At 34.4% G+C, this 144,179-nt stretch overlaps 6 protein-coding genes and 2 long non-coding RNA genes across 10 annotated transcripts; 4 read left to right on the top strand and 4 right to left on the bottom strand.

The window, feature by feature from the left end:
* Positions 1–24,469: 24,469 nt before the first annotated feature.
* Positions 24,470–27,920, top strand: LOC100786914 (ubiquitin-like-conjugating enzyme ATG10). Of its 3 annotated transcripts, none has more exons than XM_006583425.4 (7): positions 24,470–24,622; positions 25,635–25,810; positions 25,891–25,941; positions 26,022–26,109; positions 26,248–26,340; positions 26,902–26,999; positions 27,508–27,920. In XM_006583425.4, the coding sequence occupies exons 2-7, from the start codon at positions 25,637–25,639 to the stop codon at positions 27,718–27,720; spliced, it is 717 nt and encodes a 238-aa protein (XP_006583488.1). In that variant the 5' UTR covers positions 24,470–24,622; positions 25,635–25,636; the 3' UTR covers positions 27,721–27,920. The 3 variants fall into 3 exon arrangements, with proteins under 3 accessions (XP_006583488.1, XP_006583487.1, XP_003529001.1); XM_006583424.4 differs by lacking the exon at positions 24,470–24,622 and adding an exon at positions 24,717–24,880; XM_003528953.4 differs by lacking the exon at positions 24,470–24,622 and adding an exon at positions 24,893–24,944.
* A 789-nt stretch (positions 27,921–28,709) lies between these two features.
* Positions 28,710–35,089, bottom strand: LOC100787456 (putative rRNA methyltransferase YqxC). Its single transcript, XM_003528954.5, has 9 exons — positions 34,865–35,089; positions 34,432–34,516; positions 33,788–33,867; positions 32,779–32,881; positions 32,529–32,685; positions 31,689–31,817; positions 31,351–31,437; positions 30,997–31,041; positions 28,710–29,086 (listed from the first exon to the last, which is right to left on the bottom strand). Exons 1-9 carry the CDS (start codon positions 34,971–34,973, stop codon positions 28,934–28,936), a joined length of 948 nt encoding a protein of 315 aa, XP_003529002.1. The 5' UTR covers positions 34,974–35,089; the 3' UTR covers positions 28,710–28,933.
* Positions 35,090–56,915: 21,826 nt separating this feature from the next.
* Positions 56,916–64,058, top strand: LOC100801217 (probable polygalacturonase At3g15720). Its single transcript, XM_006583426.4, has 8 exons — positions 56,916–57,305; positions 58,060–58,191; positions 61,277–61,444; positions 62,450–62,657; positions 62,755–62,836; positions 63,037–63,139; positions 63,505–63,612; positions 63,706–64,058. Exons 1-8 carry the CDS (start codon positions 57,168–57,170, stop codon positions 63,931–63,933), a joined length of 1,167 nt encoding a protein of 388 aa, XP_006583489.1. The 5' UTR covers positions 56,916–57,167; the 3' UTR covers positions 63,934–64,058.
* Positions 64,059–69,162: 5,104 nt separating this feature from the next.
* On the top strand, positions 69,163–87,109 carry LOC100787983 (glutamate--tRNA ligase, chloroplastic/mitochondrial). The gene is made up of 13 exons (XM_003528955.4): positions 69,163–69,437; positions 69,535–69,653; positions 81,366–81,487; positions 82,236–82,415; positions 83,569–83,687; positions 83,771–83,819; positions 84,679–84,780; positions 84,892–84,994; positions 85,116–85,179; positions 85,499–85,613; positions 85,732–85,832; positions 86,075–86,231; positions 86,651–87,109. Exons 1-13 carry the CDS (start codon positions 69,205–69,207, stop codon positions 86,873–86,875), a joined length of 1,689 nt encoding a protein of 562 aa, XP_003529003.1. The 5' UTR covers positions 69,163–69,204; the 3' UTR covers positions 86,876–87,109.
* A 3,559-nt stretch (positions 87,110–90,668) lies between these two features.
* On the top strand, positions 90,669–91,889 carry LOC121175113 (uncharacterized). The gene is made up of 2 exons (XR_005892198.1): positions 90,669–91,441; positions 91,665–91,889. It is a non-coding gene; the product is annotated as an uncharacterized lncRNA (long non-coding RNA).
* A 7,579-nt stretch (positions 91,890–99,468) lies between these two features.
* Positions 99,469–115,393, bottom strand: LOC100801761 (protein SCAI). Its single transcript, XM_006583428.4, has 10 exons — positions 115,005–115,393; positions 113,709–114,096; positions 112,272–112,478; positions 111,900–112,121; positions 110,370–110,436; positions 110,186–110,248; positions 103,350–103,441; positions 101,304–101,480; positions 101,040–101,176; positions 99,469–99,997 (listed from the first exon to the last, which is right to left on the bottom strand). The coding sequence occupies exons 1-10, from the start codon at positions 115,160–115,162 to the stop codon at positions 99,763–99,765; spliced, it is 1,746 nt and encodes a 581-aa protein (XP_006583491.1). The 5' UTR covers positions 115,163–115,393; the 3' UTR covers positions 99,469–99,762.
* On the bottom strand, positions 106,185–110,173 carry LOC121175112 (uncharacterized). Its single transcript, XR_005892197.1, has 2 exons — positions 107,772–110,173; positions 106,185–107,655 (listed from the first exon to the last, which is right to left on the bottom strand). It is a non-coding gene; the product is annotated as an uncharacterized lncRNA (long non-coding RNA).
* A 1,172-nt stretch (positions 115,394–116,565) lies between the features above and the next one.
* LOC100802297 (glycosyltransferase BC10) lies at positions 116,566–118,199 on the bottom strand. Its single transcript, XM_003530045.3, has 4 exons — positions 118,182–118,199; positions 117,945–118,110; positions 117,749–117,814; positions 116,566–117,286 (listed from the first exon to the last, which is right to left on the bottom strand). Exons 1-4 carry the CDS (start codon positions 118,197–118,199, stop codon positions 116,598–116,600), a joined length of 939 nt encoding a protein of 312 aa, XP_003530093.1. The 3' UTR covers positions 116,566–116,597.
* Positions 118,200–144,179: the final 25,980 nt, after the last annotated feature.

The following is a 144,179-nucleotide window of genomic DNA, read 5'->3' as shown; positions in this document are numbered from 1 at the left end:
ACCAATGACATCAGTCATCTCTCTATTTCCAATTACTACACTGGTCAGGATCAGCTTCACATTGCCAATGGTAATGGTCTTTCCATTCAACATCATGGCTCAATTGAATTCAACATCATCCCTCTTCGTCTTTCCAATATACTACATGTTCCATTTGTCACTCAAAATCTCATTTATGTTTCTCAATTATGTCAAACTAACTCTGAGTCTGTTGAATTTTCCCTTGGCATTTTGAGGTAAAGAGCCTGACAATGGGAGTGGTTCTTCTACAAGGAAAGACTGAAGATCAGGTGTACAAGTTGCAATCTTCTTTGTCTCCTCTAACAATTCACCATGTCCATAGTCGTCTCTCAATAAAATTGTGGCATCAGTGTCTTGGTCACCCTTACCTTCAAGCCCTAAAGCAAATCCTTCCTTCCAAATCTGTCCCAACATCTCTCACATGTTTAAATTGTCTATCCAATAAAAGTCACCAGCTTCCATTTTCAAGTCAACGTTATCTAGCAATAAACCGCTTGAAATGATCTTTTCTAATGTGTGGGGTCCTACCTCAATTGAATCAATAAATGGACATTTTTATTATGTTATTTTATCGATCATTTCTCAAAATATGTATGGCTATATTCAACTAAGTTAAAATTCCATGTTTCCATAATCTTGCCTACCTTAAAATCATTAGTCGAAAACCAATTTAAAAGCCAAATTAAGACTCTATATAGTGACAATGGAAGCAAGTTTATTAAACTTAGACCCTTCCTTCAAAAACATGGAACATCTCACTTAACCACTCCACCATACACCCCTCAACATAATGGCTCATCTGAATGCAAACACCGTCACCTAGTTGAAACTGCCAGTACCCTCCCACACCATGCTTCACTACCATTACCATTTTGGTCATATGCCTTACAAACTACTGCTTACCTTATAAATTATATGCCCACACTAGTACTTAAAATGAAATCCCCATTTGAAATTTTATTTTAAGAACCCACCAAAGTACTCCAAATTACGTGTCTTTGGTTGTCTTTGTTTCCCATGGCTAGCACCATAACCACCAACAAGCTTCAATCCAAATCCCAACCCTGTATCTTTATTGGATATAGCAAAGTGCTTACCTCTATTTTCATCCACTCTCACAAAAGACCTACACCTTACGTCATGTTTATTTCGTAGAAAACACATTTCCTTACTCCACAACAACAACCATGTCACTCTTCCCCCAATCTTAATTCCCATCCATCAATCTCCTCATCTAGTTTTCCTAATCTTCCGTAGCCAATAACCATCGTTCACACTATGCCAACCAATCCTCAATTTCCGCACATAATTGATACAGATAAATTTTCTCAAACAATTGATGCGAATCAAATCTCGCAACAATCCACCAATCCTATTCCTTTATTCCAATGTTCCATCGACCAACCTTCACCATCCAATGCAAATCAACATTTAAATCCCACAATTGAAGTTAATGTCCCAAATTCCCACGACAATCTCCAGCGTCATCATTACATGGCCATAACAATTCCATTAATTCCCATTCACACCCCCCACAACATATCTTCAACCCCAAAATACAACTTCAATTTTTGAAACTCAAATGCCCTTAAATCCTACTAATATTGAGTCACCAGATTGCAACTTGCACATCTCTTCCTCTAATAATTTTCTTGCTGAAGAATCACAACCACATCCCACCCATCCAATGGTAACCCGATCCTGAAATATAATTTTTAAACCGAAACAAATCCATGTAGCTTCAAAATTTCCAATACTAGAACCAGTTAAGCCCTCATGCCTCACTAAGGCTCTCAAAATTCCTGAATGGAAAGTTGTCATGTCAGACAAATTCACAACATTCTTGGCTAATGGAACATGGACTCTAGTTCCAAAACAAAATCACTTCAATATCATTGGTAGTAAATGGGTTTACCACATCAAACGCAACACAAATGGCTCCATTGCTCGTTACAAGGTACGCTTAGTGGCCAAATGGTTTCATCAACGTCCAGGGATTAACTATATTGATACATTCATTCAGTCATCAAGCCACATGTGATCAAGTTGGTTCTATGAGTGTCTCTCTCCAAATGTTGGCCTCTTATTCAAATGGATGTCAATAATGCCTTTCTTCATGGAAATATTGAGGAGGACATATACATGTCTCAACCACCAGGATTTATTCATCCTCAACTCCTTGATCATGTTTGCAAGTTTCAAAAAGCACTCTATGGCCTTAAACAGGCTCCTCGAGACAGGTTTCAAGCTTTGAAACAATGCATGATTAGCATTGGATTCACAAACTCCAAGTTTGATGCATCTCTATTTGTTTACAAGCATGACCTCGTGTTGGCCTACTTTCTTGTTTATGTTGATGATCTTCTGCTCACAGGTAATGATCCTAAATTCATTCAAGTCCTCTCTTGCAGCTAAGTTCTCTCTCATAGACCTTGGAGAACCTAGTCATTTTCTTGGGCTTGAGTTGGTCCCTACACAGAATGGTCTCTTCCTCACCCACTACTACAAAAATAGCTTTTTACAACATCCATTCTACAACGGTTGTATGAGAACCGCTTTAGAAAGTGGCACGGTGGCATTTTTGTAATTATTGTAAGGATTAGAGCATTTTACGACATACATTCTAAGACGGTTATTGAAAACCGCCTTAGAATGTTATATATAATTAAATTTACGGCGGGTTTTAGTAAAAACCTGTCGTAATTCGAAAAAAAAAAAGCAAACGCACAGCAGCGTCCTCCCACATTCTCCTTTCGCATTGAACCCTAACTAGTTCTTGAACCTTCCTCAGCTGACCCTCTCACTCTCACGCTCTCATACTGATTCGCTCACTCGCTCCAAGTCCTGCTCCCGCCCCGCCACCTCCGACCTTGCTCCCTCCCCCGCCGCCGCTCCTGCGTCGTCCGCCCCCGCAGCACCCTCTCCGATCTCTTCACCCGCGATGACACCAGGAAAACAAAACATTCTCACTCTACGTGTACAAAGCCTTCACAGCACGTGAGGAAGGAGGTCTTGGAAAGAAGGGAGGGAGTGGGAGAGGAGGGTGAGATCGTGGTCAGTGAGGGACATTCGTTTGAGGTGGAGTTTGTTGAGGGAGGAGTGGTAATATTGGGAGAGTGCGGTGACCCAGGGGGTGAAGTAGGCCCCCATTTCAGGGGCATGAGGTCGAAGTCAACGAAGCATGGCTCGCCCTTGATGGTCATGGACCGGACGCGGGGGAATCGGCTGGTGGTGCTACGGGGGGATACGGCGTAGCAGTTTCCGATGAAGAGCTTTGTGCGGGTGAGGGCCTCGGCGCGGTAGCAGGACATGCAGACCAGTGAGGCGGCATTGCAGTCATGCCGGGAGGTAAGGAAGTGGAGCACGCTTTCCAGGACGTTCTCCAGGACCTGGTCCGGCAGAGGGGAGAGGTAATAAGTAAGTTTTGCTATTTTCCCTCTTTGAATTTCAGATGCCTTTAAAGTAGCAACCTCTTTAGTCATTTTGTTTACCTTTATTCTGTTTTACAATTTTTTTGTTTACCTTTTCTTCTACGCAAATGTTTGCTTGATACATGTTTTTGCTTCCATTCAATCTATGACTTTCACAAGGTTTGAAGAGCTGACTGCAACCTATGAAAGTGGAGAGTTACATCCTGGTTACCTTAAACTAGCATTGGCAAAGTCGTTGAATAAAATTCTGGAGGTGATGATTTATGATTATGTTTGTGTTGTATTTTTGCTTCCAGGTTTTAAAAGCACAATTTCAATTATGTATACTAGGTTGTAGTGTTATTAGTTTTGCATTGAAACAGGGCATTAGAAGGCTAAAGAGATATTGAAAAGGGTCAAGATGAGCTTTGTTTCAAATTAGTAAAATACATATAACAATCACTTGGGTTGGGTTTTTTACACTCTAAATTTGTTTTTGTTTGCAAGCTTACAGAGTCACCAAGTAATATGTTGATTAAGGACTTCAAGCTAATTTCTTTCTTTGCCAATCAGCCGTAGAATTTTCACGTTGAGATTATGCACTTTTGGACTTATGAAATGTGAATTGACTTGATTTATGTTTGCTTACTTTTTATGTAGTTATGCTTTTTCTTTGCATATAGAATTTTTCCCAACTATGCAAATGAAGCCAAACCCTCAATGTTCAAATGTAGCTTGTTTGGAAAGACAAGTAAGTTGTTTATGTTTGAAAAATTTTAAAATAATGGCAGGAAAGTCGTTTACAAATTACAACCATGTCCTAATTACACAATTTTGATGTCATCAATTAATTCATTGTTCCTTCCAACTATGAAATTATACATGTTATGCAGGAAGAGTACATGCTTGCAAAACCAGCAAGAGATGCTGCAGCCAAAGCAAAAATGGAAGTTGAAGCACCATCAACTGAGGAAGTGCCACTTCATGAAGAAATTGAATGGAATATAAGGTGTTTAATGATCTTGTTCTTGTTCATTTGCATGTGTGTGAGAGAAGATTCAAAACACTTATCAGTTGAAATAGATTTAATCCCTGATTTACTTGGTTGCAATCATTTATGCAAAGGACCAAATAGCACGGTTATCAGCTTGGAGTATCCTTGTGCACTGTGACTCCTATCAGCTTGCTCTTGGGACTATATGCTCCGCTCTGCTCATAAGGTGTGTTGATGTAACCTTTTTCTTTTTTTAATAGCCGTGCTTATTTGTTTACTTATTTGGTCCCTCTTGATGAAAAAAAATATTTGCATTCCATGGGTCAAGTAGGTGGGTAGCAGGAGACTTTGCTAGGAATGGGCCATGAGATACATTCCCAATCCACTCACTTGAAGTTATCGATAGCTAACAAGTGAGATCTATTGTCTCTATAATAATTAATGAATTAATTAATATATTCAAGATTATAAAGTTAATTTCATTAATATTTTTTTATACTTTATTTATATTTTCAATTTTGAATTCTTAGGACTAACATAGTTAAGAATTTAAGATAATAATATGTTGTCTAAAATTATTAGAATACAATAGAGATATCTCATTTTGACACATTTTTATTGGACATTTTTACCTTTGATTTTTATTAAGTAATTGCTATATAATTAACTGCTCACTGTGGAAAAATAGAAATAATTATTTATTATTTTACTTTTATCATAAAAATTAATGATTATTTTTTCACTATAAAATTAATCCAAACAATACGGTTGATTTTTACTATCAAAATGAATTCCTATATTTGATTCATGCACATCATATTGATAGGCTTGTTTGCATAATATTTAATAATTAAAGTAGCAGGCTCAATTAACCCTGGAGAAGCTGCTTCTCCTGCCAGTCCTGGAGAAACTGTTGAAGTTTTGGGTAAATTTCCTATCTTTTGTCATCAATCTTGTTTGCCTCATCTGCACGTCTTTTTTTATCTTATTGCTCGTGTGATAAATTCAACAAAGCTTCTTTCTTTCTGCACTGAGTTTATTTCTTTAATTCTAATTTTGAGTTAATGGCAGTAATTAGTAAAGAAACATGTTTCTTTTTTAAATATTAATTACTATAACTATTTTAATGGAGTAATTTTCTTGTTTTACACAAAAGCATTTATCTTTATCAGCTCAATAAAATTAAATAACTTTAAATTTTATTTAGAACCACTGTATTTTTAGAACCGTAAAGTTAAACACATTTTAAAACTATTTTGTAATGTAAAGTTAAAGTTATAATTAGAATTGGGCCACGTATCCATGAATATAACAACCACTATTCACCCTGAACATTAAGTCCATGTTCCATATAGTTGCTCCAAAGTCCAATAGTTGATGGCACAAAATGTTTTTGTGGTGCATGTAAGTTATCGTTTTTAAATTTTTGGTTTCTCCAAATTTATTTTTCTAATCTTAATCTTTATATGTTGGCATTTTTCTAATTTAGTTGTTTTAAAATTTCGATTTTTTATTTACAGTTCCAAAAGTTTTTAAATTTTCAATGTAAGTTATCGTTTTTAAATTTCAATGTAAGTTTATTTTGATGGAAAATAGAGTTTTCTTAAAATTAACTCTTGTAAACGCACATGGGAAGATTTAAGTTGAGTTATCGACATATCGTAAAGTGTGCAGCGAAATTAATCAAATTAGGTGCTTGTCCTTTGTGATATCTGTCTATCCTTTGTGATACCTGCAGCGAAATTTTTCTTATTAATCAAAATTTTAAAATAGAAATATCATACGCTATACGCGGATTACTATCAAGTTTACTACCTAAGTTGAAATAATAGTGACTTGATACAAATTTCTTGGTTTAAAAATATATAACATAAAAACTTAAATCAAAAAACATTTTATTATATATAATATCATTTTAAATATAATATCATATGTCTGATAAAATATTATTTATCAAATTAAAATTCATCATTAATACATAATTATTTAAAACTCTCACTCTTATATATTTAAGAATATAAAACACTGACTGAAATTGTAATAGCCTAAAACATAACTTAAATTAGATTATAAAATATAACATATTTAATTTTTAAAACTCAAACCTATTATATTAAAATTAACGTATGTGTGTTAATTTACGTATAATTTATTTAACACAGACACAAATCCATATTTGTTCAAATTACGTATAATTTATTTAATTAAGTGATTATGTGTGTTAATTACGATAAACGGACAGAAAATATAGTAAGTAAAAATTAAAAACTAGTATCACTACATATAATATTTTCTAGTCTGTGATGATTTTCTAGTGTTAATTACCAACAAGCATATGTGTGTTAATTACGTATAATATTTTTTAGTCTGAGATGATTTTTCAATGTAAAAATTGGATAATCTAGTATCATTACGGTTAAAAATAATGCATTCTGCACCATCAGTTCAAGTTATTGAGAGGATAATTTTTTAACTTTCAAAACTATGGATCTTGAGAAGGTCTTTGCTGCTTATAATCCTGTAATGGGAACAAAAAGAAATTTATGACCCCAAGGAAGACAATGAATTCAAAACTCCTAAACAATTTCATGTTACTAGAAATTCAAAACTAGAACATGTGAGGTGTCACTCCAAACAAGGAAAACAGTCTTCAGTTTGAGCACACTCACAAGTAGCACCCAATACCGATCCAGACTTCTTAAAGGACATTAGTCAAGCAGTTGACAAGTTCAAAACCCCATTTCACTAATGCCACAATACCCATCCAAAAACAAAATATATGAACTCAATCCTACATTTTAACACAAAAAGTCTATATGATCAAGTATCAAAGGAAGGTCAGCCAAGGTGGCATCTGCTCACTACTGACTGGAGTATTTTTGTTAGCCAAAAGAATCTTGTTTCTGGAGATGCTGTTCTCTTTCTTAGGTGTGTATATGTGAGTGTGTTCAAGTAGGATTTTGTTTTAAGAATATAATAAACATTGATAGTGTAAGGAATTCTTATATCGTGTCATAGTGTCACTTAATTTCAAACCGCTAGCCATGTATAGTATAAGTTTGTTTGATTTTCAAAATAACTACCTTAAAAGTCATACAAAAGGATGATTTCTGATTAACAGTGTAAATATTTTTACACTAACTGTTCATATCTATTAAACTCTTGTTTTAATTGGTATTGATATGTATGTTCTTTCTATATTGTTTTAGGAATCAATGTTATGTTATCTATTAAACTCTTTATTGATTATTAATATTAAGTAAACTTCTTGTCATAGTAACTAAAATACCAATTAGCATGAGAAATTCGTAGGGGAAACAAAAAAACTTGTAGGTTGCTGGCATTTACGGAAGTAGCATCTTAAATATGTATGTTCTTTCTTGTATTGTTTCATGCATGGAGTTTTTAGATTATGATTTGTCATCAAACCCATAATTGTATTTTAATGTCTGATAATTTTAGTGCGTACTAAGTTGGATATTAATTTTAGTACCTCAATATCAATTTTAATGTTTTATAATTTGTCACTCTCGATGTCTTTTTTAAGACGGTTATTACGAAATAACCGTCTTTGAAAGGTTTTTGATTTTCAAATTCAAAGACGATTATTATGAAATAATCGTCTTTGAGTGTAAATGTTGACACAACATACAAAGACGGTTATTAGCTAATAACCGTCTTTGAAAGGTTCGTACATTTAAAGACGGTTATTATAATAACCATCATGAAAATCAATTTCGTTTTAACGACGTTTTAAACAACGACGGTTGATAACCGTTGTTAAATGCACTTATTAACCGTCGTAAAAAATCCTTTTTTTAATAGTGACCCAACATCATTATATTTGTGACATTCTCCATAAACACAACATGCATGATGCGAAACTTGTCTCCACACCAATGTCTACCTCGGTTAATCTTGCTGAATGTGGTGACATGCCTTCTTGTGATGCTCATGAATATTGTCAACTTGTTAGCTCACCACAATATCTTTCATTATATGCATGCTCCAAACACAGTTCAGATGCAGGTCACAAAACGTCTTCTTCACTACCTCAAGGGTACCTTGGATTATGGCCTCCATCTTTATCAATCATCAAATCTTCACCAACGAGCATTTTGTGATTCTGATTAAGGTGGTGATTCCATTGACATAAAATCGAATGCCATATGCATCATTTACCTGAGACCCAATGCTATATCTTGGTCCTGTAAGAAACAAAAAATAGTTGCCAAATCATCCATAGAGGCAGATTATCGCACCATTGGTTCTTTGGCTACGAAGTTAGTGATTACATGTTAGAAACATCTAATGAAGTTAAATCATGGTGATTTCTTCCATTGATTTAGACCAAGTTTACTGTGCATGCTACATGTTTGAAAAATATCCCAAAAAATCTAAATTCTTTACTTTTCTATTTTATTTTTATGCAATTGTATTTTAATTTGGTTACTTTCAATTTCTCAATATTTATAGTCTATAAATCTTACTTTTAACTATCCAATTATCAAACAAGTCCTTGTGACAATAACATTACTCACTACTTTGTTACTTAATCAATTTGATACTCTTGCCAAAATTCCAACAATATCCCTAGTCCTTCATATACTTCATCACTTGACACCATACTCCCAAGACTTCCATCATTAAGCCCTTGTCGCTCATTCCTTAGCTTGTCAAGCTATGTTTTCCACTATAGACAACGTATCACTGCATGTTCCTTTCTTAACATTACTTACAATTTACTTTACTTATAATCATTTGGCCTCACCACCAAGCACTAATACTAGGTAAAACATTCCAATCTCATAAATAATAATTTGGTCTCAAATTCGATGAGCACCAATACCTATCCAAGGTCTTCATCTTACACTACAGGAATATCTTTGGTCTCAACTTCTTTGAGCACCAATTCGAAGTAATAATCTTTGTCTCACATTACAAATATATCTCTGGTCTTAGTACCTCTAAGCGCTAGTACAAGGTATTTATCTCTGCCTCAATGAGCAAAGATTTATCATCTTAGTATTTAAAACATATAATTATAACAGCAATACAGTAAAATAATATAATACTCATTTATGAAGATACAACAGTTTATATATCAAATTAATAAAATAACTTCTTTTAAGTATACTTGAAAATGTTTTATAATTATTCTAATAAATTATTTTAAATACTTAATTTTAAATCATGTTATTCAATTATATTTTTCATTTTTATCATAATTCTTAATTTTTTTAATTCAAGAAACCTAGTCACTTTTGTCTAAACTTAATCAAATTATGGAAATTAAGATCTAATTCTTTTATCGTATTATGATAATCAAATTTTATTAATAGGAACATGATTATAATTTTTATCCTAAGTTTCAACTATTAAACTCCCCTTTTATCTTTTAGATTAAAAATTTGTGCGTGGGTCTACACATGAAACCAATAACCATTTACTAGTGTAGAAAATTATCTATTTAGAAGCAAACCTTTTTTTAGCCTACCAACATTATTTGGGTCTAAGTTTTAAGTTTTTAAAATCAAAACCAAAAACTTTCAAAAACATCTCAACAACACATGAAGATCATTCAAGTTGCACCAAAATTTTCCATTTTTGGTTCAAGATTTTTAATTTGATATGTACTTAGTGAAATTGGTTCTTTATTTTCCATTTGTACGACAATTATGTTCTAGCATACTACTTAATAACAATTTAGTCTATGAATTTTTCAACTTAATGTCAAATTGATCCTTAAACATTATTCTTTTTGGACTAAAATATAAGAAAAAAATATTCTTTGTGTGATGGACTAAAATATAAGCAAATTTTAACTAATTATCCCCTATTTAATGATATCATCTCCAAAATATCCTTCATTAATTAGAGTTTAATTTTCAACAACTTTCTCTTTTTTTGTCATATGCAATTAAATGTAAATGGTACTTTAGGAAATGAATTAAATTTCTTAATGGGTGTGAATCAATTTTCTCTCTCTTAAATTTTAGTATGAAGGGAATACAACTTAATGACAAAGTAATCTCATAAAAACTTCACTGTATAACATAATTGTCATATCTTTTATACCTTTAGGAACAAAATTAGAACTTTTATTCTTTTAGGGACTAAATTGTCATCGACTTACACATGCAATGACTAAAATGTTCATTTACCCAAAACAAGTATTATCTCTCTTCATATATATAAGAAAAAAATGAGAAAATTCTTGTATTCCTAAATATAAGAAACATATGACCACTATTAAATGCATTAATTGTTAATTTTATTCTATATCCTTTTTTATTATAAAAATTATTAATGAGATAAGTCATACTCATTAGTGAAAAAATTTATCCCTTAAAAATGAGTAGTGTCATTAAATATAACAATCACTTAAATCATTTAATTAAATGGGTATTTTAGAGAAAAAATTAAATCTATGATATTATTAATTAAATTTAACCAACTTAAATACTTTTATGAGTTTTGATGAATTATATATTTGTTATATTTACAATTTACAACAACTTTTTAAAACCTAAAAAAAATAATATGAAACTAAAAATTCAAAACATAAATTGCATTAAATTTTTAATAATTTTCAAACTTAGATAGAAAACTATTATAGTTCAGTTACCCTTGATCTCGATCTCGATCTTTCTCCAACCCCGTCTAACACCTAATCCTAAATTGGTAAACCCTAATCCCAAATTTCCTTATCCTTCATAGTTATTTCTGTTAATGATTCCAAGCATAGTTATTAAACTTGGTTCGGACCAGTTTGGTTAACCCATTGGCCATGAACTAGGCACCCAACTGGTTTGAGCCACTAATTGGATTGGAAATGCACATGACCTAGTCAACTCGATGGGTCATGCATTTTAGATTATTTTTTTTAATCATGGTGTAAAGGGTGTGACATATTTTTTAAAAGAAGACAAGGTTTTTATCTTTGTGAACACGAAGCCTCTTTTGTATGTACACTTGAACATACATTAGTCCAAATAGATTACTGAGGGAATGTAAGATGATGCTATTGTCTAAGAGAACAACACATATAACATTAATCTAACAATCCAACCATATTTTAATGTTTCCTAATATAGGCAAAACGGTCTTTAGATAAAGGCTTAGTAAAAATATCAGCCCATTGATTATTTGTGTTTACGAACTTCATATCAAAAACACCTTATAATCATGAATAAAATGACATCTTATTTCATTATGCTTATCCTTTGAATGTTGTATGGGATTTTTAAATAGATTGTTTGAACTAGTACTGTCGGAATATACAAGTATATTGTTCTCACAAAACTAGAGTAATCTTAGCTGATACTTTACCCATAATAGTTGTGAGTAACAACTTGCAGTGGACACATACTTAGCTTCTATTGTAGACAAAGCAATGGAGTTTTGCTTCTTGCATGCCCAAGATATCATACATGGTCCAATATAATGACATCCACCACTTGTGCATTTTCTTTCAATTTTATCCCCTGCATAGTCTGCATCACAATATCCTACTAACCCAAAATCTTCATCTTTCTTATAAAACAAACTTTGGTTAGTGGTACTTACTAGATAACCTAGGATCCTCCTAACAGCTTTAAGATGGGACTCTTGATTATCATACTGAAATCTACCACACAACATGCACTACATGTACATAATATAAGGTCTACCAGCAATCAGATACATAAGTGAGTCAATCATACCTTTGTAGATCTTATAATCTTCTAGTTTTCTTTATTCGTTTTTGCTTAAAGGATTGGAAGCATGCATAGAGGTTTTCATTGGCATAGCACCTTCAACCATAAACTTCTTCAGAAGTTCTTTAGTGTATTTCTGTTGATGAATATATATTCCTTTGTTGTCTTGCTTGATCTAAAGACTTAGAAAGAACTTAAGTTCTCCCATCATGCTTATTTCAGACTCACTCTTCATCAGATAAAAGAAACCCTTGCACAAAGACTTAGTAATAGCTTCAAAAATAATATATCTAGATACATTTGAACTATAATGAAATCCTTTCCAACTTCTCTTTTGAAAAGAGTTGTATCTACTTTGTCTCTCATAAAACCATTTTCTAGAAGAAAAGAACTCAATCGGTCATACCAAGTATGAGGTGTCTGCTTCAGACCATACAAAGCCTTTTTAAGTTTTAAAACATGATATGGAAAAGTATGATCTTCAAAACCAGGAGGTTGTTTGACATACACTTCCTCTTCAATAAAGCCATTTAAGAAAGTGCTTTTAACATCCATTTGAAATATCTTTATCTTTTTATGAGCAGCAAATGCAAGCATTATTCTTATAGCTTCAATTCTAGCAACAAAAGCAAAAGTTTTTATGAAATCTATACGTTCTTGTTGGTGATAACCTTGAGATACTTGCCTAGCTTTGTTTATTATCACTTTACCTTATTCATCCAATTTATTTATGAACACTCATTTTGTTCCAACGATTCTCTTGTTTTTGGGCTTGGGAACAAGTGTCCAAACATCATTTTTGGTGAACTGGTGAAGTTATTCTTCCATTTCAATGATCCAATCATCATTTGTCTATGCTTTATCTATCTTTTTGGTTCTATTTCTAACATGAAGACATAAGATGCAAGATCTTTGAATAATGATTAGGTTCTAACTCCTAGCTAAGGTTTCTGCTCACCCTCAGACCGGGCATCTCATAGAAAAATCTTGTCTAATAAATAGCAGAAATTGTATACTAAGGTTGCTTACTTCTTTTGGATTTACAACCTAGCTAGCCTCAAGGTTCTTAAAGAAGAGGAATATGGTCAATTGGTCATCATGTACTACAACAACATCTAGACAACACGTTATACTGTGTTTATGATTTTGTTATCAAATGGTGATCCACTTGCATTTTACTCTCTAAACTCTAAAGTGAACTCTGCACTCTAGAGGTTCTTTTTCTGACTAGAAGATATACTGATATATGAAGAGGGGAAAAGGACATTAGAGGGAAATGTAAGAATGAAACTATTGCCTGTTTGATACTATGCCATTCAAATCAAACTAAATCTAAATAGGCAGTTGAAAATGCCAGAACAAGGAAAAATGAGGGAGCATACCTTTATTAGATATGAGATCTCAAATTCAGTCACATCATCAAGGAAGAAGAACCTAACAGATTATAGGGGGGAAATGGAAAAGGCAAAATAAATCAAGATTTAATATATGTAAATAGTACCTTTCACATTACTTGAATTCATGCATGCATACACAGAAAATAAAGTTACTTACAATCATAGTGCAACCACAGTCGCTGGGACATTCAGCAAGAACATCTTTAAATAGTCAACAGACAGGGCACTGTAAACCTGTAAAAAGGTTGTCATTTAGAAAGCAATAATAAAGTACAGTACATAATCTCGGTGATTTACTATCAAAGTGAAGAGCAAACCTGTAAAACTTGATTTACTGGCAACTTGATAATAGCATAAGAATGAACATACTAACACATACCTTTCTACTATGAAGACTGCACCGTGGACCTTCAGCCACAATTTCATTCCCTTCCATCTAGAAAATACAGTACGTGTCATTAAACATTAAAAGGATTTAATAATGGCTCATACAGTACGTCCACTCTCATTGTATACTTCCTATGGCTCATACAATAGATCTTCATTGTAGCTTTAGACTGATATGCCTTGTTCCACTAGTTTTTCTTTCATGTTGTGATCGTGGACAACCGAAATCGGATCTGGTAGAATAATTAGGGAAAGAAATATGGATCAGCTAACTAGCATTGAACTGTGAAGAAATATATGTGGAAGTTATTTTGTTCATTATAAAGCAATCCTATTAGTGCCACTTAATTCTCATGTCTCAATTGGTTAAAGCGGCCATCTATAAACTAAATAATTGATTTGAGAAACAAAAGAAAAGTAGTAGTACTAGAATGCTCGAAACAAGTAAAGCATCATAGTGTACATGCATTTGTGTGTCAACAGTCAACAAGCAAACATACAGATTTAAATGCATACTTTGTGCCACCTGCTATATAATGATTTTTAATGTGTCATGGCATTTAAAGAATCAATGCATTATTTTTTAGAATTCTCTGACCATCATGCACTCTTCATTTTTTACATAACATAATATCAAACAGAAACACAGAACAAATTAACAAAAATAGTAAGGATGAGAAAACATCTCAAGAAATTGTCACTTAGTGAACATACCAATATGTTCAGTTTTGAGGATTGTCTTCAAGGAGTACCTTACCTTGAAGGTCAGCCCTAAACCTCTTCTATATTATCAATAGAAAAAGCCTACTTGCTTCTTCAACTTTTGGAGATCCAAAACATTAAATGACATCAAATATATGATAGGTTCAAAATTGGCTAAAACATTTAAAACATAAGGTTAAATCTACACCAGGTTGGACAACATAGTTTTTCATTAGAAGCTCAACAGATCTTTTTAGCAAAGGAGTTACAACATGAAGAACATGTACTATTATGATGTTGTTGTATCTGCAACCATTTAACCTTTTAGGCTTATAGTGAAATATAAAAAATAGAAAAAAGTGAAAACCTGTGGTTTGACACTAATGGAAGGGTAGCCCTCAAGATTCTGAGCTTAGTGACCCTTCACTACTTTGAGAATGCCCTCTCCATGCATGTTGTACTTGAGATGCAAACTGCAAGTTCCACAAAACATATTCTATAGATGGCCTATCTGCTAGCTCTTTAACCAAGCACCTCACATAAATCTCCATCATTGTCTTCAATGATTGATCCAACCATGCCTTGCGAAATGTTGGATCAACAACACTCCTCCTACCCTCTTCATCAGCTCCTAAGCTTGCTTGCAATTGCCTCATTATGCAATTAACAGAAGTAGGGTCATACAATTTTACATGGTTTATATTGAATATGGATAATGAAAACTAACATTATCTTGCAATACAAACATTAATTTATGATATTAGAGATCCTACATCGACTTATGATAATGTCAAATTAAAGTATGTAAGTTGAGGGCAACTTTTTTTTGTAGTGTTAAGTTAAGCCCAAATCAAAATTCTAAGATATGGTCTCAGACTATCAAATAATTTCTTGATCATTTAGGCATTTACTTCGATACCATGAGGATGCAAATATGGATATGAAGAGTGCTTAATCCAATATCCTTATCCATTCGTATTTCCTGTAATTCTATCTTATATATTCCTGCTTGGAGTGTGAGGAAAAGTTTTTTGACATTTAATTAGTTAATTAATCTCTTTGGTGATAATATGTCCATATATAATAAATTAGTTTTGTATTGTGACTGCATGATCAAATTAGTTTTGTGATGTAGTCTATTGTACCAGTCAATGAGAGGAAATAAAACCACTGATTTTGTATGAACTTAGTTATAAAGCAATATTCCTCTATATTCAAGATAATTTGAGACATTGTAGCATACCTTCCCATAAGAATCTTCACCCATTAAAGAAGCTGTGTCAAAATAGTTGTAGCTGATTCAATCTCTTCCAATGAGAAACTTGGATAAGTTGGCAGGCCAACTGCTCCCAAGTTCTTTGTTTGAGATATATACCTTTTTAAGTACAGGAAAAAGACATGTTTGTCAATCTATATTTAATATAGAATTATACAGAGAAATATATGAATGACTTATTATTCTTCCCATATGATCCTGTCTAGAAATATTTTCCAATCATTTTTGGACTTCATTAATAAAGAAAGATTCTAATAAATTGTTTAGTTGCAAATAAACTTATGTTTCTTTTATCAAATTTAAACAAATATGATGTCCTTGTATGTATAGTTTAGAAATGGGAAACTGTTTCCATTCAAGTATTAAATTTTAATATATTAAAACAACTTTTGTCGATCAATTAGGTACAGAACTGCTGTAGCAAGCTAGAGATAGAGTGCAAACTTATAATTCCAAGAAAGTAAGTTCCTACTGCTAACTCACATACTTTTCTTGTTTTAGTGAATGTTCTGCATGTTGTGGATGAAGAAATGTATAGAATTGGACAAGGTAGTTTGATCATGCACCGGCTAGATATTTTAATATTGACAACCCCATCAAAGTTTAGCTGAAGATAATTAGAGTTGTGTGTTGAAATGTGGTCCTTCCCCATTTTTGTTGACTATAAGAGGTCCAATCTCAACAACTGCACCATACCCAATAGAGGAGCATATATGTCCTTCCAAGCAAACAAATTAATCAAATGAAATGATATCGAGATAATAGGATCTCTAATCTAGCTATAATCTTACTTGTAAAGTGGAAAACTATGTAATAATATCAGAATGGTGGTTGACATGTGACAGGCTTGATAGCAAACAATCACACACCTCCATTGAGCCAGAGAAGGAGAGGCTTCTTTGATGGTTCAGATTCAGCTTCATATAAGTAGAGTTGTGGCAGAGTGAAGGACCAAGGTATGACAAGGTTGCAACGGAGTGAAGGACCCAAGCAGGAAGATGTTGGACGCTGACCTGCATATAATTAGAGTTGCACAACAAAAACACTGATCCTATATTGGGACCAATACAAAATGCAACCCAAAACCAGTGCACAGTAATAACGTAAACAAGTCACATAATCATGTAACGATATCGAATTAAAAGTCATGAGCAGACATAATGATGTGTCTTAATGAATGAAAATTTTACGTTACAAAGGTTCTTAATGTTCCTATGTCATCTAAATTTGTCTAATTTACATCCATTTTCCAACTTGTAGAAAATAGGCTACCCATTTCTTGCGTAGTGTCGTCATGGTGTCAGTGTCTATTGGTGTTCCATCAGAAAAAAAACTTCAAAGGGGAAGAAAATTAAATTTAGTTAGTACATCAACCATTTAGGTATGATTTCATACTACACAAATTCATTTGTTAGTCTAATAGAGGACATACATTGTGGAGTTCAATTTTCAAACCACCGCTGACGATGCACTATATCCAATGCATCACATAATATCCACACTCATACGCTTCAGGTTGTACATGGCTCTACATGCAATATAAACGCTCAATAAATGCTGGGTCATTCCAATTGAAACATAAGACTTTTTTCAAATTTTCAAAAATACAGGGATTACGACATACCTTAGCCTCAACCCGTTGAGGTGGAGGTGGAGGTGCATTATCCTTGCCTTGGAAATTACTACATATTTTATTCATTGCATTAAGTTTGACAATAACTAAAACGTAGTTAACATGTAATGTTTTGACTAGTAAACTACAACTAATGACCAATGTTAAATTGAATAAGGTTGCGAAGTACTTGTTCACTACAAACTTAATGTGAACATCAGGCTTTCTCCGTACAGAACAGAACCTTACTACAATGTTCTCTAGTGGACACAACACAAGAAGTTGCCAATGTGCCCTGAAGTCAACAACATGAAATTCACCATCAAACTAATGCAAACTCATTGAGAACAACCACATGAATAGACTTATTGATTAAAGTAAGGTCCTAAGTAGACTTACCTCAAAGTCGTCCTTGTAACCAACTTTTTTAAGGTCTACTAAAGTAAATCCCATTTTGTCTTTACGCACACCTGTGTTTCCATTCGCCCACTTACATTTGAAAAAAGTTACTCTAAATTCACCGTAATCAACCTCCCAAATCTCTTCAATGACTCCATAGTAAGGCATGCAAGCTTCAATGGGATTATTGTCAACAGCACCACAAAAGTGATCCGATTGACCATCAACACTGACCCCGCTGTTCTACACACTACTTTTATCATCCTGGGACTTTGTGTAGAAAGAATACTGATTGATAGCATATCGCTTCCAAGTTGGAACATTCATATTTGGACCCATAGCTAGCAATCTTAATGTGTATGAAGCACTGTCATCGGTGAAGAATGTTTGTCTAAACCTGGATATGAAAGTTCTATTGTTCTCTTGCAACAACCTCATCATGTTCATTTTTGAGTTAATACGACTAACATGTTGTTTGTGAGCATCTATGTAAGGGATTACCTCAGTTGTGTTGTGTAATACATATAGATGAGCTTGTGCCAACTGTTGGCGATCCATGGCTACAACATTGAACCCCCGTGTGCCCCTACCTTGAATGGTGCAGTCATGATGACTTTGAGGAAGTCCCACTGGTGTAGCCGTTTCTATATATTGTGAATAAAACTCAATAGCTTCCTCAGCAACGTATCTTTCAACAATGCTAGCCTCTGGTTGATATGGATTTTTTGTATATCCTTTCAACACCTTCATGTAACGTTCAATTGGATACATCCATCATAAAAACACGGGCCCACACAACCGAATCTCACATACAAGATGAATAATTAAGTGAACCATGATGTCAAAAAATGATGGAGGAAAATACATTTTTAATTCACATAGGATAATGGCTGCCTCATTCTCCAAATCATCCAATTGTCTTGGGTCAATGACCTTACGACAAATTGCATTAAAGAAAAAACACAAGCGGGTGATCGCAACCCTTACTTTTTCAGGCAATATACCACGAACAGCCATTGGCAACAATTGTTGCATTAACACATGACAATCATGAGATTTCAAGCCAACCAACTTCAAATCATTAACTGACACAAGGCTCTTAATATTGGAAGAGTATCCTTGTGGGACTTTTACATTTTTAAGACAATGACAAAAAAATAATGTTCTCCTTAATTGACATTGTATAACATACTGGGGGCAAATAAGTTCGCCGACCTTGTGATTGCGGATGCAACTGTTCTCATATACCCATATCGACCAAATCCTGTCGACATTTCAGACCATCCTTTGTCTTGCCTTTGATGTTAAGAAGGGTGCCAAGTAAACTATCACAAACATTCTTCTCCACATGCATAACGTCGAGACAATGTCGAACATGTAGATTGGTCCAATAAGGAAGATCAAAGAACACTGACCTTTTCTTCCAAATGTTCTTGTTAGCATGATCCTTCCTTTGTGTCTTACCAAAAACAGTTACGATGTCTTTCACCCGATCATGCACTTCATGGGGAGCTAATGGTTCTAGGGCTTCCTCAGTCTCTTGGCTACCATTAAATGCTTTCTTTAATCGTCGATAGGGGTGATAATGTTTTAAAAACCTATGGTGCCGTGTATAAACTATCTTCTTCCCATGTTTAAGTTGGATGAAACTTGTGTTTTGCTCACAAATTGGACAAGCCTGATGACCTTTCACACTATATTTACTCAAATTCCAATAAGCTGGAAAGTCATTAATGGTACAAAATATCATTGCATGCAACCTGAAAGTCTCACCCTGATTTGCATCATAGACATCACTACCCATAACTTGCGCATGTTTTCAATCAAAGGAGTAAGGTACACTTCAATATCATTTCCTGGCTGTCTTGGACCCAATATCATAGACAACATAATGTATTTGCGCTTCATGCATAACGAAGGAGGAAGGTTGTAAATCATTAGCAACACAGGCCATGAACTGTGATTAGTGGACAAGTCACCAAATGGATTCATGCCATCCGAAGCAAGACCAAGTTGAAGGTTTCTTGGTTCGGCTCCAAATTCAGGATACAAGTGATCAATTGTCTTCCACTGTGGAGAATCAGCCGGATGTTGGAGAAGCCCATAATTTATTCTGCCAATTGCATGCCATTTAAGGTTAGAAGCATCGTTTGCAGTAACAAACAATCGCTTAAACCTTGGTATAATTGGAAGTTACCAACAAACCTTTGTTGGACAAGGGTTGGTTATGGCTACATCATCAGTGTATTCCCCGTCGTTTTGTTTGTATCGTGATACCCCACATGTTGGGCAATTCCATAATTCGACAATCTCTTTTCTGTAAAACACACAATCATTACGACAAGCATGAATCTTCTTGTACTCTATACCCATAGGACATAATATCTTCTTAGCCTCATAGTGAGTATTTGGTAACTTGTTATCATTGGGAAGCATATTCTTCAATAAGACAAGCAACTCAGTCATACTTTTGTCACTCAACATTTACACATTTGATGGTCAATAAAAGTAATTTAGTAGAGGGACCATAGTCGTTTTTGAAATCCAGGGGCCCCAATTTTAGATTAAAGAGTAAGGCGATGAAAATTGTCGATTTTATAAATTTGAAGAACAAAATTGCAAATTAACCTAAAACCATTAGTCAAATCCCATTGCAAACATTCCCATCTTAAAGATTCTCGAGAAACTAAAAATGTCTCTTGTGCAAAATGCACCCTAATAAAAAAGTACACTCAAGATGGAAAATACTAAAAAAAAAATGGAAAAAGGAACTTCGAAAACCCTGTAAAAAAAAAGTGAAGAACAAAGATGGAAAACCTTCAAAATATCAAAATGAAATTTCAAAACCAAAATTTCCAAAAGAATACAAAAAGAGAATAACCAAGCGCCACACTACATTTTCAAAATGAAATTTCCAAAAGCCCTTTAAAACAAGTGAAGAACAAAGATGAAAAACCTTGAAAAAATCAAAATGAAATTTCAAAACTGAAATTTCGATAAACACAAAATGAGAATAAATATAAAAAATTGTCTTGATTGGTTGTGAGTTTTAAAGTGTAAATGTGAGTTTTTGGTTTTCAGTTTTAAAATACATCTTCAAAACAGAAACATGTCTGACAAAAAATGGGTTGAGTTGGTTTTTCAAGATCTTTTCAAAACAGTTTTCACTTTCTTTTGAGAAGCAATATGTTTCTGATTTTATCTTTTAACCTAACACTCACTTCCCCTTCCCTTTCCATTTCATGGCGCTCAGGTACGCATCTTTCTCCGTCCCTCTATCATTATACACCATCATCGTCACTCACTGACGGTTGTTGTTGCTGTTGGTTGTCACAATCTGCTTCTGCTCGTCACCTCCAGTCGTCGTGCGCCACTCCTTGTCATGATTTGGTCGCTGCCTGCTGCTTCGTGTTGACGTTCTCTAATTCGAGCTTTATTTGTGGTTAGGTAGTCAATGGAGGATTCATTACTTGTGGTTGCCATGAGCATTACAGCTTCAGAGTCTGATCCTTCATCCTGTGCCAGATTTGCCTGATTCTTTGGCTTATTTTTAGCACCTTCTCCTTGCCAACAGTCTCGTGCATAGTGACCAAGTTTTTGACAGTTGTGGCATTTCACTTTCCTCTTATCAAACTTCCATTCCTTGCTGCCATTGGAGCTATCATTTTTCTTCTGTGATTGATCACTTTCTTTCCTTTAAAGAATTCACTGCCTGCATTATATCCTTGATCTTGGTGTTTCTTATTACTGCATGGCTTATTTCCCTTCCATGGCCCTTTCCCTTTTCCATTGTAGTTGGATCTTGCTTGAAGTGCCTATTCTTGATTGGATCTTCTCTCATTGATCCTCATTTCATGTGCCTCTAGGGAGTGCTGCAATTCTTCAATCTCCATGTCATCTAAGTTCCTTGACTCTTCAATTGCAACAGCCACATGATCAAATCGTGGTGGCAATGTTCTCAAGATCTTGTCTACCACTAGTTCCTCAGGGATCTTGTCGTTACACGACCTCATGGCATTAACCAGTTCTTGAATCCTATTAAAGTAATCTGAAATTGATTCTTTCTCTTCCATGCATAGTAATTCATATTGCCTTCTCAAAGTCTGTAGCTTCACTTTCTTGTTCTTTTCTCCATCACCATATGTTTTCATCAGAATCTCCCATGCTTCCTTAGAGGTAGAGGCCTTCGAGATCTTGTTGAAAATCTTTGAGTTCACACATTGGTAGATGAGAAATCGAGCTTTGCAGTCAAGTTTTTGCTTCTGTTTGAAATCCAATTGTTGCTCTTCAGTGGCTTTCCTTCCAGGATCTTCAAACCCAAATGTCACCACTTCAAATACATCTTGGAAGCCAAAGATTGCCAGCATCTTGACCTTCCAATCATCAAACAGTTTTCCATCGAAAACCGGTAAAGATCCTTGAATGATACTGTTTGAGCCAGCCATGTTGCACCTTGATCCTCCTTCACTTTCCTATACACAACTGCTATCTCAGAGGTTCCTCTACACCCGTTCTTGACTACCAAGAACCCCACTCAGCCACCACAATCACAGATATGATGGTGAAAACAATGAAGAATCACTCACAAATCACAGTTCTCACAAAAAGAATCTCAAGAAGAAGGGTTTCCCTCAGTTTTTTTGGTGTCAACAGAAGCTTGCTCTCCCTCTTTCTAATCTTCACAAGTCAGGTTCGTATAAGCTCTAGATACCATGTTAACTATTACACTTTTACAGAAAAAATGAATTGAATTGCTTATTCACTTCTCAATTGATTACAATAGGAACCTTGCTTATATAGCAGGTTAATAGTAACTACTTGTTGGTTATAAGAAAACAAAGTTAACCAACCTTATAGCTACCAGTTTACAGCTTTTTAAAACTTTGAATTATTCCTAACACTGGAGGGTTGAGTGCGACACACTCCTCTCCAAAGTATATTTGCGGCCAAGCGCACTTGCCGGCTGCGATGGCAACTCTGCAATCAACGATCTCGTAGTCGCAACCTTCTGTTTCTCCACCGCACCTTCTGTTCGAGCGATCCCTTCTCAGTGTATCGTTGAAAAATATGTCATCATTCCATCTCCAGATCTGGTCGCAGATGCACTGTTTGTGTTCCTTTGTCACTCTTAGATTCAGAGGAGGCCTTGAGACGAGATGAAGGGGTGTGTGGCAGACGCGACTGAAATTTGACTAAACTTTGAAATTGACGATTATGAAGGGACATGAGATTCTTACGAAATTGGCTTGAGAAATTTTACATTCTCTGTGTGTTCATATGTATGGAAACTAGACTAATGATTAAGCAAAAGTTAATTTGTAATACTCGAACAATCTTGACCTTGGATATATTTTCTGTTTCTGACTCGCTCTTGAACGCAATCTTGGATTATATTTTTTGTTTTTTTGGCTCGTTCTTATTGTTTTCTGAGTTTAAATTGAAAATAATTTGCTTAAATGCAATTTTATTTTCTGTAAAGTGTTTCTTAATTTTCTTGTCGACCCCTATATCTCTGGATTTGGTGTGGTCAGAAAAGGTTTGCCAGAGAGACAGAGAGAAGAAAAAACTCTAGCACTGACCCATTGGTTGTCAAAAATGAATAAAGCATGCATGTGGCATTCTTTTTTGTAATTGCAAAAAAGAACAAATACAAAAGACAACAAAACCAAAACTAATCACATTTTGGAATATATAAACCTATGTGTAATCTTTTGCTTAACTAAGATAGAATACAAACTGTAGAAAGATGTTTGGTTAAATTATTTATTTGATCTCTATCATTTCATGATGTTTATTTTTTTAGTTTTTATAATTTAAAAGTGATTTTTTTAGTTCTATAATTTATATTAGTTCCTGTAAGTATTTTTTTTAGTTTTTATAGTTTGTATTTTAATTTTCTTTTAGTTCCTATAGTTTATATATATATATATATATATATATATATATATATATATATATATATATATATATATATATATATATTTCATATAATTTGAATTTTAATTACCTTTTAGTCTTTGTTATAAAAAATATATATAAAAATAATTAGTTACAAATTAATTATAAATTATAAATTATTTTTTATTACAAATTTTATTATGATAAATTAGTTGCGAATTACTTGCTCATATGAGACTAAAAAGATCATTTAGAGAATTAAAATACAAATGATAAGAACTAAACAACCACTTTCAAAACTATAAGAATTAAAAAAAAATTAAAATATAAATTATAAGAATTAAAAAAAAATCACTTTTAACTTTTAAAATATAAATTATATATTGTGGTATATTGTTAATAGGGTTATGTTTGTGGTATTCTTTTTTTATAATTTTAACTTTCTTTTTTTTGGTACAAAATTTTTTATTTTTAATATGTTTAATTACTTTTTATTTTTAGTTATTTTTTGTCAATATCTTTTTTATATTACATGATTTCATGATGAGGCGAGATCAGATAGAATATTTAGCTTATTTTATATTTACAATTTACAACAACTTCATAAAACCTAAAAACAAAAAATAATATGAAACTAAAAATTCAAAACATAAACTGCATTTAATTTTTAATAATTTTCAAACTGAGATAGAAAACCATTATAGTTCAGTTACCCTTCATTTCGATCTCGATCTTTCTCCAACCCCTAACATCCTAATCCTAAATTGGTAAACCCTAATCCCAAATTTCCTTGTCCTTCATCGTTAGTTCAGTTAATGATTCCAAGGTTTGATCTCTCTCTCTCTGCAGTTCTTTAAATTTTGAGAAAATAATCAACCTAATTTAATAAGCGTGTTTCATAATTTCATAATATAAAACGGAAATTCTTCCCAAAGTTGTCACAAAACGACTGTGTTTCACGCTGCCCATTTCTGAATAAACGAAAAAAACGTGTCCATCGTTGCCCAATAATACACGTTGTTATTGTTTGAACTCCACCCACTCACGCTCGTTCCTTTCAACCCTAGAAATTGCAATAGGAGAGGTATATGTTAGTAATTGCAATCATTTTGCTCTAGTCTGCTGCTACAATATCTGATTATTTGATGGTTCAATACTTAATTTTTATGTTTGATTTTTTTTTTTTTATTGCTGGACGATTACGATTAATTTGTTTTTTTTTCTCTGTTTTTCTATGTGTTCATTAGTGTTGTAATTTATCTGGATTGTTCAACTTGTTTGAGACATCAATGTTTATGTTACTATCTTGCTTGCCCATGTAAGATCCAAATTCTGAGGATTCTTGTTTCTTGAGATTGTGTTCATAATACAACATAGAATGAGGTATTTCATAGACAAAGCAAATATGATGTGTTTCCATGACATAAGAGTCCCCTAAATAGGAACAGATTCGGAGTTAGATAGACAGTTGGGACTGTTTAATCAGTTACAGTTAGAATATGTCAGGAGGGTAGGTCATAGGTAGTTAGGTGCTGGTTTCAGGCTTAATTTGCAGGAGCATGATAGTAGTTAGGTGTTTAGGAATTTAGATTTGAGAACTGAGCGAAGGCTCTATTGTAAAAGGGGCAACCTCTGTGGAGAGGAAGCCGGCAGAAGGAGAATCTTGAATTCCTCATTTCTTATAATGAATCTAAGCAATATCCTTATGAATGACATTCTACATATGTTTTAAAATTTCTTATAGATGAAACTTCTGACCTTGTGTGTAACAGCTCGGCTTAGATTAACATCTGAGTTAATCTCTACTAGATAATAAGAAATACATCTCCTTTTCGTAGGTATGGACTTACAAGGTGCTGTTAAGGACATAATTGCTTGGGATGGTACTCTCTCTTCAAGTGATTTTTCCCTTTCTGCTCATACATTTTCTGAGAAGTGGAAAAGGTTCAATCCTTCCTTTCCTCCATGGCAGTGGATCCCATGTTTAAAACATCATTTGGTTGCTTCTCATAAGGTGGGGTTCTGTCATTATATTTCTAATTCCACTGCATCATTGGTCTATGCTTAGGAGCTTTCTTGGTTTGTGTCTGTCAGGTGGAAGGATACTTATCCCTGGAGAACATGTGCCATATCAAATCAAGTGAGGTCTGCCAGCAATTTAGTTTACTACTGCATTCTTAATGGGGGAGTAGATGTAAATTACTGGATTGTAGTTTTCATTACAGGAAGAAGAGAGTGATAGAAGTCTGACATGGAAAGAAGAGAGCAACATCTCACAGAGAGAAGAGCCCTTTGATAATGCAGCTTTAGTATGTATGGCCTAATTGATAATCATAATCTAACTTGCGTTTATCTCAGACCACAAACTTGGTTAATAGTATTCGTGCCAGTTTCAGCACTCTTTCCCTATTTCCTAGTTCTTACAATAATGTAAATTTTCCTCTGTACTAGGTCCAGAGCATGAAGTAAACCAGTACGATTTTCATATCGTCTACAGTGCTACATATAGAGTTCCAGTCTTGTACTTCCGTTCATATCATGGTGGTATGTTTACTTTTCTATCTACAGAATTTATGTATGATAAAAATCTTGTTGGATGCACACAATTATTAATTATGTCTTAAAACAGTTTTTAAAACCAAGACCTCCTTATGGTTGATTTATTAGAAAACTGGTTGTTTGAAGTGATCCAGTGTCCCATTGAATGTTTATGTTGCTAGATGTGGATACTAGAAAGTTTATGTCTTTGTCAGGTTGGATGGCTTAGGGTTATACCATAATGCCTCCGTAATTGAAGCTGTGGTTGGATTTTGAACTTTTTTGTGGTTGTTAAAGATATTTAGAAAAACGGAGCGTAATAAACTTTGAGGAGGAAAGTACAGTTTTTGTATATTCTATCACCTAGGTTGATGGTTTTGACTTTTTTGAATATACAAGATTTTAAAAATAGGTCTCTTAAATTTTCTGTTCTTATCATCAATTAGCAATTAAAAAAACTTTTTCTTCCTGTATGCTGAATTGTACTATCACATATCTACTTCTGCGTTCTTATATTTTAGTGTATTCACTATATATTTGATATCATGATACTGTTTGATTATGTAGATGGGCAACTTTTGCCGTTTGATGAAATTGAAAAGGACCTTCCTGGTCACTCTGCGAAGTTACGATCAGAATCCAAATGGACATTTATATCTCATGAGGTAAATCATTTGTTGCCATGTTTGTCTTTCTTTTGTTTTTTTTCAACCATTTTTTCTTATAAATTTTAATGATTATGCTGTACTAAAATTTTGCTTCTGTTGAATATATACAAAAAAATATATTAATATATGGTCTACCTGGCCTTTGCTTGTGAGTTGTGATTATTTCTTTAATGAAATGAGTTCTATAAATAGACTTGAATGGAAAATGCAGAAACTAAAGATAAGACATGCCTATAAAATTTTCACTAGCACTATAAAATATGGTCTGCAAATGCAAATGGCATTAACTTCTGCTGCTTCTATAATCTGTGGATTGCTTTTAAAAACACAAGCGAATGAAGGATTACTTCCAGATGGGTTGATGTTAGCAAAAATGTTTTTACTTGGTTTTAACCACATTTTATGTTAAAAGTAACCTTAGTTTTAATTAATCTACATCTGCAAGACATTATCACTAGATTTGTTTATAACCCCTCTACGATTATTTTATTGTTATATCTTGTAGGAACATCCATATTTGAACAGGCCATGGTACAAATTACATCCATGTGGGACAAGTGACTGGATGAAGCTTCTCTTCAATGGTGATTCATCTTTGAATAAAAAGGATTTTGTTATTGAACAATATCTGGTTTCCTGGTTCTCGGCCATTGGGCTAGTCGTCGGTCTTAAAATGCCTTTGGAAATGCTGGATACTGTAGTTTCTAACAATTCTTAGACGCTTATTCATACTTACAGAAAAATAAAATAAAGGAAAAGAGGACAAAGAAAAAGTTTTTGCACGCCACTTACAATTAACTGTTGCAGTTGTCATTTGTGAATAGCAATTTTACATTTTTACTCAAACATTAAATGAATGGTTAAATATGTATTTTTACATGCTTCTGCTGGTAAATGGGGTATGCAATTGTAATTTGATATGCGATGATGAGTGCTTCTGACTGATGAAAAGGTTTTTCATTTCAGTTCGTCTTTAGTTAAGTATAAATTTAATTCACAAACAACCCACAACCCCAATCAACTAAGCATCTGCAGAAGGGACTGTGGCAAGAATGCACGGTGGATTAGTTGTTAATTGTTGATTATTGATTAAATTAAATTACTGTCTCTAATTAAATATTGGTTAACCACTAACTAAGGGTGGGGATAATTGGCTATTTCGTTTTACCGTAAATATCCTTAGTTAAGTAATTTAAACTTTTTTCTATTTACAGTGATATATGTACACTTTATAATTTTAATGTGTACATATAATTAGTTTGTTTCGTTGAAAGTAAAATTTATGCTTATATAAAATTCTAGAGATTTTTTTTTAATGTTCCATTGACTTATTATCAGTTAGAAAATAAAATAATAGTAAATGATAAGAATTCTTTGAACTTGAAACTTTATCACTTGTTAACATTCAACTTCATTTAGAAGAACTAAGATGACAAGGAAGCGGGTAAGCAGCTCCTAACAATGTTTTGATGTCACCATGTGTTCATGACGATAAGTAATAATAAAAAGAAAATACATGCCAAACAAACAAGCAAATAAGAAATATTCTATGTTTGATTCGTATCGCTTAGGACACGAGTACTTGACTCGCGTCAATTCTTGAAGCAACAGTTAGGTGCTTCCACGTAAACTAGTAAATTAGATGCAAATTTTGGAAAGACATTGCTTGAAAAACTACAGACCAAACACACTTTTAACATATGCAGATTTGGAAATTGCTTTTCTATGCTCAAAATACCATGTGTTTTGTTACAATCACATTCACTAATCATTGATCATTTCTTTCAATGGTTCATAAAAAATTTGACCACTATCATTCAATGGCACAACTACTCATCACTTTACACGAATACAGCTCACCCGCATATCTTCCAAACTGACAATCTTCTCCTAAGGTTGAAAAAATGCACATTAAGTATAAATTCTATAATTTACTCCAGATCTTCAGGAACCTCTATATTATGGGTTCTGTTGAAGTGAACAAGGAATTCTGTATTACCCTCAGCACCTTTCAGAGGAGACTCAATCCAACCTTTACAACAGAAACCAAAATTCTCTACTCCCTTTATAATCTTCTCAAGGACCTGAATTGCAGAAATCAATCACTTTCACATTTTCTTGTGTTAATTACAAATCAATATTGGTGTTAAAACAATTCAACAAAGCTACAAATATTAGAAATTTTCTAGTAGTTTTTATTCTACTATTTATTTAATATTATAGGCTTAAATATATTTTTTATATATGTAGTATATTACTTTTTCAGTTTACTACCTAAAAAGTATTTATTATTTATTTTAATACCTAACATTTCCAAAATCTTGCTTTTGGTATATGCTGTTAGTCTTGATCCATTAAGTAATGACATAATAAGTTAACATATTGCTACATCATCGTTTAAGTGATAATGTGACAAACTAACAAAGTGTCACCTCATTACTTAACGGATTTAGACTAACCGCAGACACCAAAAGTAAAAGTTTAAAAATGTTAGGCAGTAAAATAAAAATAAAAACATTTTTTAGGTAGTACACTGAAAATGAGTATATTACAAGTATAAAAAACATATTTAACTATAAATAAAATAAGTGCTTGAGCAAACACTAGTGAATAGTTAAATTGAGAAAGAAGCTACTCAGATGTTTGCTCTCTTACATTCTTATGTATTTCCCTTTGCTTAGAGTCAAGAATCATGAATACACGAATGAAGTTTCAACATTTTGCAAGGTGTGGTTACTAATGCTCACCAACTGCAGTTAATGCAGGGATCCTAACCCAAGATTGCGGGGGCATTGCAATCATCTAACAAATGTCAAAATAATTATATGTTCAATGCTTAATGGATTTGAGGCTTGAGTTTCATACTACACAAATCAAATGCATAACACAAACAGAGAGACCACAGATCTAAACTTCATTTTATTGCTAGAATTTTCTTAGTCAGCATCCTTCTTTCAGTTTATTATAAAATATATATTTTTTAAAAGAATAAATAAACAGAATCCCCCGCATATGAATCACAATACAAGTGTCATATGGTAAAAATTAGGCTAAATGAGTATTTTGGTCCTTTATCTTAATTTGTTTTGTTCAGTTTGGTCCTTCATCTTTTAAAAAGTTCATTTTGACCCTTTATCATATTTAGAAGGTTCAAATGATCCTTTATCTATAAAAAAATTCACTTTGGTACCGTATCTAAAAGGTTTAGAATGTTCCTTGAACTATTTAAATATATTCAAAATAGTCCTTGATTTGAGTGTTATTTGAAAGACAGTTGAATATATTTAAATAGTTAAAAGACCATTTTGAACTTTTAAGATAAGATAATGTATCAAAGTGAACTTTTCAAAAGATAAATGACCATTTCGGACATTTTAAATAAGATAAAGTTCAAAAATGAATTTTCTAGAAGATAAAAGACCATTTTGAACAAAATAAATAAGATAAAGGACCAAAATGGTCACCTGGCCTAAAAATTATAAGTTGATCTTGCCTAGAATTACAATCTTTCCAAAAGGTTTTTGTTGCTTGATTTTTTACTTAACAATGCTCGTGTATTTATTTTAATTTCTTTAACAAAAGAATTTATTAAGAGAACAAAAAATACAACAAAGGATATGGAGTTATCCTAGAAAAACCAAAGAGTATACGAAGCAAAACAACTGGAAGGAAATAGTACTATTAGCTCGAAGAGTTCTCCAATTTCTTTGTAGAAGTAGAACAATTTGAGAGTCTTACTTAAAGCAGCACAAGCAGAAACCCATAGAGAAGCCATATTGCTGTAAAGACTACTCTGTCCCATATAAGGATGTAGTCTTGTTTTAACTTGGCTATTTTTAATTAGATTTAGTTTAGAAGGGGACAAAATTCAATAGAGGGCAGAATATAAAGCATGTGGTTCCACACTTGTATTCAAATAGTTCTATTTCTACTAATTAGAGTTTGAGCAATGTTGAGAACAAACGATCTGATCAAATAGCCAAAAATCACGCACCTCTTGATGAACAGCAGGATCTTTCACTATTCCTCCTTTTCCTACCTGCACATAAAATGATATTCAAATTTTAGAAATATTTATTTACAGGAGACTGCAAAAACCATAATCCACTTACATACAATGATATGTTGGTAATATTATTTTATTGTCACGTGTATATTGGGGAAAAAAATTGTGCATGTGTGTTTTCATGGATTCTATATTGACAGACACAATCTATGCAGCAAAATGAACAACTCAACATCACATTGGCAATATTAGCCAAGTAGAGAATATTTAAATGTATATTATTATTGATGAGAATATCAAAACAAACAGCAAAATAATATAATAGGAGTTTGTATTCCTTACTTGAGATCTACGAGCTTCAAATTGTGGTTTAACCAAAGTCACTAATGCTGCATTTTCCTTCATGGCATTGACCACGGCAGGCATCACCTATTAAAAGAATAAAAGAGCATTTGGTGGATCAAGAAGGCTAACCATACTGCTAATTCTTAGATCAGCAAAAATCATCTCAAATGTCTCCTCTCCTTATCCTTCTCAGGTTGCTTACAAAGGATGGTCAACCACTTAACAATCAAGAGAATAAGGAAACAAGATCAAGATGGTACACTTTTCATTTAACCAGAAATATTTTCCTTGTAATAGGAGTATAAGACAATGCTTGACCTGATTTCAGAGCTTACCAAGAGAATAGAGATGAATGAGAGGTCTAAAGTCACCAAATCAACATTTTGTGGGAGTTCAGCAAGATATCTTAAATTTGTCCGTTCTATCACTGATACACGTTCATCTCTTCGAATTTTGTCAGCTACCTAAATAAGTTAATGATCATTACAACAGAGAATCATATGGATGACTGATATGCAATGAAAATGAAGTAATGTAGTTGGGGAAAATTCATAGGAATTAAGAAGGGTATATAAAATCTTCTAAAGGAAATATAAATCAGACAGACACCAAGACAAAATTTCCAGAATATTGGTTATCTTTAAAAATAAGATCAATTATTAAGATTTGTTTACTGGATTTGCACAAAGTTCTGTTAAGTTATTAAATTCAAAGATTTTACTTTAAATGTTCAAAGGGAAGTTCATCACAAATGAAATTCCAGAAGTACATGTTCAATGGTGCCCATATAGGAAGAATATATATGCATTATTTTATGCAAAAAGTAACTTCTAGCAAATTACACTTCAACAAAAAGTCCATTTTAAGTTTTACCCAAAAGACAATATAGGTTCAGCAGCAAACATATAACAAAAATTCTTCCCCTTACCCTTAAAATGAAGAAAAATGTTTTTTTGATAAAACAATTGATATATTTTTTTTTCTTTTAACCTTGGGACCTCCCTTTAAGGTTTTTTTGGCAATTCCAGGAAAGGAGGCTTTGGGTTGTCATAATCCCAAGTCCCCCCCCCCCCCCCCCCCAAACCCCCCCAAAAAAAAGTATACAAAAAACAACCTCTATCTTTATCACACCTCTAATGTAACCTAAAAAAACAATGAATCATTTAATAGGTTACCTGTCCATAACCAACATCAACTCCATAAACATGTGATGCACCATACTGAAGTAAGCAATCAGTAAATCCTCCAGTTGAAAGCCCAGAATCAAGAGCTACTTTACCAGCAACATCAACACCAAGCAGTTCAACGGCAGCTTCTAACTTATGTCCAGCTCTGTGTTGATGTAAAAAAGCCAAACAACAATACAGTTTCACCAAAGTTGCAGTTGAGAAATTATTTCATGTAAGTAGAGCTTGATGGCTTCACCTACATACATATTTGGGAACATCAGCTTTTATCTCCACAACAGCTTTGCCAGGCACAGGGGTACCAGCTTTATTTATCACCTTCCCATCCACATATACTTTGCCTGCATCCCATATGTTATCAGTATTTTTTAAAAAAATATAGTCTTTTCTTACAATGAACAAGCACAAAAAGAGTCTAGATGACAAATTACTATAGATCGCCAAAATAAACATTGACATACATTTGAGTGTATTGAGTAAATGATAGATAGCATGAAGAGAAAGAGAGATAAAAGGAATAAGGTTCTGAATTATATTAGTTGCAGTGTTTTTAAGTTGGATTATAGTTGACCTGAAGTTTTAAAGAGGTTCAAACTTGATTGATTCTACTCTAATTTAATAGATTTCATCAAGCAGAAGTTCAATTAAAATTATGCTTCTTGGCACAGCATGCCAACATACGAACCAACTTATGCAAGACCCTAGGATGTCATTCAGATAAAACTATGAAAGCATATTTCATATATCCAGAGGTTAAAATGCTAGATCATGATCTCTGAGTCTCTGACCTTCTCTAAGAGCTGAAGAAAAGGTTACAAATACCTCAGTGCAAACCTCACAACAGATGAGGCCATTCCTACCACATGCTAATACAAGCTAGCATTGCTAATTTAAAAACAAAAAAGAAGATACAAGACTGTGCAATTGTTTTTCATCAAATTTTTTTTTTTTTTTATGATAGAAGAAAATACTAAAAGGAGGGAAAGAAAGTAAAAGTAGGGAGGATAAAAAATCCTCATAAACAGACAGACATAAAGAAAACAGCAAAGAAATTGGTTCAATCTCTAATAAATTCTTTGAAATAAAAAAGGTTCTGGAAGAGAGAGAGAGAGGAGAAAGAGAAGAGATAGATAACAGTTATGTTAAGCTACCACTTGATTTAAACTCAAGTAATTAATATAACCCAGGTGAGCAGCTCGACAGAGCATCTACAAGCTACATTGGAAATAAAAACTGAAATTAGTTACCTTGCAAAATCCATGACTGGATGACGGATCTACTATATTGCTGATATTTTTCAACACATATTTCATCCAACCGCTTTTTCCTACAAGGTAAATCCACAAATAGATACAAATTATTTCAGTGTCATCAGTACAATATTAAAAATATATATAGAGACAATGGTCGAAAAGACTCTCCAAATGATACCAAAAGCATAACATTAGATAGAAGCACGAAAGGTAATGCCACCATAAATATTGTAAAATTACAATTTCCTAATGTTTTAGAGCATATCTACATTAAAATTGCTAATGTATCATGCTCTTAATGTGAGTGTTATCATCATCATCATCCTTACCCAAAGCACATGCATCATGACATTATATTACAATCACCAAGCTAATAAAAAGAATTGATAGCTTTACCACCAATCTCTACAACTTCAAATGTGAATCACAAAATAAGTCTTCACTTAGAAACCAATATATAACTCTGAAATAATTTACACTATTTGCTTTATCAAGTTGGTTAAATCAAAACAACATGACATGATGATGGAACCACCGGCATTTTTGGAGTCTGGCACCACTTTGTTCACAAGAATGGCTCAAAAACAGATAAACTGCGTAAGAATCAACGCATTGAACCACGAGATTCAAAAGCTTACTTCCTCACTTGCAAAACCTTTTCTGATTTTGCAGTAGCATAGCTCCTGAAAGAAGTTGCAATCTGAGCATTGTCTTCGCATCTCACTAGAGTTAATTTATGAAAAAACAACAGTAAAAATATCAGTGCACCACCACACATTTTTCACTATATACATTATCAGTATCATAGTGGTTATTATTAATATTATTATTAAGAGGAAGTCCCGTTCGAAGTTTATTTGTCCACAACTTGTATATAAAATTAGAATTTAATCAGAATACACAGACAGTAAAAATATATTTTACACTTATCCAATCATGAAATGCAATATATTGTAAGATAGTTGACTTTTGTAGCGATTACTTTAAAATTGATTGAGTGTGAAACAGTAATAGGGTATCAAAATTAAACTCAAAGAAATAGTAACAATAACAGTAATTTTGAGAGGTTACCTGAGAATAGGAGCTTTGGATTTCGTAGCCGAGAAATAAAAGTTAAGGTTGTCTCGTTGTGCAAGCCTCGTGAGATGGTTACGGGGTGTTTCAGAAATTGTAGAGCCATTTCTGATGAATGAAGCTTTTTCAATTTTCACAACACAACAATGAATCAGTGGTTACTAGTGTTACTGCGCTTCGAGGTTACGTTTCTAAAACAGAAACAATCGAATGAAGGAACACACGCTGTTCTCAGATGATAAAACATGACATGGACAAGGTTGATTTGGACTCATCAAGAATATTGGGCCTGTATTCCGCTAAATACTTCTTGCATTCCACTAAATACTTCTTGCACCTCTTTTAACTATTTTTTTTTTTTCTTTTCAAAATTCTGAAACTACCATGCGTATAATTATTATTTGGTTATTTTCCGGATTGAACAACCTGGAAAATAAATATTTTTTTATGGATTTCTTAATCTGGAATTATAAAAAATGAAGGGAAATGCTAGGTGCACCCAACAATATTGCTGGGTGCACCCTACAATTTTAGTGAATGGGCCATTTTGCCCTTTAAGTTAAAAATTTAAAAACGCGCTCCTCTTCCCGGAAGACCACTTGCTGCTTCTTTTCTTCTTCCATTCCTGCTACTCCTCCGTGACACCGCGAGCCAAGCTTCTTCGTCTTCTCCGCGACACCACGAGCCAAGCTTCTTCTTCTTCTCCGCGAAGAGCCTTCGAGGTTAGTCTCCCTAACTCTCCATTGCTTTTAATATCCAGTATTGATTCAGCAGTGGAACCTTAGGATAGTAACCTTAGGGTAGAAGACGAGAGTAGGAGACGTCGAAAAAAATGGGGAAAGGGGGCTCACGGCGGAGGCTTCCGGAAGACCCATTATGGGTTCTTCCGAAACTTCCGGAAGAAGCTTTTCCGGAAACTTTCTGGAAGAAGTGTTCTTTCGAAAGTTACCAAACGTCTTCCGAAGTCTTTCGCAAAACCTCTTCCGGATACTTTCCGGAAGAAGTAGTTCTTCCGGAAGGATTCCGGAAGAAGGGTTCTTCCGGATGAACTTTGAAATTTCCGGAAGAGCTTTCCGGAAGAAGTTGTTCTTCCGGAATTGTTCCGGAAGAACCACTTCTTCTAGAAGTGTGTTTTTTTTTAAACAAAAATTGTTTTGTTTTTTTTTTAACAAAAATGAATTATTATATTTTTTTATTATTTTGTTTTTTAGATTTTATGAAAAATGAGGTTTGGGTTTTTGATGTGATGTTTTTTTTATAATTTAAATTGTGTATTTTTACTAAATATTAATTTGTAAATTATTTATTTTTTTGTTTATAAAAGAAGTTGTGTTTGTTTTTGTTTATTGTTTATTTTTTTTAAATTAGTGTTTTTTGTTTATAAATGAAGTTGTTTATTTTTATAAATAAAGTTGTGTGTGTTTTGAAAATTTTTAAAAAATACTATTTTTTTTATAAATGATATAAATAAAGTTTTTTATTTTATTATAAATGAAGTAATTTTTTTTAAATAAAGTTGTGGATGTTTACTAATTAATTAATTTTACATCAATTGTGTTTTTTTATAAATGAAGTTGTTTTTTTTTAAATTAAGTTGTGGATATTTTTTAATTAATTAATTAATTTTACATCAGTTGTGTTTTTTTTATAAATGAAGTTGTTTATTTTTTTTAAAATTAAGTTGTGGATATTTTTTAATTAATTAATTAATTTTACATTAGTTGTGTTTTTTTATAAATGAAATTGTTTATTTTTTTTTAAATTAAGTTGCGGATATTTTTTAATTAATTAATTTTACATTAGTTGTGTTTTTTTTAAATGAAGTTGTTTATTTTTTTTAAAATTAAGTTGTGGATATTTACTAATTAATTATTTTTACATTAGTTCTGTTTTTTTTATAAATGAAGTTGTTGATATTTTTTGATTAATTAATTTTACATTAGTTGTGCTTTTTTTTTAAATGAAGTTGTGTTTTTTTTTAAATGAAGTTGTTTATTTTTTTTTTAAATTAAGTTGTGCATGTTTAGTAATAAATTTTTTTTACATTAGTTGTGTTTTTTTTTATAAATGAAGTTGTTTAATTTTTTTTTAAAATTATGTTGTGTATGTTTTAAAATAATTTGATTTAAGTTAGTCTTATTTGTTTATAAATAAAGTTGTTTTTTTATAAAGAAAATTGCGTATATTTTGACCGAAAAAAAATACGTATTCGACATGATTTGCAGATCATGGCTAGAACACGAGATTTAGGTCGTGCCATAGGTAGACTTGTAGGCAGAGATAGACCTGATGACCAGGATGCTGCTGATGTTCCCGAGAGGCGTAGGCTTACTGCCTCAGCCCGTAGGCTACAGGTACATCAGATGACTGCGGAGGGACGTGATATGGCTGAGGACGTTGCTGACATGACTAACCATGTCCCTGAGCTGGCTGCGGAGGCACCTGAGATGCGTGCGGACGTACAGGGTGCTGATGGTGGTGAGGGGTCAGATGGTGATGATGCTGCTGAGGGATTCCCTGGTGGTCCAGGTGACCCGTCAATGCTCACATCATTTGCCGAGCATGTTGCACATGCTGTTTGGAGTGGACAGATATTTTAATTTGTTAATTATTTATCACTGTTGATTTATTTGTTTGTGATTAATTTTTTTTAATAATTGTATAATTTGTACTTCAAATCAAGAACGTCCTGATTTGAAGTTAGTGTCACATGGGAGGAAGGTGACACTGATTGGGAGACCAGTGCCTGAGATTGAAGGCCTGGTGGCTGCCACAGGATTAAGTCCACTGATCGATTGTTCAGTTATTACTGGCGATCCTGAACTGATATCCGCATTTGTGGAGAGGTGGCACGGTGAGACTAGCACCTTCCACCTTCTTGTAGGAGAGCTGACGATCACATTGGATGATGTGTCGTCACTCCTTCATTTGCCCATCACTGGCGCCTTGCACAGTTTCCATGCTCTTTTTACGGAGGAGGCCAAATTTTTGCTGACGGAGTTGCTCGAGGTGTCTGCCAAGGAGGCCAGAGTCGAGACAGCACTCACACGTGGGGCATATGTACGATTAGGATGGGTTCGAGACATTTATGAGACAAGATGTCAGGCCCGGCGGTGGATTGTCGCAGCTCGCGCTTATCTGCTGCACCTTGTCGGTTGCACTCTTTTTGCTAATAAGAGTGCAACATACGTGCATGTGGTTCATCTTGACGCTTTCCAGGACCTCGCTCAAAGTGGTGGTTACGCTTAGGGAGTTGCCGCGCTGGTTCATGTATATGACCAGTTAGATGAGGCTTGTAGGACCACCACCCAACAACTTACGGGGTACTTAACGCTACTTCAGGTAAATTTTGTGTTTATTAATATGTTACGTTCGATTATGATTTAAACATGTTTTTATGTTATGTTAATCTCAATTATTGTGTAGTGCTGGATCTATGAGCACTTCCCTAGTGTGCACCAATGCGTGACAGACGATACATATCAGGAGACGTCCCCACGTGCTTCTCGGTGGTTGGCGTCGAAGGCGCACATGAAGGGAATCACAGGAGCACCTTACAGGGCACGTTGTGATGGTTTGACCGTCACAGATGTGTCCTGGTTGTCGTACACGGAGCATTGGGGGGTTAGGGCATTTCAGGAGATTTCATCTTTCCAGGGTCAGCTGAGATGGGGTCCTATGGTCGTCACAGCTCAACCGGAGAGGGTGGTACGCCAGTTTGGTTACATCCAGAGCATCCCTCCATCGCCTGTTAGTGCACGATTGTCACACGATCAGATAGATGACAGATGGATGTAATTTGCGGATCACTTACTACCTACGGGTCAGCTTTGTCTAGTGCCTGGGCAGGTATCTGCGGATTACATGGAGTGATTTTTCCGCATATCTCACCCATTCATGATACCAACCCAGGCAGGTGACCAGCCGAGAGATGCACCAGCTGCAGACCCTGAGGACTACATACAGCCGCCCAGCCCCCAGGTACCAGTAGCATTTGACCCCCCTCCACATGTGGTAAGATTATTTGCGCGTTTAATGTTTTATGAGTTGTTATTTATTTTAAATTTCATAATAAATGTTTTTAATGACTTTGACAGGATGATTACGACAGATATGAGACGATTGCACAGAGGTTGGAGCGTGTGCTCAACCTTAGGATGTCACTGCAGGCATAGAGTTATATGACATTATGCAGGACTGCCTGACGATCGCGAGAGGGGGACCCAGTGCTGATGGGACTGTCAGGGCTCGTCAGAGACGCCGCACGGACCATTGATCTTTGTATTTATTTTTTGTGTTGTAGTTGACATGAATATTTGTAATTATTACAGTTTTTTGTTTAATATAGTTGACGTGTTTTGCACAATTTATTATTTTATAATATAGTTTATTATTCTGATTGTTTGTGATCCTTAAGCGAAGTTTACGAGTGTTTTAAATTTATTTTTAAAAAAAGTGAACCTAAAATCATGAGTTTTGTTTATAAGAATTACATAAAAAATAAATGTTTTTAAAATCATTCATAATTCATAATTCATAATTATGTGTTAGTAAAATTTTTAAAGTAATTATGATATATAATAAATTATGATTCGATCATAATTTACACCATTAATATATAAGATCGTACCAAAAACAAAATATTAAAAAAAAATTACATGACAATGAAATCGCCATATAAGATACTACAAGGATGACTTTAAAAAAAATTCATGTTCAAGTACCCATGTTTGGGATTTTTTTGCGTGGGTGTGCCAGTGCCGTGAGACAATGGAGGGCGACCATTTCTCATGTTTGGACGTCAAAGTACCCAAAAAAAAATAGTCTCGTTCCCCGGTTCCGTCAAATAACACCTAAAAACAAAGCCTGAAAATCCAAAAAAATAGGAAATCGACCCTTTTTTCATGTTCAAGTACCCATGTTTGGGATTTTTTTGCGTGGGTGTGTCAGTGCCGTGAGACAATGGAAGGCAGGCTTTTTTCATGTTTGGACATCAAAGAACCAAAAAAAAATAGTCCCGTTCCCCGGTTCCATCAAATAACACCTAAAAACAATGCCTGAAAATCCAAAAAAATAGGAAATCGACCCTTTTTTCATGTTCAAGTACCCATGTTTGGGATTTTTTTGCGTGGGTGTGCCAGTGCCGTGAGATAATGGAGGGCGGCCATTTTTCATGTTTGGACGTCAAAGAACCCAAAAAAAAATAGTCTCGTTCCCCGGTTCCGTCAAATAACACCTAAAAACAAAGCCTGAAAATCCAATAAAAATAGGAAATCGACCGTTTTTCATGTTCAAGTACCCATGTTTGGGATTTTTTGTGTGGGTGTGTCAGTGCCGTGAGACAATGGAGGGCGGCCATTTCTCATGTTTGGACGTCAAAGAATCCAAAAAAATAGTCCCGTTCCCCGGTTCGGTCAAATAACACCTAAAAACAAAGCCTGAAAATCCAAAAAAATAGTAATTCGACCCTTCTAACAATTAATTTTTTGGACCACTGAAACAACACATTCAACTTTATTATGAGAATTAAACACGCCGTAAACAGATAAAGGTTACATCAACGAAAAAACAAAAAAATAAACATCACATTCAGTTTTTTAGCGACGTCTCAGTGACCTCGTCTTCGATTTTCACAACATATTTAGTAAAGACAACTAAAATTTCTATTGGTCCATATTTTTTTCCAGTAGTTAGATTGTACTAACACCTTCAACAGTTCTTCGTTGGTCATCAGCTCATTTATTTCATATTTTATAACCGTATATGAATACTCAAAGCGAGCTGGTTGGCGGAAAAACAATCGTCTTACCGTTTGTGATTCGTGAATTCCAAGAGGGGGAATCCCTATAGGTGCAACTTGCTTGATTAAATTCTTCAGTTCATCGATGGTACATGTTGAAGGAATTTGAAATTTCTTAGTATTTTTTCCTGTGAACGCGCATCCAACAAATTTGTTCTGCGGTGGCATGTTCCATTTCCCGTTGTAATACAGGATCGCGTCATGAGTACGGGGCATAGTGCGTTCAAGTAAGTTTATTATTCCATCTGGTGTTCTTCCAACGGTGCATAATAAATCAATCGGACCAACACAAGAAAATTGATCATTACACATTAACATTGTGTTGACATCATCATCATTTATCAATTTCATACACTCAAAGCGAATTTGGTTACCTGTATCGGTGAATGGCTTCCGGTAGTGAATTTCATCCAAAAATTGTTTGTCAGATAGCTGAAGGGTATTGTGTATTCTGGTTTTTAAGCTTGCAAAATCACAGCTATTTGGTACTCGAATGGGCATCGGAGTTGAAGTTTGGAAGTAAACGCCAGTATCATTGTGAATAATTGATCCATTTGGAAAAATGAAAGCCAACCTTGAGTTGACAATCGTCTGACTGCTAGTTTCTCCTAAAAATCTCATACTTTGTGTATCAATTGGGAGACTATTTTAAAGGAAGATATGTGTGATTTATTAGCCGTGTCGGCCATATATATAGATGGTTGTGACCGAGCAATTGCTTAACTTTGTTTACAAAAAAATAGACACGTGTGAACATGTTTCGTGATTATGTTTCCTTCAGAATGTGTAGTCAAGTCAGCCAATGTGTTGTCGCGCTCAAACTGTAATACACATGCATGTCATTATGTGTTGTCAATTATGACAATGATGTATCCTGCACGCGTAAATGATTTTTGTTGGACCAACAATATTCTTGCTTAACCAAGCACGTACTTAATAATATTAATTGGTTAGTAACGAGTTACAACAAATTATATCGCATAATGAATACAATTACATAAACAATGCATGTTCAGTCTTCATTTAGGTCGACATAGTGTGTTTTGAATGACATCAAGCTTGTGTATTGCTGCATTCTACTAATATATGGAATTGTCCACTGCTTTGCCTGAGAATAACAATTGCTTGACCACAACAACGCTGGAGGCGGTAAGGGAAAATGGTCTTTCAAATAAACCTGTTGTACATGAACAAACATTATATCATGCGGTGACCGTGTCAAACGAACCAGCGAAGTCATTGTATAATTGTTATACTAACTATATTCAATGTACTTGAACAAAATGATTTCCAAACACGTGACCGACACATATCATGCAGTGGCCAGAAGAATCAGGTGGTGGTTGACTTCTAAGAGGAAAAAATGTCATGCTTTGTTGTCGGGACAACGATACAAGGATTACATTATACCGTGAAGCAATCACATATCCCATGTCCGTTATATCCATCCACTTGTCCACACTAACCTGAATGAACCAAACATACACATGTAAGTAATTTAAAGATTGTTATTAAAAAATTAACCTAAAAACATACCTTTGAAAACCCATCAACAAGTAGGGACAACTTTAATTGTTCAAATCTCTCTGTGCCACCGAAGAGGTTCATGTACTCATGCGACCACCTGCCAAGTTCTTTAATCAATTCATTACGCACTAACGGCCACGAATCCTTCCCCCATACCTAATAAAGCGCAATGGACCGATATCCACAGTTACCGTCCGCTTTCACATCCACAACGTCACGAATGAAACCTTGAAAGAATGACGCAAATTGATCCAACATCGGGATGATCCTTGTTGGCTGACGCGGTTGAGAACATGATGCACTTCGTTTCACTGGAGAGTTGCTGCTTTGAACAGAATGAAAAGCATCAACATACTCCCAGTAAGACGGATCACGCTTTGTGGATTTTGACTTCTTTTCATCGGTTTCTTCGGTGCACCTTTAGTGTTCACCTTTGACGGAGGAGGGCACATAGAGTTATGATCAGGGTAAGCAATTTCTCAAAGTTTACTCTTCAGAGTTACTTTGCCAGCCACATCAAGTTCATCAAACCTTTTAGATATGATCTCTATCTCTTCCTTGATGGTGACTTCCGTCTCACATAACCCTTGGTTGAAAAGCAAAGTCTCCTCCAGAAAAGATGGACTGACTCCAATGGGATGCTGCCAGCAGTATACCTAGAAAGCTCACATGCACAAGGAAGACCGTGCGTGCTTCTCATCACACAACCACAAGAAGAAGATTGTTGTCGAGATAACGTAGATGGTCAACCTCAGAAGCAATCTGATTTAAAGCATCCCTTGAAACTATCCCAAGAAGCCTCTTGTATAAGGTTTTTTTATATACATGCCAACCACATGCGTACTGGTTTCAAAGGATGCTTTAATTTCGACGTGTTGCAGCGTGATCATGTTGTTCATGGCATCCCAAACACTACATAGGTCTCCAACGCTATTTTGTAGTACTCTTTTGAGAGCCAATGAGCTGATTCAACCCTACATTTAAAATACACAACAAACATGAAAATATACAACAATTAAATACCATTTATACTAATCCTTACTAACAAATAAAATCAGTTCTTAATACCTGTTTGTTGTTGTGTTGCCTAGGTGCATGACCTTATTCGTCCATGCTGTAATAAATTTTTCCTTGTGGGGGATAATCCATGTGTCGTTAACATAGTCAATGAACATCGGCCAAGGCGAACAAGCAACTTGAAACTTCTGATGTGACTCATGGAACTCGTGTTCGGACGGACAATCAACCAAAGTACCCAGTTATCCATTACATAGTCCCACGCATTTTTTTCCCCGATTAAAGATTTGCACTTGCCTTCACATTCTTATCGATATGAAACATGCACAACAAATTAGTAGACGCGGGAAACACAGTTTTCACTACATTCATCAGTGCTAGGTCTCTGTCAGTGACAATAACAAGAGGGAGGTGATCGTTTCTTAAAAATAGGCCTCGAAATCGTCCAAAGCCCATACAATATTATTAACACGCTCAGCCTCCAGATATGCAAACCCAGCAGAGAATGTCATCGCCGTTGGTGTCACTCCAACAAAGTCAAGTAGTGGGAGTCTGTACCTGTTTGTTTTGTAGTACTGTCTATAAAAAACACCAGATGACATGCATTGCATAACTTTACTGCATCTGGGTGACACCAAAACAGATCACGCACCACAACTTCATCCTTCAATCTATGCCAATGAATGTATTGATCACGTTCGAGAAGCTTCATCAGATGCTGCATTTGGTATCAGCTCCTCTTATTGAAGAACGATATGCACTTCTTGTATTGTAAATTTGCTTTATCGTGGTGCAACTGTCGGCATTGTGTTCCTTCAACGTTAGCAAGATGTTTTTCGGTTTCACCATCGACTTTGTCATATCAGCAATAATTTTCTTTTCTTCCTTAGTCAATCGCCCGCGTATGGATGTCCAACTAAGGACTTCGCCAATTCATGATTGTGAATCCCACAGATCAACTTCACCATCCAACCTTCCCCTCCATGCACTGGTTTCCCACGAAGCCTGAAGGGACAACCACATTTCCTACTCCCAGTGTCTTTTCTAACGAATTCTTTATTTCTACACTTGTACGTACCACTCCTTTCACACCCAATTAAGACAAATGAACTTCTTCCTCTGCTACCGGTCTCTGTGTCAGACCTCATAATCACTGCAACAAACCATTTTCATGGGCAACTGTTCGAATTGCAACATCATCCGTACGAATACCTAACCCCTAACATATTAATTTTCATACAAAACATCAATTCAACCAAATGACTCAAATTATCTATGATTACCTGAGACGTATTAAAAGCATTTGAACAATCCACATGTGGTTCATTCACCCCACATTCTTCTTGATTATCATAATCATAATCCATATGAACTTCTTGTGACATCGCATAGTCATACCTCCATTGATCTTCGTCCATCTTAAGGACATATGCATCATACACAAGTACATTCAAATTATCATATAACCACATCCAAAAATTTACTACACCTTAAATAACAAACATATTAACAGCACATATGCATCATACACAAGTATATTCAAATTATCATATAACCACATCCATAAATTGACTACTTATTAACTAAAAACATACTAACAACTAATACAAATATATTCTAAATTTATAACTACATTATTTACTTAAACTAAACTTATCACTATAATAAACAACTAATAAAACATTTTTCTACCATTATACAATTAAGTTACCTAAATCATTTAATATTATACCATTATACCTAATTAAACCAATAATCCACAACATATATATATATAAAATTTTAAAACAAAATAAAAAAATTTGTAATAATGTAACATTCCAGAAGATGCTTCCGGAAGTTACTAAGGCCATTCCGGAAGAAGTCTTCGGAATGTTTCCGAACACTTCTCCGGAATGGCCTAGTACTTCCGAATTTTCGGAAGTTACTAACATTCTCATTCCGGAACTTCCTCCTGCTATGCCTAAAATTTCTTCCGGATACAGTTTTTTACTGTTTTTCTTCTCTAAAAACTAGCCGAAAACGAAAAAAATACTCATAAATGCGTACCTCCGACGAAATAGGAAGAACAACGACTAACAAAACTTCAAATACGGAACACGCGGGACCACCAAATCTTCAAATACTTCACGGGACCACCAATGGAAAGCAAAAGGACCACCACCGAAAGCAACAACAACCAAAACGAAAGAAAGAAAGCAGAAAGAAGAAGGCGCAGTAAAAAACGAGTAAGAAATGGAAGCGTGAACGCAGTTAATTTAAAGAAAATTACATAGGGACAAAATCGTCATTACATATGCATTAAATATTATTTTATTTTTACTTATTATTATAAAATGAAAATTATTTTTTCTTGACTTTGTTTAAAATAATAATCATTTTTTTATTATACATTAACTTTTGTAATAGAAATTAAATGTTATCATAATAAAAATTTTATATTTTTAATAAAATATATGAATTATTAATTTTTATGGTTTAAATTATACTAATTGTCACACAAATTAATATTACAATTACATGCGCGTAAAAAACAAATTATAAATATTAGTCATAATTACGTTTACTAATTATTTAATTATTTACGTATAATAATATTAATTATTTTATAATTTAGTTTATTCATTAAAATAAATTATTACAAAATCATTTTTTTAAAAAAAATAATTCCGGAAGACCCTTCTTCCGGAAGTAAAAGGATATCTTCCGGAAGAAGCTTCTTCCGGAAACATTCCGGATGACGTTCTTTTGGAAAGAGTTGCTGAGTACTTCCGGAAACACTAATTCTTCTTCCGAAAGAAGGTTCTTCTGGAAAGTTTTCGGAAAAAACGTCTTCCGGAATGATTCCGGAAAAAGATTCTTCCGGACATGGATATGCTTTTTCAGGAAGGGCATTTTCGTCACTTCATTGTTTGCTGGGTGCACATAACAACTCCCAAAAATGAATGCAAATTTTCTTTTCCAGAACGCTCCACCAGTTTTTATGTGTTTCGGATTCATCGTTCCACAAAATAACTAAATAATAATTATGCATCACAGAATAGTTTCAGAATTTTGTAAATTTTATAGTTTCGGGAAATATTTAAATATTTAATGGAGCCGGAAGAAATTGCTCCCGTCTTGTCTTTCATAGGGGCATTTCTTCCTCCCCTGTAAAAATCAACTTTCATCTCCTTCTCACTTAAAATTTACTTCTCTCTCTCAAAATATCCCTCATTGTTTATTTATGATAACCTGTTCCGTAATTATTTTTTTATGTAAGAATATGCATTCCAAAAAGTATGATATTTTATCTATAGCATAACTATTCCAAAAGCACAACATCCATCAGTTGTTACATAATACCATTTTGTTAACACATTTAAAAGACCATTACTGATTTGGTAAGAGATAAAAAAAACTAGAATTTAAACATATTTTAATTGCACGATTTGATTAAATTATAATTTTTTATATTGGTAAATAAATTGAATTATGATTTCTTAAAATATTGAAATATTTATTAACATATTAAAAAATATTTCTTCTAAATTGAGAAAAAAAATATTTATATTTTTAACTCAAAAATATCATCTTAAAAAATATTAAGTCTGTTTAAATTTATCATAATTTATTTTTCTCTAAATAATAATAATGTAATATCTAAATGAGTGTATAAATTCAAAAAAAACATATAGTAAAAATAAAATTATAATTATTTAAATTTTAGTATTCATTTTTTGTTATTGTGAAAATAATGTCTTCATGAAATTTTTGTGTTTTTAAATTAATAATTTTGAATGTATTTATTATAAAAATTATAATTTATTTTAAAATGATTTTTTAATAATTTTGAAGATATTAGTTTTAATTATGCAATATATTTTAAGTTTATATATATATATATATATATATATATATATATATATATATAATTTATCTATTAATTTTATTTTTAATTATTACTTCAATATTAAATAATTATTTATAAAAAATTATTTTAATTACTATTGTTCATAACATGTATTTTAATAACTAAGTGAGTGAGTGCAAAAAAAGACAATGGATATTAGTATGACAAACAATTGGATCTTTAATGTTTCCGTATATTAGGATTACATGATTTTTCTGTCAATTGTATTTTTTTTATTTTTTTTAGTCTTTTAGTTAATAATTATTTTTGTTAATTAGTTATTGACTTATCTTCTTAATTATAACTTTGCTTGTATATATAGTAATTCTTGTAATCTTTTTTTGATTGATTGATGAATGCATAAGGAGAATTTTTCGGAAACTTTTTTTTTCTCCAAATTCAATTCATATTCTTTCATGGTATCATCCTTACACACGAAACCTTCTTTGTTCATCATCCTTCCGTGTATGTTCATATGAAATTTAGTTTCATTTTTTATTCTTATTGCTTTTCTTGATCGGTCATGGTGGTTAACGATCAACATTCAACTTCTGATCATCTTGTCAATCTTGCCAATCCATATTTTCTTCATCCTGGAAAACATTTTGTCGTTGTTTTGTTTCGCCACCACTGACAGAAAGCAATTTTCATCAATGGGAACGTGATATGGTTGTGGCGCTTGAATCCAAGAACAAAGACCATTTTCTTTTTGGCACACTTCCTTGTCCTCCACCAACAGATCCAATGCATGAAGCTTGGCAGCGTTGCAATCACATGGTGATGTCATGCCTCACTCGTTCCATGAGTCCTACTATCAAACAATCTGATGTGGATGGATTCAGCTTTTGAAATCTGGAAAGATCTCAAAGATCAATTTTCACATTCTAATAAGTTTCGCATTGTTGATCTTCAAGATCAAATCTAGAATTGTAAGCAAGGTAACTCAAGCATTTATGAGTACTATATTCGTCTAAAGATTCTATGAAAAGAACTAGAATTGTATAAATGTTTCTTGTTGTGTACATGTTCTAGTCCTTGTTCTTGTGGGCTCATTTCAAAACTTAAGAAAGAATGTGAAGATGACTATGTGATCCATTTTTTTGCGTGGCCTCAATGATGTGTATGCACCTGTCAGATCTCAAGTCATGCTTATGGAACCTATGTCTTCCTTGGTTAAAACTTTTTCTCTTGTGCTTCACCATGAAAGAGAGTTTGTCGGTGATCTTACTTCACAATCACCTACGAATACTATTGTTTTTTCCTCAGTCAATGACAATAACAATGTCACCTCCTCTAATAAAAGTTTTTCCAATAATCACAAGGTTCCTAGTAATTATGGTAAAGGGCCTAAAGGCAATAAGTTTTGTACTCATTGTGGAAAAACAAACCATACTATTGCTTTTTCAAGCATGGATTTCCTGCTGGTTATAGGAATCGTGGTAAAGAAGGCTCTTTAAATTTCAAGTCTTCTACTAGCTTGGTTGAAGTAGATTTTGATATAACTTCACAAACTGCTGCTTTGGAGGATAGTTCAACCTGAGATCAGATTCGTTTATCCAAAGACTAGTACAATGCCATCATAGCTCTTTTTCAACAAACAAGGATTCTTCTACTTCTGTTAATCACATTTAGCATTTTGTGGTTAATTAGTCAGGTATTGACCTTTCTCTCTGGATTTTTTATAGTGGTGCCACAGATCACATATGTCCTAATAAATCTTCCTTTTCCTTTCTTAAGAAAATCAAACCTATTCATCTTAGACTTCCTAACAATAGTTCTATTACTGCTTTCTTTGCCGGTGATATTCACTTAGGTGATTTGCTTTTGAAGAATGTTTTGTATATTTCTAATTTTTCTGTTCACTTAGGTTCCATTTCTAAATTGATTCATACCATTGATTGCTTAGTTCTTTTTTGTAAATCCTTTTGTCTCATTGTGCAAACCTCCAACTTCAAGGTGATTGGAGTAGCTAAGCAACACCATGGTCTTTTTCATCTACAGGATTCCAGTGATTTGAAGTCTTTTTCTTTTTTTTTAGAGATTCTTGTATTATTTTGGACAAAAATTCTACTACAGATTCTATTGTAAATGCTATTGATAGTTCTATGTTATGACATTCTAGGCTAGGCCATACCTCAAATAAAGTTTTGCAATAGCTATGTTCTTAATACAATGAAATTTCATTTGATTCTATTAAGCCTTGTGATACTTGCCATTATGCTAAACAAAAGAAGTTGCCCTTTTCACTTAGTACTATTGTTAGTTCAAAGTTTTTTTTACTTAATTCATGTTGATATTTGGAGTCCCTATCGTGTTCCTTCTTTTGAAGGTCATAAATATTTTTTAATTGTTGTTGATGACTTCAATATATTCACTTGGATCTATTTATTAAAGACTAAAGCTGAGGTTAAAACTGTTCTTCTAAATTTTATACTTTTCATTCCAAATCAGTTTGTAGTTAAATTGAAGAAATTAAGAACAGATAATGGTAGGGAATTTTTTCCAAAAGATTTTCTCAACTCCTATGGCATCTTTCATGAGACCTTTTGCCTTGAGACTCCTCGACAGAATGGTATTGTTGAGAGAAAATACCAACATCTTTTAAATGTTGGTCGTGCTTTGTTATTTCAATCTAACTCCCTATTCATTTTTGGTCTTATGCTATTAGACATGTTGTCTATATTATCAACCAGTTACCATCCTCTTTTTTACTTCATAATAAAACTCCATAATAAAACTCCATTTGAACTTATTTTTGGTTTTAAACCTGATTTCTCAAACCTCCGAACTTTTGGTTGCTTGTCTTTTGCTCACACTTTGGATTCAGGCAGAACTAAGTTTGATAAAAGGGCTTCCAAGTGCATTTTCATTGGTTACAAGGCTGGTACAAAAGGTTATCTTCTGTTTAATCCTCATTCTCATTCCTTTCTTGTTTCAAGAAATGTGATTTTCTATGAGAAAGTTTTTCCTTTTGCTGTTGGCAACACTAATCATGGAACTTTCAATGGTGTTTCTATTGATTTGTCTAATTTTGATTTCTTTGCTGATGTTGATATTTCTACTCAAACTCAAGATTTTTGTCAACATTTATCTGATTAGAATCATGTAATAGACCATTTGTCCATTTCTTCTACTGAATCTGTTTCTCACAATGATACACTTTCAATCAATGTTGGTCTTGTAAGATTTTCTACTAGACTCAAGAAACCTCCTAGTTATTTGTCTGATTACCACTGTGACAATATTTCTTCTCATTCTACTTCTACTCATTCTACATCTCCTTATCCTTTGCAATCTATTCTTTCTTATTCTAAATGTTCTGCTCATTATACTTCTTTTTGCATGACTATATCTGCTCATCCTGAGTCTCATTCTTTCAAAGAGGCCAACAAACTTAATTGTTGAAAAGAAGCTATGATGGTAGAATTGTAGGCTCTTCGGGCTAACAACACTTGATCTTTGGTACAATTTCCTTCAACTTGTCAAGGTCTTGGTATTGAGGTCAACCATTCTTATGTAACTAATATTTAATTTTAATTTTAATTTTTATAATTTTAAATTACATTAAAAGCAAAACTTGAGTTACACTTGCTCTGCAAAATTGATATAGCTTGATAGATTCTCCAATGAATAATACATAAAAGATTGTCCAAGACTTTTTGTTTTTATAAAAGTGAGGGTCCACAAAAAAATAGAAATTAGAAAGATGGATCAAGTAAGTTGAAGCTTGCAAGTTGCAGTGCAATATTAGTATTGTAATGGACTCACCCTGCTGTAACGTGTTACATTTGAAAAAAAAAAAAAAAAAAAACCAACGTGAAGTAATCAGAAGCAAGTATTAAATAATTTTATGAGAAATTAAACCAACATCAAAGCCAAGCTCCTCTATCTTTATAATCATATAACCAAATACATAATGCTTCTTGAAATAATGCTAAGTTAGTTACGATTATATTTCTCATTCCTTAGCAGGTAGAGTAACAACTTACAATGTATGCAGTGGAAGAATAGGCTATAGCATGAACATAGCATATATTCAGTATTCAGCTTTTGTATATAATATACCATTGGTGGCATGTTAAGAACTTTAAACTGCTGCAAAACCACCTGATCACCACCCACTTTATAGACCAAGTCCTCCTTTATATCCTTTATAAACTTGTAAATGAGAGTTTTTCTCAACGAGACATGGATCTTATCACCTTGCAAGCATAAATTTTAAATAAGAAATAAGGAAAAATTGGAAAAAAAAAGTGTTGAGGAAGTGATCAGCTAACCTTTCATCCTGAGAAGAACCATCTCCATTGAAAGTCGAAGACCTTTCCCATTCAAACTAGGAACAAACCATAGGCGGAGGACCCTAACGATAATATTCCATGACTCCTTAGTCATCAGAGTAATGTTCGTAATATATGAGAATTCAACGATAAGAAAGAAACTAAAGTGAGGAGAACATTGATTTATAATGCTCCGAACCCTTGAATCATTTGGCATAAACAATTAAAGATGTGAACAGAAAAAGGACTACAAAACCAATATTGTCGCTGCATTTGAAACGATCAAATTGAGCATGCCTAATAAAGAGCATCCATAATTGATGAGAGGACAAGTGATGCCAGTTGGAAATGAAATGCACTGCAAAAGGTTGCGACTGACACCTTTATTATATGAATGTAAATAATTTAGACTCATGTATAATATATAATCAAAAAAGTGATTTTATATGTTATAAGTAAATCTAATTAATTTTATCTCATTTAATGTTATTATTTTTAAAACATTTAGTTCTAGTTCTATTTTTAATAATTCTTTTTTATTTATGATATCAAGTTCTAATAAAGAATATTTTAGAAATAATTTTATTTTTTATAAATTAAATAATGTCTCAATTAACTTTCTCAATCAAGAATACATGTTAAAAAGACAAAAAAAAAAAAACCTTACAAATCAGAACCCAACTGAATATAAAAGAAGAAATTAATAAGAATAAAAGAAAAACACAAACTGCTCAATTGGCCATTTGTAATAACCCTTGCAGTATTAATTAATCATGCATGTTAGTAGATGGAACAGGCCGTATTTGTGAGACTTCATAGATGCTTGTTCCAATCAAACTGAAGCTCAACTATAAGACAACAAAGAAATATCTCATGCACCTGCCCATCCACACATTTATTATTATAACTCCTCAATTTCTAGTAAATAGTCGATTATCATGATTTTTTAAGGCTTTAGTGCTTCGACCAGTTGAATAATAGTATAGAAAAATAACTCAAAATCAAGAAGAAAAATGTAATAAAAAGGCCCCTCGCTGTTTGTTATTTGGTATATTATTCCTATTAGCAAAATTCAACCTATTGCAATTGAGTTCATCATGCATGGTATACTATTAATCCATTCACAAATTTGCTGCACAAATTTAAATTTAAATTATAAATAGTGACAAGTTAAAAATCTAGCAGTAAGCAATCACAAAATGATTGCTTTTACGAAGGAATATTATCAGACTAAAGCTATACTTAGAAGCTTCACCAAATTGTTTCTCTTGTACTGATTTCAGTATTTACACTCTGCGTGTAGAAATCAATATTAACACTAAATGCGTTCAACATAAGCATGAAAACATCATATATACAACAGAAGGACGAAATCATGCAGCTTAAAAGAACAACAGTTTATTTTTAAGAGAAACAATAAAAATAAAAAGGAATATGAAGGAAACCACTAACCCGATGGCAATATATAGTTTTTTCTGCGAATCTCGACCCTGAAAAAATATCCAATTTTAAAAACAGAATCTTGATAATGAGTTCAAACTCTAACATTTATAAGTTCAATAGTTTACAAATTTTCCTTCAAAAACAAAAAAAAAAAACAAAAAAATAGCTTACAAATTTTTAATTTAAGAGCTTACCGCAATGTTGCGACACTTTCATTACTCGTACCTTCGCTCGGTACCTATGATATAACAAACATAAAAAATGTGGTTGGAATTAAAAAAGTCAATAATCACCTATATAAAAGCATCTTTAACAATAATTGAAGAAAATATAACAATAAAATTCAGATACATAATCACATTTAAAACCCATGATCAAAATCAATGCGGAAGAGTGAACGCATATATAATAGGTAAGAGAAGAAAAAGTAGAACAAAGAAATAAGAGATAATGAAAGGTCAGACACAATTACCTGGTAAATGAGATACAAAGAGTTTCTGTTTTGGATTCATTACTGGTAATCATGACCACCTCTGGTGATTGGACTTCACGCGTTCGCGTGGAAGAATTCTTCTGATCGGAGCAAGGAGCAGAAGTCGCTTTGCTGACGAATCTGTCAGTAAAGGAAGAAGATGAAGTTGATGAGGGAAATTAATTCTTATTCTTATAACGAAAAAATTGATATGGGTATCTGAAGACTTTGCCAAAAAAGCCTTTGATTTCAAATCTGTGAGATAATTGAAGAGTTTCAGCATGAGCATTAATTGTTGCTGGGGTAGTTCTAGAAACTATTCTTCCAGATGGGATTGTTTTCAAATTATTTCTGGCAAGAAATGCATGGGGCATGCAGCCAAACCGCTAGAACCACTGGCGAGTTTGGTCTCCGTGAAAGACTCGCCACTGCCAGTGACGATATGTCCATGCAAGGAAGAAATCGCCATTCGAACTGGCAATATGCACAACTCATAGGGAACCGCCAGTCAAACTGGCAAATTCTAATAGCTGAGGGTGCAGGTCTAGCCTTGCTTCTCGCAGGCCATGGCAGTGCAGCAGTGCAGACGCGTCAGGGGGTGCAGGCAAAATCGCCACTACCATTGGCGGTTTGCCTTGCACTGGGATCGCCAGCATGGCTGACGGGTTGCTTCAGTTTGAAAATTTTGGCCCTCTTCCATTATAAAAGCAGAAGCTCCGAGAGTGCACAGTTGCGCTTCCTTCCTTTGCTTCCATTGCTTTGTTTCTTCTTCATAAGTTCCTCCATTAGACTGACTGTGTTCTTCTTATTTTGTTGCTGTCTTTTGTTTTTGGTAAGTATTTTTGAATGGTAAATATTTATTGTGTTATATATATATATATATATATATATATATATATATATATATATATATATATTTTGTTAATGTTTGTAGGGCTGTGCTTTGTTCTTTAAGTGGTTTCACTTCTTGTACATGGTTTCTCTCCTCTTCATATTACGTGACTTCTGTGCTTGGTAAGTGGTTCTTAACTTGGTAACTTTAGTTGATAGGTTAATAGTATTTAAGTTAGGTTTTAAAAATTATATGTTATTAGTTGTGTTATATATACAGATATATGTTAGGTTAGTTATAGTTAAATTGATATATATTATTTTCTTTAAATTTTGTAAATTACCATGGTATTAATTGTTTTATATATACATATGTTACGTTTGTTGATGTTAGATGGAATTTTTAAATTTTAAGTAGTATATTGAAATATTGATATTATTTGTGTTAGATGTATATGTTACAAATTTGAGTTGATATATTGTGATTTGTACGTTAGTTGTAGTGGATTTATTAATATGATTTTGTTAAGATTTTTTAAATTTGTATGTTATTATTTGTGATAAAATTATTTATACGTTAATTTTAGTTGTTATATTATTATTATTTAGTTTAGATTTATTAGGTTTGTATGATATTATTTGTATTTTATATATGGTATTTTAGGTTTAGTTAGAATGTGAATATTATTTAATTGACTTATTTATAGTTTTTATTGAAATATATGATATTTTATTAATTATATATATATATATATATATATATATATATATATATATATATATACATTCTTTAAATTTTTTATTCCATGAAATTTTTTTTATTTAATACCATTTTTTGTGTATAATATTTGCTATTTAATTTAAATTTTAATAATTGGAAAAAAATATGGTCATTTAATTAAATTTATGTACGTATTTTAATATTTAATTTTGTTATGTATTGAGTATTTTAGTAAGTAAATTAAGTTTTGTTGTGTTAAATTTATGTACGTGTTTTATTTTATAATTTTATTATATACGTATTTTAATTTGGTCATTTATTTCAATTTATGTTGCTATGTTAATTTTTAATTTTTTTATTTGTAGAGTATTTTAGGTAGTATTTTAAGTTTTTTTGTGTAAAATTTATGTACGTGTAAAATTTTTTAATTTTATTATGTATTTTAATTTGGTCATTTATTTAAATTTTTGTAGCTATTTAATTTTTAATTTTGTTATTTGTAGACTATTTTAGGTAGTATTTTAAGTTTATTTGTGTAAAATTTATGTACGTGTTTAAATTTTTAATTTTGTTATGTATTTTAATTTGGTCATTTATTTAAATTTTTGTAGTTATTTAATTTTTAATTTTGTTATTTGTAGACTATTGCAGGTAGTATTTTAAGTTTATTTGTGTAAAATTTATGTACGTGTTTAAATTTTTAATTTTGTTATGTATTTTAATTTGGTAATTTATTTAAATTTGTGTAGGTATGTAATTTTTAATTTTGTTATTTGTAAAGTATTTTAGGTAGTATTTTAAGTTTTTTTGTGTTAAATTTTTGTACGTGTAACAAATTTATGTATTTTAATTTGGTCATTTATTTAAATTTTTGTAGCTATTAAATTTGTAATTTTGCTATTTGTAGAGTATTTTAGAACATTTATTTAAATTTGTGTACGTATTGTTATTTTTAATTTTTTTATTTGTTCAAATTGATGTATTTTGTTATTTATTCATATTTTAATTATGTGGTATGTATATTTAATTAATCTTTTGTAAATGTAGTTAATTTTTTTAATGTAAAATTTTTGTTGTCAATTTTTTGTATTATATTTGATTTTACGGTATCAATGGCATCTTCATCGTCATCTTCATCTAGTATACACATTAAGTCTGGTCCAATAGATGGAGACGTATATGGCGACCTAACACGATGTGTGGAGGCGCTATAGGACATAGTTTCAATGGTGGCTGCTTAGTTAGCAAAGGGAGTGAGATGACAAGAGTCACAAAGGCCGAAAGGGCACGATGGAGAGTGGAGAGTGTTTGAGGGAGGCCGTTCGAGAGAAAATAGGTAGTTCATAGGGGGAATGACCGAGTTTAGCACAATTATTTACAAAAAGAATGAAGACAATCTTACACGAAAACCGTTGTTGTCTTTAATCGTCGTTATTATAAGATTGCCACCAAGTGGCATTCTAAGACAGTTTAAGGAACCCTCTTAGAATGTGTGACGTAAAAAACAATTTTAATTTCCCTAATTATAAAATTTTTGCCGCGTCATATTCTAAGAAGGTTCTACATAATCGTCTAAAAATGTTCGTCGTAGATAAACGTTTTTCTAGTAGTGTATTTCCACATCAATCCACCATAAAATTTATGAGGAATGAATATGACTACTCTTTTTGTTTTTGATGAGTCAGCCATTTGAGTTAGCTATCTATTTCAGATTTGATCAACAATGGTGGCCACCACTTTCAGAACCTCGTTCTCTTCCTCGTACTCTAATGTTTCAAAATACATTGTGATATCCCACCGACCCACACTCTCTCGTTATCCATGACCTCATTGATGACCTCGTGCCAAGCTTCGTCTCCCCACAAAACGGAAAAGTGTTAAGTAATTCAAGGGCAATATGACAAACTTAAAGATAATACACGTAGGCACATTTAAATGATATGCCCGTATTTAAATTAATAACACATTAACTCAAGGGAGAAACCGTATTTAAATTAATAACACATTAACTCAAGGGAGAAACCGTATTTAATTAAATTAATAACACATTAACTCAAGGGAGAAAAGACAAGAGTGTATTATATCACTCATTTATGATATTGACTTCCAAAAATAAAAAGGCATTGCTTTATTAATTATGCTAGGTACCAGTTATAATATGTACGCATACTTGCGTAGATGGAAATTGCTTTCTATATATATTGAACCCAGCACCCGTGCTTCTTTCGCAAAACATAAATCACTTTAGTCAATCCTCAAGTCTTGATCTTCCAAAGAGAATTCAACAAAGAAAAGAAGAAAAATTTCCCTTGCTTGAAACATGCAAAGCCTAGACACTTGTGTTTTCATTCTTGCCTTTATTATTTCACCATATTTATGTCATAGTGTTGGTACCAACACAATTTATAATGTGATAAACTATGGTGCTAAGGGAGATGGCAGATCAGATGATTCACAAGTATGTGTGCTTCTCTTGTGTTATTTATAATTTTAAGGCTTTGTAGTTTTGGATTTTCTATTATTGTTATTTTTTGGATTTATTCTCCTTTTTTTGCAATTTTTTTTTTGAATTTTAACTGTACAATTTTGATCTATTTGTCAACTTGACATTCAACATTTAACTTAATGAAAATGCTAATTTGACATTTTATTACACATCCAAGTTAGCACTCTATTACTATATGGTAGTATTTTGGTTAAGTGTTGTAAGTCACGTTAACATATTGATCAAAATATTACATAAGTAAAATAGCAGAGGACTAAATTTATAAAAAAAATTAACACTTAAATGTATTTTTAGTTCCTATATAAGAGTAGAATTTGATTTTGGTTTTTATAAAAAAAATTATTTTCATCTCTCAAAAATATAAAAAGCATTGTTTTTGGTCCCGAATCCCTACTGGAATGTGTTTAATGAAGGGTTAAGAGATCATCCCAAGTGACACTTACTAGTATTAATTAGTAGTATCATGCCAGCATGTGATACATGTGTAAACTCTTTTTTCTATAAATACCCAAAATAAGTATAATTTATTTACCTCAAAATGAACAATAGTTACCAAAAGTAGTAATTTCAGATATAATTTGCAGGATAAATCTCAAATAACAGTAGTTAATTTGTAGTTGCTAATTTGCTATCTCCATGCGCATTTGAAAGCAAGTTTTAACCAAGTTGACATTTAAAAAATATTTATATTTTGAGTTGATGGTAGGCCTTTTTAAGAGCATGGCAAAGCACGTGTGGAGCACAAGGAGCAGCAACTCTACTTATACCACCAAACAGAGTATTCTTGGTGTCAAGCTTAATACTAAAGGGTCCTTGCTCCGCCGCAATTCAAATTCAGGTATTTCTAATGTCACATCCAACCACTTACCACCAATCTGTTATTTCTTTTTGTTTGATTAAGCTTTTGGTACTTTAAAGTTTTATGATTTTTTAGTGTAATTTTTATATTAATATTTTAAATAAGTCACTCATAAAAAAAATTCTTTATTATTTTTCAAGTTTTTATTAAATGCCATTTATTCACTTTTTAATACCATTTTTTTAAAATTTAATCTGTATAAATATAATAAGTTTTTCACTTGATCTCTAGACTGGGATGCCGATCGAATAAAAAAATAAAAAGTTATAATTTAGAAAAAAGTAAGTAAAACATTACATAACAAGGAGAAAAAAGAGTAGCCCAACGAATATTGGAGATTCTATGAAAAAATATTTTATTAAAAAACTCATTCAAAATAAAATAAGGGATAAATTGAAAATAATAAAGTTTTAAAGAATAAAAACTTAATTAAGTAATTTTCAAATATTTTTTTCATGTTTAAAATAAATATCCAGTACTCAATCATTATTATATGGAAAAAAATAATTTTTCCCTGGTTGTTTTCAACTAAAAAACTAAAAATATTTCAATGGTATTTAAATGATGGCTAAATGTTTTTAGAGACTGGAAAATTTTCAAAATTTTCATTTGGTCCTAATAAATTTTTAGATTTTGTTAGACTTTTTCTTTGAATTCTTTTAATTTGTATTTTTCTCTGTGACTACATTGACTCATTTAAGTTGATACATCATGGTCTCAATATTAAGGATGGAAGATAGTATTAATTAGTGAGACATTTAATAAAAAAATAAGATTTAGGGATGTATTTAATTAAAATTTTAAAATATTTTTTTTATAAAAAAGTCATGTGGTATTCATTGAAGACTTTTAAACAATAAAAATAAGTTTTGTAGTATTCAATCAACACTATTATCATTTTAAAGAGTACAATAATATTTGGTATTTATTTAAGACTTTTTATAATGAAAAAAGTCTTTTAGTATTCAAAAGTATACCGATTTTAATGGATTATTTTTATAATAGATTTTGATGGATTTTAAATGACATTTTAATACAAAATACTCATCAAACATTTCACATAAACTCTTCAGATTTTGTTAGATTTTTTCTTTCTTTTGCTATCAGACTTTGCGATTTTGTATCAATATAAAATTATTTGAGAACATATCCAAAATATACAAGCCAAAATTCTCACAATTAAAGTCTGTAGATTTATATTCTCATGATTTGGAAATTCAAGTCTTCCCATGTAAAACATTGATTATGGGATATAATGTCTTCTTTCTTCGTTGAAGACGATATAAACATTACAAAAAAATTCATAATTTTCTTTACTAAACTTCCAATTGAACCCAATAGACGAATAATCATTTTCATTATTACTAATACTATAACTTTGAACTTGTTATTCAAAATCAAGAGGAATGAAAAATTGTTAATGCATGAAGGGTTATTATAATATTTTATATGTCGAGAAGTATTGTATAGGAGAACACAAAGTTAGAATCAATTAGCTATTAAAAGATTAAAAAATACATTGGTTTTACTTTTATTTATCCAAAATTTATCATTTAATTTGTTATCCTTTTAATCAACTCTTGTAATTTTGAATATTTTCTAAAAATCAATAGAATCCTTTAAAATATTAAAAATCCATAAAGTCTTTTATCAAATATTATGAATTCATGTTATAAATTCATTAAAATCAAAACTATAAAGTCTCAATCAAAAAGTCTTTTAGAAAAAATGTTAAAAATCATTATATTTTTACAAAATCTTTAAAATCCACAAGATGTTTTTATTTTAAAAATGTCTTTTAAAATCCTCCACCCCTTAAATACACTTATGAGGTATTAGAAAAATGATAATAGATTTTAATAGTGTTATTAATGAGTATTTGAATTCATTCTTTCATTAATGAATTATTAAGCAATTATTTATTATATTTATAAATTTTAATTTTAAAATTAAAATATCATATTAAAAAACGAACTAAAGATAGGATGATATGAAATAATTCTAACAAAAAAAAATCTGAAATAGTTGTTTAATTTACCATTTGTAATATTATAAGTATACAAGTTTGATCGTGTTTTAAAAATTATTAATATGTAATTATCATTATGATTTATTCAAATTATGTGTCTTGCATATATAATAATAAAAAATTTATATTTATAATGTCAAAAAATCAATAGCCTGTAAAATAAATAATCATAATAGATAAAAAAATTTCAACAATTAATTAGGACATGATTAAGAGTGCCTATAGCTAGCTAGTATGAGATGTAATTTAATAAATGTATTATTGTTATAACATGAGATATACAAGTTTGATATTATTATTATCTCTCCAACTTTAATGTAATATAAATGAGCAAAAATAAATGTTTTGGTATATAAAAATATTTTATTGTAAATTTAACAAAAGAATAGTATAATACCTTTTTGGATACATTATTGTTTTAAAAATAATCAATTATTCATTTATTAATTTTTATATATCTTTTAAGTATATATTACAGATCAACCTTTTTATGAAGTTAGATCAATACAATTTATATTATTGTCATATATTCCATTAATTGTTGTGTCTTGCATAATAAAAAAAAAATCCACCACGTAAAATTTTCTTTGTAATTAATGATTGTTTTGATATTAATTAAGTTGGCCATTTGTATAATTATCTTATGATAACTGTGTATGAATTAACTTTATTCGTTAGTTAAAAATTTTTATTTAATGTTTTCCTTTAAGAACATTAATTATTTAAAATTTTCGTAAACATTGCAATGAAGTGTAATTAATGATAGCTCAAATGTTTTGTTCTGTCCTATTTGAATGCAAAAAATCTAAATTGCAGCACGTCAGTGTCATAAAACTAAAATGAATGATATTTAATTAATTACAAAAGTGATTTTAAAAATATCTGCAGAAGATATAAATTATAGTACGTCATTTAAATAATTATTATAATATAAGTTTAATATAAAAAAATTGTGTATCGCTTGGGTACAAAGATTAATAACTTGTATTTTTCTCATTTTATTTATTTACTTAATTTCCCCTATTCTTGATGCAGCTTCGAGGGAAAATAGTTGCACCTGCGAAAGATGCTTGGGTAGGAGGATATAAGTATACTTGGATTTTGATCTCAAACATAAACGGTCTTACAATTGAAGGAAATGGAGGATTACTTGATGGCGATGGTTCCACATGGTGGGCATGCAAAAATTGTCCACGACCAGCGGTTAGACGATTTCATAAACTTTGTTTTCCCATAATTGACTTGTTTTATATATTGATATTGATATTAAAAAAAAATCAAATCATTACTCTATTAAAATATTTATTAATTTAATAATTTTAAATTTCTACTACCTCAAGCTACGTCAATGCACTTAGGTATACTTGAAGTAAAGGTCGACTGATAACTTGAAGCTGGAAAAGAATGAGATTATAGTTTCAGGAAAGGAAAAGAAAAAGCTATACATACATTTTAAATTTGGGAAGTATGGATGGAAGAAAGAAATAAACAGGGAGAAAATAAATAAATAAAATAAAATAAGGATGAGAAATTAATAAATATGATCAATGATGTGGTGAAAATCAAGAAGAAAAAAAGATGAAAGTGAGATAGAAAGAGGTTGTGTATGAATATAATATTCTTACAGTTTCTAAGTTATTCTCAATGTATATCTTGTTCCTGAATTTTATAATTGGGTTCTTAGAGTGAGTAAGATCAGCACAAATTGTTATTTTTTTTCAACTGTTTCAAGCTGAAATAAACTAACTTTAGTTTAGAAATTCAATAACAAAAATGAAAAAAAAAGAACTTAATTATATTTTTTTAATTTAGGATCTAATTAAAATTTCAAAAAATTTAATAAGCTACTAATGTACTTTCTTTGTTTTTCTTAAGTGTCAGATTTTGAAAATTTTATTTTTATTTATTTTTCATTTCCAAAGTTCAAGATCACATTAATTATCCATTTATCAATTATATTCTTATTTATTTTATAATATTTAATTATTTTACACACATATTTATTGTGGAGTAAGAAAAAAAGATTAAAAAAAAGAAATTTCATGACTATTTTATTAGAATAAAAAATATTATCTTTCTTAAGTTTTACGTAACAACCTTAAACGACGCATAATAAGTAACGAAGTACTAAACCAATATAATAGTGTACTATAGTTTCTAAGTAATTCTCAATATCTTGTGACTGAATTTTTCACGTGGATGATGCAGGTCCTTTCTTTCCAATCATGCAATCGTCTTAGTGTTAGTTACTTGAACATCATTAATAGTCCAAGAGCTCACATAGGCATAAATCAATGTCAGGGAGCCATATTCTCTAATATTAATATTCATGCTCCTGGTAATAGTCCCAACACTGATGGAATTGATATTAATTCTTCCCAAAATATCATGATAAGAGATTCCTTTATAGCATCTGGTAAACCAAGTTTTCATCTATCTTATACATGTACATATCATATTTCAATGCAATGTTTTAAAATAACTATTTTAACTTAGATTGTCTTTCTAAATAGGTGATGATTGTATTGCCATCACTGGTAGCTCCTCTTACATCAATGTTACTGGGATTGATTGTGGACCAGGCCATGGAATAAGGTTCATATAAATAGTGTACTAGTTTATTTAATGTATGAGTCTTTTTAATATGAAAATAACTGTTAAATGTTAGACGGAATTATTACACACTTGCACATGACATCAAACTATATGATGTTTCCTTGATTAAATTACTATCTTATGTTAATTATTCCTAACTTTGGCGCAAATTCATCAATTAACATGAATGAATTAATCAGCATTGGCAGCCTGGGTAGAAATTATGATACAATCCAAGAAGTTCATGTACAAAACTGCAAGTTCACGAGCACTACAAATGGAGCAAGAATCAAGACATTTGCAGTAAGTAATATATATATACACACACTAAGGATTTTATTTTGTTGATAAAAAATAATAGGAAGTTAGGATGACAACATACTTGCTTCCTAGAGCTATTCTGCTATAATTGTATATTTTGTACCCTTTTCTTCAACTCAAACTATGTAATTATATAAACAACGTGAGTAGTAATATATTACAAAGTATTATTATTTTAAGTCCTGCAACATTGATTTAGAGGTGTCCTTAGTAAAATTGAGAATCAAATGCTTAAAAATATTCAGATGTATGGAACAAACAAAAAAGGAAAAATAAGGAAAAAATATATTTCCATTATCTCTTCCCACTTGAAAGTAATATTTTATATATTGTCCATTTCTTTATAGGGTGGATCAGGTTATGCAAAAAGAATAACTTTTGAGGAAATCACATTAATACAGGCTCGCAACCCAATAATTATAGACCAATTCTATGTTGGTGAGGATGATTTAACGGTATTCACTTAACTTTACATTCATATTATATTGTGATTTCAACTTGCTTCTTGTGTTTATTGATTAGTAAAGTTGCATTTTTGGCATAAATAGAATGGAGAAGTCCAAGTGAGTGACGTAACATTCCGTGGATTTCGAGGAACATGTACATATGACCAAGCTATTGACTTAAGTTGCGGCCCATTAGGTTGTTTCAACATTATATTGGATCAAAATAACATTGTCTCTTCTCAACCAGGAAAGCAGGCTTATTGTTCTTGTAAGAATGCCCATGGAAGTGTTAGATCCAGTGTTCCAAATTGTCCTTGCTTAGTACCATGAACTCTTTCTTACCCTGATACATATAAGCGAAATAATGATCAGTACCATTGCTTTAATAAATATTTTCTATTAACACCCAATTATGGGCTTTTATTTTATTTTATCTATTTTTTAATTTAATTTATTTTATATCCTTTCTTTTTCTATATACAAAATCATCCGAAACTTTAAAAAAATGAAAAAAAAATCCTATAATTGGGCAAAGTTCCCTTTTGGTTCCTCAAAGTTAACGTTATTAAGAAAAAATTGCGACCGTTGCTAACTGTGTTTTGTAGCAGTTTTAAAAATACTATTTTACGGCAGGAGTTTACCATCCCAAATTATGTACATTAGAAGTAGGGTCATGGTAAATGGTTATAGTCCATTTAGGGTGAGTGTCCCAATGCTCAACTTCATCGCATTCCTAAGGTAATTAGTGCTTCCCTTTAATCTATCCAACCCCTTTGATTATCGTTTTCCTTGGTTTCCCTTTTTTTTTCCTTTTGAAAACTAGCTAAAATTGTTTTTTTTTTATCGGTTTTGATGATTATGCATGATTGAGAGATTTATTGGGTAGGTTGATCAATTAGAAATGAAATAAAAGTGATTAGGAACTGTTTAGTATGCATTGGACTAGTTGGTTTGGTGATCATTGGGAGCATGGATCCTAGACCCTTTGAGATTGCATGTACGCACTAAGCGCCCTATGCACATTGAGAGCACATGGGTCTTGGGATTTGGAGTGATGATCTGCGTTAAGCTCATTGAAGGAAAATTGAGTGTGAGGCTTCCAAAGCTGGAAGTGTTATAAAATTTGAGGTGCTAAGCGTGCCAGGATGAATGCTAAATGCTATATCTTTTTGGACTTAAGCTTGATGCTCGAGACTCGACTACGCTAAGTGTTAAAGTCTCACGCTCAGAATGAGACCCTCAAGAGAGACGATGGATTTAGTCTGGAGACTGTGCTAAAAATGACATGGTCATGCTAAATGGAAAGCCTTCTAGAGAGCAGTGTTTTGGACCTTGTAAATGGCATTAAGCATAACTTAGTTGTAAGCAGAGACCCTTCTAGAGAAAGGGTACCTAGACTAAGCACGAGACCTTTGGGATAATAATCGTTATTCAAACTCTAACTATAATCTACTCTTTGTTCTTTGATATGGAACCTAGAACTTGGAGTTGCCTGCAAAGGAGATGTTTGAGTTTGTTACCTCTCGATGTGTTGGGACTTTGTGTTTAGTTTTATGTATTTTTTTTTTCTTTTTATGATGTTCAACCACCTTGTGGCAAGAGTTGGTATTAAGTTTTGCTGTATATATAATAGATTTATTTAGTTTTTCACTTTATCTATGATGTTTTTGTATTCAAAGTTTCCATGCCCATGAACTCTAGGTACTAGTTAAGGTGGCAATCCCTGGGGTGCTGTCAAAGGAAAATGTCTTAGCCGATGAATGCGAAAGTGTTTGCGTTTTTGTGAGTTATCAAATTAAGGAGCTATGTATTTTCCTAAATCTTTAATAAAATTTCTTGCATAATTAAGTAGACCTAGAAAAGCTCTTAGGGTTTTTATATCTTTCATTTTATCTGGGAAACTAAGAATTTTCTGGGAGATATGAGACTAGAGCCTTATTTTTCCGTTTCCTATTTCTATTTCTAGGAAAGATATATGAGTCTTACAAATCTCCATTTTTGACTTTGAGATAATTAAGCCAAATTTTTCAAATAAATGAAGAACTTGTTTGAGATGTAAATAATATTCTTCTTTAGTTCTTGAAAAGACTAGTACATTATCTATATATGTACAAGTAAATTCTTTGTAATTTCCAAAAATATTATCCATTTTTCTTTGGAAAATTTGTGGTGCATTTTTCAATCCGAAAGACATTACTTTCCATTCGAATAATCCTTCTGAAGAAGAAAAGGCAGTCCATTTTATAGAATCAGGATGCATCTTAACTTGGTGAAATCCAGATTTTAGATCAAATTTAGAAAACCATTTGGCTTTCTGTATCCTATTTATCAACACATCCTTAGAAGGAATAGTGTATCCATCTATGTGAATGTTGTCATTAAGCCTTTTATAGTTATAAACCATTCTAGTTTTTCCTCTTTTTTGTTCTTAATGTTTATTAACAATAAAAGCAGGGCTTCTATGGGGACTAGTGCTAGGTACTATAACTTTTAGATCCAAGAGGATTTTTATGTGGTTTTTACATTCTTCTTGTTCGAAGTTCCCATACTGAATATCTTTACTTTTAATTATCAAATTTGAGTTTATAATTTCTAATTTGCATATAACAGGATCTTTTTCCCAATATTTTGTAGGGTCCTCTCCTATTATATTTATTTTGTTTAATCCATCTATAATCTGTTGTATATTATCGAAAGTTATGATTTTGTTGATCTTGACGGGATTATAATCCGATTCTGCCATGGATAACTCATATTGTAACTCGATTTCTATTTTTATACTTTCTAAAATATTTTCATGGTAAGGATCAAGGGATGTTTCTAAAGTTCCTATCCTACCATAATTTTTTTATTCTTTTATTTTACAGCTACCAGGTGTGTCACAAGGACATTGATTACTAACATTAGTAGCGGGGGCATCACCATGCTTTGTTCGTAACTTTGATGTGAGTTTGTCTATTATGGGTGATATTTGTGAATTTGTAGAAATTAATAAGTAGTCTTTTGTAATAGTGACTGATCTGTTATCGTGTACGATAAAATCAAGTCCTAAATTCATTTTTTCTTTGGCCGATTGCAAATCTACAACATCTGCTTTGTTTATAAAGATTTTGTTGCAAAAAATATCGCAATTTGTAGATAATTGAATAGTAAAATTTCTAGTTTCTGTATCATTTGTTATTATATTTCTAGACATTGTTCTGGTTTTGGTTACAAATTTTAAGATTAAAAATCACCAAAAAAAGTAATAAAATCATATAATAATAAAATAATATCACATCGTGATGATTAAAATGAACCAAAATGATGGAAAGACCGAAAAAAAGTTCAAAAACAAAGACTAATAGGTAAAAGTTTAAGGATCAAAATTATAAATGTTAAACAATTCAGGATAAAAACATGGTTTATTTCATTTTTTTTAATAAAAATAGTAATTATAAGAGTATCTATAAAAATGAAATCCAAAATTTCACGTGTTCATAAAAAATGTGGCAACTTTATAACATATATGAGATTTATTTCAAGAGATTTTGCTTTTAGGAATATAAATTTGGACATTTAATTATGTTTAAAAAAATTTAAGAAAAAGTTGTCATATTCTTTAACAAACATATGTGCTTATTTTTATAATTAAATAAAAAATTAAAATCTAATGAAAACACTCAAATTCTCTTTTTATCCGTGCGATGCACGGATTAAAAATCCAGTATATGTAATATCATTTGTTTATTTTTTTCATCAACAACTAATGTGAGTTGTTCACTTTAGAGGTTTGAATAAGTCAAGATTCTACAAAATGAATAATACCAACATTATGTTACTATGAATTGAATTGAATTTAGATCTTTTAAGTAATGTATTATGTTCAAATCTCATTAAAAGCAATCAATCATGTTTCTAGGTGGAGATTAACCACTGACATAACTAATAAATACTTCACACCTATAAAATTAACAAAAAAAAATATAAAATAGTATATATATATGGTATTTTGTGAGAATTATTGATTATTTCAAAGAAATGATAACACTTAACTATAATCATTAGACGAAAATTAATAGTTTAAATTATGTATTTAATTCTAAATCTTCTTTTATTTCCTTTATCTTTGACTAAGGATCACATGTAATTTTTAAATTAAATACATGATTATCATTAATTTTATTCTAATAATTATAATTAAATATTCTAATTTTCATGATAACTAAGTTATGCTAACAAATATTTTATATAAGTAGAATTGAGATTGAATCCTTTTAAGTAAGGTTTGAGTTTGAGTCTCGTGGATGAAAAGAAAAGAATGCAATCTAGAGAATATTCAACCAAGTCTTGTGGACAATTTGCACTTATAAGATAAAAATCCAAAAATATGAGAATGTATTTAGCATAAAAGAAATAAAAAGGTAAAAATAAAATAAACAAAATTGGATCTAGATCCTCTCTAGCCAATATTCCTTTCTAGTTCTCTCTAACTCATCTCTCTCTTTCTTTTTATTTTTATTTCAACTTTTAACTCTTCCTCCCCTCCTCCCCTCCTCCCTTGTTTTTCCTATTAAAAAGGTCCCTTGTTTTTCCTATTAAATAGGAAGTAGGGTAAGAGACAATCAACACAATAATGAAATTAGAGTGAATGAAAAAATAAAAATAAAAATAAAATAGGAACATTTGATTTAAGAGACATAAGAATAAAATAAGAAAAGAAATAAAAAAATGACAATCAATTATTTTCCTAATCAATCAATTATGTCTATAACATGTTTATTGAAATATAACATGACTTAAAACAAAACAAAAAAAACAATGGGTTATGACAATGAGAAAACAACTTCTACATCATTTCTCGTCAATTATCACACTTATATAATATAATATAATATAATATAATATAATATAATCCACCATTTTTTTTTCTTTTTTCTCTTCTCACCATTTCATTTCAATCAAACGAATTCCAATTTTTAGTATGCTCTTTATTTTCATCCTCTTATATCAATTTCTTACCTAATTCATTTCTATTAAAATAAAGAGTAAGACTCTTACCTTAAATATCACCTATTGATACATAAAATTCATCAAAATTGTTTCCCTCGAAAAAGTAAAGGAAAAAGATACACGGTTACAACAGAACATCTAATTATGTATTCTTAATAATAATTATATTAAATCAGTGAGAACTATTTTTTTTAATTATTACATATTTAATTGTTATATTATATAATAATCATATTTTTTTAACTCGTTAAAATATCAAACAGTTATTAATGGTGACACACCCGACAAGATGCTCCTTTAATAATATTTTTTTATTTTTATTTTCATAACCACTCTTATTTTAACTTATAAGAAAAGTTATTATTTTTAGATTTAATTACTCATTTAAATCTTATAATTTTTAAATTTATATAATTAATGACTTGAAAATTAAAATATAAATTTTATAAATTAAAAAATTAACATATTAATTATAAGAATTAAAAAATAATAATTTAAAAATTTTAGGAACTAAATACTAATTAAACCTTATTTTTATTTCCCGTCAAGACAACAAAATAAAACAAAAGTTTTGAAACCCATAATCCTGTGTGAAGCAAAACAGAGAAAATGGCATTGTTGTGTGGCGGCACGCCATGGTCGAAGGTTACTATTTCACCCATTTTCCACCACTCCCACACCCCTCGCACCTTCTTCTTCCAACGACGCCGTTTCTCAGTCTCTGCTGCTTTCTCCGAACAACAACCACCGCCACCCGTTCGCGTTCGTTTCGCTCCTTCTCCCACCGGAAACCTCCACGTCGGCGGTGCCCGAACGGCCCTCTTCAACTACTTGTTCGCAAGGTCCCTTTTTTTCCCCTAAAAATTCGATTTTTAATTTTTGGTATTCGTTGGTTTTGAGTTTTATGCTCTGTGGTGTATTGGCGGGGTACGGTTTCAGGTCCAAAGGTGGGAAATTTGTGCTGAGAATTGAGGACACTGACTTGGAGAGGTCCACAAGGGAGTCTGAGGAGGCCATGCTCAAAGATCTTTCTTGGCTTGGACTTGATTGGGATGAAGGTGAGTGTGTGAGTGATTGTGCTTTGAACAATGATATATGGATACGTCTATGCTATAGACACTTTTTAAGTAAACTAAAACCTACACATGAGAATGAACATTTAGAAGAGATGAGATAATTGAATTACTGAATGGCATCATAGATATATAGTTGAAATATAAAAAGTCTTATCTTGCAGCCAAATGTGCAACAACCTGTCTGCTTAATTAACAAGTACATTACTAAATAAACATGATGTCTATTGAAATGATAAACAGGATGGCTTGGATTTGATTGGGATGATGGTGAGTTAGTGATTGTGCATTGAAGAGTGATATATGGACCCGTTTGACACTCCCTTATTTCTCTATCTCTTTATCGTATCACCAATTATATCTGGAAAATTATCAATGGACACCAAAACTCTATTTAACACCTCGAATGATAAAGGGAACGAAGAGTAGGTATGATAGGGATATGATATCATAGGAAGAAAGAGAGAGAGAAAAACAATAGGTATTGTTGGAGTGTATGATTTGAGAAACCCATTATATCTTTATTTCTCTCTTTTCTATCCCTTTTTTTCTCTCTAGGTGTCTTAGAACATAGCATTGGATGTCCACTAATCTTTTTCCTTGTGGAACAATGATATATGGATATGTAATAGTGTTTTACTGTAATGTTGTGTGTAAACCATGTGTTGAAGAGACCTTCCAGAGCTAGTTTATATAGACAGGTAGTATTGATTACACATAATTAGAGGATATTTAGTTTCCTAGAAATCAAATATCATATCCTATCACATTATTATACATTAAATTCCTGATTCTCAACACTCCCCCTCAAGTTGAAGCTTACTAAGGTTTAGCTTGTTACCAGAGAATTTATTTCCAACAAAAACATAAAACTTGAGCTCCACTAAAAAAGACAATAGTTTGAATGACAACTCAGGGATGTTGGTGAAGTCGGGGAATAATGCTAGAAAGAGAGAGCTGGAATATCCACTAGCCTAAGAAAAGAAATTTCCAACCAGTGTTGTCAAATAGAAGCTATTGAGGCGCTATTGTGCTATAGCGTAGCGGGTTTCAGTGAAAATGCAATTGTGACGATGTCGCGTTGTGGAAGCCGCAAAAAACGCCATTGTAGCCGCTTTGCTCCTCACGGCCGTCACGTGCGTTGTGGATCTTGTGGAGGGGCAAAGTTTCTCAGTCTGCAGTCTTGGAGGCAGTTTCAGATTTAAGGTTGGGAAGGAGATGACTGATTTGGGCTTACGGGTCAAAGGCAAATTGGGCTCACATGCTTTGTTAAACTGAGTAGATTGGACTCCTGTGCCTTTATAAAACATAAAATAAGGGTTAAGATTTGCTTTTGTTTTCTTCAGTACTACTACTAAAACTCATGTGCCTTTTAAAATTGGACTCACGTGCATTGTGAGTTTTTATTTCTATTGTATTCAGCCCTTTCTCCCAAAACTTCTCTATGTAAACCCTTCCTCCCAAAACTAAGAACTGTCAAGCCTTCTTCTCCACTCCAGTCTCCAGCGCCTGTATTTTTTTACAGGTAACATAACTTTTTCTTTCTTTCATTTCTTTAATCCTTCCTCCCAAAACTAAGAACCATCAAGCCTTTATATTTTTTTTCTCCCTTCTCTTTCTCTCTTATTCTATAAAAATTTGTTCTTTCTTTAAGTTTTCTGTTCTTTTTAGGTAATATTATGCAATGTTTATCCTGCTTATTTTTATTTGCATATAGCTTAATTTTTTATACATATTTAATTGTTATATATATTATATTTCAACTGCTATGCAGCTTCCACTATATGTCCGCAACACTATCTGCTATACACTATAGCGGATTTTCAGCTCATCGTGATTTTCCTCAATCCACTATTTACGACACTAGTTCTGACTTTCTTGAAACCATCATTTGGAAGCTTCAAACCAATATTTTGAAGATAACTAAGGAATCTTGGGGAAATCGGGGAATAATGTGAGGAAGAGAGCTAGAATACCCATTAGCTTAAGTAAATCCAAAGCAAGTTCCGATCTTGAAACCAAGATTTGGAAACTTCAATCAAATATTAGTGAATACCCAAAATTATTTAAAACTTGAGAAAGAAAAATCTTCATCAATAGCAAGATTTGCCTGAGTGTCATAATGGGCTTAAACAAGACAAGCAAAACATGTGCTGCAACAAAGGTTCCAGGGTTTTGAAGCCATCAAGGGAAAGAAACTGTACACAAGCAAACAGCAGTTGCAAGAGAAACATGTATGCAAAACCTAGGCTAAAGAGCTGGGCACGTAAAACAACTCCGATGGATGCTATGTGGAGCTGTGGTGGAGACAAATGCCCCGGGCCTGATGGTTTTAACTTCAATTTTATTAAGGAATTTTGGGGAGTGTTGAAACCTGAGTTTAGAAGATTTGTGGATGAGTTTCATATCAATGGCAGCTTCCCTAGAGGCAGCAATGCTTCTTTCCTGGCTTTAATCCCTAAAGTAAACCACCCTCAGTCCCTCAATGAATATAGACCAATCTCTTTGATAGGCTGCATGTACAAGGTGATAGCTAAGCTACTAGCAAACAGATTGAGGCATGTTATACCTGTCTTAATTGATGAAAGACAAACAACTTTCATTAAAGACAGACATATACTTCATGGTATTTTGATACTTAATGAGGTGGTTGAGGAAGCTTGTAGGAGTAAGAAACCAGTGATGATCTTCAAGGTGGATTTTGAAAAGGCTTATGACACAGTTTCATGGTCTTTCTTGGATTATATGCTGCATAGATTGGGCTTTTGTCTCAAATGGAGAAAATGGATCTCAGCTTGTCTCCATTTAGCAACCATATCTATTCTTGTTAATGGCAGCCCTACAAAGGAGTTTACTCCAACTAGAGGTTTGAGACAAGGGGACCCTCTAGCCCCTTTGCTTTTTAACATAGTTGGAGAAGGCATCATAGGCTTAATGAGGGAAGCAGTTCGGAAAAATTTATACAGCAGTTACATGGTTGGAAAGAAAAAAGAACCCACTAATATCCTGCAGTATGCAGATGATACTGTTTTTGTGGGTGAGGATACTTGGGACAATGTTTTGGTACTGAAGGCCTTGCTTAGAGGCTATGAAATGGTCTCAGGCTTGAAGATTAACTATGCCAAGAGTCAATTTGGGGTTATAGGGGGTGTTGTTAACTGGTTCAATGAAGCAGCCCAAACCCTGAATTGTAGGCAATTGGAAACTCCTTTCTGTTACTTGGGTATTCCTATTGGGGCTAAGCCTTCAAGAAGTCTGGTGTGGAAGCCTTTAATCAAAAAATGTGAATCTAAACTATCTAAGTGGGCTCAGAAAAACATATCAATGGGAGGGAAGATCACTCTAATCAACTCTGTTCTCAATGCTGTACCAATATATCTGTTATCCTTCTTCAAGATTCCTCAAAGGGTAGTCCATAGACTGGTAGCCTTGCAAAGGAATTTTCTGTGTGGGGGAGACCATGACCATAAGAAAATCCCTTGGGTAAAATGGGAGATTGTCTGCCTGCCCAAGACTGAGGGGGGGTCAAGGGATCAAAGATATCTCTAAATTCAATACAGCTTTGTTGGACAAATGGATATGGGGAGGTTGGGTGTGGGGATAAAGTCAACTTCTGGAAAGATAAGTGGTTAGGAGAAAATTCTAATCTTCAACAGAAATACAATCAGCTGTTTCTCATTAATAGACAACAATCTGACCTCATTTCAATGATGGGAAATTTCTCTCAGGATAACTGGAGGTGGGACTTGAAATGGCGGAGGAATTTGTTTGATTATGAAAGTGATCTAGCTGTGAATTTTATGGAAGAAATCACTTCTATACCTATTCAGAGGCATGTTAAGGACATCATGATCTGGAAAGCTGATCCTAGTGGTGCATATTCCACTAAGTCAGCTTACAGACTATTGATGAACCCCTCTACTCCAGCCTCTGATGTGAGAACCTCAACATTAATTTGGAAGATGAAAATTCCCCCAAGATCTGCAGTCTTCACTTGAAGGCTTCTTAAAGATAGGCTCTCCACTAGGGCTAATCTCATAAGAAGAAGTGTGATCATCCAGGACACTGCTTGTCTTCTCTGTGGCCAAGAGCAGGAGGAGGTGGGGCATCTCTTTTTCAATTGTAAGAGGATAGTAGGTCTATGGTGGGAGTCCATGAGATGGATCCAGGCTGTGGGACCTCTCCCAGCTTCTCCAGTAAATCATTTTCTTCAATTCTGTGATGGGTTTGGAGCAGAGATAAACCATAGTTCATGGTGTGGATGGTGGGTTGCTCTAACTAGTACCATATGGCAGCATAGGAACCTCCTGATTTTCCAGGACAAACCTTTTGATTCCTCTTAAGTCATGGAAGATGCTTTGTTCTTAGCCTGGTCTTGGCTAAAAGCTAGAGAAAAAGGCTTTAACACTAGTTTTAACCACTGGTCTTCCAATATCTCGGAATCCTTTGGTTAATCTGTGTGGGGTAGCCTTTCTAGTTGGGTTTTTTTTTTTTTTTTTGATCGGAAAAGGTAATCTATATATTAATTGGAGTACCAGAGGTACTTAATAGTACATAAAGGACCATACAAATGGTTCCACAATCAGACATTGATATTCTGAAAGGGAACCAGAGTATGGATATATATATGCTATGAGATTTACATGAAATAGGCTCGTAACAATGTAGGCTACTACTGATACAAAAAGCTTTGCGTAAAGCTGCTTGCCCATTAATTGAAATGGACTGTGAAACCTTTCTCAAAACCCCTTAGCCAAGACCACAGTAGAAAAGTCGCATCTTCAAACAGTGCATTAGCATTGAAAGTGGCATTAGAGAACACTATGTTGTTTCTAAGCTTCCAAATAGACCACGTTAAGGCTAACCACCAGTATTGCCATCTGTTCATCCTTACTCCAGCAAGTTGTACACCCAAATGTTGTAGGAAATGCTGCTTTAGGCTTAATGGGAAAGCACCTTTAATGTGCAGCCATGTCATAGTGTCCCACCAAATGGGCTGTATCTTGCTGCAATGTAGGAATAAGTGGGATGCATCTTCCTCTTGAGAACTGCAGAACGGACACAGGATATCTGTGATCTGTACTTGACGCCTCCTCAAATTTTGTTTTGTCGGCAATCTGTCTCTCAACTATCTCCACGCAAATACCGCGAACCTAGCTGGAATCCTTATTCTCCACAGTTTCACAAAACAGTCTTCGTGTATACCAGCTGCTGCCTCTTCCCTTAGCATATTGTATGCGCTTTGTGTTGAATATTGGCCCTCTGGATCACCCATCCATACCCAATCATCTGTGCCTTGTTGCTGAATTGACTTAGCTGCAATATCTGTTAGAAAATTAACCGCTGAATCGATTTCATTTTCAAACAATGGCCTTCTCCACGTAAGAATCCACTCCCACCCTATGTCTTTATGCATTCCCATCGATCTTATGGTTTGATTCTGCTGTGATGATATTAAGTATAGTCTAGGATACTTCTCAGCCAATGCTTCCTCCTCCCCGGTCCACTTGTCCTCCCAAAATTTGATTTGATCTCCACTACCCACCTTCCACTTCATTCCCCTTTGAATAAGCTGTCCTTGATGTGAGCTGCTGAAAGCCTTTTGTAAATCTCTCCACCACAAAGATTTGTGACCTGCCCTACCCGCTTCAGCCAAGCCTCTCCATCCTCCATATTTTGATTCTAGCACCTTAGCCCATAACTCCCCTCTTTGTTGCCTAAGATTCCATTCCCATTTGCCAAGCAAAGTCATGTTGAAGTCATTAATGTCCTTTATGCCCAATCCTCCCTTCTCTTTTGGCAAGCACACTGTCTCCCAACTTATCCATGCAATTTTGGTTTGGTCAGGCCCTCCTCCCCATAGGAATCTACGTTGTATTCTCACCAGCTTGTCCACCACTGATTTAGGCACCCTGAAAAAAGACAAAAAGTAGATAGGAATTGATGTTAGCACTGATTGTATGAGTGTCACTCTCCTCCCAAAGGATATGTGTCTCTGTTTCCACCTCGCTAACTTTCTCTCACATTTGTGGATTATAGGATCCCACAGATGACATCTCCTCGGGTTTGCTCCTATGGGTATTCCCAGGTAAGTAAAAGGGAGAGTCAGCAAACGGCAATTCAGATAATTAGCTGCCTGTTGCTTCCATAAATCAGATTGGCCAAAAGCTCCAAAACAACTCTTTGCAAAATTTATTTTAAGGCCTGAAACAAGTTCAAATGATCTTAAAATGGCTTTGATTGTTTTAACATTCTCCATATTCGCCTCCCCAAAAAAGATTGTGTCATCCGCGAACTGTAAAATGCTGATCTGCACCTTTTTTGTGCCTACTTGAAAGGCCTTATACATATTTTTCTCCATGGCTTTTCTCATCAGCCCATTCATCCCTTCAGCTACCACATTAAACAAAAAAGGAGCAAGCGGATCTCCTTGCCTTAGCCCTCTTTTAGGGAAGAACTCTGCCGTGGGCTACCATTGACTAGAACCGAGATGGACGCCGATTTCAAGCATCCCTCAATCCATTTAATCCAAATGGGGCTGAATCCTGTTCTGTCCAACATGTACAGCAAGAAATCCCAAGATACCGAGTCATATGCCTTCTCAAAATCAACTTTGAATATGAGGCATGATTTGCTGGTCCTTTTAGCCTCCTCAATCACCTCGTTTGCGATGAGGACACTATGTAATAAGTGTCTCCCCTCAATAAAAGCAGATTGGGTTTCGTCAACAATAGCAGCCATCACCTTTTTCATTCTGTTGGCTAGCAACTTAGCTACGATTTTATACATGCATCCGATTAAGGAAATAGGTCTATAATCATTCAAGAATTGAGGATCAGCCACCTTAGGTATCAGAGCTATGAAGGAAGCGTTGCAACCCCTCGGAAAAACACCATGAACATAAAATTCATCTAGGAAGCGCAAGATATCAGGTTTGAGAAGCTGCCAAAACTGTTTGATGAAATTGAAATTCAAACCATCGGGCCCCGGACTTTTGTCACTCCCACAATCCCATACGGCCTGTTTAATTTCCCCCTCTTGGAAGCGACTATTCAGCCTATTATTGTGGTGCTGACCTATTTTCTGAAAACAGATCCCATCCAATCTAGGCCTGTGATAATCTGATTCCTGGAACCTTTGTGAGAAAAATTCCCTGACTTCCTCCTTCACCTTAGGTGGGTCGTGACACCAAGTTCCACCAACCATGACACCCTTTAAATAATTATTTCGGCGATTAGCATTCAGCATTAGGTGGAAGTATCGAGAGTTGCAGTCCCCTTGCTTGATCCACTTGATTCTGGCCTTTTGCCGTAGTAATGATTCATGAGCTTGGGCTGCTGTCCACAAAGCTTCTTGCAATTGTTTCAGTTTCTGCTTTTCCTGAATAGATGGCTGTCTTTGGCTTGTATCCTCCTCTAATTTGTTTAGTTGTTCTTCAATTGTCTTGACCTTCCTTAGGGTGTCTCCGAACTGCTCCATATTCCACGTTTTCAGCTTTTGCTTCAGCCTCTTTATCTTTTCTTTGAGGACATAGCTTCCCCATCCTGGTTGCTGATTAGAAGTCCAGCAGCTGATGACTGTTTCTTTAAAAGACTTTTCTGACAGCCAGCAATCTAAGATCCTAAAAGGTTTAGGACCCCAATCGATTGATGAAGACCTAAGCATAACGGGGCAATGGTCTGAGAAATTTCGGGGTAAAGTAAATCGAATGCTTGCAGGCCATCTATGGAGCCACTCAGGAGAGAGCAAGAATCTATCAAGCTTACTCCTGGCTGTTCCGTTTGGTCTGAACCAAGTAAAATTTCTCCCCAGCCATGACGCCTCTACCAGCTCCAAATCGTCAATCCAATCATTAAACTCCTTGATGTCATTTAATCCTACACCCCTTTGGCATATTCCGAATCTCTCAGCAGGTTCCCTGATGCTATTAAAATCACCCAAGATGCACCACAGATCCCCTGAGAGAGACTGCTTCAGCTGCCTAACTTGTTCCCACAGTATCCTCTTATGTTGTATTTCGCAGGGGGAGTATATTGTAAGTATGCTGACCTGTTGTGCCTCCCTTAGCCATTCTCCTCTCAGGAAAATAAATCCACTACCAACAATCCTCATTTGTAGTCTGAAATTTTGTTCACTCCATAAGCATAAAATACCGCCTGCCGTGTTGACAGCAGGTTGAGCCTCCCAGCCAACATCCGTATCCCCCCACAGTGACTGACACATTGTTTTATCAATTAACTCCCGCTTTGTCTCTTGTATACAAATCATATCCACGTTCTCCTTCTTGATCAGTCTGCGAATAGATGCCCATTTGACGCCCCTCCCTAAACCCCTGACATTGTAGGATATAATATTCATGGATACCCTCTACTGTCTCCCAACCTCTCTGCTTCCTTCTTGTCCCTAACCTCCATTTCCTTTAGTTTTGCTATAACTGGATACGATACATCTCCTCCTGTAGTCCCTAATTTTGTTGCCCGATTCCAGATGTCAACTGCCTCTTGGGCATTGAGGAGTTCCAGAATTTTGTCTGTGCCTTCATTGAGTAATGCTTTCTCTGCTGTGGATTCCTTTTGGTTACTAGTAGCATGCTCCTCTTGTAACGTTCCTTGTGAGTGCTGGGTTTGAGAGGTATCCAGCCTTATGGGTGATGCCGTGATAGGTACGGGCTGGCCCACTACGCCTTTCTTTTGGTGCCACTTTTTTCTTGAATATACCTTGCAGCTAGTATCATATTCACCCTTGTTATTGTGCAGCAAAGGGCCCGTAATTTGGTTCTGCTTTAGGGGGGTGCAGTTAGTAAATCTCTCTTTATTATTGGGCCCTCCTTCCTTTATATTATACATGTCCATCTCCTGATGACCCTCTATTTCAGTCACTGCCATATGGGCCTCTTTAATATTTGTTATGTCAAGCTGTTGAGCTGATGCCACGTTGCTTATTACTGCCACCTCAGCAAAAACTTTTGCTTTCTCCTTCATTACGTTTGCTGTCCCTATGTTTTCTCCCTCCCCACACTTTCCTTTGCTAGGATAATCCTTGCCTTCTCCTGCAGCAGTACCGTCCCCGAGACACTGCACCACTCCATTTCTAGTTTGCGTGTCGTGGTCGTCAATAGCCGTTGGGTATGGCTCTGCACTCGCTGCTGTGTCCAGACCTGTCACACGCAGGATAGCGGCTTTATCCAGTGGGTAACTGCATTCTCGATGCCCACTGGGTAAAAGGAGTGTCTGACGGTCATCAGCGCATGTACCCCTCGTTTCCGGCTCCGTTGTGCCGGCCCTGTCATGGCCATCGGTGCCGCATGCCTGCGCCGGTAATAGCCACGCATTGTCTTCGTGGTCGCCGGAGACGGTGGTTCTCGGCGTGACATTTCCAAGAGAGCTAGCATCGGACGCGACCTCGTCCGACGACCCATTAAAGCTACAGCATCGACGTCGGCAGTCGTGGCTACCTCCACCAGTTTCCTCGACAACAACCACCTTGAAACACTCGCCGCTTATATAGACATCAACTGTGCAGTTGATTGTCGGTCTCGATGGTGTCTTTAGGAGCACCCTAGCCCTATCTAGCCTCCTCTTCTCCTCTGTATCATCATCCACATCCACCATATCCCCCAATGCTGCCAATATTTGCCTAAGATGCTTCGTGTGCCAAGCCTGAAGCGGAATGCCCCAAACTTGGACCCATGTCAGCCTGAATCCGGTACGTATGCTTGGGTTCCATTTCTCCATGGAGTAAAACATTGATTCCCCTCCGTGTTGTCCGCTGTTCATGAGTTGCTCAGCTCCACTGTCCGTGAGTCCAAGCAATAGAATTAGATCATCACCAATGTACTTGGGTGAGACATCCAATCCCGTTTCCCATAGCAGCTCTTCCTCCACTCTATTGAACATTGCGGGGTTTGTTAGGCGCCCTACCCACGCGTCCTTCAACCAGTTGGTGTCATCAGGTTCTATGCTAAGGTAAATCGAAGATATGGGAGTTGGGTGCGCTTGGGATTGACTGTTGTAAGGCAATCGTGGCCCCTTAGGACCAATATTCCTTCTCAATACCTCAGCATATGATCCCTGATTTGTGTGTTGCGGTTTCTCGAGTCGAACAGCTGCAGCTTGGATGTTTTCGTCTTGATCCTGTAACTTGTTTCCTGAAGCCCTCTGTCCTGGCCTTTCCCTGTTATATCTAGGGATGTTGACATATAGCTTCAACCCCCCAATGATGAGGCTGTCAAGTTGTTTGGCCAAGTGATAAGCATCTTTGACCCCTTTGAATCTAACGAAGCCATACCTCCTTCCATTATTATTCCTTCTATTAGGTATGAAAACTTCCCGCACATCCCCCCACTTTCTAAAGTGATGCCATAGTTCCTTCTTCGTGATATCGTCGGAAAATCGAGTGAAGTAAAAGGATGTTATGTCCTTTTTATCCCTCCAATTTGAAATGCTGTTTTGCTGGTTTCTCCCTGAGTTGCCTGGGTCTACCCGTCGGAAATTCCCCTTAGATCTCTCTCTGTTGTTCTCTGCTGGTTGGTGTCTGTACCTCACTCTCTCCCACCCAATGTTTCGTTCTCTCTCTCTCTCACTCCCTCTCCCTCTCCCTCTCGCTCTGTCTCTCATGTTTTATACCCCAACATCTTATATGTCTACACTCGATGTTCCACCTCAGAACTCTGCATTCATCGTATCCTTTCTAGTTGGGTTAGCTTGGGTTTTTTGGAGGGCAGCACCAGAGGTGCTTTGTATTTTCTTTTATCCAGTACCCCTTGTACTGTTTTGATTATACTAATAATATATATACTCTTTGCCTTCCAAAAAAAAAAAAAATCTGGTCGTGGCTAAGAAACTTGGAGAAAGATTTTAATATTCATTTTTATCAATAGTTGAGTCAAATCCGGCAAGGTTTTTTGTATCAGTAGTGGGTAGTTTCGCTTGCATTTCTAGCAGCTGTATTACTTATGTAGCCATAATATGGTTCCTAAACAAACTATATTAGTTTCTCTATGGAACCATGTGTATGGTAACCTACCTATGTACATAGTACCTCTGGTACTTCTTTCTCATTAGTATATATATTATTATCTTTGCTGATAAAAAAAAAAAAACAACTCCAATGGAGGCGAAACTACAGGGTTAGGGTCATCCTAGGTAGGCAACCTCATAGCCAGAAGCACGGTCGGAAAGAACACCTCGTGCCAGTGATGGGTGCTGTTTGGTTTGTCAAGGAAAGAGCGCATGAAACTCCTGATGGGGAAGCGGTTGCCAGAAACATGCAGATTGGCAACCGGCCGGACGAGGGTGGTGGCCGAAAAAGAAGAAAAAAGCGTTGGATAAGATACAACGAGAATAAATGTCCACCTGAAGAAGGGTGGCGAGCAAAAGGGCTCACCAGGGACAGTGGATCACTAGAAAAGTGACGGCGGCCAATGGTGGCTGGAAATGTTGCCGGAAAAGGAGAAAGGATCATCAAAAAGCAGAAGGGGGACGGTTTTCGTTATTCCCTCAACTTGGCTCTAGATACCATGTGTTCATGTATCATTACTCTATCTACATTTCTCTCCTCTCTTTCCCTTTCTAAGTGGCAAATTACATTGGGGTGTTCACTAATGTTTTTCCATGCGCATTTTTCATGGTTTTGCTTTGCTGCAATTTTTGTTCATGGTTAAGTGTGTGTTTTTGTGGGTTGTGGTGAATTTGTTAGGGCCTGGTGTTGGAGGGGATTATGGTCCTTATAGGCAGTCTGATAGGAATTCTTTATACAAGCAATTTGCGGATAACCTACACCAATCCGGTCATGTTTATCGCTGCTTCTGTTCTAATGAGGTACTTTTGGAACTTGCTTCAAGTGAATGTGTTGCTCTGGACTGGACCTTGTCTACATGTGTTTGGGAAGGTTTTAGTGCCTTTTGTTTGTGTCTTTATGAAAGAGGTTTTTTTTTCATTAAAAACTGTTTCAAAATATTTATGCTAATCATGTAAGTTTTTCCAAAAAAAAAAAAGAAGTATAACAACTCTCTAAAATGCTTTGTTAGTACCTTTTGTCATACAATTGCATTTTTTTAAGCTTGAAGAAATGATCCCAAATTATGAGAAATAATTCTCTAAAAAAGGAAACTTAGTCGAGAAGCTGTAGGAAACAAAACATATTTTACTGAAATAAGTTAATACAAAGCACACACTTAATTTAGATATGAAGTGGGAATTTTTCCGTTGTGTTTCAAAATGTCTGTCATGTAATAATTTTCCCTTCATTGCACATCATCAATAACTTTGAAATTTGAAACAGGAAACCACTTTGGCTGTATTGTGTTACTCAGTCCATTTTTGAAAGATTTAATCTTTTTTCAAAGCTTCCTTAGCTTCAATTTTTGGTTCAGTTTCTTGAAAATTGCTCTTCTCTAAGGTTTCTTATTTTTGGAATGTGTACCACTTAAAAAGATGTATGCGATTATGTGGCTGGGCCATTGGAAATTGGTCATTTTTTTACTGAACTTGTTTTGGAGCTTTTATATCTTTGATCATAATTGTTTCAAGGTTACCTGTTAATCTTCATTTTTATTCATCTTAACAGGAACTAGAGAAAATGAAGGAGGATGCTAAACTAAAGCAACTGCCTCCAGTGTACACAGGTAAATGGGCCAGTGCAACAAATGAGGAAGTAGAAGAAGAGCTAGCAAAAGGAACTCCTTACACTTACCGGTTCCGAGTCCCTAAAGGAAGTTTAAAAATTAATGATCAAATACGAGGCGAAGTGAGTTCTTTCCATCCTTTTCCAGTTTTTCCATTCTTTTTTCATTAATGGTACAAATAAATTACTTCAATTCTTTAAATATATGCCACCTTCACTTCATATCCAGAAATCAACTGATATCATGGAAGTATTTTATTTCATCATATAATTTTCTATCCATGAACGAAGCTATTAGAGAGAGGGTTGGAGTAGCGCCTATTGTAGAGAAAAAAAAAAAAAAAACTTCGTACCCCATTGCCCAGAGGCTCTTCGCTATGCGAAGGTATGAGGGAGGGATGTTGTACGCAGCCTTACCCTTGCATATGCAAAGAGGCTGTTTCCGGATTCGAACCCATGACCAATAAGTCACCAAGGCACAACTTTACCGCTGCACCAGGGCTTAGGTGGAAAATAGACTTAGGTGGTTTGGGCATGTAGAGAGAAGACCGGTAGACTCTGTAGTGAGGAGAGTAGACCAGATGGAGAGAAGGCAAACAATTCGAGGCAGAGGAAGACCCAAAAAGACTATAAGAGAGGTTATCAAAAAAGATCTCGAACTTAATGATTTGGATAGAAGTATGGTACTTGACAGAACATTATGGCGGAAGTTGATCCATGTAGCTGACCCCACCTAGTGGGATAAGGCGTTGTTGTTGTTGTTGTTGTTGATCCCTTTAGAAACAGAAGGTCAATATAATGCTATGAATTTAGCCTCTTTTTTTTTTTTTTCCTGGTTTGAATGTTTTTTGTTCCTGAAAAATTGACCAATTTTGATCTTTGTTCCTATAAAAATTTTCCATTTGATTCTCAATTTTATTGACATACTTTTAGTCTGTTTCATTATATTTTCTTAGTTAAGTGATGACATGATAAATAGATCACTTACATGTGCATAACCTGATAATGTCGTGTCATCACTTTATGGGGAAAATCTAATGGCAAAGACTAAAAACATGTATTTCAATAAAATTAGGGATCAAATGGAAAAAATATTTTATATTGGGGATAAATCAAAATTGGCTAATTTTCAGACAGGACATATTTAAGCATTTGTTTTTGTTAATTCCCTCATTTGAGATGTGTCAGTCATTAACAAAATATGGCAAATGATGCATAACATTTCTTTCAAAATAATATTGACTGGCTATTGACTTACCTTGGTAGTGTCTTGAAGGTTAGTTGGAACTTGGATACGCTTGGAGATTTTGTGATAATGAGGAGTAATGGTCAGCCTGTTTATAACTTCTGTGTAACGGTGGATGATGCTACCATGGCAATTTCCCATGTTATCAGGTAGTAATTATAGTTTCTTAGTTAATCAAAATTTTCAGTAAATATTTTTCACTAATGTATTCTGTAAAATATTTTTAATTCAGGGCAGAAGAGCATTTACCAAACACTCTAAGGCAGGCATTGATATATAAGGTAAAGTACAAACCATATAGATGTAGCATATCGTATCTCCTTGTACAGCATCAGTTTTTCCTTAAAATTCAAAGTGAGTATAGCGTAGTTTGTTTCTCAATTCAAGCCAATACCAAAATTAAGTATGAACTCAATTAAAATATTGATTGAACTTGGTATTCATTCTGGCCTATTGCCAGAACATGTCTAGATCAGCATGTATGGTATCATTGGTAAAATTTCACTTGTATTTTTTAAAAGTGATTCCTTTGATTTTTGTTCTTTTGGGAACAGGGAGTTGAATAAAGGCAATGAAGAAAATTAAATGTTCTATTGGAAGAGTGAAATCTGATGTTCTGAAAGAATGGGAGTGACAAAGATAGAGATGATAAATTATACGTCAGAATTCAGAAAACTGGAATGTTTGGAAAACAAACAGTGGTTTAGGTTATGATATACAAGAGAGGTTTTATATGGAAGGCATCTATCATTTAATGATGCCAAAGAGGGTGAAACATGATATTGTGTGTAGAAGAAGCAAATAAATTTATAACCCCAAAATGATGGACAACATGATAAGCAAATTTCAAATCAGAAAATATAGTAGCAAAAGAAGATTGGAAAAAGTTGTACTATGTTGATTTATGAGATTGAGTGGGACAAGTGGTGACCAAGTTGTATTGATTTTCAACAATAAATAGCTTCCCAAAACCAAAGGATTGGGATGTCATTGTAGGCTTAAACCATTGATCAAATTTTTATTTTTTAAATTTTCCTCATTCATTTGTAATTCTTGTCTTTAATTTCTTTCGTAAGTTATGCAGTAATCTACGTTACTAATTATGCTTTGTTCTGCATCTGCACATGAATGTGTTTACAGGCACTAGGATTTCCCATGCCTTATTTTGCACATGTTTCTTTGATTTTAGCTCCTGATAGGAGTAAATTATCAAAACGACATGGGGCAACATCAGTTGGTCAGGTGAGGCTTCACTTGACTCTTTGCTTTATAATTTTACCATATAAGTTCTCAATAAACTTATTCTCTTGTAATGATAATTAGTTTCAAACTCTAATAACTGCTCACTCACAGTTCCGGGAGATGGGATACCTACCGGAAGCAATGGTGAATTACCTAGCATTATTAGGTTGGGGCGATGGGACTGAAAATGAGTTTTTTACACTTGATCAACTTGGTTAGTGATTTTTGTTTCAACTCTACTTTTCTGGCATGCTATTCTTATAGTATGTATTTGTTTTCTAAACAGGAAATTTGCTTGGCAATTGTCTTACTTTAGAATGCTTTTCTTGTGTCAGTTGAAAAATTCACTATCGAACGTGTTAACAAAAGTGGTGCTATTTTTGACTCAACGAAATTAAGGTAATTTTGTTGCTTTTTGCTTACCTTGTATGAATCATCACAATGTGTTATTTCCCATAGTAATCCTATATCCTGAATTTTGAGGTGAAATGGGTGAAATTTCAGATGGCTTTTTATTCCGAATGTGAAATTCTTGTTCTTTTTTGTCACTAATAGAATACATGTTGCATTTTATATGCATATGATGGTTGTATGTATAGTCAGTTTATTTAGTCATATTGTAAAATTGAAGTTCTATGATTGGCTGTTCTCAAGCATTGTTGCTAAAAAGTAAACAATAATTAATGGCCTTGTAATTTCCTTTGTGTCTTCAATTTAGGTGGATGAATGGTCAGCATTTAAGAGCACGTCCGTCAGAGGAGTTGACCAAACTTATTGGAGAGTACTGGAAGACATCTGGCTTACTCACAGTATCAGATGGGTCCTTTATTGATGTGAGATCTAATTTCATGCTTTCTTGATTCTGTCTCTTTACAAATAAAATTCGCTTAGTTTCATTTTCTGAAGCATAATGATGTCAAAAGCAAGTGATGATACATGGTTGACTAACAGGAAGCAGTTCAACTACTTAAGGATGGGATTGACTTGATAAATGATGCAGACAAGGCCCTAGCTAACTTACTTTCTTATCCTGTGTATTCTACTTTACAGAGGTGATGCTCATATTCCTGTTCTTCTAATAGGATATTCTTCATTGTGTCATTGGCCTTATAAAATGAACAGGATTGATATATACAAGGTTTTGTGAATTTACGTTTGCCACTCTTTAAGGGTCACAACCCACAACTTCTTGTTAGCTATATAATTGTATATTATATTTGTGGAACATGATGTGTTGATTCGTATGGTGGTTTATGCATTATAATAATTACAACTTTCTGCATGTTGATGGCAGTGATGAAGCAGAATCTGTCTTGCAAGATAATCTTTCTGAATTTGCTGCTAGCCTCTTGGCTGCCTATGATAGTGGTGATCTGGTAGCAGCACTTGAAGAAGGCCATGCCGGCTGGCAAAAGTGGGTGAAAGGCTTTGGAAAATTGCTAAAGCGCAAGGTGAGCTGAATTGGATAGCCTTAAACACCACTTGCATTCTATTGATATAATAATATATTTGAGTTAAATATAGTCCCTGTAAATAGGGCAGTGCTTGTTTTTAGTCCCCATAAATAGTGCAATGTTCTTTTAGTCCCTAAAAATAAATCTTTTTTTCTTTTTGATCCATCGTTTATGGAAATTTGTTGGCTGTCGGGTGAGGTTCTTGTTGTCCACCCAAAATTGTCTATTTTTGGTCTTTGGTTTATGTTAATGGAAATAAGGAGCATATATGACACATTTCCATAAATCAAAAGATGTTTTAATTTTTAGCGACTAAAAACAAATACGCATTTGCAGGGACTAAACACATTTAATCCAATATATTTTCACTTGTCACATATGTCAGTAACTTTAATATGTCCATCTTCATATTCCAGGGAAAATCGCTTTTCATGCCCCTCCGACTTCTGTTGACCGGAAAAATCCATGGACCTGACATGGGGGCAAGTGTTGTATTGCTCTATAAAGCTGGGACTAGCAATGCAGTAGCTCCTGATGCTGGTTTTGTGACACTGGATGAAAGGTTTAAAATACTCGGGCAAATTAACTGGGAAACATTGTCCAAGGACCAAACTGTCAAAGAGACTGCTGATCCTGTCTAACTAAGAAATGATTCACTGTCAAGGTCTATCAAACAATACCATGGTTTTACATATCTGCTTGGTGCCTTCTTTTTCTTTTTTTGCAGATTTGACTAGAGAAGTCTGATTTGTAATATTTACCGGGGGATCTTGTTAGTCGTAATAATGAGTTCCATTTTGTTTAGGCAAGTTTTTGTTTCATTGTGACTAGATATATTTTCTATTTTTCTGATTTGGAAACATGGATATTTTGGAGAGGTATTTTTTTATTATTTAAATAAAATATGGACTAGATAAACTGTATTTGTTTTAATATATATGAACTTAAGATCAAAAAGACCATACGAGCATAGTTGTTTAAATATTAATTGTTAATTTTTAATTAATGGTTATTACTTTATTATTGAGGAGCTCAATGCTCAGAGTCTCACAGCTTCTTTGTATTTAAGCCTGACAATATGCCGACAAATAATTTTGTAAATAAATTACATGGCATTTATGTACTACAGAGACTTAAAATAGAAATTAAACTTATATGGATAATTCATGTTACACGAGAAAAATCTATAATCATAAGACATTATAATTTGTGTAAAGTTTTAGTCTTTTTGTATTTTTTTATAACACGAGACATATGTGAAATGAGAAAATTCAAATCCAAATATAAGGGTGTTGCTAGGTACACCCAACACTAATGCTGATGCATCCAACATATTTAAAAAATGGCAAAAATATCCCTCGTTGTTTTTCTTTAAAATGACATCAATATTGTTGTGGTTTTTTGTGTTTAACGCTTGACTTTTTTATTGTGGTGCGGTTTCTTTCGTTGGTGGTCGTTTTACATTGTTGAGAGAGGTAGCGATTCGGTGGAGGTGAAAGTGTTACCAGTGTTGGTTTTATTTCGGCGGAGGTACACATTTTTTGGCTTTTCTGGGTAATTGGTGTTCTAGTAGATCTGACATCTTTTACATATGGATGAAGTAAATCCGTAAGTTGTATACGGATGAAGTACATCCGTAAGTACGAAGTACAACATATGGATGTAGTTCATCCGTATGATCCATACGGTTGTAGTTCATTCGTATGATTTATATGGATGAACTACATCCGTAAGCTTCAATTTGTACTTACGAATGTAGTTCATCCGTATGTTTTATACGGATGAACTACATCTGTAAGATTCAATTTGTACTTATGAATGTAGTTCATCTGTATGATTTATATGGATGTACTTCATCCGTAAGAGTTTTTTTTTTTATAAATTAGAAAATTTTATATTTATTTTAATTATTAATATGTTAAATTAGTTGTTCCTTATAGTTTTTTATATTTTTTATGTAGTCCCTATAGTGTATTTTTTTTTGGAAATTATGTATTATTTAGTTATTACAGATTATATATAGTATAAGTAATTAATTTAATTATTTAGGTGCAAAATTTGTATTTATTTTAATTATTAATATGTTAAATTAGTTGTTCCCTATAGTTTTTGATATTTTTTTTTGCAGTCCCTATAGTGTAATTTTTTTTGGAAATTATGTATTATTTAGTTATTACAAATTATATATAGCATAAGTAATTAATTTAATTATTTAGGTGCAAAATTTGTATTTATTTTAATTATTAATATGTTAAATTAGATGTTCCCTATAGTTTTTGATAGTTTTTTTTGTAGTCCCTATAGTGTATTTTTTTTGGGAAATTATGAATTATTTAGTTATTACAAATTATATATAGTATAAGTAATTAATTTAATTATTTAGGTTCAAATTTGTTATAAATTTTGAATTTATTTGTATTACTTGGTAATATGTATGTAGTTAATTTATTTTGATGATATTTATCAAATTTTGATGGTAAGGACTAAATATAAAGTATATGGAGGGACTAATATAGGGTTTTTGTTTATTGATATATATGACTATGAATTTTAGTTTTGATAATATGGTGTGCACTATAAGATTATGTAGACTTGTATATGATGTATAATTTTTTTATTTGTTGTTAAGATGAACGAAAATTAATGAACGTATAACAATATAATGTATGAAGAAGTTGATATAGATTATGAAAATGAACAAGAATGTGGTGTGAATGAATCACATGTTGATTGTTCGGAGACTTTTAATACTTCTCAAGTAATAGTGTTCATTATTTTGAGTGATTTGATGAAATGTATGTGTTGTAGAAAACATAAATTGTTTGGGTTGTGTTGTAGGTCTTTGGTACCCGAGATGATGTTTTGCAGTGGGCTCGATCGGTTACTCATGAAAACGGATTTATTGCAGTCATTATGAGGTCTAACACACAAACTGGTAGTAGAGGAAGAAGTTCATTTGTGTTAATTGGTTGTGAAAGGAGTGGTCAGTATAAGTGTAGGAAGAAAGAATTTGTTAGAAGAGCTAGTGGGAGTAGGAAATGTGGGTGTCCCTTCAAGCTTCGTGACCAGTGATTGGAGGGCAAGGTTGGATGGTGAAGTTGATTTGTGCGATTCATAATCATGAATTAGTCAAGTTATTAGTTGGACATCCATACGTTGGGCGATTGATTAAGGATGAGAAGACAATTATTGTTGATATGACAAAGTCAATGGTGAAATCAAGAAACATCCTGCTAATGTTGAAAGAGCACAATGCTAATAGTTGTACAACAATCAAATAAATATACAATGCAAGAAGTGCATACCGTTCTTCCATTAGAGGAAGTGATACTGAAATGCAACATCTAATGAAGCTTCTTGAACGGGATCAATATATTCATTGGCATAGATTAAAGGATGAAGAGGTGGTACGTGATCTATTTTGGTGTCACCCTGATGCAATGAAGTTATGCAATGCATGTCATTTGGTGTTTTTGATAGACAATACCTACAAAACAAACAGGTATAGCTCCCACTACTTGACTTTGTTGGGGTGACACCAACGGGGATGATATTCTCTGCTGGGTTTGCATATCTGGAGGGTGAATGTGTTAATAATGTTGTATGGGCTTTAGAACGATTTCAAGGTCTATTTTTAAGACGTGATAGCCTCCCTGTAGTTATTGTGAATGACAGAGACCTAACATTGATGAATATAGTGAAAACTGTGTTCCCCGAGTGTACAAACTTGTTGTGTAGGTTTCACATCGACAAGAATGTCAAGGCCAAATGCAAAACCCTAATTGGTCAAAAAAATGCTTGGGAATATGTCATGGATGCCTGGGGCAGTTTGGTTGATTGTCCTTCCGAATAGCAGTTCCATGAATGCCTTCAGAAGTTTGAAATGGCTTGTTCACCTTGGCCAATGTTCATTGACTATGTTAACGAAACATGGATAATCCCATACAAGGAAAAAGTTGTTACAACCTGGACGAATAAGGTGATGCACTTAGGCAACACAACAACAAACAGGTATTAAAATGTTTAACTTTTTCTAGTAAGTTTTATGAATTCATGGAATTTAATTATTGTATATGTTTATTGTTTTTTATTTTGTATTTGAAATGTAGGATTGAATCTGCTCATTAGGCTTTAAAAATAGTATTACATAATAGCCTTGGAGACCTTTGTAGTGTTTGGGATGCCATGAACAACATGATCATATTGCAGCACACTGAAATTAAAGCATCCTTTGAAACAAGTACACATGTGGTTGAACATGTTTTTAAAAAATCCTTATACAAGAGGCTTCTTGGAATGGTTTCAAGGTATGCTTTAAATCAGATTGCTGCTGAGTTTGAGCGTGTACATTATGCTGACAAGAATCCTTCTTCTTGTGGTTGTGTCATGAGAACCACGCACGGTCTTCCTTGTGCATGTGAGCTATCTAAGTATGTTCTTGGTAGCATCCCACTAGATTCAATCCATATGTTTTGGAGGAAACTTATTTTTTCAGACCAAGGGTTATGTGAGGCCCAAGTGACCATAAAGGAAGAGATCGAAACCATATCTAAAAGATTTGAGGAACTTGATGTTTGTGGCAAAGTTACTCTCAAGAGTAAACTTCGAGAAATTGCATACCCTGATCAAAACTCTATGTGTCCTTCTCCGTCAAAGGTCAACACTAAAGGTGCACCAAAGAAATCGATGAACAGAAACCAAAGATCAACAAAGCGTGGTCCGTCTTACTAGGAGTATGTTGATGCTCTTCATTTTGTTCAAAATAGCAACTCTTCTATGAAGCGTGCTGCATCATCTTCTAACCCACCAAATCCAACAAGGATCATCCTGATGTTGGATCAATTTGAGCCATTTATATAGGGTTTCATTGACAACATTGTGGATGTGAAAGCGGATGATAACTGTGGATATCAATCGATTTCCGCTTTATTAGGTATGGGCGAAGATTCTTGGTCGTTGGTGCGCAACCAATTGATTAAAGAACTTGACAAATGGTCCGATGACTATATCAACCTCTTCGGTGGCACAAAAAGATTTGAGGAATTAAGGTGGTCCCTACTTGTTGATGGGTTATCCAAGGTATGTTATTTAGGTTTTGGTTTTTAAGAAGTAACTTTAAATAACTTTGATGTGTATATTTGTTTGATTCAGGTTACTATGGATAAGTGGATGGATATAACGAAAATGGGATATGTCATTGCATCAAGGTATAATATAATCCTTGTATCGTTGTCCTGACAACAAAACATGACATTTTTTCCTCTTAGAAGTCAACCACCAATAGATTCTTCTGTGCATCACATTATATGTATCGGTCACATCTTTGGAAATCATTTTGTTTAGGTACATTGAAGATAGGTAGTCTTATTTTTAAATTTATACAATCATTTGTGTTCATTTGACTTAATATTGTTTGTGCATGTACAACAGGTTTATTTAAAAGACTGTTGTCCTTTACTGCCTCTAGCATTGTTATGGTCTAGGGATTCTCATCCTTAGGCAAAGCAAGGGCCAACTCCATATATTAGTAGAATGCAGCAGTACAAAAGCTTTATGATGTTGAAAAGAGACTATGTCGGCCTAAATGAAGACTGAACATGCATCGTTGTTATGGACTGTGACACTTGTTTATCTAATTTTATTCATTATGTGATATAATTTTTTGTGAGACGTTTATCCTTAATTATTAATTAATTGTTGCGTTAAGAAATAAATTAGTTGGTGCAACTAAAATCAATTACGCATGTATGATACATCATTGTCAGAATTGATAACACATTGTCAAATGCATGCGTATTAAGATAAAGCGTGACACAACATTGTTAGACTTGACAACACATTCTGATGCAAGATAAAGCTTGACACCACATTGGTGTAGTTGAAAACACAAACACAAAGCATCTGCACGTGTCTCTATTTTTTTAAAAAAATTGAAGCAATGTTAGTGAAAACCATCTATATATATGAGACACGCTAACACTCTAAAAAATCACACACTCTCTCCCAACCCAATTTTTAGAACAAAGTATGGAATTTTTGGGAGAAACTAACAGTCATACGATTGTAAACTCCACGTTGGGTTTTATTTTTCCAAATGGATCGATTATTCATAATGATAGTGGTGTTTACTTTCAATAACCTTGTAAAATCCTTTACAAGCAAAGATCCACAAGAGATGTACCCTCCCTTGTTCTCTTTGAACAACCAAATGGATGTACCCTCCACTTGAACTGATCCACAATAGATGTACCCTCTCTTGTTCTCAGTATTACAACACAAGTAGATGTACCCTCTACTTGTACCACAAAGGATGTACCCTCCAATGTGTTAAGACAAAGAATTCTTAGGCGGTTAGTCCCTTGAATCTTTGTAAGGGGAAACAAAAGATATCTCATGCGGTTAGTCCTTTGAAATCTTTTGTTTAAAGGGAAGAGGAAGAATCAAAAGAATTCTCAGGCGGTTAGTCCTTTGAATCTTTTGGCAAGAGGGAAAAGGAAGAAAAAGATAGCACACTTTTGCTTTCTGCAGAATTTCCACTTGCATAAAAAGTTTTGAAACAAAGTTTAGAAAGCTTTTTGGCAAAGAAAAAGCAATGGGCAATGGCTAAAGAAAGATTGTGAAAAAGATTGTTTTGGAAGAATATCACACACGTCTTGAATGTGTGTCAAAGTCATGCTTTTATAGACTCTTCATGTTTGGTCAAAGAAACCATTGGAAGAGTTATGACTTTTTGAGAAAACCATGTTAAGAGTTATAACTCTTAACTTTTTATTCAAAACTATTCACTGGTAATCGATTACCACAAAGGTGTAATCGATTACACAATGCATATTATGAAAAGTTGTGACTCTTCACAATTGGATTTGAATTCCAACGTTCAGATTCACTTGTAATCGATTACTAATATAGTGTAATCGATTACACTATTTGAAAAACATTTTGGAACATTACAAATTATTTGAAAACATTTTGAAATCCAAACGGGTCACTGACAATCGATTACTGATAACTGGTAATCAATTACCAGAGAGTAATCACTCTGGTAACTTAGAAAATTTGAGAAAATTCTTTTGTAAAACAAAATTGTGCTATTTGGTTTTTGAAAAATTCTTTTAATACTTATCCTATATGAAGTCTTGACTTGTTGCTTCTTGATTTCTACTCTTGAATCTTGGATTGGATTCTTGATGCTTGATCTTGAAGTCTTGAATCAATCACTTGGGCTTTTGGCATCATCAAAATTGCTTGGTTCATCATCATGAAGCTTGCTTCTACATCGAGTACCTAACGCTTGTGATTTTGCAACGCTAAAAACCAGAATACACAATACCCTTTAGCTAACCGACAAACAATTTTTGGATGAAATTTACGACCGGCAGCCATTCACAGATATAGGTAACCAATTTTTCTTTCAATGTATGCAATTGAAAAATGATGATGATGTTAACACAATGTTAATGTGTAATCATGAATTTTCATGTGTTGGTCCGATTGAGTTATTATGCACCATTGATGGAATACCAAATGGAATATTAAACTTACTTGAAACCACTATGACCCCTACTCATGATGCCCTTCTATATTACAACGGGAGGTGGAACATGCCACGCCAACACAACTTTGTAGGTTACTCGTTCACAGGAAAAAATCCAAAAAAATTTGACATTCCTTCATGATGTACCATCGATGAACTGAAGGATTTGATCAAGCAAGTTTCACCTCAAGGGATTCCCCCTCATGGTATTCATGAATCACAAACGGTAAGGCGATTGTTTTTTCGACAACCAGGTCATTATGAGTATTCATACAAAGTTATCAAATTTGAAATTATTGAGCTGAAAAATGCTAAAGGTTTTAGTACAGTCTAACTATTGGAAACAATTTGGGCCAATAAAAATTTTAGCTATTTTTAGTAAACAGGTAATGAAAATGGAAGATGACGTGTCTCGATCGCGACATGATTGAATGCAAAATTAGTATTACTTAATTGTAGTTTTTCATGCAAATTTTATTTCTTTCCACTATGTTGAAGTTAATGTAATGTTTGAATTCGAGAAGTTGTTCACTAGTTTTTCAACTAAGTTGTTTATTATTTGTTCACTAGTAGTTCACTATTTCTTTCCAATATTTGCTTTACCCATGATTCAATGCGGATTAGTATGTCTCTTTCCGAATGATATCGAACCTCGTCACGATTTTTAATATTTGATCTCAAGGATAGGTTGAAAAACAATGTCTTTGGTTCCTAATTTAAACAAATGCTACATAGTGTGTCCTTAGAGAGGTGTTTATATAGTAACTTTTTTACGTGAAAACTTAACGCAACCTTACCTTGTATTATTTAAAGGGTAATGACTAGTTTAAGTTAAGAAATCAACGCGTTCGTGAATTAAAGAAAGGTTACGTAAAGAATGTACTTGTAAATAAAATAAAATAACTTAAATTTAGAATGTACTTGTGCATCAGTAATTTTTAAATAAAATAAATTTCCTTAAATTGAAATTCTTAATAAAAATTATTTAATTTAATTTAAATAAATGAGTCAAAAATATAAGGGGTAAAATTTTGTAGCCATTCAATTATGAAGGGATAAAGAAGTTAAAATTGGCTTAACTAGAAAAATTTAGGTTAACTAATCAAGTTAAGTTGAACTAACAAATCCGTAGCTTGTATAAAAAGTAGATCAACTTGATCCAATCAGGTTAGATTGGCTGAACGAAGTGATCCATTTCACAATTTTAATTTTTTTTTGTCATAAGTCACAGACTAATTTTGTTCGCGATGCACAATGAGAATCAACATAAACATGTGAACGCAAAAATTTAGGCTAATAGAAGACACACACAACTAGAATAAACATACAATAAAAGTTATAACCAAAATAATGTAACAAATACAAAATGTTAGGAAAAACAAAAATGTTGTCAAATACAACATATAGACATCATCTATGACTGATCCATGCGTCGTGCCCTAACATAAACATTTCCATCTATGACCATCCTTAGGTTGAGCACACGCTCCAACCTTTCTGCGATCGCTTGGCACGCATCCTATGACATTCAAAAAAACACATATGCAATTACAATATTAGAAATAAATAACATTTAATAAAACATTAAAGCAAGTCATCTTACCATTGCATGTCTAGGCTGCTCCACATCAAAGGTGCATGTGTAGGTCCAGCTTCTGGTTTCACTGGGACCTTAGGGATATCTGGCTCCACGTGTGATTCATGTTGTGGGACAGGTGGATGTCTGGGTGGATCAGTTGCCTGCGTGGGTGTGATGAACGGATGAGAGTTCCCGAAGAACCAGTCCATGTAATTTGGTGCACACTGGCCAGGCACAAGAAAAATCTGTCCCCCTGCTGCTAGATGGTCCAAGTAATGCATTCACCTGTCGTCGATATCCTCAAATGACAAGGTGGCACCCATAGGCAGTGGAGGAATGGTCTGAACGTAGCCAAATTGTCGCACCACCCTCTTTCGTCAATGTGTGACCACAACAGGACCCTATCTAAGCTCACCTTGAAAGCATGAAATGAGGTCAAACGCCCTAACTCCTCGGTGCTCACCATAAGGCATCCAGCATACGTCAGGGATTGTCAGTGCATCTATACGTGTCTGGTACGTTGATGCAGGGAATCCCTTCGAATATGCTTTCATAGTAAGCCACTGGCAGGCACGTGGTGACGTCTCATCATACTTTTCATCAGTCACGCTCTCATGAACACTGGGAAAGTGCTCATATATCCAACACTACACACATGACATCAACATAAAAGAAATGTAAAATAAACATATTAAATACATATTTAAATCATAATCCAATTTAACATATTAAAAACATAAAATTTACCTGTAATAAAGTAATGTAACCAGCAAGCTGTCGGTCCCTGCTTTGAGAAGCATCATTTAACTAATCATACATATGCACTAGGGTGGCAGCTCCCCATGCATAGCTTCCACTCTGAGCCAAGTCTCGAAAAGTGTCTAAATATACTACATGAACATGTGTTGCACTCTTGTTAGCGAAAAGAGTGCAACCAAGCAAGTGTAGGAGATACGCACGAGCTACAATAGTCCAATGTCAGGCCTCACATCTCCTCTGATAAATATCCCGTGGCCACGATAGGCGTACGTATGCCCCATGACATTGTGCAGTCTTAGCTTCTAGCAACTCCACCAACATAATCATCGCTTCGTCCACATGCAGAAGCTCGAAGCTATGGAAGGCGCCTATGATCGGAAGATGAAGTAGTGACGCCACATCATCCAACGTGATGGTCAGCTCTCCTACTGGAAGATGGAAACTGCTAGTCTTCTTGTGCCACCTCTCGACAAAAGTGGATATAACTCCCCGATCGCCAGTGTCTATTGAACACACTATCAAAGGAGTTAATCTAGTGGCAGCGACTAGCCCTTCAATTTTTGGAGTTGACCTCTCAAATTTCTCAACTTTCCTTCTGTGGGAGGCTAACTTCAATTTAGGGCATTCCTGAATTGAAGTATAAATGATTCCAAATAACATAAAATAAAATATTAAATTATCACAAAAAATTCTATAATAACAAATAATTAACAAAAAAATTACTTAAAAATTTAAAATACCTCTCCATTCCATATGCTAACTGCAACATGGTCAGCAAACTCAGTCAGCACTGATGGGTCACGTGGTCCACCTGGGAATCCCTCAGCATCATCAATAGGAGATCCTTCACCATCATCAGGAGCTTCTGCACTAGGTGCAGCTACGTCCTTAGTCATCTCAGGAGCATCCTTAGCAACATGGGCAGCTTCTCGTTGCCTACATGCAGATGCGATAGGCCTTCGTCGCTGGGGAACATCATCTGAATCATGATCATCCTGTCTCCCCACGGCTCTGCCTATAACCCAACCTAGGGCACGACCTAAACCTCTGGTTCTGACCATGATCTGTAAATCATGATGCACATGTATTTTTTTTGTCAAACTCACTATTGACTATTCATATAACAATAAACCTACATAACCCTCAATCCTCACCCCTAGCTGATAAACCCTAATCCAACCAACCTAAACACTAATGCCTACGCCCTAAGCCCTGCACTAAACCCTATGCTAAACCCTAAACACTAAACTAAACCCTACACACTAAATATCTACAATTTCTAAAACTACCAATAACATACCACCATCTATATTAAACCCTAAGCCCTAAAGTAAACCCTAAGCTGAACCCTAAGCCACTACACACTAACCTATACATATCTACATTTTGTAATAAACTAAACCCTAGCCACTAACCCTAATCAATATTTTCATTCAAATATATTAAACATCAAAAACAAAAAACATACCTATTATTTACTATTAAAGTTTATAATTTATTTCATACCACCATGCAATCATTGATATGTTTTTAATAAACACAAAACATACCTATTTTTAATACAAAACAAACAAATACATAAATTTTTCAAAAAAAAAATAATACAAAATTTGCCAAAAAATAAAATAAAATTCTTCATATGGATGAAGTACATTCGTAGTTCATCCGTATGGCTCATACGAATGTAGTTCATCTGTATGATTCATACAAATGTACTTCATCCGTATGAGTCATTCGGATGAAGTTCATTCGTATCAATCATACGGATGAACTTTATCCGTATGAACGCTACAAAATCAATCCTAAATACAGATGAACTACATCCGTATGAACTAATACCTAAGTCCTCTACCCTTCATCCGTAAATCAACAAAACTATCAAAGGAAATGCATGGAGAAAGAAAAAACTTACCTCGACGGCAGAGCAACATGAAAATGCACCAATGCAGGTCGTCAATGGCACCGAAAGCAGGAGAAGAAGAAGAGTGGAGGAGAGCACCAGCGCGGAAGAAGAAAAAGTGTTCGCAACAGCGCAAAAGAAGAAGAAGCGTATGGGTGCACTTTTTCTTTTTAAATTTAACCTAGGGACATTTTTGCCCATTCAAATAAAATGTTGGGTGCACCTAGCAACACCCCAAATATAATATTGAAATTAAAGGATGGATAGAAAGCAATTTAGATGGAAAGGCTTGGATTCTGGATTCTTTACCGAGTATTCTTTTTCTATTATTGTTAATTTTCATATTTTTTGTTGCTCAATATTATGCAAGGAGTTACAAATTGGGGGTGCAAATAAGACAACTTGTCGGAACTTACAAATTGAGATCATGCTCAAGTCAAATTAGTCATTTACTACATACTTTGTTGAAGTTTTAAGCCATTTAAATACCATTTTAAGTCTAACAAGCATATTTATTAATATTTTAAGAACTTTTTTCGATTAGCTTATACTAGTTTAGGCCTATTAACTTGATGAAATTTATGAAGGATAAATGAGCATTTTGATTCTTAAATGTATAAATTTGTGATAATTTAATCTTTGAATGAATAAAAAATTTGATTTAGTCTTTGGATGTGTAAAATTATAATAATTTTTTATTGTCATTAATTTAATAGGACTATTTTGTCATTAAAATTATACGGTTAAGGATTAATTTGACATTAACTTGTAAAATTTAAAAATAATTTATCATTAAATTATAAGTAAGATGTAATTATCACACTTTTTACATATTTAGAGACAACCAAAATTTTTATTCTTTCAAAGATTAAATTATCATTGGTTTCCATATTCAAGGACCAAAATGATCACTTATCCACTTTAAGAAATATGCCCGACACATGCCTTATAAAACCTAACTTAATCCAACTTATTTTATCGTAGTCATGCATATGTATTTTCAGTTATTGCCAAAATTAGTGTTAAATGAATATTACACAGAATTTTTTGTCCATAAAAAGCATTTTCCAGTCAACAATCGGAGACTAATCATATAGGAATTAAAACCTGATCAGCATTTAATTTTAGTTACAAAATTTTGTGTATTCTCTAGGCACTTTAGCTGTTTCATAACAATGTATACTTCTGTTGACTACTTATGGCTGTCTATAAACGTGAAAGACCTATCTATAGTAATCAAAAGAATGTCCAAAGTTCTTGAGCAGAACCACAAATAAAAATATTTAAAATACAAATGTGATTTTAGTTTCCAAGGTAATTAATAAATAAACAAAAAGATTGATCAAGATGCAGAGAAAATGCCATGATTGCATTCATTACAAAACATTAACGAAGCATTTAAGTGAAGAAACATTAAAGCATGACGACAATGGTCGTAGCGAAAGAAAAAAAATAAGGTTTCTATGCAAAACTTCCTTCCCCTTGCTCTATTCCATTCTTCTCGACCATGAAACTTGTTATGTAACGAACATATTGAAATTCAATCCACGTTAGAAGTTCTCTTGTCAAAGGCACAAAACCTAAGATCCAAAAAAAAAGTTCGATAACAAAAAACCATGTTCACACTAAAGGCTGAACTTAAATTCTAGGAAATCCACCAGGAACAAACAGAAATGTTGATAGAATTCATGTTTTCTTGCTATACAAACAAGCTGTATACATTATCATTCTACTGAAGTGAAGCTTTTGGTTATCTTCATAGAGTTAACTGATTCATGATGTTGGTTTGTATATTTTCAGGAAGAACATCCTCTGAGAAGATAAAATGCTTAGTTGCACCAAACATGCTGGCTAGATTCAGAATGACACTCTGATACGAGTAACTTGGGGGCAGGACAGGCGTTGGAAGAGAAGGGACACATGTTGGAAGGAATTTGTTGTCATTGTAAACTGGTGCATATAGGGTCAACACAGCCTGGCAAAATATGAATCTGCACAAAGAGGGAAACAAAAAGGTTGGTTTCAATAATCTATCAAACTAAAAAAGTAAAAGAGAACAGACTTGGCATAAGAACAATAGATAGAGTCACAAATTTATGAGCTCAATTGCGAGTATAAAACTATTCAATAGCCTAGCATCCAATGATGTAAAAGTAACTCAACCCTTAAGAGATTTTTCAACAGAAACTTTAGGTATCAGTTAAATTTTAAGACTTGAGTTAGTTGAGACAATTTGTAAGTCTCAATTCCTGTGCAAACAACAGAATTTGAGTATACTAGCATAGTTAGACTAACTCCAAGTTATCTGCTATTACAACAAAAATATTGTAGTCGGCTGAGTTTGGATAAGATGATTTGCAAAAGGTAATTCAAGTGAGTTAAAGTGTTGAGTGTATTTGAGCAGGTAATTCAAGCGATTTAAAAGTGTTGAGGGTATTTGAGCAGGTAATTCAAGCGATTTAAAAGTCTTGAGTGTATTGAGCCCTCACAATAGTAGAAGAAACTAAAATTTCTTCAAATGAAGCATAATCGCACATTAAATCAGTGTTAAGTTTTTAACAACAGCCCTAACAATCTTTAAAATTGTGATAAATCATCAATAATAATGAGTTAATGAACACTGACAGAAGCACAATAGAAGGATAGAAGTCAAGATGTGTGACAAATGCATGATAAGAGTGCAGTTTGGAACAGAGAAGTGAGAGAACTAATATAATAATAATAATAATAATAAACATCCAAATTAAAAATTATTGAATGTAACGAGCCCACACAACAGCAGAAGAAACTCAATTTCTTCAAATAAAGCATAATAAACATTCAATTTATGTTCTTAACAATGGCCCCAACAATCTTCAAAATTGTGATGAATCATCAACAAAAAAGAATTAGTGAACACTAACAGATGCACAACAGAAAGATTTAGATGTGTCACAGCCACAGATGACATCGTAGTACAGTCTGAAACCGAGAAGCGAGAGAACTATGGCAGATAGTAATAATCAATATCAAAACGGAAATTACAAGTTTTACCTCAAAAGAAGCCTCCTTATGAAGGGATCACCGAAAATCTGTCCCCAAACAGGATTAAGTGTGTCTGATGTTGCCAATGCTAGTCCCCAGTTATTTAATGAAGATGAGAGCAGCATTTCCGCTTTGTTGAATGGGTCCTGAGATCAAATTTAAGTTGCCGAAGGATCAGGCATAGCAATAGAAACTTCAACTTTCAGAAAATGAAAATAATTTTTTTTTTTAAAGGAACTTGCTCAAAAGAAGGAATGGGCGTTTATATCAGACCAAATCAATATCAGTGCCTGAAAGTCCTAACAGCATACAGAAAGCTTGCAGCGGAGCTGTAAGAAACATGGTGAATAGGCTCCCATTTGAATTATGTGAGCAATCAGACAAAGCAGGCGAACAGCTTGGAGAAAGGAGCATAGCAACTGATTCTCCCTTTTCCGCTTCTGCTATGTCCTGCATATTTTGATCAAATGCTTTTTAAATATCCCAGAGTAAGCTATAATCACAGGATGTGAAGAAGGCAAGTATTAGCATTTAGCAATGGACTCTTCCAGACCAACCAACATTTTTCCATTACACAAAATTCGTAAAACTTACTTGAAATACCCAATTGTATCAAACTTCCTGCCTCTACTGAATCTAGGTACAATTACTACATTAAGTAGATCTACATATGCTTGACATTTAAGAAAGCTTAGTAGTCAGTTCCGGATAGGATAGTGGCACAAATAGCCAATGCCAAAAATGCTTTAGTGGTATAGTAGATAGCAGGATGACCACTATACCAAAGATTATGGATGCAAGATAAATAATTATTTTTTCATGTAAATACAAGTTTTTATCCCGTCATGTAATTGATATACTATTGTTAAGTGTAAATAAGGGTGTTTACGAGTACGGGTCAAAACCGAACCGAACCGATCAAAACCATTTATATACGGATTGGGTCACGGGTTTAGATTTATAGATCCGATCAAAATCGAACCGATCAAAACGAATCAAAATTTTTAGAGTTGTTTGGTTTGGCTTTAAATACGGTTAATATTGAGATTTCAAGTGTTGGGACTACTAGTGTTAAAACTTCTTACGATATACTTTCAGGTACATTGTTATTTGTTTCACCTTTTTTTCATATTTATTTTTTCTGTTATGTTTATAATATTAATGGATCATGTTTTGTTCATTTGATTCAGCAAATTTGTCGCAACAAATCTAATTGTAGCAAATCTGATTGCAGCAAAGCTTATTGTAAGAAATTAGTTTGTAAGAAATACTTGTGATTCAAACTATTATAGTAAATCTCGTTGAAGAATATTTTGTTTTAATTTGTATTAGTCTATTTTAAAATATTATGTTGATGGTATTAAATGAATCAATTTTACTACAAACATTTGATAAATTGTGTTAATTGTATTGGATATTTGGATGAATCTTATTATAAAATAGTAGTTCTAAGAAGAAGAAAAAAAAGATCAAATTTAAACTGATAACCTGTTAGCCTGAACTAAATCAAACCGTTCATGAATGGGTAAGGTTGGGTTTCAAAAATAAATTTGTAAAAACAGAACCGAACCAAACCGATCAAATTTGATTGGGTTGAGTCCTGAATTTGGTCAAAACCGGCCCGCAAATACCCGTAAGTGTAAATCACTCAAGTAATTCAGTGAATTTTTTAGTTTTAAGTTTGCAAGCAATGTCATTCTAATAAATAAGGTAGATACTTCACAATGACAAAAAAAAAAAAAGAACCATTGACTTCCCTATGAACCAGGCTTCAGGTTTGAGAAGTGCTAATAAAGTGGCCAAACCAAGCCTGAGGAGAATTTTGAATACCAATCCAAACTCCCTTGTTGCTTCATATTAGAGTACAGTTTTACTCTGTATTCTGTAATCAGTTTGTGTATAACTTTTGTAATAATGTAGTTAGCTGTTGTTTTCAGTTAGTTATTTGATAGCGACATCTGTAACTAACTCTCAGTTACTGGTGGTTCGTCTTTAGGTGCTTCATCCGTACATCTATAAATAGTTGATCATTCATTGTTTGTAACCAAGAATTCATTTTTCCAGAATACAAAAACTTTCTTCTAAATTTTCTCTAAACTCTAATATTGGTATCAAGACCAGGGTTCAATCACTAACTCTAACCCAATGGATTCTAATCAAATCCTCCTCCTCCACCACCTTTAAATGCACAAGCTATAAACAACTTCCCACCTAATTATTTGGTAAAGTTAGATATATAGAATACTATAGACACAGGTAATAAATTCAATATTTAAAAGAAAAATCAAACGATAAATAAATTAAGTATGTAAGGCTTGCCTTAAAAGCTTTGCTGTTGTCGTTATCAATGACTAAAAGAAGTGGTCTTCTAGTAAACGGTAGAAAGTCAGATGGATATATGCAGTTTGATCCTGAAAAGGGATTGGGTTAAAGTATTCTGCAATTCCAACAAAACCATGTACAATATGAGCACTTAAATTATCATCATAATGAAAATTTGAGCAGGGAAACTATTCTGATATTAAAGGATTTTTCCAATCTATAACCATGACCATAATTAATGTCCTCTCTCCAGTCCGCTTGGACCAATTTCAGAAAAATTAACAGTGACTTAAGGCTATTTATGGAAGGAATCAATTTTCAAGAATAGATGAAACATTTCACATTGTATGCATATGGTTTATAAATAGACCCACAAAGAGCATCTGAATAAAACATGTCAAGAACCAATAATCTTAAAAGCTTAACAAGTTAGCTAGAGGACCAATGATGATTTTGAATAACACATCCCCTCATGTAAGGGTCATTTGGGCTTGAAACATGGATAACTCACAAGCTTGCTTTACTTTATGTTTTAAAATTTATTTTAGCTATGAAGAATATGGGTGACAAGGATTCAACCACTCTATCAATAGAAGAAAACTTTAGTCCCAAATGCATTGTGCCAACTGCCCCGCAGCATTCTTGCCTCTCAACTTTCCTCCTTGTAGATCATTCTGGAAAACATTCCTTAGGCTTCACTTCTGGTAGGATCACAGCGCATGGCTCAGCATCCAAACCATCAGAGATTATGAAACAGTTCCAAATGGCTAGAGCATCCAGCTGGATCTTTAGCCATTGACCCATGTTCTGACATGCCATGCTTGACTCACAGATGCCATACTTTATGGTGCATGAGGGCTAATGCCTTCAACAATTGACCAGTTTACTCCATGGAATCAGTTGAATCCTTCACTCGGACCATATCCACTTCCCTTCAACCCTCATCTAGTGATCTAGGTCATTTTAGAGACCAATTTTACCTAGCATACGACTGTTAGAATATATGGAAACATCCAAAAATATCTTATCATATCCTAGATTATCTTATAGGATTAGTTTCCTGATTTCCTGCTTATCTCTTAGGATTAGTTACCATATTTACTTATCATGATTTGTTTATTTAATTAGTCAGCATTATGATTAGTATAAAGAAGGGTTAGTGCTATAGGTTTTATAAAACACAGCGACATATTGTAATATAGCAATTAGTGTTTCATCCTCTTTTATCTCTCTTCCTCTTTCTATACTTAAAACCCCATAATTTCAACATGGTATTAGAGTGATACCATCCTTTGAGACCAGCTCTTGACACTACGCTGCCAAATTCCCTAAAGTTTCGAGTTCTACTTTATTGTCATGATTCTTGCTATGAATTAGTGGTCTCTCACCTTGTTTCTTCTTTGGTGTTGGTCATCATTGCCAAATCAAGCTTTTCACATCTGTTGCATTTTCACTCCCTTCTGCTGTTTTGTTCCTTCCAATTAGGGGTAACAATGAATCAAACCAACTTGAAAATAATTAGAAACTTGATTCGATAATCAGCTCGTTGAACTTGGTTCATGAACAAAAATAAGATGAATGTTAGCTAAAAATTGAACTCGTTAAATAAATGAGTCGAACTTGAACTGCGTATAATATATATGATTAATTGGGTTTTCTATTATTTTATTTATGCAGACTTTGGTTGTAATTATGTTTTTTTGGGTCATACCTTATGGCCCTACAAAGATGATAGAATAAGTTCAGTTTTACCTTTTTTAAAAACTAAACAATCATTTTATCTAAAATCAACTAATAAATTGAAAATTTGAAATGTAGAGGATTTTAAAAATTTTACTCTTGGTTCACGTGATTTGAGCTAACGAATTGGACCAAGCTGTTTGCATACTTAAACCAAGTTGAAGTCAAGCTGAAAAAAAAAGGTTAATGTCGAGTTTCGAGCTGAGCTAAAGATTAACGAGCCGAATCAAACTAAACCAAGCTCGGCTCAACTCGACTCATTTCCAACCCTACTTCCAATGAATCCTTCTTCCAGTTGTCTCCTCTGTCTTCCCCTCCACTGTGCATTTTACTGGTGTGTTTCAAACAATTTTTCAACTGTGTCCTCTTTCCGGCAGTCCTCAATTGTGTTCTTTATTCCAGCCATGTCCTTCATTCCTTTCTTCAATTGCCTTTATAACTCTGGCATTCTAAAATCCATGCTTTTCTTCAGATTTTGATCTCCTTCATTGTTCATTTCACCAGCGTGTTTTAGACAATTTTACAACATTCATGTCCTTTTTCTGACAATCCTTAGTCATGCTCTCTATTTATGCCATCTCCTTCTTTGGTTTGTTCTAGTGTTGTGACCTCAGTCGTACTATTCTGGCCAAAGATATGAGTTTGGCCTGTGGCATTCCTAGAGAATTCAGCCAGCCTGGTCCATGGCTTTAACAGGATTGTGAGTTGGCCCCATGATAGTCCCAAAGACTTGTCTCCACAATCTGAAATTGTATAGTTTGATTTCTTTTATTTAAAGGATTTATTTGTAACCAGCTTAAAGCTTAGTAAGCCTTGGTTTGAAGGGACGTGCTAGAATATAAGAAAATATCAAAAGTATCTTATCATATCTTAGATTATCCGCTAGGATTAGTTTCCCTATTTCCTCATTATCTCTTACTATTAGTTCCCATGTTTCCTTATCTTTTCATGATTTGTTTCCTTTAGTAGTTAGGATTATGATCAATATAAATAGGGGTTAGAGCTAGTTTTACATAACAAATTCAACACACTGAAATGTTATCTTTGTTAATATATTAATTATTGTTTCATTTTCTTTTATCTCTCTTTCTCTTTCCATACTTAAACCCCATAATGTCAAAAACAAACCATAGTATTGGTTACGAGCATTTCATCATTTATCTTAGAATTTAGGCTTAGGACCTAACTCATCCATAAAACTAGCTTATAAGGTGAGGAATGCTTAAGCCTTATCAGGACTACATTGATCATATCTCTAGTTGATGTGGGATCCCAACACCCCCCTGCCAACATGCCCAGCGCTCCACTGATCTGGCCATTGGGAGTGATAAATGCACAACCTACTGATTCTTCACTTTATCTTTTGTCCTGTGTTTACCTCATTCTCCCTTCCCTTCAACTTGTTATCTGCTGGAGAATTACCCATACTCAATTTTGTTATTCACTTTTATGATATTACACACATTACGCCTTATAGAACCATAGGATAAAGCATATTATTGGCTAGTAAAAGTTAGATTCATACTCCACAATCTGAGCCACTTTCAATTGCATGTCGTAAATGATATGTAAATATAAAAAGAAAAGGATGTCAGTTAGCTACTATTATTTTATGGCTGTTAGGTAGTTGTCTATAAATAAGGCAGGTTTGTTGTATTTTAGACAGACTGAATGATAATCACAGAGTGCAGTGCACATTTCCTTGACCTCTCTGTTTTTCTTCTCTTTCCTTCTATCCTCTCAATTCTGTTTCTTCTCTCTTTCCCACCTAAATTCTATAAGAGTGGTATTCAGAGCTGGCTGTTCACGTTCAATAGATCAGAATCTTTTCACCCATGGACACAAAAACAAGATCATAGATGATGATGATGTGTGAAATGGAAGAAAGATTTGTTCAAATGGAGCAAAAGCTTGCAAAGGTTGATGCACTTTCAGACATGGTGGAGGGTATTTCTAATCAGCTGCATCAGCTAATGCGCAAAAGGTATTATGCTTCCATCAATCTTGGACATAGCTGCAGAGAAGGGCACCACCATATATGCCATCAAGATCACCTTCAAGATTTGAGGCGTTTGCAACAGCATGGCACCTTGGCAGAATTTAATGATGCATTTGATGTGATTTCTTGTAAGCTTGCTTATCCAAAGACTATCTTGTTGATGCTTATTTGGCTGGCCTGCAAGATGAATATGTTGACCCAGTCCGTTTATTCAATCAAGAACCATGAGAGAAGCTTGCAGCTTGGCATGTCCACAAGAAATAAAGCTTCGATGACGTGATGAGAGGAAAATGGCTACCAAGAACATGAGTTACATGGCTCCCGGAAGCAGTAATACAATAGAAAGTATCCAAATAACTGGAAGTCCAGCAAGAACGCATTAGTAGAAAGTGAGTCCTAGCCAAAAGAGAAGTCAGCAGCAAGGACAGTAAATAGCATCCCTTTTTCCCCCAAGAATTCATCAAGAACATTGAAATCTTTAACTGCAGAAGAAGTTGATCATAGAGCTTGGAATCGTTATTTTTACTGTCCTGATAAGTTCACCAAGGACTGGTATTTCCCTCACTGCAGAAGGATGCAATTGCAGATGAAGAAGTTACTGTAGTAGAAGAAGCTGAATGTGATAATGAAGATAATCCTAACATTTCCTTGCATACAATTGAAGGTGTGGAAGGAACAACCTTTATGAGGATAGAGAACACTTCAAATCCTCATTGACAAAGGAAGCATCCATGATTTCTTGGACTATGATTTGACCAAGAGGTTGTGTTGGAAGGAGAATGGGGCTGAATTATCTGCAGTGGAGTTAGTTGGAGTAAAAAGATTGAAGTTGTATGGTATGTGGAAGAATTTTAAGTGGAAAATGCAGCATGAAGATTTTACCTTTGATTTGAGGATGATGTTGCTAATCTTGAGAGAAGACCAGTATTCTGTGAAGAAAAGTATGAGGACATTTGCAGCCAACAAGTTGGAGTATTTGGAGCACATTATTAGCAAGGGAAGGGTTTCTACAAACCCTAAGCAGATTCAAGCAATAAGTGATTGGCCAAAACCTACAAGTATGAAGCAACTGAGAGAATTCCTAGGGCCGGCTGGTTATTTTTGGTGCTTCATCAAGAATTATGGAGCTTTGGCCAAACCACTGACCAGATTACTCAAGAAAAATGGTTTTAATTGGTCTAAGTCAAGCATTTCAAATACTGAAAAATGTGCTTGTTTCAACACCAGCTTTAGCACTCACAGATTTTTCAATGGATTTTGCGGTGGAGATGGAATTGGTGCTGTACCTATGCAGCAAAGGCAGCCTTTGGCATTTTTCAGCAAGGCACTAGCACCAAGGCATCAATCCCTTTCAATCTATGAGAAGGAATTGATGGTTGTAGTCTTAGAAGTGGAGCATTGGCATCAATATCTAGAGAGGAGGAAGTTTATAATTCGAATAGGTCAACAAAGCTTAAGGTATTTGTTGGGTCAGAAGTTAAAGACTTCATTTCAGATGTTTTGGTTGGCAAAGCTGGCCGGGTATGAATACGAGATTCAGCATAAGGGCAACAATAATTATGTGGTTGATTCACTTCCTAGGCTGCCACGTCAGCAACTAATGCACATGGCACTTGATACTTCATCCTCAGAATTTCTACAGAAAATTGAGAAGAGTTGAGAGCAAGATGCAAATTTGCATGCCTTAATGTCTCATTTAGCTTGGAAGGGAGGTAATTTGGGACACTACACTTGGGATGGTCAACTTTTGAGGAAGAAAGGAAAGTTAATAGTGGGCAATGATGCTGAGTTGAGGCAACAATTACTGGAATGGATGTATTCTAGCCCTCAAGGAGGTCATTCAGGGGTGCAAGCAACATATCAGAGGTTGAGATCCCTATTTTGGTGGAAAAGGATGATTAAAGATGTTCAGGATTTCATTGAACATTGTGATACATGTGCACGGTGTAAGTATGATACAGTTGCTACCCCTAGACTTTTGCACCCTCTTCCTATTCCTAGTCGGATTTGGGAAAGTATAACAACGGATTTTATTGAGGGCCCTCACAAATCCAATTGTGAGGATACTATTTGGGTTGTTATTGATCATATGAGCAAGTATGTCCATTTTGTGGCCCTTTCACAGCCATATACAGTGGCAACACCTCAGCATTTCATGGATCAGATTTACAAACTACATGGAGCACTAGTTGAGATAATTAGTGATAGGGATCCTGTTTACGTAAGCAATTTTTGGAAGGAGTTCTTAAGAAGGTCCGATAGGGAATTTCAGATTGGCCAGTGGGTGTTACTGAAGCTTCAGCCATATAGACAGATTTCTACAGCAGCAAGAAGCTCTCAAAAACTTGCTCCCAGGTACTATGGGCCCTATAGGATTCTGGAAAAGGTAGGACCAGTTGCCTACAAGTTACAGCTTCCAGAAAACTCTCAATCCACTCAACATTCATGTCTCTTTACTCAAGTTATTCCTGGACCTCTCTGTTAAGCAGAGGCATCCTCCCATTGATTGGCTAGCCATCCCTAGTTCTGTGTTTCTTGAAAAGATTCTCAACAAACGTATGGGAAGGAAGAAGAGTCGTATTATCACTAGAAGTTTGGTGCAGTGGCGAGGTTTACCTAATGAGGAGGCTACATGGATTCCTTAATTCAAGTTTTAACAGCAATTCCCTATGTTTGAAATGCAAAACCCTTGAGGGCAAGGGTCTTCTTTTGGTGGAGGGGTATTGATATGTAAATATAAAAAGAAAAGGATGTCAGTTAGTTAGTTTTAGTCAGCTACTGTTATTTTATGGTTGTTAGGTAGTTGTAAATAAGGCAGGTTTGTTGTATTTTAGATAGACTGAAAGATAATCACAGAGTGCAGTGCACATTTCCTTGATCTCTCTGTTTCTCTTCTCTTTCCTTCTATCCTGTCAATTCCGTTTCTTCTCTCTTTCCCTCTTTCTCTATCTTTCTGTTTTTCTCTTTCCCACCTAAATTCTATAACAGTAAATTTGTGGAAAAAAAGATGCAAGGAATCTTTATTGTTCCTTGGCATTATACATATCATGCAGTACAAGAATGGAAGTACACGAAAATTCTCTCCAAGATGTACCTCTATCTCCACGAGGACCAAAGTGTATGCAACCAGATTCATTCTGGGCAGAACCACAATATCCTGCATTTGATGTAGAAAATACAGAGTTCATCTTTACCTAAAGGAATTTAGTTGACATAAGAAGTATGATAACCCTATACATTTACATGCTTACGTTCCTAGTTAACAGAGGATATCTAACCTGAAGCCGACAAATACACAAGGAGAATACCATCAGAAGGAAGCTCCTCACATATTGTGGCAAGAACCTAACCATTAAAAGGAAAAACCAAATTGTGCTCAAATAATCTGGAAATCAAAAAACAATATGTAAGAAATAGTCATTCTAATGCTAACTGTGAACCTTTTTCTTTTAGCTGCAAAGAAGCATGAATGTCCAAATCTATCACATTTTACCCAGAACCAGATGTTCTGATTCTCTGATCCCCCCATGATAATTCCAGTTAATCTTGGAAAGCTCCTCGAGAAGCCATCATGAAATTGTACCCATGAGATGGCTTCATAAATTATTAAATTTGACACACTTGGGAAGCTCAAATCAAAGAAAAGAACTTCTAATCCGAAAGAAAGTGTAATTGATAAGTTATTGGTCCAATTGCTAAGTAGTTATTGAGTAATAAACTACTAATATCTAGAGACACTTTTGGACTTTAAACATTCAGAATGAAGTCAAGTTGGATCATAATTTGACTGTGATCTAAGTTAGCAAGCCCTAAAACTGTTTCAAGGAATTGCTCTTTTAATATGCAGAGAGATTGGGCAGATTTGCTATTACCAACCACAAGTCTTATACAAGCTTAAACCATAAGGTAGATGCACACAAAATGGTTTTATGCACCTAAAATACGCCCTCATGTAGCAGCTTTTAAACTTGAAGTGTGGACAATGCAAAGAGTTGGGAATTCTCAAAGGAGATGGAGGTTTTTTATAAGTACAACATAAAAGATGGAGAGTTGTCAATGGCCTTATACCAATGTGGGACAATGGTCTTGCAACCAAACAGCCCCTTGCTTCATTGGGAAGATGTTAAACACATTGGCTTGGGCCCAATTTTAAATGATGGAAGACCATTTTATACTGAAGAAAGGACACATAAGTGACTGGTTTACTCAAGAAGGAATAAATGGAAGGATAGTGCAACAGTGCAAGAGAGAAAACAGTTAGGGGTAGGGAGGTGATTCTTCTGGAATCATGAGGCACAAGGAACCTGAAAATTCCATTAGAGGAAGAGCCCAGTAAAGGGGAACATATACAGAGGATGATAAACATGAGGTTGTGAAATAGGAGTCTTTATTGGTCAGAAAAAAAGTAATAGAAAAAGAGAAGGGCAACCCATTTGGAATTGTTAGAATTAGAATTCAGATTCTTATTACTTTTACTAGTGTTGTTGAGTTAGAGGCTTGTACTACTTGTACAACAATTGTACTTGACCTAGAATCTAGAGTAGGTATAATGAGAAGGGGGGGGGGGGGGGGTAAAGATCAGTGTTATACATTACATGTCACAGTAATTTAGAGTCTCATTAATGAAATAATCTCTCCTTTCTCTCTTACATTACACTAAATCCATGAAGTTATTTCATGGAGTCAAAGCACAATTCAATCCAAGCACCAGTGGGTTATGGGCACATGGAAAACTATTGGTGCACCAAAAAGAAAACATGGAAAACTATTAAAAGATAAAAAAAAAACTTATATTTTTCCATACTTACAGCTATAAAATGTGTCAGTGAAGGACGATATAGCACAGCTTTCCGTGGGTTTGCAGGTAAGGTAGGATCAGCAATGTCTTGGATGTAACTGATACGACTAGTTCCAGTAGCCCCATTTTGACTAAGTTTTGAACTACTAGACTGGAAAAATGAGCCACTAGGTTCCCACTCCAGACATTGAAGCATCCTAAAAGTGTCAATGGTGAGCTCTGAATACTTTACCTGTTCAGGAACGACAGTTGGAAACAATATCAAAAGATCATAATATTTTATAGAATATCTTATAGCAATAGAAAAACTATCTTATGATTTTATCATTTTCAACAAATTGTTCTTCAATATAAGAGAACCAAAAGAGTCCTGGACACCTACCTCATTTGGATGGAAGCTACTTAATACAGCATCTTGTAGTTTCAAATGTCTCTTTGTGATGGCTGCAGCTACATGGGGTAAAGTATCAGGATGAGAGTCCAAAACTAGACTGTATCTCAAGGGCCTGATATTTATAAAAGCAGTGTCCGCTTTTAAAAATCTGACAATTTCCTGAACCACCAGCTTCCATTCTTTAAAGTCACTTTCCTGTAACCAAATTGTTTGAAGGTCACTTGCAATACATCTGCAAACATAAATCTATCAAAATATATTCTGGATACTGGACAGCATCATGTTTTTTATGGAACACTCCAATTAGCAGTCTAGCACAATGTAACTTATTCTATTCTAAAGATGTTGTACATTTAAATTTTTGTGCAGCTGTGCAGTTATTTTAGATGTTTACTTATCAACAGATGAATTAATTCATCAAAAGCAAAAGATGGAATAACAATAGATATAAAAACATTAATATAAGCCTTCAACTAATAGCTTAAGCTGTTGGAGCCCTTGACCTGTTATCAAATCAAAGCCTTTTTTAAGGCATTTGGAAGAGCATTTCCAGAGCTTGTCATATAAGTACTACAGAGGTGTTTGATTATGCTTATGAGAGTGCTTATAACCTTCCAATAAATTTTTTTAAGCTTATTTAATAAGCTTCAGTCAAAATAAGCTGTAAGCTCTTATTGAATAAGCACTTAACTAAGCTATTTACCCAAACTTGATCTTTGAGCATTTGACCAAGAGCTCAGGAGTTTGATCGCTATCACATCTACTCTTTTAAATATAGTTGAATTTTAGTATTAGGTAAAATGGACATATGCATTGTCTACACTTCGAAACCAAAAGTTTAATGCGTGAGGAGCATATTAGACACTACAACATTCATACAAGTCATAACCTAATAGCTTACGCTTTTAGGATAGTTTGTCCTTGAAAATCAAATTAGCAAAATCTATTACAGTAAAACTAATTTATATATCAATTCTATGATAGATTTGGGAACTCCACCATAATAAATCCTAGTTTGGGCAAGCATATTTACATTACTCAGTGGTCCTAAGTTAGAGAAACCCTACTAGTTAGCTGAAGTAGCTAAATCTATTTGTTCTTTTCCTTACTGCAGTTGTCAATTGCACTCATCTTCCTAATTGTTCTACCTCCAACTCCAAGATATAAATGAAAATAGACAACAAGACCTGTCTTTCTAAGAACATACTGGTTGCATAGTAGTAGACATTAGACAGCCATTAGCAAAGCAGCAAGCCAAGCCAACTACTCAGAAAATGTAACATCTTTACAAAGGCTTTTACAGAAAACAGAATGGCTGAATGGTCAAATACAATTTTTTTAATACCCCATATATCATAATCAATTATTGGCAATTAAATTATTTTTTAGAATGAACTATACAATAGAAAATTAACATGGAGAAACCTGGAATGTTCTCTTGCATTCATCAACTAATACTTTAAGCTGATTAACCAATTGCTGCACCATTTCCCTTCGGTTCAACACCAAACACACCATTATGAATCTAGCTAGGAACCTCAATTGTTTGTTTGCAATATTAACATCTTGAAACAACCCCTCCTTAAAATACTCCCGAGTCAATATGGCCTCGTAGAATATATACGACTCTGATAGATAATTTGCATCACTTGTGCGCATGTACTGCCCAAAATACAGTTGCCCAATGCGAGATGCAATCTCACCAATCTCCCATCTCCTGAGCCCAGCCTCAATCAGCTTCTGCCGATTCTCCTGCTGAAACTTCCATAATTGTGTGTAGACCTTGAACACCTTATAAAAGTAAGTATCATGCCTACAACAAAGCCACACACAATAATTCTACTTTCAGAGATCAACCAAAACCAACATGTAACCTCTCAACATATTTTTGTGCTGTAAAACCAGCTAAAATTAATAATAAACCATGCGATTGTTAACTACCAATATATTAATCAAAATAATGAAATTCTGACCACCAATGTAAGCTTTAATTAAATCTACAAAACCAACCCAAATCTTCCACAATTGTATAAACTGAACAACTTTGAAAACAGTACGTACTACACCAATAGTATAGCATTAGGAGGTCAACCAATAGGTACCCTTTCAATATCGTTTTCAGTACAGGAAATATACTAATGCCCCATTTGGAAGAGGTTATGTACGAATTATTTGAACTTATCTTCTGACATAAACATTTGTGTACGAGTTTGGAAGAACTAATGAAAGTAGCTTATGAAATGTCCATAAGCTGTTTTAAGTAAGCTTTCCAGGATAACTTATGAAAACAGCTTATAACTTATACAAAAACAGTTTAACCCTATAATTTTGCTCCATTATAAAAACAAGTTATACATAAATAATCACTTATTGGTAGGACCTTAATTAAGTTGTTTATCCAAACGGGGGCAATACTCCGTAGTTCAGGACATAACATCATCAACAACCCAGTTCAGATTTTCATCCCATGGTGCTACAAAAACAAACGCCACTTTCAATTTACATTAACAAATGAATAATAAAATAACTAACTCCTCACGGACCACATCAAAATTAAACCAATTGTTTTTTTTATCTATTTTCTGTTCAATCAGTGAGACAAATAAATAAACTCAAAATGAAACTGAAAACACAAATTGAAAATATATGAAGCTATATGAAGGTCAAATTAAATAAAATTAAGAATTAAGAAACGAGAATGAGAAATTGGAAAAATGGGACCTGCTGCGTTGGTAGAAGGGAAGGTCTCTGATTTTGGAGAACTTCTTGTCGGCTTTGTCGACGAGAGTCCAGAAAACCTCGCTCACTGGGATGTTGCTGCTGATACTGCTGCTGCCACCGCTGTTTTGCATTTGCATCTGCATTTGCTGCGAACTCATCTTCTTCCCAACTACGAATGACGTCGTTTCCGCTTTCCGCCCCAACCCCAAATCGATCAATTCTAATGCCAACAACGCGACACACGACTCAGTCCGCAACAACTGATGATTGTGCTGTGCCTACCTTGCCTTGCCTTGAGTGCTGCTAGGTGCACCCAACAGTTTTGGTGGTGCACCCAGCAATGGTTGTGAAAGGGCCATAATGCCCTCAGTAATTTTTTAAGAAAAAAACCTGGACTCTCTCTCTCCCCCGCGTTTCCGCTTCTGCTTCTTCTTCCTGATTCTTCTTCCTGCTTCTTCTTCATTCTTTGCGCCTCTTCTTCTTGACGTCAGAGCACTTCTTTGCGCTTCATTCTTTTCACCTCAGAGCTTTTCTTCTTCTTCTTCTTCGTTGAGGTTGCCGCCATTGTTGTGGTGGTGCATCGAGGAGGCTTTCGCGAAGAGCAATGCCGTCGTTGAGGAGGTTACCGTCCACCATCGAGGTAAGCACCGTGAACCTTTTCTTTTTTTCCCATGTGTTGTCGGCGATGGCGTAAACCGCTATCGGAAAGTCGTTGTGAGCTTTACGGATCACCTGATCCGTAAAGTACTCAACATGCTTTACGGATCAGGTGATCCGTAAAACTCAGCTTCATTTTAATTGAAAAATTATCAAATATTTGATACATTGTGAGCTTTTTTTGAAATTAGGAATTTTGGTTATTAAGATCACCTCTGAATGTATGCTAAATATTTGATAAATAGTGTCATTTTGGAGAATATCTACTGTTTCAATTTGAGTTAATGCGAATATGTAATTGTCTTTTATGTAATTGCTACTTAGAACTGAATGTGGTATCGAAAAACTGATTCAAACGCCTAGACAACCTCCGCAGATTAAGTTCAAAAGTAACATGATTAGGACAAATCCTTAAAACTTGATCAATGGTTGATCCTTGAGAGAAAAAGGAAAATGAGAAATCATTGCTTCACCTAACTCACCTGCCTAATGCCTATGAATTTCTTTTGCTCCCTCTAAAGCTCAAAGGCCTGTAATCATTTCATTCTTCAAAAATTGATGGTAGGTTGCTTCAAAAAGCAGCCCAACCTCCTCTGCTTTGAACAAAGACATTGAATTTTATTCATGTCTTAAAAGAAGAAAACATTCATTATTCGGTGGTCACACTACTAACTTCAATTTCAACGTTCACAAAATATTTAGGACTAGCATTATTAGCTTTTTATAGAACTGGTCAACAAAAACATATTGGTCAATGTGGATTATTTCTGTAAAATATGGTTTAGATTCAATATCCTAGACATCTAAATGCTGGAGGAGCAACTCAAAATATCTGCAAAGCAGGGAGATTAGATGATGAATCATGCGACTAAAACAGAGTTAGCAAATGGCTAACTAACATGCTTCTGTCAGCGTGTGCTCCTTTAATGATGTAGCTTAGAAGCTATGCCTTTTTCCAATTCCTAGAGCTTTGGGTGCTATGTCTAAAAGAGGGCCCAAAGCATTAGGTGCAAATTTTCTTGCAAATAAGAAGCAAAGGGAAGATGGCTGGTTATTATAAAGACATGTCTGATCTTGCAAAATTTTCTTGAAGAATTCCTCTTTGATGTCATCCTTCCCAAAGGTAGTTGGGTGAGCACCACCCCTTGACCAGTCCACATAAGTGAGGCTTCTATTTGCCAAAAGATGAGGAGTATTAATTGTTAACATTGTCTGAAAATAGTGCTCATCAACATAACATTTGTGTGGTTTGCAGAATTCTTTGAGCTTAGGATAGTAAGTATTGTCTTCAACTATCCTAAGAGCTAGTTCTCGGTTAATTTCAAACCACTGAGAGCCTTTTCGCCAGTCACTCATGTTGATCTCAGGTGCCATGTTTCCATCATACCGTCCTCTCCTATAAGGACCAGGTTCATCAATTGCACCCATAAAGCTATATCTTGAGCGTGCTATGTAAAGGTACACAATGCTGAAGTTTTGGAGGGGAATGCAGGACTCCGATAAGAGGATAAACCATTCATTTGAGATATCAAGCAATGCATTAGCCAGAAGTCTTCTTTCAGTATCACACATACTCATCATTCCCCACTCTGCCACCTGTGAAGGAGAAGGCTGATTAGAAATTTCTAAAAAAATACACAATATTTAACCTTAAACCTATTCTTGGTCTAACTGTCACAACATCAAAATTGAAAACCATTGCACAATTCATTGAACATATCAAGGAGTGGGGAGTTGATATTTTGTTATCTACATTTCAATGTCCTCTTCTAGATTATTTATTAAGTAGGCTTTCAAACCAAGTCTGATGATCACAAACCTATTACCAACATTAATGACTCAATGCTATTTTTTGTAGTTTGTATAAATAAAATGCTGGCAAACTGAATCTATGAACCAAAAGTCTTCATTGATTATAATTTTAATTCATGAAAAGAATTTACAACTACAATAATAAAGTGTACAAAACCTATTAAAACATAATTACAACTGAAAAAAAAAGCTCTCTATTAATAAATATGATAGCATTAATAAACATTGTTAACTGAAAAATTGAATTAGTCGTTCTACAACTTTTTAATTGCTACCTGTCATAAATTTGAGCAGAATCACAAAACTGCCACAAATTTTGTGTAGGAAATCAGTTTTGAACACTAAAGTAACCAAGAAAAAACACATTTAATAGCATGAACAAACAATTTATAAAGGCTAAGGATAAGATCATGAACAAAGCATGAGCCACAAACCCAAGGATCAAGAGGGAATAAAGGATCATCAAGAAACAATATGGAGTTGCTTCCATTTCAAGAAGATTGATTTCTTCTTTCTTTGGCTTTATTTCCTTTGATGTTGCTTCCATTTCATGAAGCTCATAGCTGAGACTCTGCACAATATTTTGTCGGGGTTCAATGTAGGTGATGGCATCCTCAACAATGGTTGCTTTGTTAATCTAATATCAATAATATTAGGATTCATAATCAATTTCCATTCAATCATATAGTATACTGAATAAAAACTAACCCGATAAAAGCCTGACATGTGTAGCCTCTCTTGACATACATGTCCTACAATTAATGAAAGCCTGACAACTTGCGCGACTTTCAGTCAATGAAATTTGCGTTAGACCAATGAAATTTGAGTGAATGAAATCGGTGATTGAATTTGCGGTACTCATTTGCAGATCATGGTTAGGACCAGAGGATTAGGTCGTGCCTTAGGTCAGGTTACTGGCAAAGGTGTGGGCAGAGGAGATCGTGATGATTCTGATGATGTTCTGCAGCGTCGACAGCCTACTGCATCCGCATGGAGGCAGCGATTGTCGTGACTGTGGCGCACGATGAGCCAATGGTCCCTGCGCCAGATTTTGAGCCTGATGTATTGCCGGATGACCCGATGGAGGCACCAGCTGATTCTGAGGACATTGTGGCAGACATTCCTGTGGACACAGGCGTGGAGGCTGCTGAGGATGAGCATGAGGGATTTTCGGGTGGTCCGAGCGACCCATCCGTGTTGACCCAGTATGCGGATCACGTTGCTTGCAGCGTATGGACGGGAGAGGTATTTATAATATTTATTTTTAGTTACTTGTAAATTATACTTTATGATTGAAATTAGTTTTCCTTTAAATGATTATTTTAACAAATTTTGCGTTCCTTCATACTTCAATTCATGAGCGTCCTGAATTAAAGCTATCCTCTCATGGGAGGAAGGTCCATAGTTTAGGCAGGCCTGTCCTTGCCATTAAGGGACTTGTTGCTGGTACAGGATTAAGTCCTCTGATCACGTGTTCGGTAGACACTGGCGATCGGGGACTTTTGTCCGCGTTTGTGGAGCGGTGGCACCGGGAGACGTCTAGTTTCCATCTCCCGGTGGGAGAGCTCACCATCATGCTGGACGACGTCTCCTCGCTTCTCCATCTTCCCGTGGTTGGCAACTTACACGCCTTTGAGCCCTTGCACGTGGACGATGCGGTTTAGATGCTGGTGGACTTATTGATGGTCTCTGCAGATTCTGTCAGGGCTGAGACAGCCCAGTGTCGTGGACCGTACGTACGCCTGCAATGGGTACGTGATATATATGAGCGCCGAAGCCAGGCAGGTCATTGGACAGCTGCGACTCGCACATATCTTCTTCATCTTTTGGGTTGCACTCTATTTGCTAACAAGAGTGCAACCAATGTCCATGTTGTCTACTTGGAGGCCCTTCGTGACCTCAGTATGACAGAGAGGTATGCCTGGGGAGTGACTGCTTTGGTGCATATGTACGACCAGCTGAACGATGCATCTATGAGTCACAGCTGACAACTTGGCGGTTACATCACACTGCTGTAGGTAACAAATATGTTTTTCATTCGTTCAGCCTCAACAATGTTTAACTTTAAATTTTTTTACACTTTCATTATTAATGTTTATAATTTTGATGTTACATCTGTAGTGCTGGATTTACGAGCACTTTCCGTCAGTCGCGGACTCCACTGCTGATCAGGAGTACGACGAGTGTCATACCCTAATTTCGTCCGGGGACCTTTGCTTGATGACATGCGACCTTTCTTTGGTCCTTGTGAGGTGCTTGGCACCCATCATTAGGCAATTTGTGAAATTTCAGGACATGCCGGAAAACCAAAAAATATTGATGCACAATCCGTAAGTTTCCGTGACACACCGGAAATTAAATGGAAGCATCGTTGCATAATTAAGTGAGATTCTGTAACATTCCGTAAGTCAAAAAGGGGATGATTATGTAATCCGCAAGGTTCCGTAACATTACGGAAAGAAAATAAGTATCGTTACGAGATTCGTAAGTTTCCGTAACTTTACGAAAAAAGAATCACCAAAAAAGGTAAGGGGGTGAACTTATCAAGATAGGGGTGTAAATAGCAATTCAAATCTAGGCCCTTCCAGAATATTTTGGAAGTTGGGTTGCTTAAGGAGGAAGCAACTGGGCGGCAAGCTCCTCCACGTTTTTGAAAAATGGTTTTCGGGGCTTCTGCGGCTTCCGTAATACTTCCGTAAAATTTCCGAAAACCTTGGGTAAGCATATTCCACTTAACATTGGTGAAAGGGAAGAGAAAAAAGATGAAAATCAAATTCGAAAACAGTTCCGTAAGGCTTCCGTAACTTTTCCGTAAAATACGAAAAGGGGGGTGAACTTAGTAATTCGGGTGCGCTTAGAAATCTTCTTCATTAAGTCTTTGGGCGGCAAGCACCTCCCTTTTTTTCTATAAATAGGGGAGGGGGGAGCTGTTTCAAAATGTTCAAGACCCCTTTGGCTATGCATTTCGGCTATTTTGGGCAAAAAACACGTTTTCGTGAAGAAAAATCGAGTCGAAGTGCTTCTGTAACGCTTCCGTAAGCGATTCTGTGGAAAATCTTCATCGTTCTTCGTCGTTCTTCACCGTTCTTCATCCGTTCTTCGTTCGTTCTTCGTTCTTCAACGGGTAAGTTTTCGAATCCGAGACTTTCAATTCATTTCTTGTTTTGTGTACTTTCACTTTAATTTCGTTTACTTTCAGTTTTCTTTTCTTCCCTTTTGACGTGCTTAAGCCATTTATTTAAGTAATTTCTCGCTTAATCTAAAAATAAAATAAATTTCCACCGATCGTTTGAATTGTATCATCCGTTAATTTTGGTTAAAATGAATTCCGACCGTTCGGTCGTGCCGTAACCACGTTGGAAATAAAAAAAAGAGGTAAAATAATAATATAATAATCAAAAAAATATTTTTTAGTAAAGTAAAGCGAAAAATCAATCGAACGTTTTCTCTTTGGGATTTCTCATTCTTAATCGAATTGACTAATAACTAAGGTGAAACTAAGGCTAAAATCAACTCGCCTAGTCAAGCTCGTCCACAAAAATAGGTTTTTGAAAGTTTATCACTTCAATTTCTTATTAAGTAAAATGGGTCATTTTTAAGGTCCAACGCCTTAAAATGATTACCTTTCAAGTAAAAAGAATCACTTGATTCACGCATAAGAAAGAACTACGTAGGTCTGATTTTCTCATCCCAATTGAGGAATACGTAGGAGCAAAGGGAAACACCCTTGTCGACCACAAAAAGAGAAAAAATATAAAAAGGGTATAAAGGATATAAGGACATAAAAGGGAACGTAAAAATCAAAGTCATGTTTGCACATTCGATTAAAGGCTGCCGTCCCTTGTGACGGACGTGTGGGGTGCTAATACCTTCCCCGCGCGTAAATACAACTCCCGAACCTTTCACTTAAAAGTTCGTAGATCGCGTCTTTTCCGGTTTTTCCGACGTTTTCCTCAAATAAACGTTGGTGGCGACTCCGCGCGTATTCCTTTCGTGGAACACGCATCCCACGAGTCATGCGTCGCCCTCCCGCCGAAGGATAGGTTGCGACAACGAGGATTCTCCGTGTGTGTGTAGATGGATTGCGACCAAGAAGACCGTGAAGAGCATTCGTACGCCGACGTACAGGGAGTGCCTGAACCGACTCCGGATTCCGGATGTTTGTTGGATCCCGTATGGGGAGCACCGATCGGTCCGGGACTTCCACGTCAGATCATGCTATTCCGGTCTCTTGCGTTGGGGGCCTGTTGCTGTTTATTATCAACCAGAGAGGGTCGTGCGACAGTTTGGATACACGCAGACCATTCCTGCTCCTCCTGTCGATTCATGGGTGTCGTATGATGATATACATGACAGGTGGATGCACTACTCGGATCATATCGTTCCAACAGGTGAGGTGTGTGTTGATGTAAGCTCCATTGGAGCTTCTAGGCCTAGGATCTTCTTCATCAATGGATTCCTTTGCTTCTTGGAAGATGAATGGCAGCGGAATGGAGAAAGGAAGAGAGAGAGGAGACGCCACTTCAAGGAGAAGATGAGTTTAGAAGAAGCTCACCACCATAGGAGGCCATGGATAAGAGCTTGGAGGAAAATGGAGATGAATGAGGGGAGAGGGAGAGAAGAGCACGAAATTTTGTACTCCAAATGAGCTTTGAAATCTGAAGTTTAATATTCAAATGATCAAAGTTGAAAAAAATGCACACACATGACCTCTATTTATAGCCTAAGTGTCACACAAAATTGGAGGGAAATTCAAATTTCACTTGAATTTGAAATTGAATTTGTGGAGCCAAAATTTCACTAATTATGATTAGTGAATTTTAGTTATGGTTCAGCCCACTAATCCAAGATCAATTCCAAGATTCTCCACTAAGTGTGCTTAGGTGTCATGAGGCATGAAAAGCATGAAGGACATGCACAAAGTGTGACTATATGATGTGGCAATGGGGTGTAGTAAGCAAATGCTCACCTCCCCCTCTAAAATTTAATTGGATTGGGCTTCTACCAATTCAATTAAATTTATTTCCAACCACACACATCAAATATCCACTTAGTGCATGTGAAATTACAAAACTACCCCTAATACAAAAACTAGTCTAGGTGCCCTAAAATACAAGGGCTGAAAAATCCTATATTTCTAGGGTACCCTACCTACATTATGGAACCATAAATACAAGGCCCAAAAATAATGAAACCTTAATCTAATATTTACAAAGATAAGTGGGCTCGTACTTAGCCCATGGGCCCGAAATCTACCCTAAGGCTCATAAGAACCCTAGGGCCTTCTCTTGCATCTTTGGCCCAATCTACTTGGAGTTTTCTATCCAATGCCCTTGCGGGGTAGGATTGCATCATTCCCCCCCCCCTTGAAAAGGATTTGACCTCAAATCCCGAGGTTCTTGAAACTCTGGGCTTTTTTCCTCAACACCTGTAAAAAGAACAAAAACATAAGTATTAGTGGTGTTTAGTATGTTGAAGTAAGGTAAAGTCTGAAAACTCATTTCCTGGGCATCTTCCCATGAAGGAACATGGTTCCTCACCAACTCAATGAGTGGTGCTACAAGTATAGAAAAATATGGGGCAAACTTTTTGTAAAAGTTTGTTAAGTCTTGGAAGCCCCAAATTTTTCTTACACTTGGTGGAGCGGGCCACTCAGGAATGACCTTTATTCTCTTAGGGTTCATGGGAACTCCTTGATCACAATTTAAAAAATTAAGAAAAGTAAAGCAATAGAACATACCTTTTTCTGTATTTTCATGTTGATTATTCCTACCAAAAAGTATGACAAACCTAAGGTGTCCCATATGAGTGCCTAAGTTTGTATTGAAACTAAAAATAAGAACAAACCTACCTAATGAGTCCCTATGTACACAAATCATGAAGATGTTGGGTGCACGAGTGATTTTACAAAAGAGTGTTGCACCACCCAAAGCATTCTTCACACCACCTATTTTAGGAATTTGGTGCCTAATAATACCAATTTTGGGCACCAACAAAGCACAAGGATTTAATCTCTTGCGAACCAAACCCTCATCCAACAACTCCTTTACTTGAGGAATAAACTCAAGCCTAAGAGATGTGGCAATGCTAACAAGTGTCTTTTTACAAAGGAGAAAATGTGGAGGTTGTCTAAGAAGGGAAATTTCTTTAATATTTGTCTTTATTTCAAAATGTCTTTCCTTCTTAGCTAACTTCTTGGAGGAGACACTTACCTCCTTACACTCCTCCTTAACCATTAAAGGTTGTCCTTCTTCTTGGGGGTAGATCTCTTCACTAGATTCTTCCCCTTTTGCTTCTTCACTTTTACTAAAGAAAGGTGAAGTAGTTCTTATTTTCTAGATTCTTCTTCATACACATGTCTTTGATCTGTATAATCTTCAATTGTTTATAATTTTTAATCTTAAAAATTTTAATGGACAACATTATACAGAAACTTAATGAAACAACCACCAAATTTATTGGTAAAAACTGGCCTTTTTTTCGACCTCCAGATTTTGGTAAAAATTGGATTAATACGTAGTTCTAGATTTTTCCTCTCTCATTTCCTTAGATATTTTTCTCTCTTTTTATTTTGATTGATGTACGTGACTGATCATGCTTTTTCTCTCTCAATTGGGTTGGGTGTCACACCTTATATCGTCTCCTTCCTAGGTATTGACACACAGTGCATATACTCCGACTTCTCTTATGTTATTTCAAAAAAGAAAAAAAGTGTGGTTAGAAGCTCCAAGTCTTGTGCTAACCTCACTTTAGGCGAGGACCTTATGTGCCATATAGAGAAAATTGGTACAGTTGTTAACAAAGTGTTTTTTATAGTATTGTCTTATTAAGTATATAAAGAAAGAATAAAGTCAAGCTTTCGGGAAAGGAGTGAATGATTTGAATATTTATTCCTCTTTCCCTTCTTCTCAAGCTCTTACTCTTATCAACATGATTTGATTAATGTACGTGAGTGATCTGTGGTTTCTACATATAGGGTTTTGTTGTGATTACAATATTCAGAATGAGGGGTTTCTTTTTTCACTTCTTTGTTTAGATACGTTTTGCATTTGATGATCATGCTTTGGGTGGGAAAGGGCATTTTGTTTTTTTAAAAAAATAGTTACAAAAAAAAAGGTGACCATTTTCTCTATATGTTTTGGTATTGCACAAAAGACTAATTTACGAGCTGATTTTGTGGTTGATCATGTTGCCAGATTATGCTAAAGAGATTATTATTATTGGTTGTTGATTATTTTTTATTTATTTTCTCCAGGCATGGCACGTCGTAGGGATTTCATAAGGGATATCGATAACACAAAGGATACCTTAAAGCTTGCAGTTAGAATCATAGACCTGTGGTTTGTTGAAACTAAAGATAAATCAGAAAAAGCTGAAATGATTGTCATGGATGAAAATGTTGTCTTATTTAACTTTCTTATGTTGTTAATTGATATTGTATGGTGTTATAATAATTTATCTTTTCGGATTATTACCTTTGGACTATGATTTTTGTTCTCCCAAGCTGACAAGATTCATGTCCTTATAAGAAAAGAGGAGTTAAAGACATGGAAAGTGACTCTAAAGGAGAACAACACATATATGATGCACAACTTTAAAATTGTTAACAACGAGGGCCATATAAGCTATGTTTGCATCCATATAAGTTGATTTTTATTGGTGTCAGTATTGTCATAGAACAGAACCTGCCTAATATCCCTTTAAAGGCATATGAGTTTGTTAATTTTGTCGATATCCTTACTGGAACCTACCGACGCGATCTGTTAGTTGGTAATGCTATTTATTGTCAAACAAGTTTCAATATCTTATGTTTTTGTCTACAATTAGTTTATTTAGTAAGGATGTATATGAATTATTATCTTTTTTCCCTATTTTCTTTCATATTTTAGATGTCATTGGTGTTGTTCATGAGTTGACATCGCACCATATTTTAAGCAATCCAAAGAAGGTCCTCTTTACCATGAAAGATCTAAGGTACAAAAACTATCTCTATCTATTTATTATCCTTTGTGTTTAGTATGAGATTTACATAATTAAAATTTTTATTTGATCATAGTGGTCAAACTGTTACATGTACTCTTTGGGATGACCTATGTTTACAATTGGTTAATTATTTGAAAGGACTGGTGGTATGGAAACAGTGGTTATTATGTTAAGACATGCTTGCATCAAAGAGGTGCAAGGTTTTGCACTTTTGATTTTTTCTTTATATTAAAATGGTGTCTTGGTCATATTTTTTTTTTCTTTTACTTAATCATCTAACTTATTTCCTATTATTAAATTGACAGGAGTTTACCCAATTACAATAACTAACACATGGCAGAGCTCAAAGTTGTTGATTAATGAATCATTTCTTGAAATACAACAATTTAAAGAAAGGTTGTTGGAATTTTTGGAGATCCTTATAAAATACCAATAACCACCAGGAACACATTACGTTAGATTATCAAGAAGAGTTTTAGGAATACTTGGAAAAAAACGCAGCGGAATTTGAATCTATAGGTAATCGGTGACTTCATGGTTCTTCCTCAATCGAAATCTCTTTATTCCTTACTAGGACCTTCAAACTCTTCAAATGGGGAGAAGAGAAGCTATATGTGGCGGCTTGGTATATTGGGGATCATAGCCTTCTTATAGTGTGTTAACCTAATAGGGTTCCTATTATCCCCTAATGGACCAACACTGACATCTATTCATTTAAGTCCATCTCATCTGATTTGGTTGTCTAACAGACTCATTTAATTTGATCATATAAAATGAAACCCACTAATGATAAATAGCTAATATAATTGTCTTATAATACTAGCCCACATTAATTATTGGAATAGAAATTTCCAACAATGGTCAGTTACTTTGTGGGCTGTATTTTATTTGTATGTAGTTATCATGGAGATTTGTTTATTGTTCTTAATCATGTTTTTTTATTTGTTGTGACAATATAGTTGATGTTAGCTTGCCTATTGGGGTTGTAGTTTGTCACAATCTTCTGGATCATCACAATATTTAGAGAAAGAAAAGTTTTTTTACAAAGTAGAGGTCAAGAGTCTCTCTGAAATCAATGACATTACCACAATATTCTGTTATATGTATTCGCCATTGCTAAATTTGACATGATTAATTGATCTAGCAAACTATTAACTATTATAGTTACATGGCTGAATAGGTAACAGATTGTGTTACTGTTGGCACTATCGAAAGAATTATTATGGAGAATCATGGATGGTGTTATGCATCATGCATGAAGTGCAACAAGAGTGTTGTACTAGAAAATGGACCATTCAAATGTTCATGTGGCAAACACAATGAAGGGAGTATATTAAGGTTGTGTACTTTTAGTTTACCATTACACATTAAATTAGATTTTATTTTATCGTTAAATTCTTTTGTGAGCCAATTGTATTTGTGTGTAAAAGGTATAAGCTAAAAGTGATGGTGTATCACAAGAAACATAGTTCCAACTTTGTGCTCTGGGACCGTGAGTGCATAGAACTTATAGGAAAATCTGCATAAGAATTAAACAACATGATGTTTGTTCTATGTGTTTATATGTTTTACTTACTCCTATCTTTCTTTTTATTTATATTATTATGATTGTTTTCCTAATATGCTTATTGTTTTGTTTATGTCTATCTAACGGTGGTGATAAAAGTGTTAATATGATCCTAGATCCATTCAACGATCTTTTGGGTGTACTCTTGCATTTAAAATCAAGGTCCAGCCCAAATATAGGAATTCATATGTGAATAAAATATCTGATGATCCTGAACTAATGCAAGCAACTATGGACTTACTGCCAGATGTGGAGGTACTATCAATATTATCTCAATAATTTATTAAGGCTTAGTATGTGTAAATAACTTTATTTCCTTGGTAATTTATGATAGGATTTAGTTGAAGATCAGGTTTGTTTTTCTTCTGAAGTTGAGGTAGTAGGAACATCTATAAATTTTATCATCCATTATAATAAATTTATTGGCCCACTGCTTATGATAGGATACAACTAGACATCAGGTTCCTTTGTCCAACAATGAAGATGATTCCTTTCAATATGAAACCGTAAGTTATGTCTTAAAATTTGATGCACATATCTATAATATTTAATTTTTTTTAGTAACTTTAAATGAAATTCATTTATTTAATGTATCTATAATTTTTGTGCGTATTAATAAATTATTTTTAATTATAACTTAACTCAAATTAATTTATTATGTTGATTTTTCACATAGCAATCACTCTTTTGGACATCAGATCATAATCCAGAGGTTACAATGGCTGCAACTCCAACCAAGAAAGTTGTGGATGAAGTACCTAAGCATGATTTACAAGCTGAAATGCCTGTTACTCTAGCCAAGCATGATTCAGTTGAGGTCTTTTCATATGATAATTTGTCTAAACAATTTCTTTCTGCTCAACTCTCAGCTACTAAGAAGCATTTCAAGAATGAATGAATAGTTAGACGTTTGAATTGTGCTTTAGGTGTTATGGTTTAAGATCATGTGTGTCAAGACTTTCTAACTTATTATTTTGTTTTGGTGTGTATATTTTGTTCTTAGACAATTAATCAGATATCAATGGTGGTTTAGGTGTCATGGTCATGGATCCTATGAGTCAAGACTTTCTAAGTTGTTATTTTGTTTTGGTGTGTATATTTTGTTCTTAGGAAATTAACCATGTAGTACTTGAAACTACATGTAACCTCCTTTTGTGATGTGTTGTTCTACAGCAATTCATTACTTTTGTTTTGTGACAAAGTTAACGTTTGTGTTACCAAACTATACTTTGGATGTTATTAAAAGAACAAATATGCTTTAATGCCCAATGTTATTAAAAGAATATTTTGTTCCAATGATTCTATTTTTACTTCATGATGATAAATAAACTCAATATCCAAAAATTAAACAAAAAATAGAGTATGTTCTAGAAACTAAACAAAAAACAAAGCAAGTTTACCTGTTGGAAGGGTAGAAGAGTAATTTGGTGTGCCACAATCCACATGGAAGCATATGATGGCAAGTTAAGGTTTTCTTCAAATGTTCCAACAGTTGTTACCACAAATAATATTTTTTATTGTGTTTGTCCCAGGAAATTTTATGATGCCCCTTCCTTCCACCTGTTCTGCCACGAGTGATACAAAGATTTCAGCCTCCACGGATCAAGAAAAGAAACTTTGTAAAAGTGAACTATTTGTTTAGTTTACTTCCTTCATAACAAAAATATAATGCATGCCGAGTACTAACAAGATGGTTAAAATCAAAGTGGAGATGATGTTCTTAAACATTAGGCAGAACACAAGAAAGATCTTTGGTTTGAGACTAACTTCTTTAGTTTCTTTATAAGCTACAGATTGGAGCTCATAGAAAATTGGTATGGCTATTAACAAAGTATTTTTTTTATAGTATTGTATTATTAAGTATATAAAGAAATAATAAAGTCAAGCTTTCGGGAAAGGAGTGAATGATTTGAATATTTCTTCCTCTTTCCCTTCTTCTCAAGCTCTTACTCTTATCAACGTGATTTGATTAGTACACTAAGTTGAATTTAACAATAACGATAAGCATCACTAAGTGCAAGTATTTGTGAAACTATACTTGCATTTTAAAGTATATTCAAATCCTTCTTAGAATGAGTTGTATTTTAAAAAAATACTATTTCTCTCTCTCTCTCTCTCTCTCTCTCTCTATATATATATATATATATATATATATATATATATATATATATATATATATATAGCTTAACTTTATTACAATGGGATAAAGAATTAGTACACTAAGTTGAATTTAACAATAATGATAAGCATCACTAAGTGCAAGTATTTCTGAAACTATACTTGTATTTTAAAAGTATATTCAAATCCTTCTATTTGTTTTATTTCTCGATGATAAAAAATATTCAACTAAAATGTAAATATTTACACCTTCTATTTTGAGTTGATAATTTCATTATTATATTTAATTAATTTGTTTGAAGCTCAATTTTAATTTGACTTAAATTTATAAACTCTAAATAATCTAAAATAAAATTTGTAAATAATCAACATACGTATCAAGTATCATAACTCAAAGACAGTTGGATTATTATTTTGTTGAAACAAAACAAAATCTCAAAGAGTTTTAGAAGAAGAAAAAAATAATTATTTTATTGGTTAGATATTTTTCACTCTCTTTTATGCTTTTTCTCTCTCAGCTGTGTTAGGTGTTCACATCCATTTCCTTGATGCAGACCGAGGGTTTTATTAGTCCGAGTTAAGAAGCAAAAATAGAAGCAGCTCTTCGTTGACTACATGATCTGTTAGTTCACTTTCTTGTCTTCAAGATTCTTCTTCTTACACATGTCTTTGATATGCATAATCTTCAACTATTTATAACTTTTTAATCTTAAAATTTTTAATGGACAAAATTATATAGAAACTTAATGAAACAGGCACCAAATTTATTGATAAAAAAATGCCCTTTTTTGAGTATCCTCCGGGTTTTGATAAAAATGGATTAATACGTGGTTCTAGATTTTTCCTCTATTATTTCCTTAAATATTTTTCTCTTTTTTTTATTTTGATTGATGTATACATGGATTAATACATGATTTTTCTCTCTCAGCTGGGTTAGGGGTCACACCTTACACCATCTCCTTCCTGGCTATTGACACACAGTGCATATACTCATCTTTACTATAGCTCCACTCCATTCCATACCCCAAAAATTCGTTCCCTCTTCCTATCACAGTGTACACACAAAGGAAGTATAACTACACTACACTCCATGATCCCATATCCATCCACTAGTAAGTAATACTCTTTGTTCTTGGACTCACTTTCAGTCTAACCTTATTTGCCAAATTTTCTTTACTAGATGGTAGTTGAAAGCAATGTTGATGGATAATCATAACAATACAAGGCATTATACTACAGTAGCTGCACGCACTAAACGAAGGGATATTTTGCAGCAAAAGAAATTAAATAGAAAGCATTCCAATTCTGGGACACCTGATTTGCTACAGAACTAGGCAACAATTTCATCCACAAATGTTACTTCATCAAATTTTAGCCATAACAACCACAAAAACACTCAATCAAGTATAAGCCATAATCAATTTCAGAGAAAAAACTAAAGTAGCAATGGCTTCAAGTGCTATCACGCAAGATTTTAACTCTGTTAGCCAAAACCATTATACTAGCCACTACAATTACAATGTATCAACTTCAGATGAATCCATAGAACTAGAATTTGACTCTTTAGAAGGTTAGGAACTCAATTTCATAGCATTATAAATAATTAATAGTCATTTTGATTCATTTTTTTACTTGATTACAGATTGTGATTTGGATATCAGTGACCAAAACATTGATTTTACTAACAATCATGTTTCAATTCAAGTACTCTCAAAAGGTAAGTCATACCCATGTACACTATAATTGGTTTATTCTATATATAATATGAAGAATACGCAATGCAAAAATGTTACATGGTTTAAGAAATTGAGAAACAATTAAAACACAATTGATTTCAAAAATTATGAAACTGTGAGATTATTTTAGGATTAATTGTATCCTTAATAGTGATTCTTATTAATTATGTCAGGCTATTTAGATATTGGGAATCCAATAATGCAGTGTAAACAATGCCAAGCAATGATGTGGTATGGAGAAAGAATGCTTAAGCATAGGCATGGTACCAATCCAAAGTTTAGTTTGTGATGTGGTAACGGCAAGGTCCAGCTTCCATTATTACAAACACCACCTCCATTGCTGCAACATTTATTGCTTGATAACAATTCGATTGATAGTGGAAAATTTCAGCAAAACATTCAAATTTACAATATGATGTTTGCATTTACATCTCCTGGAGCAAAACTTGATGACTCTATTAATGATGGAAGAGGACCACTAACAATTCGTATCCAAGGCTAGACATGTCATAGGATTGGGAGTCTATTACCAATGCCCAAAAAACAACCAAAATTTGCACAATTGTGCATATACGACATTGAACATGAAGTTCAAAATAGACTTCAAGCAATCAAGTATATATAAACACATTTTCTCTCTATAATGTATGTTTTTTATGCCTTACTTCATTTAATCTTTTAACATTTAAACCTTAACTGATTTCATTTCTTTGTTTATACACAGAGGCAAGACAAATATTGACCCAGATATAGTGTCAGAATTATAAAAAATGTTGGATCATTGTAATTCACATGTAAAATGCTTTCGAATGGCTAGGGATAAATTAAAAGATGAAGTTGTTCTTGATGTTAAATTGAAGCTCATTTCTAATAAAGAGAATGATGGTAGAATTTACAATATACCAATAGTCTCTGAAGTTGCTGCACTTATTACTGGAGATTCTGACATAGGTTTGACACGAGATATCATTCTTGAAACACAAACTGAATAGTTATAGATGTTGGATCAAGTGGCCTCGGAATAATTAAGAAGGGGGGTTGAATTAATTATTAATGAACCTTTACTAATTAAAACTTATCCTTCTTAATGTTACTAGATTCAATTATGCTTTTACTAGAAAGTAAAGAACAGAAATAGAAACTTTAACCAAAAGTAAAAGCGATAATTAAAGTGCACAGCGGAAAATAAAGAGTGTAGGGAAGAAGAAGACAAACACAAGAGTTTTATACTGGTTCGGCAACAACCTGTGCCTACATCCAGTCCCTAAGCGACTTGCGGTCTTTGAGATTTCTTTTCAACCTTATAAAATCCTTTACAAGCAAAGATCCACAAGGGATGTACCCTCCCTTGTTCTCTTTGAACAACCTAGTGGATGTACCCTCAACTAGAAATGATCCACAAGAGATGTACCCTCTCTTGTTCTCAATCACAACAACCCAAGTAGATGTACCCTCTACTTGTACCACAAAGGATGTACCCTCCAATGTGTTAAGACAAAGTTCTCAGGCGGTTAGTCCTGCGAAACTTTGTGAAGGGGGAAACAAAAGAATTCTCAGGCGGTTAGTCCTTTGAAATCTTTTGTTTATGGGAAAGGGAAAAATCAAAAGAATTCTCAGACTGTGTCATTTTGAATTCTTTGACAAGGGAGAAGGGAGACACAAAAAAATTCAGGCGGTTAGTCCTTCGTTCTTTTGGAAAAGGGAGAAGAGAGACACAAAAAGAATTCAGGCGGTTAGTCCTTGGTGAATTCTTTTTGGCAAAGAGATAAGGGAATGAAAAAGATGAATAGCACACTTTTGTTTTCAAGGTTTAGAAAACCAGAAAACTTTAGAAAGCTTTTGGCAAAGGAAGAAGAAGAAGAAGATGTTCAAAGAGATTCAAAGATTGTAAAGGATTGTAATAATTGTTATGAATGAATTATAAAATGCAAGTCAAGGTCTTGCTTTTATAGACTCTTCATGTCTGGTCAAGAAAACCATTAGAAGAGTTATAACCTTTAGAAAAACTTGAAAACCATTGGAAGAGTTACATCTTTTGATTTTTATTCAAAACTTATCACTGGTAATCGATTACCAAATCATTGTAATCGATTACACAAAGCATTTTTGTGAAAGGATGTGACTCTTCACAATTGAATTTGAATTTCAACGTTCAAACACACTGGTAATCGATTACCAAAATCTTGTAATCGATTACACCATTTTGAAATTAATTGGAACGTTGTAAATTCAGTTTGAAAGCTTTTGAAAACAAACTTTGCTACTGGTAATCGATTACCAGAGAGTAAAATCTCTTTGGTAAAAGCTTTTGTGAAAACTTCATGTGCTACTCAATGTTTTGAAAAACTTTTTAATACTTATCTTGATTGAGTCTTCTCTTGATTCTTGAATCTTGAGTCTTGAATCTTGATCTTGATTATTCTTGATTCTTGATTCTTGAAATCAAATTTCTCTTGATTCTTGACTCAATCTTGAAGTCATTCTCTTGGGCTTTTTGTCATCATCTTTATTATCATCAAAACAACTTGAATCAATCTTGATTCATCATCATGAAGCTTGCTTCTACAACAGAGGATAAATGAATTACACACCATTTATCTAGCCCTACAGTACCCTCTTTTATTTCCATATGATGAGGATGGATATAAGCACGGTGTGCTCCACCGAATCACATCAATGAATCAATCTCAAAAAAGGGTGTGACTTACTATTAGAGAATGGTTTTGCTTTAGACTCTAATTTAGACCCATGGAAGCGCAAACGATTTTACATTCAAGGAGACTATTCCAACAATTTATTGTTGATGGCTATACCACGGTTGAATCAGAGAGACTTTCATTCATCAGAAGAAACCAATCAAAATTAAGGGTCGAAAAATATTGTGATTTGCGTGAAACATCTAATCATGGTGCTACTCAATGGTCAAACAGAGGCAAGCAAGTCATTTTACCTTCTACATTTTTTGGTAGTCATAGGTACATGGATCGGTTGTACATTGATGGTATGACCATATGTAGTTATATAGGCTTCCCTGACTTATTTATAACTTTTACTTTCAACCCAAGTTGGTCTGAGATTCAGAGGTTATTAACACCAATGAATCTAGAGCCAGCTGATCGTCCTGATATTTTGTTGCGAGTTTTCCAAATAAAATTCAAACAAATGTTAGCTGATTTGAGAAAACATCATCTCCTAGGGAAGGTTTTGGCATGTAAGTAATATTAATAATTATTTTATCCCTATTAACTAAATAGATTGATATTTAATAAATTGTTTTTTTGTTTTTCTTTACTTTTTTAAAATTTTAAAACAAAAAAATGTTAGCTAACATTTTATTTATTTTTCCTGGTAGACATGTACACCATTGAATTCCAAAAAAGAGGCTTGGGACATACTCATTTACTCCTATTTTTGCATCCATCGAGCAAGTATCCAACGCTTGAAGATATTGACAACATTATATGTGCTGAGATACCATCAAAGAATAAGCAAAATAAACTTTACCAATTGGCCCATGCACACATGATACACGGTCCATGTGGCATAGGCAACCGATCATCACCCTGCATGAAGGATGGAAAATGTTCAAGATTCTATCCTAAGAAATTCTAGACTTGCACTGTGGTTGATTCTGATGGCCATCCAATCTATAGGCGCAGGGACACTAGTAACACAATCTTGAAATATGGTGTTATTTTAGACAACCGCAGTGTTGTACCATATAATCCCACACTGCTACTCAGATATCAAGCTCACATTAATATGGAATGGTGCAATTAGAGCACATCAATTAAATACCTCTTTAAATATATCAATAAAGGCTGTGATAGAATTACAACTGTTATTGAGAACAAATAAGATGTTCATAAGAATTTAGATGAAATCAAACACTCCCTAGTGTTGGATCAAGTGGCCTCGAAATAATTAAGAAGGGGGGGTTGAATAAATTATAAACATGTCTTGACTAATTAAAAATTTATCCTTCTTAATGTTACTGGATTCAATTAGGCTTTACTACTAAGTTATGAGAAAGTAAAGAACAAAAAGCAATAACTTAGACAAAAGTAAAGCGAAAATAAGAAGTACACAATGGAAATTAAAGAGTGTAGGGAAGAAGAAGACAAACACAAGATTTATACTGGCTCAGCAAAAACCCATGCCTATATCTAGTCCCCAAGAAACCACCGGTTCTTGAGATTTCCAATAACCTTGTAAAATCCTTTACAAGCAAAGATCCACAAGGGATGTACCCTCCTTTGTTCTCTTTGAACAACCAAGTGGATGTACGCTCCACTTGAACTGATCCACAAGAGATGTACCCTCTCTTGTTCTCAATATAACAACCCAAGTAGATGTACGCTCTACTTGTACCACAAAGGATGTACGCTCCAATGTGTTAAGACAAAGAATTCTTAGGCGGTTAGTCCCTTGAATCTTTGTAAGGGGAAACAAAAGATATCTCAGGCGGTTAGTCCTTTGAAATCTTTTGTTTAAAGGGAAAGGGAAGAATCAAAAGAATTCTTAGGCGGTTAGTCCTTTGAATCTTTTGTCAAGAGGGGGAAGGGAGAATCAAAAGAATTCTCAGGCGGTTAGTCCTTTGAAATCTTTTGTTTAAAGGGAAAGGGAAGAATCAAAAGAATTCTCAGGTGGTTAGTCCTTTGAGTCTTTTGTCAAGAGGGGGAAGGGAGAATCAAAAGAATTCTCAGGCGGTTAGTCCTTTGAATCTTTTGTCAAGAGGTAGAAGGGATGAAAAGATAACACACTTTTGTTTTCTGCAGAATTTCCACTTGCAGATAAACAAAGTTTTGAAACAAAGTTTAGAAAGCTTTTTGGCAAAGAAAAAGCAATGGGCAATGGTTAGAGAAAGATTGTGAAAAAGAATTGTTCGGAAGAATATCATATATGTTTTTTTGAATGTGTGCCAAAGTCATGCTTTTATAGACTCTTCATGTTTGGTCAAAGAAACCATTGGAAAAGTTGTGACTTTAGAGAAAACCATGTTAAGAGTTATAATTCTTAACTTTTTCTTCAAAACTGTTCACTGGTAATCGATTACCACAAAGGTGTAAGCGATTACACAATGCATTTTATGTAAAGTTGTGACTCTTCACAATTGGATTTGAATTCCAACGTTCAAATTCACTTGTAATTGATTACTAATATAGTGTAATCGATTACACTGTTTGAAAATCATTTTGGAACATTGCAAACCATTTGAAAACATTTTGAAAACCAAACTGGTAACTGGTAATCGATTACCAGATAGTAATCACTCTGGTAACTTAGAAAATTTTGAGAAAATTCTTTTGTAAAACAAAATTGTGCTATTTGGTTTTTGAAAAAATCTTTTAATACTTATCCTATATGAAGTCTTGACTTGTTGCTTCTTGATTTCTTCTCTTGAATCTTGAATCTTGGATTGGATTCTTGATGCCTGATCTTGAAGTCTTGAATCAATCTTGAATCCATCACTTGGGCTTTTGACATCATCAAAATTGCTTGGTTCATCATCATGAAACTTGCTTCTACAATCTCCCCCTTTTTGATGATGACAAACCTGAAATCAAGAAACGCATACAAGCTCTATCTTCTAATCGATCACTCACATAATTCTCCCCCTTTGTTTTTGAGTTTAAGCTTTACTGGAAATTAAGTTATTTAATTATATGAGTTCTTGATTTAATCCCAACTTCTCTCCCCCTTTGGCATCAACAAAAAGCCAAAGTGCATATAGAGACATAAAATCATACATTCACTCATAATCATTAAAGCAAGGAAGACAATTAATGTAAGCTCCATTGGAGCTTGTAGGCCTAGGATCTTCTTCATCAATGGATTCCTTTGCTTCTTGGAAGATGAATGGCAGCGGAATGGAGAAGGAAGAGAGAGAGGATATGCCACTTCAAGGAGAAGATGAGTCTAGAAGAAGCTCACCACCATAGGATGTCATGGATAAGAGCTTGGAGGAAGAAGGAGATGAATGAAGGGAGAGGGAGAGAAGAGCACGAAATTTTGTGCTTTAAAAGAGCTCTGAAATCTGAAGTTAATATTCAAATGATCAAAGTTTTAGAAAATGCACACACATGACCTTTATTTATAGCCTAAGTGTCACAAAAATTGGAGGGAAATTTGAATTTCAATTCAAATTTCACTTGAATTTGTAATTGAATTTGTGGAGCCAAACTTTGGAGCCAAAATTTCACTAATTATGATTAGTGAATTTTAGTTATGGTTCAGCCCACTAATCCAAGATCAATTCCAAGATTCTCCACTAAGTGTGCTTAGGTGTCATGAGGCATGTAAAACATGAAGGACATGGACAAAATGTGACTATATGATGTGACAATGGGGTGTAGTAAGCAAATGTTCACCTCCCCCTCTAAAATTTAATTAGATTGGGCTTCTACCAATTCAATTAAATTTATTTCCAACCACACACATCAAATATTCACTTAGTGCATGTGAAATTACAAAACTACCCCTAATACAAAAACTAGTCTAGGTGCCCTAAAATACAAGGGCTGAAAAATCCAATATTTCTAAGATACCCTACCTACATTATGGAGCCCTAAATACAAGGCCCAAAAATAATGAAACCTTAATCTAATATTTACAAAGATAAGTGGGCTCGTACTTAGTCCATGGGCCCGAAATTTACCCTAAGGCTCATGAGAACCCTAGGGCCTTCTCTTGCATCTTTGGCCCAATGTTCTTGGAGTCTTCTATGCAATGCCCTTGCGGGGTAGGATTGCATCAACAATAATTCATACATAAACTAAGCAAGGATGATAATAATTCATTCATAAACTATAATATAATGTTAGATACTTTAGAGAGTCATCCAAGATAACCAAATTAAAACAACTAAATTAGAAAGTAACATACTAATAAGTGTTTCAAAACATAGCCAAATACACGGCTAGAAATCAAAATACTAATAATAATAGTAATGTCTAAACTGATGGTGGTAGTGGAGGTAAATCAAAGTAGTCACGAATAATGGTGACATCTTCTTCAACCTTTGCAATCCTTGAGTTCATCTCCTCGAATCGTGTGTCCACTTGACGTTCCAAGGAGTCAAACCTCTCACCAACATAGGTTTGAAGTCCATCAAACCTGTCCAAAATACTCTGAAGGAGAGAAGAGTCCCTTTCAATCGGTAACTATCCTTCATCATCATTTGGTTGAACACCCTTTTTTACCCAAGAGCCATCACGCTCTTTGCGGTAACCAAAGGAGGCAACCACAACAGCACCGATCAAGAAAGATCTCTTGATTGGAACATAAGGTTCAGAATCAAGAGGGATGTTAAAATGTTGAAGGAACAAAGTAACTAAGTGAGGATAGGGAAAAGGAGCATTTAATCGCAATGCCTTATGCATGCAATACCAGACTAGATGTGCCCAATCAATTTTTCGGCCGGTATGAAAGGCCCACATGACTATTAGATCTTCTTCAGAAACTTGTGCAAGGTTTGAAGATCTTGGGAGTACGATACGGACAATTAGATAATGCAGGATGCGGCTTTCAAGAGCCAATGAACCGAAAGCAGCCATCTGGTCATATCCGCTTGGTTGGTGCAAACCAACCGGCGGACATCATGCACAAAAAAATCAAACTTCTAATCATCATCCAGTGCACCTTCAAATGGTACACCGTCACTAGACAATTGGGTCAAATCATAGAAGATGGATTGGTCAATGACCATCTTTATCCCATAGACCTCAGAAATCAAGGTACTTTCTTGAATTTCAAGGTTAGAATAAAAGACTTTTACCAATTCAGAATACGCAGGCAGTTTTAAACACATAAAGGGAATGAGATTTGAGTTATGAAATGCTTGAATGCATTCGAAACTCTCATCAGAAAAGAAATCCAGTGGAAGAGCAATACATTCAAAGTTACATCAAGCGGAATTGCATAGAAAAAATATATGCGGAGAACTTTGGCTTCAACACTTAGAGCAAAGAAAAAATAGCTTTGACAGTTACATCAAGCGGAATTGCATCTTTATTACTACCCAGTGGAAGAACAATACATTCAAAGTTTAGGATTCCTATGCCAACTTTAGATGACTCAGTTTGTAATATAACCCACGGAAGTGACTTAGCTGGGTTGCTTAAAGTTACAAGTTTGATTATATGGGATGAAGCACCGATGGTGCAAAAATTCTGTTTTGAAGCACTAAACAAAACCTTAAATGATATCATGAAAACTAGTCATGATTGTCGCAACCTACCCTTCGGCGGGAGGGTGACGTGTGACTCGCGGGTGCGTGTCCCTAGAAAGGAATACGCGCGGAGTCGCCACCAACGTTTATTTGAGGAAAACGTCGGAAACACTGGAAAAGACGTGGTCTACAAACTTTAAGTGAAAGGTTCGGGAGTTGTATTTACGCACGGGGAAAGTATTAGCACCCCACACGTCCGTCACAAGAGACGACAACCTTTAATCAAATGTGCAAATATGACTTCAATTTATCTTCCCTTTTTACGTTCTTATGTCTTTTTTTTGCCTTTTTATATTTTTATCTTTTTGTGGTCGACAAGGGCGTTTCCCTTTGCTCCTACGTATTCCTCAATTGTGATGAGAAAAATCAGACCTACGTAGTTCTTTTGTGAACAAAGCGTTTTGGTTAAGTTATTTTTTTATCCTTTTTTGCAAGATATGTTTTTATTGAATGAAAGGTCATTTAAGGCGTTGGACCATTAGACAATCTTTCGATTCTTTTGAAAAGTGAGAAAACATTAAGGCATTGGACCATTAATGATTTCTTTATTTTTGAAAGAGGTAACAAAGTTACATATTGATTTTAGGCTTTTTAGAAATCTACACTTAACCCAATAAAAGCGGAAAAGACCATTTCAAGGCATTGGACCTTTGAAAATGGCTTATTTAGGCGATGACAAAACTTTGGTTTATGAATTGATTTTAGCCTTAGTTTCACTTTGGTTATTAGTCGATTCGATTTAAGAAAGAGAAATTCCAAAGAAAAACGTCCGATTGATTTTTTTGATTTATTTTTCTAAAAGATATTTTTTATTATTATATTATTATTTTACCTCTTTTTGGTTTCCAACTTGGTTACGGCATGACCGAACGGTCGGATTTCATTTTAACAGAAATTAACGGATGTTACATTCAAATGATCGGTGAAAATTTATTTTATTTTTTGATTAGGCGAGCAAATGACTTAAGTAAATGATTAAAGCACGTCAAAAGGGGGTACGAAAAGTAAATGAAATTAAAATAAAAGCACGTGAAACAAATGAAGACCACTAAGGGTACATAAAATGAATTGAAAAGTTCGATTTTGGGAACATACCGGTTGAAGACCGAAGAACGAACGAAGAACGGTTGAAAATCTTCACGAAATCACCCACGGAAACGTTATGGAAGCGCCTCGGCTTGGATTTTCTTCATGGAAACAATTTTTCTCACTAATTTTAAGTGAATCTCAGATACCAGGAGGGTTGAACATTTTTGTTCTTTCCTCCTTCCCCTATTTATAGGAAAAGGAAGGAGATGCTTGCCACCTAGCTCGCCCAGGCATGCTCAGCTCGTCCAGGCGAGCTCAACTCGCCCAGGCGAGTTAGGTTGCTTCCTCCAAGCAACTGCCTTCTGGAGGAAAATCCTGGAAGGCCCAAGTGGACCAGGTTGCTATTTGAACCCCCATTTTTACTAAATACACCCCTGCCCTTTTTTTGGTGATTCTTTTTCGTAAAGTTACAGAAACTTACGAATTTCGTAACGATACTTGTTTTCTTTCCGTAATGTTGCGGAACCTTACGAATTACGTAATCATCCCTTTTTTGCCTTTCGGAACGTTACAGAACTTTACGAATTGTGCACTTACACTTCCTTTCAATTTCTAGCATGTCATGGAACATCACGGATTGTGCTACAACGCTTTTCTTTTGGCTTCCGGCATGTCTCGGAACTTCACAAATTGCCTAACGATGGGTGCCAAATACCTTGAAGTGGTCAAACGAGGGTCACATCCCAACAACGGATGGTCCCCAGACGAAATTAGGGTATGACAGTTGCCCCTCTTTACTTGTCTTTTATTGGAGATAAAGGGAAGTAAAGATAAGACACTAATTTCGTTCAAGCGAAACACCATTTGGCCAGTGAACCTCCCTGCCAGCGGAACCTGCAAAAATTTGAAAATGATCAGTACCGACACATCATCCTGATACTGTCGAATTTGTTCCTCTTGGTTGATACAAGACGCAGAATGGCCATAATTTGTCTTTGCGTTTTGTTGGACATGATCGAGCCTGGGCGGCAAGACACAGATTGACCATAATTTGTCTCTGCGTGCCACCGGACACGATCGCCTCTGGATGGCGAAAAGGTGCGCGGAATGACCATAATTTGTCTCCGCCCACCTCTCGACTTATTGTCCCCGAATGACAAAGGGCACAGAATCTGTCTCTGCGCGTTTATCACTCGACTTGCGAAATCTGAATGACAAAGGGCGCAGAATCTGTCTCTGTGCGTTTATCACTCAACTTGCTGTTCCTGAAAGATAAAGGGCGCATAATTCGTCTATGCGTGTTTATCACCTAATTTGCGAAATCTAAATGGCAAAGGGCGCAAAATTCGTCTATGCGCGTTTACCACTTGACTCGCTGCTCCTGAATGATAAAGGGCGCAAAATCTGTCTCTACGCGTTTACCACCCAACTTGTTGTTCCTGAATGATAAAGGACGCAGAATTCGTCTATGCGCGTTTATACACCCAGCTTGTTGCTCTTGAATGATAAAGGGCGCAGAATTCGTCTATGCGCGTTTATCACCCAATTTGCGAAATCTGAATGGCAAAGGGCGCAGAATTCGTCTATGCGCGTTTACCACTCGACTCGCTGCTCCTGAATGATAAAGGGCGCAGAATCTGTCTCTGCGCGTTTACCACCCAACTTGTTGTTCCTGAATGATAAAGGGCGCAAAATTCATCTATGCGCGTTTATCACCCAATTTGCGAAATCTGAATGGCAAAGGGCGCAAAATTCGTCTATGCGCGTTTATCACCCAATTTGCGAAATCTGAATGGCAAAGGGCGCAAAATTTGTCTATGCGCGTTTACCACTTGACTCGCTACTCCTGAATGATAAAGGGCGCAAAATTTGTCCCTACGCGTTTATCACTCATCGAGCGTGCGGATAACCGCATGCCATCGGGCCCGCCGCCTCTGGATGACAAAAGGAGCAAAAGACGACGTTAGTCTCTGCGTGCCATCATGCTTTGAGTCTTATAGATAGCAAAAGTATTTTAAAAGTGCGGGACCAAATGGTTCCCGCATGTCATCGGGCCCGCCGCCTCTAGATGACAAAAGGCGCAGAAGATGACGCTAGTCTCTGCGTGCTATCATGCTTTGAGTCTTATAGATAGCAAAAGTATTTTAAAAGTGCGGGACCAAATGGTTCCCGCATGTCATCGGGCCCGCCGCCTCTGGATGACAAAAGGCGCAGAAGATGACGTTAGTCTCTGCGTGCTATCATGCTTTGAGTCTTATAGATAGCAAAAGTATTTTAAAAGTGCGGGACCAAATGGTTCCCGCATGTCATCGGGCCCGCCGCCTCTGGATGAAAAAAGGCGCAGAAGAAGACGTTAGTCTCTGCGTGCTATCATGCTTTGAGTCTTATAGATAGCAAAAGAAAGTGCGGGACCAAATGGTTCCCGCATGTCATCGGGCCCGCCGCCTCTGGATGACAAAAGGCACAGAAGACGACGTTAGTCTCTGTGTGCTATCATGCTTTGAGTCTTATAGATAGCAAAAGAAAGTTTAAATGGATAACCACTCGGGTATCTCCGCATGTCACGTGACTCTAGTGTCAGTATGACAGAAATTGTGGGGCGGCCGACAAAAGCGAGACTCTTGCTCCTATGTATCCTCAATGAGGAACTCAGACCTACGTAGTTCTGGATAATTTGTGATACTAAAATAGTCTCGGTGTTTTCTTTACTAAAATGCAAACATGCTTTAGTAAAGAGACAAAATTTCTAACTGATCAGAGCAACATATGTTTTTTTGGATGAAAAACAATGTGTCTACCAGGGAATGAGAGTATGCTGATGAAATTTTCTCGTAACCATAAATGAGATTTTGGATGTTTAGCATTTCGCTTCTAAATGACCATTTAGAGGAAACACTTGGTTCAACAAAAATAGAAGAAAATCACTCAAAGTGTATCAATCTCACACAGGTAAGTGTTTCATCCTAATTCCGAACCATAGATATGTCGTGACTTGATTTTGCAAATCATTTCCTATCAAATCAAAGATTACATGCGTGATCATGGATCAATAGGACTTTTTCTTGGGAATGGTGTTTGTTTTTTTTTTTTTGTGGGAATTTTGGCTTTGAATGTTTTTGGTCTTTTCCTTTTCTGTTTTTGTTTAGCGCGAGGCGAACAAGTCACCGACGCACAGGATTTTGGTTGGTAATCAAAGGGAGAGGGCCACTTTAGGTCGTGGTTTCTTTTCTTTTTTTGTTTTCTTGGTGACAATTATGTATTGTTCAAATATTGTCTGGTCCAAAGACCTTTCTGTATATTTCTTCCGATCTTTGATTGAGAATTTTCTTTCCTTTCTTTTTTGCTTTCCCCCATTTTCCTTGATTGGGAATTTTCCCTTTTTACTTTCTTCTGATTCTTTTGATCGGGAATTTTCTCCTTTTCTCTTCTTTTTTTTTTGTTTTCTTTTGAGGGAAAGGTTTATGGTGAGTTAGGACTTTGGCTCAAGGCTTGTAGAACGAATGGACATGATATATGTCAGGGTGTTGGTCTAGTTCAGGGATAAAAGGGAATGTCCCACATTATTTCCATGACACAAATGCAACAATGATGATTTGAAAATTTTATGCAAAACTAGTCATGCATGCACCTATGTGGACACTCAAGTGTCGAATTTTTTTTGGTCATGTGATGCTAGGGCTCATAATTCATTTTCTCTATTTTAGTCAACCCAGTGTTTCCAAAATATGTTCTTTTATCAATTTTTGCATTCATCCGAGTTTATTTTTGGGTGTTCAGGAAAATTTTCACAGCATTCACCCTTCAGGTGTATACACATTTTTTTTTTCAAAAACTGGTTATGATCAGTGAATTTTTTCAAAGAAAAGCTGGAAGTCATCTCTTTTCAAAAGCATGTTAGTTTTTCAGCTAGACAACTTATTTTTCTTTTTTCTCTTTTCCTTTTTATCATGTGTTTATTTCTTTTCCTTGTTTGTTTTTGTTTTCTTTTTTTCATGAGGTATTTTGCTACCTAAACATGTGATGAGAATCATGAATATCCAAGG

Source organism: Glycine max, chromosome 7 (genome assembly GCF_000004515.6).
Source record: "Glycine max cultivar Williams 82 chromosome 7, Glycine_max_v4.0, whole genome shotgun sequence".
Taxonomy (NCBI): domain Eukaryota; kingdom Viridiplantae; phylum Streptophyta; class Magnoliopsida; order Fabales; family Fabaceae; genus Glycine; species Glycine max.
This window is presented reverse-complemented; position numbering and strand designations above follow the sequence as displayed.

What these genes read in the sequence shown, in the direction of transcription:
- LOC100786914 (XM_006583425.4), top strand. Translation starts at nt 25,637, where the DNA reads ATGGACTTACAAGGTGCTGTTAAGGACATAATTGCTTGGGATGGTACT. An exon ending in GCCATATCAAATCAAGTGAG is followed by an intron (nt 25,942 to 26,021) that starts GTCTGCCAGCAA and finishes TTTTCATTACAG; the next exon opens with GAAGAAGAGAGTGATAGAAG. An exon ending in TGATAATGCAGCTTTAGTAT is followed by an intron (nt 26,110 to 26,247) that starts GTATGGCCTAAT and finishes CCTCTGTACTAG; the next exon opens with GTCCAGAGCATGAAGTAAAC.
- LOC100787456 (XM_003528954.5), bottom strand. Translation starts at nt 34,973, where the DNA reads ATGGCTCTACAATTTCTGAAACACCCCGTAACCATCTCACGAGGCTTG. An exon ending in TCCAAAGCTCCTATTCTCAG is followed by an intron (nt 34,517 to 34,864) that starts GTAACCTCTCAA and finishes AATTAACTCTAG; the next exon opens with TGAGATGCGAAGACAATGCT. An exon ending in GTTCCCAAATATGTATGTAG is followed by an intron (nt 32,686 to 32,778) that starts GTGAAGCCATCA and finishes ACATCAACACAG; the next exon opens with AGCTGGACATAAGTTAGAAG.
- LOC100801217 (XM_006583426.4), top strand. Translation starts at nt 57,168, where the DNA reads ATGCAAAGCCTAGACACTTGTGTTTTCATTCTTGCCTTTATTATTTCA. An exon ending in CCGCCGCAATTCAAATTCAG is followed by an intron (nt 58,192 to 61,276) that starts GTATTTCTAATG and finishes TTCTTGATGCAG; the next exon opens with CTTCGAGGGAAAATAGTTGC. An exon ending in AAAATTGTCCACGACCAGCG is followed by an intron (nt 61,445 to 62,449) that starts GTTAGACGATTT and finishes TGGATGATGCAG; the next exon opens with GTCCTTTCTTTCCAATCATG.
- LOC100787983 (XM_003528955.4), top strand. Translation starts at nt 69,205, where the DNA reads ATGGCATTGTTGTGTGGCGGCACGCCATGGTCGAAGGTTACTATTTCA. An exon ending in TGGACTTGATTGGGATGAAG is followed by an intron (nt 69,654 to 81,365) that starts GTGAGTGTGTGA and finishes TGAATTTGTTAG; the next exon opens with GGCCTGGTGTTGGAGGGGAT. An exon ending in GGCAGGCATTGATATATAAG is followed by an intron (nt 83,820 to 84,678) that starts GTAAAGTACAAA and finishes ATGTGTTTACAG; the next exon opens with GCACTAGGATTTCCCATGCC.
- LOC100801761 (XM_006583428.4), bottom strand. Translation starts at nt 115,162, where the DNA reads ATGAGTTCGCAGCAAATGCAGATGCAAATGCAAAACAGCGGTGGCAGC. An exon ending in CCCTTCTACCAACGCAGCAG is followed by an intron (nt 114,097 to 115,004) that starts GTCCCATTTTTC and finishes GCTTTGTTGTAG; the next exon opens with GCATGATACTTACTTTTATA. An exon ending in AATGCAAGAGAACATTCCAG is followed by an intron (nt 112,479 to 113,708) that starts GTTTCTCCATGT and finishes ATTTGGTTACAG; the next exon opens with GAAAGTGACTTTAAAGAATG.
- LOC100802297 (XM_003530045.3), bottom strand. An exon ending in AATGGAAGCAACTCCATATT is followed by an intron (nt 117,815 to 117,944) that starts GTTTCTTGATGA and finishes TGGTTACTTTAG; the next exon opens with TGTTCAAAACTGATTTCCTA. An exon ending in TCTGCTCAAATTTATGACAG is followed by an intron (nt 117,287 to 117,748) that starts GTAGCAATTAAA and finishes GTATTTTTTTAG; the next exon opens with AAATTTCTAATCAGCCTTCT.